A 144,179-nucleotide genomic window follows, 5' to 3' on the forward strand; every position below is an offset into this window, starting at 1 on the left:
AAAATTTAACAGGTCTACTAAAGAGACTTCCTACACTACGCTTGTCCGTTCTCTTCCAGAATACTGCTGCGCGTTGTGGGATGATTACCAGACACGATTTGTGTTATCGCGGAATAGGGGAAAGAGTGTCATGGAGATGATACAGGAGTGGGGATGGTGAGCATCGAAAGAAAGGCGTTTTTCGTTGCGGCGGAGTCGTCTCAAGAAATTTCGATCAAAAGCCTTCTCCTCTGAGTGCGAAAATATATTATTCAAGCCGACCTACATAGGGATACATGATCATAATAGTAAAAGAAGGGAAATCAGAGCTCAGGCGGGAAGATATAGGAGTTAACGTTTCCCCCTTGCTGTTCGAGAGTGGAATAATAGAGAATTATTGTGAAGGTGGTCCAACAAACCCTAAGCAAGGCACTTAAATGTGATTTGCGGAGTATACAAGTAGATGTAGGTGAAGATTTAGAAATCCATCAGAATTACATCTGCATTATCTATTTTCGGCAACGGCCTTGCCGCAGTGGACACACCGGTCCCGGCAGATCGCCGAAGTTACGCGCTGTCCAGCGTGGCCGGCACTTGGATGGGTGACCATCCAGGCCGTCATGCGCTGTTATATTTCGGCGTGCACTCAGCCTCGTGGTGCCAATTGAGAACCTACTCGAGTGAATAGTAGCGGCTCAGGTCAAGGAAAACCATCATAATGACCGGGAGAGCGGTGTGCTGGCCACACGCCCCTCCTGCCCGCATCCTCATCTGAGGATGACATTGCGGTCGGATGGTGCCGGTGGGCCACTTGTGGCCTGAAGACGGAGTGCTTTATCTATTTTCACTCCCATTTAATTCAGACGACATGGTGCGAATTTGTAAAGGGAATATATGTAAGGTGGCTAAAATTTCGGACCTTACAAGCACTCATCCACATACTTTGCCGTGAACTACAACTACAATTAGATATCATTTGATAGGTTGCACATCGTATATGTGAATACTTAAAGGAAACAGACATTGTCACGTACGACTTGTAAATAAATGTTAACGCTTATTGCATGACAGGTGACGGAGTGTCTGTTATAAAAACGGCGTAGTGAATGATCACCTATACTAGTACATGTTGGACCGCCAGTGGAAATCAAACGGCAGGCGGAAATCAAGCTTTGGGTGGAAGGCCCACACAGGTGCGTTGGTCCTGCTTAAACACAGGAAGCAGCAAGGCGGATGTTGTGACACCTGAGCGCTGGGGCACAATAGAGTCGCGACCGTCCGTCCGGAAGGATAACCGGATAATACTTCCGAACTTTGCAAATCTTGGGCGCAGTTGAAAGGAACGAGGAAGCGTCACCTCGGAAACCACGCAGGCTGGGTTATTTCCAAGGATTCTTACTCAGAGGCATACCATTGTACGAGTATCGGTTTTTTCCCGCAATCTTTCCGCGCTGGACGACATAAGATTAAAATATGGTTGGTTGGCGTTCGGAAGAATCCCTAAAGAGGGAGAATAGATTGTCGTTTCGGGAATATGATTCGTGTTCGGAATTACGAAGGTGGGGAGCCGAGCCTTGCTGGGAGGCCAGTGGTGGAGAGATGAGCTCTTCCGTTGTGAGAGCCCGTGTGTGACGGTCGCTCGGTATCGACTTTGTTGGTACAGACGGACTTGCTGTCTTTGTTTTCAGGAGAGTTTATAGTTAGAACTGTTAGGCACTGTACTGTTGCGAACCTATAAATTCTGGTCTTTATCTCCAGATTGGAAGTCGTCGTTGAGTACGCAGCGGTCAGTAATTGAGAACACTTCATCTGCCTATACTTACGTTGAGACGCTACCTGAACTCCGGCCTTGTGGCTGGGAGTTCGCATTTCTCGTCTGTAGAACACAGAGATGAGAAGACAGTATTAGAGTATATTAGTCAGAGGACCGCCTTCTGCCATCATAATGTTTGAAATAGTTTATTTGTGGCTGGAGTTCTTCCATCATCGAAGACGAGAACGAGAACCATTATTCCGATGCACTGGATACAGTACATACGGTGGCATTGCAAAAATCTTCGGCTTATTAAGGCTATAAAGGCTAAACAGCTGTGATCACGTTAGATTATTTCCATTGAGGTTCCATACCACCGTAGATCATCTTCGAATGTAGTGTCTTATAGTGTTTGGTATGTAGGTTATGTCAGTAATTTCGCATTATTGATATTAGACCGCGCAGTCATAATAAGGGATAGAGTTGGGCAATTGATTCGTAATTTTATTTAGGAAATGTTAACTATGTAATCAATTTTTTTAATTTGCAATAAATATATAAGCGGGAACCGCGTTTATTTATTTGTAGAATTAATTGCCTTCATTATTCATTTATTTTTAGATTGTAATTTACAGAATTAAGAGATCCTAAGATTTGCTTCAGGGGGCAGTCAGACAGGGCCAGATACTCATTTAGCGTTTATTATATTATGTTGCACACGTTTATTTTACGCCCGCCTGTAGTAGCATCTTTGACTTAAAGTCACGAGCAAAGTCACTATGAACATCGCCAACTCGAGGCTAAATGCCACCTGTTGGCGTGCAGCGCACGTAGCGTCTTAAGGGAAGTGTAGAAGCAGAGCACTGGTGTGAATGACTTTGAATCAGGACACAATTGTAGCCCAGTGGGTGGGACCAAGTGTCACGGAAATGGTAAAGCTGGTCGACTGCTGGCGTTCCACTATCGTTAGCATTGTAGAAAGTGGTCATGGACAGTGAATGCAAAAGTAGGTGACAGGGTTTTGGACATCCACTTCTCGGGACCGACTGTGGAGTTTGGAGGCTTGCCTGCTTTCTAAATAAGGACAGGTGGCGGTCTGAGGCAGCTCTGACGACAAGTTACGACGTTGGTACAGGGACAAACTTTTCGAAGAACAGTGTCCGCTGCACACTGCGGAACATCGAGCTCTTCAGTAGACAATTGCAACGTTGACACGACGAAACCGTCAATCACCATTCTGTCATCGATATTTGGCTGTGGAGCAACGTAAACGTGTCGCCTTTGTAGATAAACTAAGTTTCTTGTTGCACCTGGTCAATAGTAGTGTCCGGATACGCAGTCATCCAGGTGAATCGTACTCTAAACATGTACCGCCCCGTGAACGCTCTCTGCTGGCGGCAGCATCATGCTACGGAGGACATTCACATTGGTTTCTACGGAAACTATGGTAGTAGTCGAAGGCGCCATGACTATTGTGGACTACGTGAACTTCACTGCGGACCACGCGGATCCTCTCATCTCCCGTGACAGTGTGGTATCTTCAAGCAGGATAACGCTCCATGTCACAAGGCCAGAATCGTGCTGCAGTGGTTAGAAGAGCATCAAAATGAACGAACGATGATATCTTGGCAACTAACTTGGCCTTTTCCAGCCGTGATGAACGCCAGCTCTACGCCGACAAACCAGCGTGCTGTAATTAACGGGAGTTGCTTCACGAATGTGTAGACGTGGTGCCCCAAACCTCCCGAAACCTAGCAAGCACGTGTCGAATCCTTGCCACCCACAATTGCAGCTGCACGCAGGTCCAAACACTGAGCATCGCGCTGTCAAGCGGGTGGACAAAATGTTTCTACTCGTCAGTGCAGTCTGATACAACGTTGTCATCATCGCTTGCGGTAGATGGCTTTAAATTACGTTCGTTAAAATCTAGCGTGGTAATACGGTTGGAACAGTAGTTTTGGATTGCTGCTTGTTTCAGTACACAGTTGATTTCTAAAATATGATGGAGTTAGCCTTGAAAATTAAGGCCCCTATTAGTTTCCTCCATTTGTATTTGTTTAAAATTGAACAGTAGAAATTCGCTTGTAAGTGATCATATAACGGACCACATTTTAGTCTAGACAGGGGGCCTTGTTTCTTGTCTTCAGCATAGAAAACTAGCCTTGTAAATTCCCAACCTTACACTTTTGTTCCATTAGCGAAGGATGCACATCGAATAACTAAATACGACAAATGCCTTTGTGATGGGGAAGATCTCTCTTGTGAACGTAGCCTTTAATAAGTTTAACGTGTCTTTCAAGAAATGGGACAACCGTGATTGAAAATGTTTGCAAAAGCTCATACATTTAGATGAATTATACACTGCTAGTTATTCTCAAGGAATCTGGTAGGTCGAAAATTATAATAGTGATACTGTCTAGATAATGCTAATGGAATGTCTGAATTAGTAATTAGAAAAATATAACAACATTGCTGTATTAGGAGTAGGCGGTCAATTAATATTCTTTTATTCCCATGGTATGTACATTTTTAATTCAAGGGGCTGACTGGCAGTAGACTTACTCCTGGTTTAATACCTAATTTAAGATATAAAAACGTTTACCGAGGTATAACTATGAAGAGAGACATGGCACAATGTTGATGTGTATTCATCTGCACTTCGTTGATGACAATGGTGGAGGTTAAAGGTCACTGTAGGTAAGGAATTTAGATGTAGTAGGCATTATAGAAAAAACAACAATGGCAGCTTTGTTTAAGGACAATGGATTCATATGTGGATTATAGGAATTAGGATATGAGTGGGTTTGCAGTAAGGTAAGAAAAACGTTGTGTTGGAAAATACAAATTCCAGAAAAAAATTTGAAAATTTTTAAAAAATTTGTTTATGCCACTGAACAATACACTTTGTAAAATATTTTTAGAGGAGCAGGGGACTATGTAAGTAGACTATTTATGTGTTTGTATGTTGGTAGCGCTGTGCAGCGCTTTTAGGCTATATTAAAATTTCGGACAGCACTGTGCGCAGTCTGTAAGAGGCCCTTTGTGGCTGGCCAGACTTGCAGTTGGAGGGGAACAACCAACAGTGATGGAGGTAGGAAGTGAGTGGTTTGCATTGATGGAGGTTAGAGGTTTGAAGTGTTAGCGGTAGCGGAAGATCTGAATGTGTCTGACTTGGAGACTGAATATTATTCATGATTATATAATTTTTGGACCTGGATGTCACGGACGATTATGTGTTTGTCTTGAACTGGATGACATATTATTGAGGTAAAAATACATTGTTTGCTTTGCACCAAAATCTTTCCTTTGCTTACCACGTGACTATCAGTCGTTAGAGCCTTCCGTAGTTAGAATCTTTTATTTAGCTGGCTGTATTGGCGCTTGCTGTATTGCAGTAATTAGTGTAATGAAGATTTTTGTGAGGTAAGTGACTTATGAAATGTATGGTTAGTGTTAGGATTTCTTCTAATTCATGTTCATTCTTTCGTATTGATTATTTGAAGTCAGATTACCAATTTTAAAGCAGTCAGATTGTGTGATCCTTGAATATTGTCAGTAATTAATGAAAAGGAAAAGTTTGAGTTCTGTTAGTCAGGGCAGTTTGTGTAGGTCAGAAATGAAACGATAACGACAAGCAAAGAGACAGTATAGAAAAATTTACTCATCACTTTAACTAATAAATTTAATTAAGAAGTCTCAACACTATTGAGAAATTTTAGATGGGACATTTGAAGCTGACCGCCTATCGATGCTACTGCCTCTAACATACATTGCACAGAAGAGTTTTGCCGCAACCGACGTACCTGTCTTGTAAGGCAAGCAAAGACAAAATAAAGAAAGTAGGGCTTTTATAGAGTCGTAGTACTGGAGCAAGATACACTCTGCCTTGCACTATAATGTGGCTTGCTGACCTTGCATGTAGGTGCAGACATGTAGAAAAGGCAGAAATTGCTTCCAATAAGACAGTGAACATACTAATTGTAGCTCTTGTTTCAATTAGTATGCTGCAATAGCATGCTTTGTTAAGTGATAGCAAACATCTATCCAAGCCTCTCTAATATCTTTGGAAACCACAGTGTCTCTTGTGATACACAGACAGAGATCAATCCAGGTAAATCCTACCATACTATCGTTCTATAATTACTGATACAGTGCAGATTGTGGTGTGCAGCCTAAATACAGCGCCATTGTGTTTCTCCAGCTGTCAAGAGAAAATGTAAATAATTGAAAGATAAACGACACAAAACATTCAAATATTTGTTTGGTATAATACAAAGAAGTAGTCACATGTACATAAGAGTGATAAAAAAAATTCCAAGACACTCCCCACATTTGAATCTTGATGGCCTTATCAGTGGAGATGACAACAGAAACAGAGTATTAAATCTGAAGTTGCTGCTACATCTCACCAATTCTCATTATGGTTCCTGAATTCTTACATATAATGTTCAGCAAAGTAACTTACTTCACTATTTGCTATTTTTTACTTGGAAATATCAATGATGATGAGAGAGGACAAGTTAACTCTCTCACCTAGTTTCTGTATACAGAAAATTATTATAGATTTCATTACAACCTGGGGCACCTTTCACAGATGTTGATGAGCCTGGTAGGGCGCTAAAAGCATGAGGTACTTTTATGGTTCTTAGCTCATAGAAATGGCATGTTGGGAGTTGAAATCAACTGGCGGCCACTCTATCCCTCAGTAAATCTTGCAAGACAAGCCCATAGCCGTACAGGGCAGACAGGGCAGCCCCTCGTCGAGGCAGGGCTCCAGCAGAACAATGCTGTGATACCTGCTGTGTCGCCAGAAGAAGGTCTGGGCTGGTGTGATGCTCTAAAGGAACGTGTCTATATAGTGGTCTCATAAACTGGGCATTGTGTGCAGAGCAACATGTAATCAAAAATCACAAGTTTTCATGTACACTAATACGGCAAATAGACCAGTGAACCACCTCCCACAGCTACCTTGGCTGTTGAAGAAAAATTCGGCGTCTAAAAATGATTTAGAGATACTAAAAAGCGAGAATCTTTGAGATTGTATCTATTCGCTTGTTGCTGTGGGAAGTGACACGACCTCAGAGAAAAACATCTCTTCCCCCTCTGTAAGAACTTAAAAAAAACCGAAAAACATCTCTTCCCCCTCTGTAAAAACTTTTTAAAAAAACAACCATAATTGGCGGTTTCTTTTCTTCAGAGACGAAAGTTTTTTAACTCTTACCCTAGTTCGACATGGGTTTGTGCTGTCGTGTGGGAGGGGAAATTTAGCGCCTCTAGAGCCCTGTGAATTGCTCAAGACGGCATGAAGGTGGTGCTGTTCGTACCCTTCATGGGAAAATGGATTTTCTTCCTGCAGAGGTGCAAATCACTTAGCTGCGGGACATTGGTCTGGAAACACTTCGGGTAGAATTTCTGGCATGTGTGCTTGGTACTTGGGACCTGTCCTAAGACTGAGTTCACTTGCGAGTAGTTTAGACTGGGAGCCTGTGGCGAAGACTTTTTACTGTACCGACAGTGTGACATCAAACTTCTTGGAGTACTTGTTTGCTGAGGGCACCCTTATTCGTATCTGGTTTACCAGTTTTGACGTGTGGTATCCTCGTGCACACTGTCGTATAAGTGAGTCAGACTGGTCCTTGGTACGACCAGCAAACGGGTGTAGTACACACTGAAATCTACTGTGATTTCAGGGCTCTGGTAGAGATGAAATTTGCGATCTGTCTTCCTGATCTCTAGATTGTGAGATTTTTGCATTTCTTTCGTGGCCGCGATCGATTCACAGGTACCGCCTCTATGTCTCACCTTCTCCGCACACATCACTCCAGCTGCAAGTTACATCGCCACATGAAACAAATAGGTTAATGTATTGCCGCTCCTGCATTTTAAGGGCATACATATTTCAATCGCCATTTGCTCTCAGCTGCACCTATAAAGAGAAACTGCAGCAGATTTTATCAGTCAAGGTATGGTCTTCGTCAGATCAATTAAGTTTTCATTATCGACATTTTTAGGGCCAGAATACTTGACTCACTCCACAAGTTACACTGTCTCTGTCACACAGGTCTTTGTCCATTGTAGTCTTGAACAACCTGTTAACTGTTTACAGTATTGAAACAACAATTCCTTTTGCATAATTTATGTCTGTTTTAAAGAAAAAATAAATGTTATTATAAAACCGAAATTATGCCAACATTGTCAGTCACTTAAACAGTCCCCACTAGGGATACCTTTCAATATCACATTCGTCTTTCATCTTTTGTGTGCAATAATATCTGTGTGAGGCACTGTAATTAACTAGTGAGAATTGTAATGAAAATATCTGTCAGCAAATTGCTAATTTGGACAATACAGTGTTGTAGTCCCAGCACAAATTCTCTATCCTTGAGAACGTATGATCTCATTGACATCGGCCTGAAGATACATCTTAGAATTAGGAAAAATCCCAAAACGATAATTTAAATGTGTGTGCAGTGAAGGAAATTTCAGGAATGAAGAAAGACAGATGTCTGTTACCGTAAGGTAAACGTGAGTTGAAGTCTATGTCACTTGATAGGGATAAAGAATTTTAGAGTTACCAAGGGAATTGCCAATTAATATTAGAAGGGGATAAAAGATAACCACAGGCTTAAGTGAATAAAGAACACGATTGTATAGTGATAAATGAGATTTAATGCTACACTGGAGCTCGGATCATAATTTCCTGTTTTTCTACAGAATGTGCGTTAACCACTACGCTACTTGAGTCCGCCCCAAGGGCATAATCAAACTTTCAGGATCAGTAACGATTCTGTGCGTAGTTTCAGAACACTACTACTAAAGATTCCGTCACTGAGTTCATTGAAATTGCAATAGTTTGGGAATGGAGAAGAAGAAGAACTCCATAGGAGAATCTGTCGTATCAGAGTTTGAAAATCATGGATGGGAAAATCAGCGCCAATGAATGTTGGCCTCGAACGTGAAGCCTGCTCAGGCAGCTTCATTTTCTAAAGTGAACGCTTACGAAGGTTAGGATATGATTCGAGTAATGGCCTTACAGATTTCAAATCCCAGTGTGGTAACAATTTTTACTTGTAAATACATACCACTTAAATACAAGTTCAAATTATGTGAACGATCTGCACTGATATCATTTCAATACATTGTTTCGTCACTGCCTTTATCCAGATCATTGCATTTATTTCATTTCATTGCATAAAATGAATTTCAAACCAAGAAGAGTACAGAGGAAATAGTCCCACAATAAATGATATGCAAATAGTTTAAGAACAAAATAGCGTGATTTTTTATGAGAATCGGCCTAAAAATACACTACTGATGCATGGAAAAATGGAGGGACATTGATGAGATGTTATGCAGTTTTATTTAAAAACTGAGAACAGGAAGGACTGAGGTTATCTTCTGTCAGGTTGGGTATCACGTATGCACAGATATCTGTATCGCTGTATGCAGGAGACACGATTGCCGAAGGAGTTGAGATGGTGATGTTATACGCACGTGAATGTGACTGCAGAAGGAGCTCAAGTAGTCCATCAATCAGTGCATCGAAGAGAGCAGGTATTAAGCCGGAGGGGCTACGGCATGGTTATGGAAGGAGTCGGGTTATCCTTCAAATAGCTCGTGATGGGTAGGTTTTCCTGAAAATCGAGAAGTTCAGATAGTGTTGTAGAGCTCCAGGTAGTCCCTCAAATAGTCCACTAAAAGAAGGCGATGGACGGGGTAGCATTTATTGAAGCTTAAGACACTCAGATGTCATTGCATAAGATATTCAGGTAATTCCTCAAGCAGCCAGTGAATAGGGCTGGTTGGTGTTGAAGCTGAAGGAGTTAAGGTGTCATTCAAAGAACCGAGGTAATCTCTCAAGCAGTCCCCCAAGGTGTATTAGGAGTTGCTGAAGGTGTAGATACTCAGAAGTGCTTCCAAAAGAAGTGCATGTAGTACCTCTAACAGTCCGCAGAGGGAGGTATGTGTGACTGAAATTGGAAACACTCAGATGTGGTTGCAGAAGGAATCCAGCTAGTCCCTCAAAAAAAGTCCACCAGAGTTGGCGAGTTACTGTTGAAATTGTAGACGCTCAGGCACTCCAGGTAGCCCATCAAGTAGTCTTCCAAGGAGGGTCAGGTACTGATCAAATGGAAGACGTTCAGACATGGTTGCAGAATCAGCTTGTTCAGTAACAGAAGCAGTGTCGCAGAAGGCGCAGCTGTTGTGGCAATTGGGGACGCTCAGACGTGGTTGCAGAAAGAATAGGTGTAGTCCCACAGGCAGTCTGTCCAGGGCGACCAGGTGTTGTTGAAGCGGGCAGGATCGGCAACTGAGTTCTGCAGCAGAAGGTCTGCCTGCCGTACCCAGGGCGTCCGCAGGGCGACGAGGCGCTCCAGCAGGAAGTCCTTGAGGAGGGGCTGGCTACCGGCCACCACGCCCTCCTGCTCGCAGGGGTCCTCCCTCAGGTTGAAGAGGCACGCCTCGTAGCTGGACCTGGGCACGCACCGCGGCGTCGACGAGTTGGACGCGCAGCTGACGGTGGCGTCGCGTCGCAGCCGCAGCATGGCGTCTGCAGGCGTCGCGGCGCCTACAGCTCGCGACACTGCGCGCCCGCAGGGGCTCGAGGCTATGGCCTCTGGGTCGTAAGGCGGCGTGTGGGCTGCGTCCTCTCTCCCAGAGGCACCTAAGAAGCCGTCCAGAGAGCCGTTCTGCAGCGTTCCTGCTGGTCATAATTACTTTGTTGTTACTTTTTCTGTCTATCTCCTAATTTCTCCCTCCCCCCCCCGCCCCCCCCCCTCTCTATGTCGCAACCCTGTTGCTCAGACACGCGAACCCATAGTGATACGAACACACATACACATACACACACACACACACACACACACACACACACACACACACACACACACACAAACAAACAAACGCACACAGACAAGCACATCTTACAAGAGGAGGCCATGACTTTGGGATCACGGATTCACTTCAAATTTCGTACACCTTTAATAGCCCATTAGAACAATACAGGGTGGTCCATTGATCGTGACCGGGCCAAATATCTCACGAAATAGGCGTCAAACGAAGAAACTACAAAGAACGAAACTCATCTAGCTTGAAGAGGAAACCAGATGGTGCTGTGGTTGGTCCGCTAGATGGCGTTGCCATAGCTCAAAATGATATCAACTGCGTTTTTTGAAAAATAGGAACCCCCACTTTTTATTACACATTCGTGCAGTACGTAAAGAAATATGAATGTTTTAGATGGACCACTTTCTTCTCTTTGTGACAGATAGCGCTGTAATAGTCACAAACATATGGCTCACAATTTTAGACGAATAGTTGGTAACAAGTAGGTTTTTTTTTAAAATTAAAATACATAATGTAGGTACGTTTGAACATTTCATTACGTTCTTCCAATGTGATACATGTACTTTGTGAACGTAGGCCTACATTTCTGAGAACGCATGCTGTTATATCGTGATTATCTGTAAACCACATTAATGCAATAGATGCTCAAAATTATGTTCGTCAACCTCAGTCCATTTGGCAATACGTGTAAGGACATTCCCTTCAACAGCCAGTAGTTCGCCTTCCGTAATGTTTGCACATGCATTGACAATGTGCTGACGCATGTTGTCATGCGTTTTCGGTGCATTACGATAGCAAATATTCTGAAACTTTCCCCACAGAAAGAAACCCGGGGACGTCAGATCCGGTGAACGTGCGGGCCATAGTATGGTGCTTCGACGACCAATCCACCTATCATGAAATATGCTATTCAATGCCGCTTCAACCGCACGCGAGCTATGTGCCCGACATCCATTATATTGGAGTACATCGTCATTTTGTCATGCAGTGAAACACCTTGTAGTACTATCGGTAGAACATTACGTAGGAAATCAGCATAAATTGCTTCATTTAGATTGCCATCGATTAAATGGGGGCCAATTATCTTTCCTCCCATAATGCTGCACCATACATTAACCCGTCAAGGTCATTGATGTTCCACTTGTCGCAGCCATCGTGGATTTTCCGTTGCCCAATACTGCATATTATGCCAGTTTACGTTATCGCTGTTGGTTTAAATGGTTCTGAGCACTATGGGACTTAACATCTATGGTCATGAGTCCCCTAGAACTTAGAACTACGTAAACCAAACTAACCTAAGGACATCACACAACACCCAGCCATCACGAGGCAGAGAAAATCCCTGATCGCGCCGGGAATTGAACCCGGGTACCCGGGCTTGGGAAGCGAGAACGCTACCGCACGACCACGAGGTGCAGGCACCGCTGTTGGTGAATGACGCTTTGTCGTTAAATAGAATGCGTGCAAAAAATCTGTCATCGTCTTGTAATTTCTCTTGTGGTACGGTTGTAATCGATGTTGATGTAGCATTCTCAACACCGACGTTTTTGATTCCCGATTCTCGCGCAATGTTTGTGCTACTGATGTTCGGATTAGCCGCGACAGCAGATAAACCAACTACTTGGGCATCATCATTTGTTGCAGGTCGTGGTTGACGTTTCACATTTGGCTGAACACTTCCTCTTTCCTTAACGACGCAACCATCCGGCGAACAGTCCGGACACTTGGATGATGTCGTCCAGGATACCTAGCAGCATACATAGCAAACGCCCGTTGGGCATTGTAATCACAACAGCCATACATCAACACGATATCGACCTTTTCCGCAATTGGTAAACGGTCCATTTTAACACGGGTAATGTATCACCAAGCAGATACCGTCCGCAAAAGCGGAATGTTACGTGATACCACGTATTTACATGTTTGTGACTATTACAGTTCCATCTATCGCAAAGCGAAAAAAGTGGTCCAACTAAAACATTCATATTTCTTTACGTAGTATATATAATAAAAAATCGTGGTTCTTATTTTAAAAAATGCAGTTGATATCCGTTTGGCCTATGGCAGCGCCATCCAGCGGCCCAACCATAGCGCCATCTGGTTTCCCCCTTCAAGCTAGACGAGTTTCGTTCTTTGTAGTTTTTTCGTTTGATGTTTATTTCGTGAGACATTTGTCCGGTCACTATCAATGGACCACCCTGTGTAATGGGGAAGTAGTAAAGTACTCTAAACTGGCAGTTCCGAGAAAATCGCAAGAGACCTTTGACGCTCGTATTATGTAAGTGATGTATCTGTGGGAAGGCGGCGGCTGTAAGAAGTCACAGTGGTCAAGTGGAGGAGGCGCATAGACACTCACCACCTTTTATGCACTGTACCAGAGCATGCTTGTCGCTGGCCCAACTCTATTGTTCCACTCTTGACTTCTGCCCTGCTTTCGGGTGCGGTAAAGGCGCCGGAGAAACCGTGGCCAGGCCTCACATGTTGACCACTGCCCACTCTGCCTGCACGCCCTACCTGGCGAGCAGGCGATGCCTGCACGTCTTACCATATCCCCCTTTGTCTACGGCCTCTCTCATCTTCGATTGCTTTCAGTACTATTGTTTTTATTTTTGCTCCACACCTTGCTAATATAGAGTTTTGCACCCCTCGTTAGAGTTTAATGTCTCACGTCGATTCCCCCAGTAGTATGGCCTTCCTATGTAGAAATAAATATGTTTTGTTTTCCTTACATTAAAAACATTAAAAATAAAGAAATAAACAAAAAACGAAAAAAATACTAGAGGACAGCGGTTCAGAGACAAGAAGAGGGAGCATCGTGGACAGACCCACACTATCTCCACCGACTCAAAGCGGATAATTCTATTTCCTCGACGAAAAGTGGTTACCAAGAGGGTCGTTGGCGAGGAGATGGTTCGAATCCCGCTACAGGGAGTCATTTTCATTCGTGTAGTATAAGTGTGAATTCTGTGATTAAAAAAATTTCCACCTATCCTATTCGTTCTTGCTGCGTTAGCAACGTCTCCCCGCTATGCAGGTTAACTGAAAAATGAGGCCTGCCTCTGTGCCTAAAGCTCGAAGGGTCGAGGTGCAAAGTAGTTTCAAGTACCTTATCTGATTTCGTTTATAATGGGTTTCGCAAATCATGACAGGCATACGTTTTCAGCTCTATGGGTTTCTTCGTTTACTTGCCGATAGTTGTAAATACGTTTCTTCTAATAATTAAATTAATTAAAATTAATAGGTAGTCAAATAGCATAAACTTCACTAAAAATTCATGCAAATATGTAGTTTTTATAAATTATATTACCTCTCATATGACATTAATTACATAATATGACCAGTGATGAAAAAAATATAGTTAAAAAATAACGTTTGATGTGAAGTCCAAGCATCGCCTCTGACACGTCTGTCTTCCTTAGGGCCAGCGCTAGCCGCTTGCCGACGGTGAACAACAACATCCGGCACCACCGAAGCAGAGTTGCATAAGCCACAAAATAGGTGCGTAAAACATCTCTTGCGATTTTAGCGGAGCTGCCAAAGTAATGTACTTCACTACTTGCACGCTATGTTGTTTTTAACGGCCTACTAAAGGTGTACAAAGTTCGAAGTAAATCTGTGATCCCAACGCCGTCGGCTCCCTTTGTTTGGTATCCATTTCACAGTCTGACCTGTGACTGAACACTTGGACTCCTGTCTCTTTGAGGTAGAGTAACGTCCCAGTTGTCATAAAATGCTCTGCCCGCAGTGAAGAGTGCATTAGGGAGGATAGCGAATAAAGAAATTTTATTTATTTTGCATTTACAGTTTCATAGGAAGAACAGTTGATAAACAGTGTCAGTACAGAGAGATACCACATCTGACTACTTCGCTCTACACCAGATGGGAATAGAGTAGAATTGAGATTGGTTAACAGATAAATGTACATCATTCCCTGCTCCATCAGCTTTATGACTGAGTTCATGGGCCATCGTGGCTGGCCTGTGGTAGCGTTGCCGTTTCTCCGAAAACATGACCAGATGCAATCAGTGAAGCTCTGAATACTAGTTGAACGCCCCCAGTATCGATGTATGTCAGAACAGCACAGATAACATGCTGTCTTGAATTATAGTGTTGAATGATAACATCGCGGAGATCGCAGTGATATGAGAGAGCTATTGGTCTTATCACCGTTATGAAGCAATGGCTGCTGTCAAAAAACCAGTTAAACGAATTAGACGTGACCATGTTAAAATGCTAACAATATCCCATGCAATCACACCAACTGTTGAGCCCATTTGACTCCCAAGGGTACAATGTGACAACGTTAGTTCTCCTTGCAAACTCTTTACATGGATACATCGATCATAACGCTGTACACACAACTAGGCCTCTTCTGAAAAGACGACGTGCTGTCAAATATGTCCATTGTCATTGTGGGGCACACTGCCGCCCGCGAGCCACTCTCAGCTGCCATGACGAGGAAATCCTCACAATAGTCACGTTTAGACGGTCTGGGGCTTGTGCTGCAGACATCGTCACATTGTCCCCATCTATTCTTGCTGCTAAAAAGTGCGACGGTAATCCTAAAAGTAAGGTCCTCTATTTTTTATAAGTACATAGGCCTGTTTATTTCTACAGTGATTTACATCAGATTACAGCTTGAACATTTAGCTGTTTTTCGACATTATCACCATTTCGGTCGATGCATTTTTGTAGACGCTGTGACAGTTTCTGTATGCCCATGTCATACCAGCTCGCCGCCATGCTGTTCAGAAAGCTATGAACCTCTTCTTTCACCTCGTCGTCGGAGCTGAATCGCTTTCCGGCCCAATGTTCTTTTAACCTAGGGAACAGGTGATAGTCACTGGGTGCTAAGTCAAGACTATAGGGTGGATAGGTGATTATGTTCCACTGAAACTATAGCAAGAGAGCAACGGTTTGCCGAACGATGTGTACGCTCCTGCTCAACATTCCTCTTCTCTTGTTCTGAATTGCCCGTTTGAGTTTTTTCAGAGTCTCACACTACCTATCAGCGTTAATTGTGGTCCCAGTGCTTCAGTTACAACGACGAGGTGAGAAGAAGAGGTTTATAACTTTCTGAACAGCACGGCGGCAAGCTGGTATGATATGGGCATACAAAAACTGCCACAGCGTCTACAAAAATGCATCGACAGAAATGGTGATTATGTCGAAAAATAGCTAAATATTCAATGTGTAAGCTGATGTAAACCGCTGTAGAAATAAACAGGTCTGTGTACTTATAAAGAAAATAGGAGACCTTACTTTCGGGATTAAGCTCGTAATTAAGCTATGTGATGATGCTGGACGATAACCAGCAGCAAAGGGAAATGTGTGTCACTTCTCTCTGGCGCTGCTCTAGTGGAGCCACTGAGATCACTCATGTCAGTATGAGTAGTGCACCTGAACTCAATCATTCCATATCCACATGGCATTCGTCAAATCTCGACCAGTAGCAAGGGCAATATTGTTGACCGATGATCCCTGTCTTCATAGGGCAGAGTTCTTCCGATGTTGAATCGTGACTTCTGCTGGTGGTCGTTTCTGCTTCTTATCCAAGAATACAACACGATATCTTACAGTGAGAAAAAAAGGAACCCGCAATATCGAGAAGGAGTTATGCAAGGTAAGCGAAAATTGTTAGTTGTGTGCCCTACATCTGAAAGATGACGTCTATTCTGATTTAATGCCAGTGATGACAGTGAGTTGGTTAGCAGGCCAATTCAGCACCTGCAAACCAAGCTGTCTGCAGCCTAGACTCACAGGACCTAGACATGGACTTACGCTCAGGTGTGCGATTTCGTATGACAGCAGGAACACTCTCGTGGTTATCCCACACACCCTAACTTAAAATTTGCACGTCATTCTGATGTCTCTACCTGTTGTGATGCCATTGACGAACACTGCAGAGGGCGTTTTTCTATTGCACACATACATGTTTTGTAATCCAACATGTTCTACAGAGTGTCAACATGAATGTTTACATGTTGCCTTGCACTGCTCAGTCACCAAATATGCCTCCAATCGAGCATGCACGGGGCATCATCGGACGACAACTCTGGTATCATCCACAACCTTCACTAGCTGTCCCTGTGTTGACGAAATGCCACAGGAGTGGTAAACCGACGTCTGGTACCTATATAACACAATGATTGCAAGTCGATAAGCTCTTATTCAAGGTTATACCAGTTATTAATATACAAGCGTATAGCATCTGCAATGACTTCTCCTGGGCTTACATTAACCCGTGATTTGCAAGTTAATCAATTATATATGTCCAGTGTTTTCACTTCGTTGATTATACCACTGGCCGCTTGAATTTTTGGTGTTAGCTAATAATTGTGTGACGTTTCGTTGGTATTGGTATTAGTTGTAGGTTAGTAGTATTATCGCAAGTAGTTGCTCTCTTAGAAGAGAGAGAATTTTCAGACCACTACTGATAGTCCTATAAATAGCTCTAATGGTGTAACTTCGCTTAGGTAACGAAGGTCAATTTCACACCTTATATAAGAACTTCATACATCGCAACGGGAAGGTGAATAAAACATCTAACTTAATTCGGTGGTAATGAGCAAATTTGCCTATCAGTATGTAATGCAAAAAGGGATGACACTGAATCGACGGTACTAATATGCTGATCCTATATAATGCTTGTCTATGAGCAGGATGTGGAACAAACAAGAAGAGGAAATGTTTTGGGTTCGAGACAAGGGCAGACAGAAGCGAATGCTGCGCCACAGGAGGTGCCACAGAAACCACTTTAGGGGTGTCCCAGGTGAGAGTCAACAACCGACCAAACAGGTGACAGGCGGGAGAGAGAGTAACGGGCTGGGGCACCAGGAGGAGGGCAGAAAAAGCTTTAGAAAACTGCATTTCAGAATTCGAAATGGATGCGAACAAAGCCAGTGATGCATTCGATGACGTGCACTGCAGATCGTACACACATGATAGGCACATGTAACTTTTACGCGTCTGGAATGGGATCAATTCGTCCAATTGGTGGAGACTCACTGTGAAAGAGTAAAGTGCCGAGATTTCGATGCAGTTTAATGGCAGGACCCTTGCAATTGGTAGAGAGAGTTTCCACAAAATAAGAGGAATGCTTCTATGGGTCGAAAAAAGCCGGGACGTGGAGAACGAAATAACCCAGGTAGGCAGACAGTTCGGCGATGAGAAAGACAAGACGGAAATTTTCGGGGAATCTTCTCTGAACTGGCGTCCAGTGCAGAATGTGGAGCATAACGCTCTGTACGACACATAGGGGAAATTTGAATGAACACTTTGTTCACAGTGCTGACATCCAACTAGAAATTAGCTGTAACATCATTGAGCACCAACTGTGGAGAAAGAAACCAGCCAGTTAGTTAACTGTTTTCCTTGTGAAAACTGAGAGGCCATTATATTATGCACACTGCTCCAGTCATGTGTGTGTATATCGCCATAGTCTAAGACTAGGGATGAGTTCATGTTTCCTCGCATATCAAGAAACATACAGAGAGTTTCTGCTGAAAAATTCAGCAAAGATTTAATTAGTTTTACTGGAATTTTAGAGGGTGAGAGCAGCCTGGCAGATGACAGCTCATCACAGCTAAGTTACATGCCTCGTGCATAGGCATAAACTTGTTGGTTCACCAGCTTACGTAAACTGTAAACATGAGCGACCTTGGGTAATCTTTTGCTCAACTTGTCACAGAACTAACCATTCTATGTAGACTTGATTTTTATCCTAAAAATGGTACTGAACCAGAATCGGATGATTCATCATAGTACTGGCCGACATCCTATCTTAACAGTAAGAATAACTTTGTAAAGAAACTTCTAGTTAAAAATTAATATTTTTGTGTTTAGGTTGATTTAACTTTCTGATAGTTAAAATTTGAGGCTGTTTTGTTTAGGATTAGTTCACTTTCAGAGGACGAGATGAATCATTTTGACAACTGTCTTAATTTTGTCACATTGTAAACTGTGTAAAAGCATGTATTTCCGTAACAAGATTGCAAAATTAAACAATGTTATTACAGCTTACACAGTTGTGTTCAGGTATAGAATAAGAAACCACCTAACCGTAACCTTACAGTAGGCATATAGCTTTTTTCAGTAACTACAAAATTTTACCATGAATGAGAAGTATGGGCTCTTTTGTAGGTTTGTGATTAGTGGGTTACGGTGTGAGATTTCATGAAAGTATTTTCATTGGAGGGGGGGGGGGGGGGGAGGATGCAGTGAGGAAGCCTGTGGGCATTCTAGCGGGATCCTCTCCTGCGAATGCAGAATCTGTAGCAGAAATAAGTTGATAGAAGAGCAGTAGTGTAAGATCTGTGCCCTAGAGATGCACTTACAACACGCAAAGAAGGAAATGGATATGTTTAGTAGGCTGAAGGGTGCTGGGGAATGGGAACTGGCAGCTGACAAGAAGGCAGTTGGGAGGAGGAGGTATTCAGACAGTTATACTTTGTATATATACAATAGATTTGACTATCTGTCTGAGTTGAATGGAGAGGAGCCTGTTGTATCTGTAGGTGTAGGGAACATGCAGCAGCCTTTAGCAGTTAGGACGCCTAGGTCAGTCGCAAAATCTAACAGGAAGAAGAAGAATGGTTCAAATGGCTCTGAACAGTATGGGACTTAACTTCCGAGGTCATGTCCCCTAGAACTTAGAATTACTTAAACCTAAAGAACCTAAGGACGTCACACACATCCATTCCCGAGGCAGGATTCGAACCTGCGACTGTAGAGGTCACGCGGTTCCAGACTATAGTACCTAGAACCGCTCGGCCACTCCGGCCGGCAGGAAGAAGAAGGTTCTGCTGCTAGGTAGTTCCACAAGTTGCAGGAAGTATTGGGGAGTTAGTTCCAAGTCACCAGCATTACGAAGCCTAGTGCAGGGTTGGCTTAGGTGACTGACACCATAGGGGAGTTATGTAGAAATTTTATGATGGAGGATCTGGTAGTGATAAAGGGTGAAGCAGGGAACAATCTTGATACGGACAGGGAATGTGATGTAGGTGGTACAGAAAGCGGGTAAGGATTGCTACTCAAACTGGTGGCACTAATGTGCATTTCAGGCAACAGTTTCAGCGCCATGATCAACCTCATCGTAATGCAGCTGTTAGGTGCGTTAACATGGGGCTGGAGAAGCCACTCATGGCAGAGGGCATGGGTCACATTTCAGTGGTGTCAGTTGAGTCTGTCAGTGGATCGGGTTTCAATAGGCATGGTTTGCTCCTCAGTAGGTATGGGAAGGGGAGGCTGGCAAAGCTTATAGGTGATAGTGTTGTGGGTGGTGGTGGGATCGCTCATAGAAAAATTCCTGGAGTAGATGGTGTTAGAGCAGTTACGTTTTTGGATTGAAGTCAGCTGATGGGTGTACTTTCTTAAAGGAAGTCTATCTGACTAAAGGCTGACATTCAGCGGACGTCATGTTTCCAAGTAGATAGGAATTAGCATATTTCATCAAAATATAGGAGATAAATATTAGAGATAAAGTTAGTGAACTGCTTATAGGTGTTTAATCTGACATTATTGCTATATCAGAGCACCACTTCAATAACGTGACAGTTCAGAGGCTTCCTTTACCAGGGTATAAATTAGATGGCTGTTTTTCAAGGAGTTCCTTGTGGGGTGGGGGATTAGCCATGTTCGAAAGGAACAGTATTCCACTTGAGTCCATAGACATATTACTGCACTGCACTGGACAGATAGTTGAATGTTCCGCAGGGGCAGTTGTATTTAGTGAAAGAAGACTTCTATTTGTTTTTCTTTATCGGGCTTCTCTGACTTCAGATCATTTATGCGCAAGGCACAGAGGGTTCTTGATCCACTTTATATAGGAATTACCAGTAGTTAGTTACATGTAGTGATTTCAATATAAATTTTATATATGGTAGTGCAAGAAAAAGGATGTTGGTAGTTCTCCTAAATTCATATAATCAGATGCTGAATGTGGTTTTTTTTTCAACTAGGGTGCATGAGAACAGTGGCACAGCCAGAGACAGTATTTTATTCATTCTTAATTACTAGATGGGCATTTTCTTAGTAAAAGGGTGAATGGCCTTTCAGCCCATGATGCACAAATTTTAACACTAAAAGACTATTGTACTCACACAAATGCCACATTAATTACTAACTATGTAGGAAAGTTAACCTAACAATGACAGAAAGTTTTTTAAACCTCATCAAGAAGCAAGAGTGGCAGTATGGTTATAGTGCCAATAACATAGATGATAAATATAATGCTTTCCTTAATATATTTCTCATGCTCTCTGATGATTGCTTTCCGTTAGAGTGCCTAGCAGAATAGTAACTACTGTGCTTCACATGTTAGCGCTGTATTTAGCCATATTTGTAACTTTTCCTTTAGGAATGGTCAGTTTCCTGACGATTAAAGTACTCAATACCACAGCCGCTTTATAAAAAGGGAGTAAGAGATAACATCGACAATTTTAGGCCTATTTTAAAAGTTACTGAAAAGGCTGTGTACGTAAGGAAAATTTATCATTTTTAATCACATAATTTGCTATCAAATGTACAGTTCGGCAACAGACAGTAGAAGGTCATTATTCACAGTGATGAGAATGGCTGTGATGTGCGGTCTGAGTGGGATACAGTCACAAGTGGGGGGGGGGGGGGGGGGGGGGAGCCCCAGGGATCACTCCTGTTCCTTGTTTATATATATGGTACGCCCTCTCGTATTAAGAGTAACTAAAATAATTCTGTATGCTTATGACCCTAGCTTGGCACTAAAGGATATTGTGTACAACAGAGGCTCGGTTTCAAATAGTGCAGTTCGTGACACATTAATGACTTTTAGAAAATAAACTAACGCTAAATCACAGTAAGACTCAGTTTTTGCAGTTTCTGACACACAATTCAACTATGTTCAGATAGATAACTGCTTAGGAAAACCCACGTTCAGAATCTTGTTCGTAGACTTAATGCTGCCATTTTTACTATTTTAACGGTATCTGAAGTGACTGAACGTTCGACACGAAAATTAGTCTACTTTGCTTATTTTCATTCGCTTATGTCGTATGGTATTATATTTTGGGGTAACTCTTCCCACACTTTTGGCTCAGAAACGGGCGGTTCGGGGAATAAGTGGTTAAAGTTCAAGAAAAGTGGTCGACTCCTGTTCACTGGTCTGAGTACTTTGACATTGGGCTCTCAGTGTATATATTCACTACTGCTATTTCTTGTTAACAGTATTAACTTATTCCCAAGAATACGCAGCTTTCACTCAGTTAATACTCGGCAGAAATCCGACCTGCATTTGGATCGGACTTCCTTAACTATTGTGCAGAAAGGTGTGCATTATGCTGCTGCAACCATTCTCAGTAAGTTACCACTAGAATTCTAAAATCTTAGCAGTAATCCACGCGCATTCAAATCTAAACTGCAGAGATTTTTCATGGGTCACTCCTTCTATTCAGTAGAGGATTTGCTCAAAACTTTAGGCTGGTACTTGTTGTATTGTTCAAATGTTCGAGTGTTTGTGAATTCCTATGGGACCAAACTGCTAAAGTCATTGGTCCCTAGCCTTACACACAAACTAACCCATGCTAAGAACAACAGACACACCAATGCCCGAGGGTGGATTCGAAACTCCGGCGGGGGCGCTGCAGTCCGTGGCATGACGCATCAAACCACGCGGCTGTTGTATTGTTGATTGCGTTTACTTAAGCTTATGGCTTGACTTTTTTCAGCTCCATAAACATTATATTTTTATCTGATATTACTTTTATGTTGTAATTTCTTGTACTGACATGTTCTATGACTGGAGATTTGCTCCTCAACTGATTATTTCTTGGTGTTGAGCCACTTTGCATCGTAATTCAGCTGGTATTATTGGTACCGCCATCTTCACTCCACTCTCGCGTCCCATTCACGAATGGCGTGATATAAGCTGTCATCAAAGCTCTGTATGAGCTCAAAGTTCCTCACTTTTCTCGTCGGAATCATTTGCAGAGCCATATCTGAGAGAAAGCACTAAGTTATCCGACTCTTGTTGGGATGTACGCTCTCGAATATTCAACAGTAGACCTCTCCGCGACGCACGACTCCGCTCTTGTACTGTCTGCACTGGAGTATCGCTCTCGCGTCGAGTGAACGATTTCGTGATGAAACGCACAGCTCTTCCGTCGATCTTCTCTTTCTTCCATTTTGGCTAGACTTGGTATGTGTCCAGATCGATGAGTGACAAATAATCAACAAATTCGACTTCTGAAGGAAAAACCTAAAAGTCCTTCCTTACCTATAGACTGTATATACCTTGACTCCCAGCCATTTTATGAGTTTGTGCTGAATTGATAATAAATTTTGTACCCAAGTATGTAATATAATTCATACCTGTTTGACGTTGGTGGCGTGCCACCTTCATGGTGGTACAGTTTTAGTGCTCGGCAGTGAACATCAACTGATTGTAGCCGTGTGGCTCATTGAAATTAGCAGACGATAGGTGATCGCTATGTCAATGATAATCGACGAATCCTTATCAAGAATAACCAATCACATTGATCGAAATGTCAGTTACAGTCACGCTTAGATTAAAGGGTATCGCTTGTATATTGCTTGCAGATTGAAAAGCAATTCTGTGATTGTTTATCGGTTCCAGAGCTACAGTATAGCTGTGGACAGCAACTCATAAGCTACTAATAAAACATTATGGATGGAGAAGGTCTTGTAAAAACTAGACATATCTGTGATCAGTTTTATACAGTTCTGTTCATAGAAGAGACCACAAAATTCCGTTCCAACACGGGATGCAATACGACTGAATGTCATACTACCCCAGTTAGCTAATGAACTAAAGTAATAATGAAGTGCCACGATCGTAAACAAAAGCATCCATGAAACTGCATATGAGAATGTTGTCCGAGAAATTACAGTTGAAGACAGTATGTTATCGAAGCAAAGGTTCGTATTTTATGTAGAATATTTAAACTCAATGTCTGCTCGGAATTAAGGACGATTTTCGTTTTAATGTTCGACGAAAGTTTAGTTCAGTAGAGGGTGACCCTCTGTTGAGTATGTGGGAATAATTTAGATAATGTTTCCAACCCAGATGAATCATTCAGCCATTCGCCTTAATCGATTTACGAAGTCTTTAGAACCCTCCTTTTGGATGGACGGCAGATATTTGAACAATCTACAACGCAAATATAGTATCTGAAACATTAAAACGATTCCCTCAGTCAGCTACTTCACAACGCAGCGTGTAACGCACAGCTAATCAATTCACGGAGGATAGTTTCGCATGCACTGGTAGATATTCTGATTAACAATTTTAATCAAGTCTTATTCGTCAGCGGCGTGGGGTGATTACCTCATCCAGAAAACAATGAGGCTCTTGAAACTAGTCATAGAGAGAAATAAAATCATATTTGCAACTACTTCGTGGTCATGCCTTATTAAAAACCTCTCGATTTTTGTGAAATGTCCTTCGCATACGAAGCAGGTGCAATAAGGGCGTTTCTTTTTGTACTTGTTCATTATACGACGGTGCTTGAAAAGAAAACCTTAAATTTGTTATAATAAATCGAAATTTCACGGCGTTATCCTGTAAGTGGGTAAGCGTGCTACAAACAATGTGCAGAATGGCTGTACGCGGCACCATAGTGCAAATGCACTCATACCGTCGCAGTATCTGTATAAAGGTGGCAGCCCCATTTGTCAGTATTCCCGTCGCGATGGCGTGAAACCTATTGAAATTCATTGACGAATGAAGATTCAGTACGGTGATGCATGTTTGTCACAGTCTACGAATAGAGTAGGAAGTTCTCAAATTGTGTGACTTCATTTGAAGATGCTCCTCGTCCAGGTCCGGCACAACTAGTTGTGACTCCACAGAACATTGCAGCAGTTGCAGTCTTAGTGAAGGAAAACCATCGAGTGACACTGAATGACATTGCAGAGTGCTTAAAGATTAGTCATAGGTCAGCACACCACATTGTGCACGATGTGCACCAGTTTCACAAAGTGTCTGCTAGATGGATGCCACGGCAGCTGACTGCTGAAATGAGAGAACGACGTGTTGATGCTTGTGAAGAATTTCTTCGGCGCTTTGAACGGGAAGGTGGTGGCTTTCTTACAAGAATCGTTACTGGGGATTACACCTGGGTTCACTTCCATCATCCGGAACCGAAGAGAGTGAGCAAGGAATGGCGCCATTCCTCATCACCAAAACCAAAGAAGTTTCGAACTGAACCATCAGCAGGGAAGGTTATGCTGACTCTGTTATGGGACTAAAAAGGCGTCATTTTGGAGCATTACATGCCTAGAGGGACCACTGTCACCAGTGCATCATACACAGATCTCCTAAAAAATCATCTGCAGCCTGTAATGAGATCAAAGCGACGTGGATTGCTGTCAGCAGGTGTCCTTTTGCAACATGACAATGTAAGGCCCCACACTGCCCGTAAAACAGTTGTAACAATCACAGACCTGCATTTTGAGTGTCTTCCTCATCTACCATACTCACCAGACCTCTCCCCAAGTGATTTCCATATGCTTGGACTACTCAAAGACGCAATGGGAGGAAAGAATTTCCGTTCTGATGCAGAGGTACGCCAAGCGGAGCATGGGTGGTTGCACGGATTACCAAAAGAATTTTTTTTCTAAAGGAATTTATGCATTTTGTGAGCGCTGGAGGACTTGCATTGGGCGTGGGGGAGATTATGTTGGAAAGTAATACAGATTTGTACCATTTCTGCACAATAAATAACATTTTTAGAAAAATTTGAGGTTTTCATTTGACTCACCATCGCATATACTCACTCGATTAGCACTGCGTTTCAATTTCTGTTCTATTCGTAAATATGAAGCAACCACCGTTAGTAAAATGATGGGAACCTGACAAAACGCGAGTGTATGTAAATGATTAGAGCTGCATTTCTGTGTGGCTCTTAGAATGGCCAGCGTTTTTCATGTTTAGTGCTGCTACTAGGCCAGGTATGCTATAAATGGGACGTGAATTGCACCGGATGTTGAGTGAAAATGGAAAATGGATATTCAATCTGCTTGTCTCAGAGAACGTTATCAGCGGCTGACAGAGTTTTGAAAGGGCGCGTCATTGTTGATCCACTTTTGGCTGGCAGGCCAAATCTTGCAAGGTCCAAATTTGTGGGGCATTGGGATGTGACTGGCCCAGTGATGGGCTGGTTAGGAACGTGAGGGGAGGCCCAATCCTCGTCGAACTTTCTGTCTACCACGTCTGCGACTAGAACGGAGGACAATTGTATTGTGTGCCAAACACATTGTTGCAGCTTTACATCTGCACCTGCGAGCCGAGAACTACTCTACTGACCATTAAAATTGTTATACCAAGAAGAAATGCAGGTGATAAACAGGTGTTCATTGGACAAATATATTATACTAGAACTGACATGTGATTACATTTTCACGCAATTTTGGTGCATAGATCCTGAGAAATCGGTATCCAGAACAACCACCTCTGGGCGTAGTAATGGCTTTGATAGGCCTGGGCATTGAGTCAAACAGAACTTGGTAGGCGTGTATAGGTACAGCTGACCATGCATGACTGGCGTATTGTGATGAGGTACTTGCTCGGCCACCATAGACCAGACGTTTTCAGTTGGTGAGAGATCCCAGAAAGGCCCGTACAGGACCTGTAACATGCGGTCGTGCACTATCCTGCTGAAATGTTTCGCAAGTATCGAATGAAGGGTAGAGCCACGGGTCGTAACACATCTGAAATGCAACGTCCACTGTGCAAAGTGCCGTCATTGCGAACAAGAGGTGACCGAGACGAGTAAACAATGGCACCCCATACAATCACGCCGAGTGATACGCCAATATGGCGATGACGAAAACACGCTTTCAATGTGCGTTCATCGTGATGTCACCAAACACGGATGCGACCATCATGACGCTGTAAACAGAACCTGGATTCATCCGAAAAAAAATGACGATTATCCATTCGTGCACCCAGGTTCGTTGTTGAGTACACCATCGCATGCGCTCCAGTCTGGGATGCAGCGACAAGGGTAGCCGCAGCCATGGTCTCCGAGCTGATAGTCCATGCTGCTGCAAACGTCGCCGAACTATTCGTGCAAATGGTTGTTGTCTTGCAAACGTGTCCATCTGTTGACTCAGAGATCGAGACGTGGATGCATGATCCGTTACAGCCATGCGGATAAGATGCCTGTTATCTCGACTGCTAGTGGTAGCAGGCTGTTGAGATCCAGCACGGCGTTCCGTATCACCTTGCTGAACCCGTCGATTCCATATTCTGCTAACAGTCATTGGATCTCGACCAACGCGTACAGCAACGTCGCGATACGATAAACCACAATCGCGATAGGCTAAAATCTGACCCTTATCGAAGTCGAAAACGTTATGGTACGCATTTCTCCTCCTTACACGAGGCATCACAACAACGTTTCACCAGGCAACGCCAGTGAATTGCTGTTTGTGTATGAGAAATCGGTTGGAAACTTTCCTCATGTCAGCACGTTGTAGGTGTCGCCACCGGCGCCAACCTTGTGTGAGTGCCCTGAAAAGCTAATCATTTGCATATCACAGCATATTCTTCCTGTCGGTTAAATTTCACGTCTGTAGCACGTCATCTTCGTGGTGTAGCAGTTTTAATGCCCACTAGTGTAGTAATAACCTCCCTGCAATATTCCTTGCTGTCTCGCACCATTGGTCCATGAGCAGCAGTTACCGGACTAGGGAATTACTGCTCCATTCATAGGCTGCCTTTGATACCGTACCACAAAGTACTGCGTTAGGACTTATGCCGTGATCGAGAAGCACTGACAGATGAGTAACGACGTAGCACTTTGTTCAGTGATCCACCACGTTTCGCACCACCCTGGATGACCATTGTCGTCGAGGATGAGGCAAAAGTCTCATTCTACCAATGTTTTGTAGGGACAAGCAATGCTAATGCCATCGGGTACATTTCAGGTGATGGCTCTTAGTGATTAAGGCAAGTCTGATGGCACACTGATATTTCTCAAACACTCTACACCCTATGTACTCTCCCTCAGATGACAGTATCGTGTTGGCATTTTTGAACAGGTCAATGCTCCTCGGCACATGCCATGTATGTCTATGTACTGCCTGCGTGATACTGTGGTACTTAAGCAAGATCCCCTGATCTGTCGCTGACAGAACATGTGTGGTACCAACTAGGACTTCAGTTCAGTCACAGTACTATAACCAGGATATCACCATCCAGTTACAACAGTTGTGGTCTGGATTATCTCAGGAGAGAATAGAGTGGTTTTATGACACCTTTCCCGACCGAATCAGTGAATGCATCAAAGTCTCGGAGGGAGAAAGCGCATAATAACATGTGGGGCCTTACTGACAATTTCATTGTAAATATGTCTCGATCCGCATCAACCGGTGAAGTTTCTTCTTCCGCATGCTTCACTTTTAACCAACTTAAATTTCATCAGGGACCGTTGTGCACAGCGACCATAGATTTTAATGAAGGAGAGGTACACAGCAGTCGTCAAAATCTCATAGATACCTTTACATTTTATGATCCTCATAAATCTAGAGTTCGGTCACAAATAGTCATCTTCAGGGCATTTTCGTTGCAATACAACAGATTCGCGGAAGTTGTGTAGAAAGAGGGACACTGAGACGCTTCCCTACAGCAAGTGGGGTTGCGCCTGACTGCTATGTACCTCTCCTTGCTTCACTTTTTTTTATATCACATATTGCGTCTTATGGGCGAGTGGGAATTAGCCTACCCTGTATAAAATTGAGAACCAAGCATTGAAGTCCGTAAATCTGCATAAAAATATTTTGTTGCCGCCGACCTATATATGGAGAAACGATCATCATAATAGAATTAGGGGAATCGTAGCTCGCACGGAAAGATATAGGGATTCGTTTCCTTCCGATCACTCTTCGAGTAAGAGAGTATTATTGGGAAGAAGTTTGGATGAGCCCTCTGGCAGACACTTGAGTGTGATTTTGCATGGTATCCATGTACGTGAAAAACTAATGGGCAGCAGAGGGACAGACTGCTCACCTACGACGAGCTTCCAGTCTCCGACTCGGACGGCGGCCGTCTCACTCGACTCGTCGGCGTTGAGCAGCAGCTCCGTGCGGCGGGACAGCGTGCCCTTTACCAGCGCCTCCCATTGGTCCACGCCGTCAAGGTCACGGGGCAGCGAGGATACGTCACCACCTGCAGGCACGATGTCGCTACACTCGGTAAAACTCGCCCTCGCCTGGCTTTGAATTCCATATTCCTTTACGAGAACTGGTAGTTCAAAAAATGTTCAAATGTGTGGGACTTAACTGCTAAGGTCGTAAGTCCCTTATACACTACTTAACCTAAGTTATCCTAAGGACAAACACACACACCCATGCTCGAGGGAGGATTCGAACCTCCGCCGGTACCAGCCGCACAGTCCATGACTGCAGTTTCTTAGACCGCTTGTCTAATCCCGCGCTGCAGGGCACTATGCTTTCGATTTTTTTCAAACTGTTGCATCCTTGAGCCCCTGGTTCGTGACGTACGCTCCCCGGTTACAGAGGTCAAGGATCAAAATTTATTAATAATTATTGTACAAAGTAGTAACTCCAGTTACATTTTCAGCAAGTACACCAAGTCCTTTCATCCAAATACGTATTTTCCCACCATTACTAACTTTTCTACAAGAGCGTGTATACAATGTAAATAACATATTAATGTATACATAACTAGGTCTACTTTGAGTCTTGGGATCTATTTCACAACGCTAGGTCTTTTAGGCGATGACATCTCGATCGGCGAAAGATTCAAGTCCAGGAAGGGAGGCGTTTCCACAATGAACAATGGCTAGAGGAAACCAACCACTACCAGAATTTCCAGTAGCGACATCCAGAGTAAAATCAACCTTGCAGCCACTAAAGAAAATAGGTCCATTGAAAATAGCTGCTTGGGCAGTTCCATTTCCTCCAAGTTTATTCTCGAGGCTAATAATATGTTTGTAGACGGGCATGCGGTGGCGGCGATGACGACACACACGTCGACGAGGCATAGTGGTTCAACGCTGTTGCAAGTAGAGCTCACAACAGAATGGTTCCGCTGGGGTGCACTGCCCGCTTATAAAAGAGCGGAGTGACCTTGGTTACGTAAAGCGCTTATAACGGACTTAGACTCTGCAGGCAGTGGCCAGTGGATGCCTATCCCGTCTGGGACGTCTTCAGACACGTCTTCCAAGGACATTAGGTCTCATTTGGAAGCGTGTCGTAGCACTGAAGACAGTTCTACTCCAGGGAATGACATTCCGGGCCGAACACTGTTCGAACAGCTGTGGGATACCAACCTGACCGTCGCCTACGACATGGCTCGACAACCAGGAGTAATGCCCTTGGGTGCCATTTTTGTTCGTAGCAGGACACCAATGGTTCTCATCTGCCGCAGAATTACAGGACAGCGGTACACCGACGACATTCTACTCCCCGTTTTGTTGTCCTTCATGGCGACCCATTCTGTGGTAACATTTCAACAACATAATGCGCGCCTCCAGGAGCTAGGGAGGAGAGTTTCGTTATTACCAAAATCTACCATGGCCAGCAAGGTTGCCCAAACTCTCTACAATTGAGAAATTGAGAACATATGGAGCTTATGAGCAGGGCCAATAAGCCAGCTTGGAAGTTTGACGATCTAATATGACAGTTGCACAGATATGGGCAGGATATCACGTTTGTTTGTCTCACCATCTTCCGCAGCAAGCATATCAATACTTGTTTTGTAAATAAAACTGCCTTTTCCTGCTGCAAGCTGCTTTCTTTATCCCACACGCGTTTCGCCTTTTCCTTTTCTAAGGCATCACAGTGGGATCTACAACGATACAGATTATTAAACAGAAACCGTCGCCATTTTTTGTCAAAATGTAATTACATTCGATTTGCTGACCTGCGTTTCCTCACATCTGGTCTGGAGGTCGCGCCATCACTTTTATTACTACCCTATAATCACAACTTTGTGTTCTGACCTTGCTCACACTGTTCTCCACGTTTCTCACACTTTTTTGTGGAGTAGTATTGCTCTTTCGTCACTCGATAGAACAGTTTCGCCGGACACTACTTTTCACAACATAAATATTGCGACTCCATCACGTGTTTCTTCCTCCTTGGTATATGTATTTGTTGCCAGCCTAATGAAGTATATGTTCGAGACTAACTTCTCTTCCTGATGTCTACAACTTCTGTATGAGCACGTGTGAGAGAGAGGATACAGCCGGAGAGTCATTCTTTTCATTTTTTTTAAACTTTGGAGACACCTAATTTGACTTTTCGTTTCAAATGGGGTTCATGGATGAGTGATTGTATTATTACTATATTGGACAGAATTATCACATTAATACTTTTTTGGGAGCGTTATTCTATTTCTTTATCTATTAGTGTGAATAATGAATTGCTTGGCATGTGTACTTGGCCATTCAACAGGATTTAGTAACAAAGTTGTGATTATATGGTAGTTATAAAAGTAGTAGTGCTACCTCCAGAACAGATGTGAGGAAATGTAGATCAGCAAATAGTAAGTAAATACATTTTTACAAAAAAACGCAACGGGAACTGTTTAATAATCTAAAACTAACAAAGCTGTATCGTTGTAGATCCCACTGATGATGTCTCAGAAAAGGAAAATGCGAAACGCGTAAGAGATAAAGAAAGTAACTAGAACCAGGAAAAGGCAGTTTTATTTTGAAAATAAGTATGGGCAAGATATCTCTCACGAGGACATCCAACAACTCTATCAATCAATGCCAAGCCAAATACTTGCTTGCATAAGAGCCAAAAGAGGAATAAAGCGTTGCTGACTTGCTCAGTTTGGGTGAAGCCCTTCCTGTTGAATAACTCATCTATTTTTAATGAAATTGTTACTTCTGCCTGCCAATATACATCTCATCTATCGATTTCCGTCCAATTCTGATAACTCCTTCGTGGTGCCTTTTTGTCTTGGAGCGTATTCTGTAACAGCGTTAGGACAGAACAATAATGTTCCAAGTCGCTGTTTTCGCATAAGGTTGATTGTGTCATCGGTTTGGAAGCTGCTTCATGATAGCCACCTGGACCTTAGCATTAACTTGGACAAATTTATTTTTGTGAGTAGTTCGATCTAATGCGGGAGCTTATGTTGACAATTATTTCGTGGTGTCAGACTTTCATTCTAAACACGTGCTGACAAGGTTTGGTGTGTTCAGATGGTGGCCACGTGATGCGGACTTAATGTAGCGTAGGTTAACGGATGGCAGTTGTCGAAATGCACGTGTTCAGGAAGTTGCGGTTTCATAATATCCTGCTGAGTATAAATATTTTTCGCGCATAGATATTTCGAAGAATGTGTCTGATGTTGAATTTTTCACTCTGCAGTGGACTCTGCTCTGTTATGAAACTTCCTGGCAGATAAAAACTGTGTGAGGGATCCCGAATCGAACTTGGGACCTTCGTTATTCGGAGGCAAGTACTCTACACACTTAACTACCCAGGCACGCCTCACGATCCTTCCACACAACTCTGCCTCCGCCAGTACCTCATTTCCGACTTTACAAACTTCACTGAAGTTCTTCAGAGAATGGAGAAGCTCCCGAGATCGAGACGAGGTCCGACAAGGAAGTTCCACGTCTGATGTTACTTCAGCAAGTTTTCTGTATTACTTGTTAGGCTTCACGGGATGGTGACCGACAAGATTTTCTAAAGAAACATCTACTTTAAACATAAAGCGTAAATAGAGCCATTTTACACAGTATATTTCTGTATGAAAGTGATACTGAAGTAAGGTTTTGATCGATATTGCCTTACGAATACACATTTCCTGCAATCGCGATCAGAAGATCACCTTGCACAAGTAAGATCAACAGCACTGTACAGCAGCGTAATATATGTCAGGTGCAGAAGCAGACGATTATATTTCATTTAGGCAACTGCTGTGGAGCGGAGCGGATTTTCCGTGGTGCTGTAAGGTACCCCTTGCTTTCAAATTATATTTTATTCCATTATTTTCCATGTTTACGTTTGATATCGCGGTTTTCAGATATCAGTAGGATTCAATAAGCTCTGGCAGCACCTCAGAACGCGTAACAGGGCATAATATTCAGTTTGCACGCTATCTGAAGCAGCAAGTGAAACATCTGGCGTTGCCCGCTGCACGATGGGGATGCGGTGCTGTGGCTAGCGCCGCGCGGGAGTAGCCGAACGGTCTCGTGCGCTACAGTCATGGACTGTGAGGTTGGTCCCGGCGGAGGTTCGAGTCCTCCCTCGGGCATGGCTGTGTGTGTTTGCCCTTAGGATAATTTAGGTTAAGTAGTTGGTAGGCTTAGGGACTGATGTCCTTAGCAGTCCCATAAGATGTCACACACATTTGAACATTTTTTTACTGTGTCTAGCTCTGAGTATAGACTGTTACTTCAGCGCACGGTACGTAGAGACACCACAGCCATTGTGGCATTAAGCAAACAATTTTGTTTAGTAAATATTTACATATAAAAGCCATTCTTTCCGCTACAGCTATCAGGATAATCCTACTGGTTGTAAACACTTTGTTACGACAATACTGCGATGTAAGAAAGCAGTCATTTCCATAAACAAAAGGATAATGTTAAAAGTTCACGGTAAATGATGACAGCCAGGGCAGTTGCAGGATAAAGATTTATTAAAATTCTTGACCACGGTTTCGGCTTATTTAAATATAACTTCGCAGAAGTAAGATACCTAAAATTACACCTTGCAATGGAGATTAACAAAACAATTGTGCCAAAGGTGTCGTCAGTAGTTAAAATCTCCATTGCAGGATGCAATTTTAGGTATTTTACTTCTGATGAAGCTATATTTAAATATACCGAAACTGTGGTCACGAATTTTAATGAATCTTTATCCTGAAACTGTTTTGGCTGTGATCATTTACCGTGAAGAATTTCAACAGTTACTGTTTCAGCCATGTTTAAAATCTTTATAATGTTAAAGATAACGAAGTTTTGTGAGCAGTTACGATGTTTCGCGATTTTATGTACAATATCTAGACTGCACACCATTGTCGGCACATGCCGATAGGACGCCTTTAGGTCTCGTTCCTTCTTAAGACCATGCTCTCAACAAACTGATAGTTCTGAGTTAATAAGCAACACATTGTAGCATATATTATTACATTGCCGTGTCTGCGTAAATAAACACACCTTCAGGGCATCCACAAACGTTACTTCACGTAATATAGCTTCGCGCTTCATCACTTAGAAATTGCACGATATAGTAAAACTGCACTTGCCAGAGGATCCGATGGCGCTGATAGTGTGTTTGGGAGGGATGTCAACTACGAGAGCTTTGCAGCAAAACAGGTAGGCGCTGATACTGTGTTTGCGAGGGATGTCAACTACGAGAGCTTTGCAGCAAAACAGGTAGGAAAAAGTCCTAAACGATAACTCACTAAGATGATGCATGGACGGGTTGTCTTAATCTCTGTATGTGTCGGATGTAAAAGGACGGCCTGTGATACTGTCCACTTCTTATACAGTCCTGTACGGACTCCCTAACGAAACGGAGATATTTACGGAAGTGTGCAAGTGTAGCAAGAAGTATAACATTTGTAATTTGAGAGCTACTAGAAGCGGGGTTTTTGAGAATGGGGGGGGGGGGGAGGGAGCTTGACATAAAAAGTATTCAGTACCACGTTAATTGCAAGGTGACCGATAGCTGTTGAAATCTAGGATTCGCATGCAGAAGTTCCACAGTACAGAATACGTGCTACAAGGAAAGTCGTGATGCGCAGCGGGCAGAGTACTCACAGGCGGCAGAGTAGAGCGTGGGCAGCCAATCGGTGATGTGCATCAGCTGGTGGGACACCCTGGGCGTGTTCTGCAGCAGCGGACTCCACACCAGCGACGCGACACGAACCCCGCCCTCCCAAAGCGTCTCCTTTAGCTGTGAACAGGCCGCACAGCACACGTAAAAACTAGAACATGGCAAAGTAGTTTACCTCGTGCCAGTGAGCAAGTTGTCTCCCAGCATGGGATGAAACAGGCTGTAATGTCTCAGTGTATCTTGAGCATTGGAGAATATAACTACAGTCAGAATGGTCCAACTCAGTTAATTACTTACATCTTCTATAGACCGTTTCAACGAGTCTTTTATGGAAATGATGTGCAACGAGCCTGTTTACAGGATATATACCGGGTGATCAAAAGGTGAGTATAAATTTGAAAACTTAATAAACCACGAAAAAATTTAGATAGAGAGTTAAAAATTGACAGATAAGCTTGGAATGACATGGGGATTTATTAGAACAAAAAAACACGGTTTACAAAATGTCCGACAGATGGCGCTGGACAGCAAAACGCCAGTGACTGCGCATGACAATCGTATATAAAAGGAGCTGGAATGAGAGAATCAAATGCGCCAGCAGTAGCAGCATGTTGCCGTTACCTGAAAAGGCGCTTTTAGTGGAGCTGTACTATCAGCTAGTTGAGCGTTACAATCCTATCGCCATAGGAAGGGGATTCGAACGGGTAAAGGTCCGTTGACAAATGCAGCTGTGGCGAGAATGATTTCGAAGTTCGAAACCACGGGTTGTTTAGACGATAGATCCCGTAGTGGGCGACCGAGCACAAGGCGTAATGCTGCTGAGACAGTCCAGGAAGAAATGGAGACTGTAGCGGGTTCGTCTATGCACGGGGAAGTCAGCGCTCGTGAAGTTGCAGGTCGCACCGGCAATCCATACACTACTCTTGGGTTGGCACTGAAGCGTACCCTTCGAAGCTATCCATATAAAATCCATCGGCATCATGAATGCTACCTGGCGATTTAGTTAAGTACCTGGCGATTTAGTGAAGCGGAGGGCATTTGCAGTGTGGGCGTTACAAAAGATGGCGGAAGATGACACTCCGAGAGTCTGTCAACGCCTGCAAATGCAGAATTTGGGCTACCTAAAATCCTAAAACCGTCGGGGAAACTCCATTGCACGACGAGAAAGTCACGGTATGGGTTGGATTTACCACATCTACCGTTATCAGGCATTTTTTCTTCAAGGAACTGCTGGATTCTGGTTTTGTAACTGCTACCGTGACGGGTGAGAGGTACACCGATATGTTACAGAATCGCATCATCCCCAGTCTGGCTGACAAAGAACCTTCTGAAACGTACGATGTGTATACAGGATGGCGCTCCACCCCATATTGCTAGACAAGTGGAAGATCTCTTACGCGCGTCGTTTGGTGATGATCGTGTGCTCAGACGCCATTTTAGTCATGCTTGGCCTCCCAAGTCCCCAGACCTCAGCCGTGCGATTATTGGCTTTGGGGTTACCTGAAGTAGCAAGTGTATCGTGATCGATCGACATCTCTAGGGATGCTGAAAGACAACATCCGACGCCAATGCCTCACCATAACTCCGGACATGCTTTACGGTGCTGTTCGCAACATTATTCCTCGACTACACTATTGTTGCGGAATGATGGCGGACATATTGAGCGTTTCCTGTAAAGAACATCATCTTTGCTTTGTCTTACTTTCTTATGCTAATTATTGCTATTTTGAACAGATGAAGCACCCTCTTTCGGACATATTTTGATGTTTTTTATTTTTTTGGTTATAATAAAACTCCATGTAATTCCAAACATGTGTGTCAATTTGTACCTCTGTACCTACATTATTCCGTGATTTATTCAGTTTTCAAATTTATACAGATTTTTTGATCACCCTGTATATACATGAATAATGTCAATATTGATGAACACACTATTATTTTTAGTCCTACGCGGTCAACTACTTTAAATTTTTTCTTTGGCTACGAGATATTAAATAGAAATTCGTCAATGGAATAGAACACTAGTTAAGGAGAAATAAATTTAAATCAGATTTAAAACTTGCTTCGCTACCTGTCTGACATTTTGTGTTATTGGGTAAATGATAAAAAAAAATTGTTGCTGTATTTTAAACTTTTTTCCAGAGTTGCTGACACTTTTAAAAAATGTGTAATAAAATCATTATTCCCAGTGCTGTAAGTATAAACATCACTATTCTTCTCGAATTGTGATGTAATATTTACGAAGAATTTCATTAGCGAATATATGTATTATGACAGCACAATTAAACACCTAGCTACTTGGAGGGATACTTACATGAGGTCCGCTGGTGAACACCACATATTATACTTACTGCTCGCTTTTGTACAATCAATACTTTCTTTCTAAGTGATGAGCTACATCAGAACAGTATTGCGCAAGACATTAGTAAGTGGAAATATGCGAAATATATTGGACGCTGATAAGTTTGTTTTCAAGATTATAAATTATACAAAGAGTAAAAGAAGTTGCAATTAATTGTTCGAGAAGCTCAGAAAGGTAATTTTTCCGGTTCATGTTTTCATCCACGGGTAAACCCAATACTTTTTAGCATTCTATCCTATTTACTGACTAATACTCAAGTGCTACTGTAGTTGTTGGTATGACTGTATTAGCTGTACACAACTGAATGAATATTCAGGGGGAGTCCATTTTCAGAGAACCATTTAACATTTCTTTGGAAAATATAATTCATAAACTCTTGTATACACTAGTATCGTTTGCAAAAAGAACCAATTTTACTTGTTGAATGTTGAATGGAAGTCCATTCACTTAAATAAGGAATCGATGGGGACCCTGAAGTGGAACCCTGTGGTCATCTCTAGATGACTCTTTGCTCATGTATAAAATGCGAGATTATTTAACAGATGCTTAACATCTGGCAGAAATATTTACATCTACCTCTGCTAAAAAGAACATCAGTTTTAAGCTCTGACTTATAACTATGGCAATGGGATGTTAGAGTTAGATCTTGACTAAATGTACTAACAGCTAGTGATACGAGAGTACATTGCAAACACCAGTATGGAATGTTAATTGTATGGAAGACTTCAGTTTTAATGGAACACTAGTTACTGCTGGCAGGGAGTACGTTACACAGCATCGCTGTACTTAAATAGCACCAACAGACATCTAGAAACTATGTTACACACATCTGGTTCCATTGCTCTGCTGAATGACCGAGTATTTTCTTCATAAGCAAATCCCATTTCGAAATCAGGAGCGAGTATGTATGCACATATATGCCATGGAAGACAGCAATTTTATTGGAACATTTGTTTGTAGTGGGAGGGAGTACCAGACAGCATCACTGTACACAAATATCACTGATGGATATTTGGAAACTATGTTACATATACGTCTGACTGCTTTGCTGTGTTGGATGACTGAGTAATTCTTTGTATACAAATACATTTCGATGTCAGGGGGGAGTCTATATGTTCGTGTATGGCGTGGAAGACTGTAGATTTAATGGAGTAATGATTAAGGACGATAAGGAGTACCACAAACACGGATACTCACATACACATGGATACAACATTACTGTACTTAAGTAAGAGTGACAGCCATTTGGAAACAGTGCGAACAATTTCATAAGTAATCGTTTTTTTTTTAAGCTTTGAGTCCTTTATTTACAGCATCCAAAACCTTTTCTAGTAGGTACGTTATCCTGTATTGAACTTTTGTAGGTCTTACAATGACTGATTGACCGGAATCACAAACAGCGCATCTCCAAGTCAATGCTTCCGCTATCTTAGAGTAGACAGTATCACAGATGTACTATCGCTCCTCTGCAGCAAGTACTGATTTCTGCAAACAACGTAAACACGGCTCTCTGGTGTCTTAGAAACATGTCCTGCGGTGACTCAGCAGTAAATTTTAACATAGCAACACCGAAAGCTATAAGTACTGATCCACTGTTGCTGTTGAAGACAGGAATGACAACAGAGAATGTACCGTAGTTTGCTGTTAACTGACCATTGATATATCTCAGTTAGCCACCCAGCTTCTCCCACACTAATTGAACGAGCTCCAAATTCGTACCTCACTATACTTTCTCAATTTCAACTATAGCTTCGGGGCCATTGCCACCAACTATCTTGACAGTCAGAGGCATAGACGAACTCGGAGATACATTGTATTTGCTGGTGAACAGTGACATCAATTGAACAGCACAGTACTAAATAATGGTTGCCTACCAATTATGTGAATCCACATCTTGTCGTGTTAAATGGCTGATCCGTGAGGCAAACGCATCATGCGGATGGTGCTAGGATCGTGTAATGGCAAACACCATTCGAATATCTAACAGGAAAAAAATCTCTGGGAAAGACGACGAATTTCCCACAGAACATAAAGGAGTATTAGTGTAAGTAAGGAGTTATACAGATAGTCACTTTTCACTCGATCAGTGCGTGAGAGTGGGTTGCAAGGGCAATCGATATTAGTGGTGTGATGTACATCCACCATGCACTTTACAGCGGCTTGCAGCATAATTATTTTAGATGTTTGATGTTCGCAGGTGGTGAAGTGTGTACAAGCAGGCCGGAAGTGCTGTGGTGGGTCTGGTAGCTGACATGAATTTAAATAAATCTATTTCCCACTAATTGGACTAGAAATCCCCTACATTGTCAGCAGAAGTATTAACTGCAGTAAAATGCCTAACAGTAAGCATGTGTAGAAAGTAGAAGTGTAATACATATGTTGGGCATAGATACATTTGCACGAATCGTCAAAGAAGTAATCCGAACCCTGGCAACAGACAGATCGACTGATGCATGGCAGGTAAACAGACACAAATGCTGTCCACTGCAAAGACAGAGTATGTTTCGTGATACAATAGGGATCACTGCGCAGACTACGGAAAGTTATTGTTTTACATGTTACTAATGGAGCACTGCAAGTACGGTATTTGCTTAAACACAGACGTTATAGCAATGTGCACACTATCGTAGCATTTATCTCCAGGAAATACCAAAATGCGATGCACCTTTGACAGGTGCGAACCGGAAGTGATGAACAGATGCAGAAACCTAACGGTCTGCCGATCTAGTCCGGGATTCACGAATACAACATTTACCCTTCCCTGCAGAAGCTTTCCAGCTGTTCTAACCATATATAATGATGTGAATAAAAGACAGAATCTACTTAGTAGTCTCTAGGGTCTAAATTTAGGGCCGACTACTTGTGATGTGAAATATTAGAAGATACGTATAGGTTTCTCAGTCGGAATGTTAAATTAGATTCTACTTTGCTTGATACAATCCAAGGGTAGGATGCATCTTCTTTCTCACTGTAAGTCAGCTTTCACCTCTTAGTGGCAAACTGGAGAGATTCTGTGTCTGCCCCCTCCCCCTACCCTCTCTACCCATCGCACTCATAAGAAACGTTAGTGGCTCGCAAAGGATCGTTAGGATAAGGTCGTGCTTGTTTAAGAGCCAATTATCGACATGCCTTCTACTGAAAATGAAGATACGGAAAAGACCACAGTTATCAAAGCACTATTCGTTGATTGTCAACGAAAGTAGGGTGAGAGAAGAGTTATGTATCGAATACTAAAGCACAGGCACACTCCCACGGAGCTGGCAAACAATACATTGCTACGCAGGTTTATAACCTGCTCACTAATACGAAGAGTCAGATAGAAAACTGATTTCAAGGCAACAGGAAATAAACAGATTAAAATTAAACATTGGAAAATAGATTTACCTGTATTTTTCTCCCAGGAAGGAAATTCTGTTTTCAGAGATTCCAGGAGCTATTTCGGGTGATGCCAATTACATATCAAGCGCTGCTAAAGGCAGAGATCAGAGAGAAATATTATATGCAGGTACACACCCAGCTCTTGATCCGGCGACAAGAAAACCGACAACTTCAACACACATTCGACCTGCACTGGCAACCCTCGTGGCATATGAAACTGAAGGCATAGAGGACCTGTCTTTACTGCAGCTTCAAGGACCTTGTATTCTTAAAACAGTACGAGTTACAAAAGCGTCTGCAAGACTACACTGGTCTTGCGGTTCGATTTGAAAGACTACAGCAGACTGCAAGTTCACACCCTGACAGCAATCAATTTAACTTTTAAGCCTTTCATTTGTCTTCTTGGGTATACGTCTGCTAAACTGGTCCTGCTCTCTTACAGTCGTTGTTGCTGCTAGCCTGAAGTGGAGGTTATTACTTTTCCCTGTATCTGAAATAATTTAACGAAATGGTAGCCATGTCATTATTGTGGTCAATTATTGATGGGTGATATAATATATCAACACAGCATTAATCTTTTATACCAAAATAGCAAGCCTTTATTGATCATAAAATAGGACAAACAATGAAAGTTGAACGAGATGAGAAATAAATGATGATCTGTGGGCAACACAAATAGGAACAACAATTTATTAGCACTCCACTGGGTGGCGTTTGGTTGGCAAAGACTAAGGTATATCTGTTTAATCTACTTACGCTGGCTCAAAATATGGATAACACAACGTGAAATTACATGATACATATGATCGTTCACTTTTGCACTTATTGTTATTTGATTAACTCCAAAATCCTCGGCCACACCAGTTTTGAACGCAGGACCGCCCACACAGCGAAGAAGTACCTCCATCCGTTTTCGGGCAGTCAACGCCCCTCTATGTGCTTCATTACGTAGTGGCATAAATTCAGCAGTTAAAAAGTCCATCTATTTACATCCGTTCGCATCTGATGATGTTTCTCATGTCTGATCTGCACGAACGTCACCTTGGCACAGACCGATGGACATTGCTTTAGAGCTAGCATTCCGCACCACATTCGAACGAATAACCTAGATGTATCTCAGTTTGGAAACTAGATTCTACTCTTTATTCAGAGCTTAAATCTAGCCCGTCCATGAAAACCAAGATTCAAGATACACCTTGGTGTATTAGAATCTACAACATTTATTCATCTACAAGTTAAATAAACCTTAAAGTCGATTCACCTATATCTCGTTTCTATTCATACCATTCATGGTGTTATATGAGGTGACAGTTACATCAGTGCAGGTGGATGAGTTCGTTAGAAGAAAACTTAGGCCTGCTGCGAAGTTCTTGCTATCGTGTGTTGCTGAAAAGACTATATTTGCAGAGAAAATCGAAAGCATTTCAACTACTTTACTAAAAACTCTAAACAGTCATATATTGCTGGTGATACGTATTAAACATTTGAAGCCACGTATTTTATTTGTGTTTCCGGAAAATCAACAAAATAGTGGTGAAAACGCATATTTATATGACTCGTCTTAAAAAATCATTGGAATTAGTTACGAAACATATGCCTACGTGTTTCATCTTAAGATGAGGGGAAAATCAGTAAAATAGCGATGAAATGCACTTCTTCTTGAAAAAAATCGACAAAAAGTATCCACTAAACCGTAAATAGCATGTTATGTTGCAGAAACTAGTATCGGGTGCCGCAAATTCGCTAAAACTGGACGCATACCACTGTGTGATATTCTACGTTGGAAATTTGCAATATCACCTTAAATGACAGAATGCGCCGTTGCTACAGCAATATAGAGATTAAAAATGACAGTCCAAGGCTGCTGAGGGGAAACTAAGAAAGGGTGGGACGGTGGTAGTGGTGGAAAATCCAATAGCAGCACAGGAGTATGGAGATGCCACTTTTTGGGTCATAAAGTAGCAGCATCAAAATGGCATTTACCTCCTGACGCTAAATGTATTGAACACGTGTGTAAACACGTACCTAAGTGCCTCATTAGGCCGTCATCTCGAATGTAAATTATGTTTTTTTATAATGACAGTTATTGCCCATTAATTACATGAAGCCGGCCGGGGTGGCCTAGCGGTTCTAGGCGCTACCGTCTGGAACCGCGCGACCGCTACGGTCGCAGGTTCGAATCCTAACTCGGGCATGGATGTGTGTGATGTTCTTAGGTTAGTTAGGTTTAAGTAATTCTAAGTTCTAGGGGACTGATGACCTCAGAAGTTAAGTCCCATGGTAATCAGAGACATTTGAACCCTTAATTACATGATAAATGAACAAAACAAGCACCCACGTGGTCAGTTTGTTCACACAAGGATAGCTAAGGCAACTGGCTGGTTTGCAAACTAAAGAAAATAATGGGCTCAGTGTAGCAAAACCCGCATACATCCACTACCCTGCCCGATTTTGTGTGGTCTCACCGGCCGGACTAAAGGAATACGTCGAAACAATTGAGAGTAGTGCTGCTAAATTTGTTGCCAATAGCTTCGATCAGCACGCAGTATATGGCCGCTGTGGCCGAGCGGTTCTAGGCGCTTCATTCCGGAATCGCGCAGCTGCTGCGGTCGCAGGCTCGAATCCTGCCTCGAGCACGGATGTGTGTGATGCCCTTATGCTGGTTAGGTTTAAGTAGTTCTAAGTCTAGCGGACTGATGACGTCAAATGTTAAGTCCCATAGGTGCTCAGAGCCTAATCACAATTCGCCTTGAAAATATTTCTGTTTTCATAATCGTCTTTGAGGAATGATGGAAGAAATGGCAACTAAACTCCTGCCGAACAGGCTATGAAAGGCCCAATGTTATCGACAGGCCGCCGAGTCATCCTTTCAGTCCACATACATCACTGGAGCCGCATATGGAGGGGCAAGTGGTCAGCACACCGTTCACTCGGCCGTATGTCAGTTTCCTAGACCGAAACTGCTACTTCTCTATCAAGTAGCTCCTCAGATTGCCTCACAAGGGCTTTGTGCTTCCCGCTTGCCAACAGCGGTCGGCAGACGGGATGGTCACCAACCCACGTGCTACCCCAGCCGACAGCACTTAGCTGTGGTGATCGAACGAGAACCGGTGTTACCACTGCGGCAAGGTCGTTGTCTGGAAAAATTTTGAGCGAAGTCCATTTCATAATACAATGTATTGGAAAACATATTTCGTTTCAATGTTTTCTTCTGAAAAAAGAGTTTGTAAGTATAACTTTCCACATCACATAATGGAATATGTAAATAATTAATAACTGAAGAATGGCCGGGGTGGACAATCGGTTCTAGGCGCTACAGTCTGGAATCGCGCTACCGCTACGGTCGCAGGTTGGAATTCTGCCTAGGGCATGGATGTTTGTGATGTCCTTAGGTTAGTTAGGTTTAAGTAGTTCTAAGTTCCAGGGGACTGATGACTTCAGAAGTTAAGGCCCATAGTGCTCACAGCCATTTGAACCATTTGAACCAAATGTGAGTCTTTTCCCGAATCCCGTTCCAAAATAAAGCAGTTGTTGTTGTTGTTGTTGTTGTTGTTGTTGTTGTCTTCAGTCCTGAGACTGGTTTGATGCAGCTCTGCAGGCTACTCTATCCTGTGCAAGCTTCTTCATCTCCCAGTACCTGCTACAACCTACATCCATCTGAATCTGCTTAGTGTATTCATCTCTTGGTCTCCTCTACGATTTTTACCCTCCACGGTGCCCTGCAATGCTAAATTTGCGATGACTTGATGCCTCAGAACATGTCCTACCAACCGCTCCCTTCTTCTTGTCAAGTTGTGCCACAAACTCCTCTTCTCCCCAATTCTATTCAATACCTCCTCATTAGTTATGTGATCTATACATCTAATCTTCAGCATTCTTCTGTAGCACCACATTTCGAAAGCTTCTATTCTCTTCTTGTCTAAACTATTTATCGTCCATGTTTCACTTCCATACATGGATTCACTCCATACAAATACTTTCAGAAACGACTTCCTGACACATAAATCTATACTCGATGTTAAAAAATGTCTCTTCTTCAAAAACGCTTTCCTTGCCATTGCCAGTCTACATTTCATATCCTCTCTACTTCGACCATCATCAGTTATTTTGCTCCCCAAATAGCAAAACTCCTTTACTACTTTAAGTGTCTCATATCCTAATCAAATTGCCTCAGCATCACCCGCCTTAATTAGACTATATTCCATTGTCCTTGTTTTGCTTTTGTTGATGTTCATTTTATACCCTACTTTCAGGACACTGTCCATTCCATTCAACTGCTCTTCCAAGTCCTTTGTTTTCTCTGACAGAATTACAATGTCATCGGCGAACCTCAACATTTTTATTTCTTCTTCATGGACTTTAATACCTACTCCGAATTATTATTTTGTTTCCTTTACTGTTTGCTCAATATACAGATTGAATAACATCGGAGACAGGCTACAACCCTGTCTCGCTCCCTTCCCAACCACTGCTTCCCTTTCATGTCTCTCGACTCTTATAACTGCCACCTGGTTTCTGTACAAATTGTAAATATTCTTTCTCTCCCTGTATTTTACCCCTGCCATCTTCAGAATTTGAAATAGAGTATTCCAGTCAACATTGTCAAAAGCTTTCTCTACTTCTACAAATGCTAGAAATGTAGTTTTGCCTTTCCTTAATCTATTTTCTAAGATAAGTCGTAGGGTCAGTATTGCCTCACGTGTTCCAAACTGATCCTCGCCGAGAACGGTTTCTACCAGTTTTTCCATTCGTCTGTAAATTATTCGCGTTAGTATTTTGCAGCTGTGACTTATTAAACATTTTGCACTTCCTGTTGATCTCATTTTTGAGACGGTTGTATTCCGATTTGAATGCTTCATTTACTGCGTTTTTATATTTTCTCCTTTCATCAATTAAATTCAATATTGCTTCTGTTATCCAAAGATTTCTACTCGCCCTCGTCTTTTTACCTACTTGATCCTCTGCTGCCTTCACTACTTCATCCCTGAAAGCTACCTATTCATCTCCTACTGTACTTCTTTCCCCCATTCCTGTCAGTTGACCACTTATGCTCTCCCTGAAACTCTGTACAGCCTCTGGTTTAGTCAGTTTATCCAGGTCCCATTTCCTTAAATTCCCACCTTTTTGCAGTTCCTTCAGTTTTAATCTGCAGTTCATAACCAATAGATTGTGGTCAGAGTCCACATCTGCCCCTGGAAATGTCTTACAATTTAAAACCTGGTTCCTAAATCTCTGTCTTACTATTATATAATCTATCTCTTACCTTCTAGTATCTCCAGGATTCTTCCATGTATACAACATTCTTTTATGATTCTTGAACCAAGTGTTAGCTATGATTCAGTTATGCTCTGTGCAAAATTCTACTAGACGGCTTGCTCTTTCATTTCTCTCCCCCAATCCATATTCACCCACTATGTTTCCTTCTCTCCCTTTTCCTACTCTCGAATTCCAGTCACCCATGACTATTAAATTTTCGTCTCCGTTCACTACCTCAAAAATTTCCTTTATCTCATTATACATTTCATCAATTTCTTCATCGTCTGCACAGCTAGTTGGCATATAAACTTGTACTACTGTAGTGTTCATGGGCTTCCTGTCTATCTTGGCCACAATAATGCGTTCACTATGCTGTTTGCAGTAGCTTACCCGCACTCATATTTTTTATTCATTATTAAACCTACTCCTGCATTACCCCTACTTTAATTTTGTATTTATAACCCTGTGCTCACCTGACCAAAAGTCTTGTTCCTCCTGCCACCGAGCTTCACTCATTCCCACTATATCTAACTTCAACCTATCCGTTTCCTTTTTTAAATTTTCTAACCTACCTGCCCGATTAAGGGATCTGACATTCCACGCTCCGATCCGTAGAACGCCAGTTTCCTTTCTCCTGATAACGACGTCCTCCTGAGCAGTCCCAGCCCGGAGATCCTAATGGGGGCTATTTTAACTCCGGACTATTTTACCCAAGAGGACGCCATCATCATTTAACCTTACTGAAAAGCTGCATGCCCTCGGGAAAAATTAAGTCTGTAGTTTCACCTAGCTTTCAGCCCTTCGCAGTACCAGCACAGCAAGGCCGTTTTGGTTAGTGTTGCAAGGCCAGATCAGTCAATCATACGGACTGTTGCCCCTGCAACTACTGAAAAGGCCCCTCTTCAGGAACCAAACGTTTGTCTGGCCTCTCAACAGATACCCCTCCGTTGTGGTTGCACCTGCGGTACGGCCTTCTGTCTCGCTGAGGCACGCAAGCCTCCCCACCAACGGCAAGGTCCATGGTTCAGGGTGGGGGATGGGGAGGGGGGTAAACAAACGTAAACGGACAAAAACCCTGGAACCAAGTTCCTTTATTGGAACCATCTACAGATGGTGTTGTTGTGGTGTGCTATGTGACAGAACAGGTCATGTGCTCAGCTAAGATACTCGAATTCTCGAAGTCAGCTCTCGAGAACAGAAAAGAAGGCGTTGTAATCAAGAACGTCCATTTGGTTGGTTGACAACAGTCTACAGCACAGTGCCATCTTGCTTGAGTACCTCGTAATAAGTATGCAGTACGCAGAAACTAAAATACATTGGCGGAACCATAGAGGTAATAGAGATGAATTTCTGAATGCATGCTTAAAGAACTATGAAATGTCAAAGATGAAGAATCTCAAGTGCCTGAGAGCCACCGAAATGTGCTTTCGACGACTCAAAGTTATAAAAAATGGAATGTACGGCACTGCACCAACGTACTTACTCCTCTAAAAGGGTAATTGGAGCCCCAGTTGGGGTATTCGCCGATCGTGGGCGCTCCGTTGTCTGAGGAGAAGACGATGACGGAGTTCTCCAGCATGCCACGTCGCTCCAGCGCCGTCACCACTCGCCCCACGGACTCATCCAGCTTGGCCATCGCCCCTGCCGACAGAAGTAAATATCAGAGGTGGAAGATCATCCACGTTCAGGAAGTGATCCACCTTTCACATTGTAGCGTTCAACAGTCGGCTTACCAACTCTTGACCTTGAAAAGATTGAGCTTTCTTATTACATGATTCTAAAATTCTCCTCTATGTGTGAAAGCACTTCTTTATGTTTTAGATGTTGTTGTAGAGAAACTCCGTCTGGGTTGCCATACGTGGTTTTTGGTTACCGTTTTATGTGCATGGTGAAGCAAAATTCAGGCACTCGGACGCCACAGCGCAGTTATTTGCATACTCACACTAAGAAAATCATCGTCAAAGAAAGGCAATTCGCTTACATTGGGATCACGTGTGTTGTGTGATAATTATTCATTCACAAAATCTCAGCCGTGCTGCTCAAGTAGAGCGATGAAAACCAAAGACTAATTTCAGTCTGCCCAATAAAACTGTAGTATACCTTTTTCTCAAAGAATACCTGACCTCTCAGTATTTTGAACACTGAATATAATAATTTATTGATCATACATGTGAGAAATATTCATGAAGAGTAACAATCAATAAAAACTAATTGCCTGTCATTTGTCAGAAAGGACTGCAAAACCTTTCACTGTGGGGACTCATAAACTGGGTCACATGTATTTGATAGCGTGAAACAGTGAATATAAACTAAGTGATCTGCGTAGCTGCAGGGGAACTACCTAGGATAAAAAGTTTAAAGATAATAAAGGAGAGGCCTATAGTCAGTATTTATTTATACTCTGCTGACTAGGTATAGCAGAAGAAAACGTAACAGTGCTTATATTGCACGTGAAAGCGTGGTCGTGTGCAGTGCATGGAGGACAATTTAGTAAACATTTAAGGCAAAATACTCCTTTAAGAGTGGAATAATACTAAAGAATTGTACTCTTCTCTGCGTTAGTATTAATAATACTGAACGAGTTATTTGTAAGACGTGCCGCTAATGTCGTTTAACGATAGGCACTTAGATATCATATCACGCTGCCTAGCAAAAGGATTACACCAACACCCAGAATCAAAATCCTGAACTCGTGCAATGAGATGCAGAAATATATTATATGCAGTAATCGTCCGAATCATACGGACTAGAAAATTAATAAAGGTATACACAATACACAATGACGAACTCGACCAATCCGACGTAGAAATCCATCCGATGAAGAAGTCGGCTGTATCAAGCAATCTAGAAAATAAATAAAAAAATATATGCCTACACACAGAATAGAAATATCGAACTCGAGCATTCTGACGCAGGAATCGATGATATAATACAGTATAAAAATCTGGAAATACGAAGACATTCATCTGGAATATAACTCGACCGTTGAACACGCGAGAAATCTACCCCACACCCCAATCGGTATGATCATGTAGTCTAGAAACTAAATAAAAATTATGCTTATACCTGGAATCGAATTCTCGAACTCTAGCACAATGATCGAGAAATCCACCCCACGCACCTAATATGCATGTCATGCACTCAAGAACATTATGAAAAGTATTCACCTATACCCGCAAAAGAAACCAGGAACTCGGCGAATTCAGACTCAGAAAGCTACCCCTTACCCTAAATACCCATATCATAAAGTTTAGAAAATAAAGAAAACAATACACTTTCAACGAGAATCGTAATCCAGAAATTGAATATTCTGACACAAATCGCACATAGCTATCAGACACACTAATCGGCCGTATTATACCATCTAGAAAGACGGAAAAACTACAACTGCACGCAGAATCGAATTCTCTAAACCCAAGGTCCTGATACGGTAACTTATCCTACCGCATGAACTAACAGGCCATATCGTGCAGTAAAGGACATTACGAAAAATGTACACCTACACACACAAAAGAAACGTTTTTCTCGACAGTTCAGACGCAAAGATCTACCCAGGCACAAATCTAACATGTCACCGAGCTTCGAAAGTAAAGAAAATGAAGAAAATAGTCACCCGGATACGAAATCCCTAAATGGAGCATTCAGACACATAAATCTACCCCATGCAGTAACCGCAGTCAAGTACGCTCCAGGAAATTGAAATGAAAACACCGTGAATTCATTATCCCAGGAAGGGGAAACTTTATTGACACATTCCTGGGGTCAGATACATCACATGATCACACTGACAGAACCACAGGCACATAGACACAGGCAACAGAGCATGCACAATGTCGGCACTAGTACAGTGCATATCCACCTTTCCCAGCAGTGCAGACTGCTATTCTCCCATGGAGACGATCATAGAGATGCTGGATATAGTCCTGTGGAACGGCTTGCCATGCCATTTCCACCTGGCGCCTAAGTTGGACCAGCGTTCGTGCTGGACGTGCAGACCGCGTGAGACGACGCTTCATCCATTCCCATACATGCTCAATGGGGGACAGATCCGGAGATCTTGCTGGCCAGGGTAGTTAACATACACCTTCTAGAGCACGTTGGGAGGCATGGGATACATGCGGGCGTGCATTGTCCTGTTGGAACAGCAAGTTCCCTTGCCGGTCTAGGAATGGTAGAACGATGGGTTCGATGACGGTTTGGATGTACCGTGCACTATTCAGTGTCCCCTCGACGATCACTAGAGGTGTACGGCCAGTGTAGGAGATCGCTCCCCACACCATGATGCCGGGTGTTGGCCCTCTGTGCCTCGGTCGTATGCAGTCCTCATTGTGGCGCTCAACTGCACGGCGCCAAACACGCATACGACCATCATTGGCACCAAGGCAGAAGCGACTCTCATCGCTGAAGTCTCCATTCGTCCCTCCATTAACGCCTGTCGCGACACCACTGGAGGCGGGCTGTACGATGTTGGGGCGTGAGCGGATGACGGCCTAACGGTGTGCGGGACCGTAGCCCAGCTTCATGGAGACGGTTGCGAATGGTCCTCGCCGATACCCCAGGAGCAACAGTGTCCCTAATTTGCTGAGAAGTGGCGGTGCGGTTCCCTACGGCACTGCATAGGATCCTACGGTCTTGGCGTTCATCCGTGCGTCGCTGCGGTCCGGTCCCAGGTCGACGGGCACGTGCACCTTCCGCCGACCACTGGCGACAACATCGATGTACTGTGGAGACCTCACGCCCCACGTGTGGAGCAATTCGGCGGTACGTCCATCCGGCCTCCCGCATGCCCACTATACGCTCTCGCTCAAAGTCCGTCACCTGCACATACGGTTCACGTCCACGCTGTCGCGGCATGCTACCAGTGTTAAAGACTGCGATGGAGCTCCGTATGCCACGGCAAACTGGCTGACACTGACGGCGGCGGTGCACAAATGCTGCGCAGCTAGCGCCATTCGACGGCCAACACCGCGGTTCCTGGTGTGTCCGCTGTGCCGTGCGTGTGATAATTGCTTGTACAGCCCTCTCGCAGTGTCCGGAGCAAGTATGGTGGGTCTGACACACCGGTGTCAATGTGTTCTTTTTTCCATTTCCAGGAGTGTATATCAATAAAAAATAATATTTCCAACCGAAAACGAAATCTCAAACTCGTGAATTTGGACTCACAAATCCACGTCACACTCTGGTCTCCTATATCATGTAGTTTAGAAAACTAAGTAAAGAATGCAGCTCTTCATGAAATCAAAATCTTGAACTAGAGCGTTCAGACGCGTCAGTTGACTCCCAGCATTAACTGCCCGTACGTATCGTGGAATCAAGCGTATAAACTAAAAATCCTACACCCTCAATAGAAATCCCAGAGGTGAGCATTCAGACGCAAAACTTATCTTACACTAGAATAGACTGTACCATGCGAACTAGAAAAGAAATAAACGCTCTACCTTCAGCAAGAATTGAATTCTCGAACTCCAGAAATCTAACGTGGAAATTTCACCCACTATCTAATCGGCCATATGACAAAGCCGGGAGAAGAGAGAATATATAACACCTACGTCCGGACGAAAAAGCTCGAAGTAGAGTACTCAGGCGCAGAAATCTACATAACATTGGACATATTCCGTACTCTAAAACTTGAAGAAACTATTCGCCTACCTTGGGAATCTAAATTCGAACCAGAACGTTCTGATTCCGAAATCGATGCAGTGCACCAGCTGGCCACGCTACACAGTGTGGAAAATAAAGAAAAATATACCCCTGCCCCCGCAATGAAAATGTCGAACTCAAGCATTTGACTCCGAAATCTACTCCCCGCACTAATCAGCTATATCAGGTCATATAGAAAATAAAGAATAAGTGCATGTAACCCGCAAACGAAATCTCAAGCATTCAGCCAGAGAAATTTACGCCAAGCACTAATTAGTCATGTTATGCAATTTAAAAACCATATATCCTATACATAATTGGTGCCTTTCCAACCAGTTGAAAATGTCTCTGTGTCCTAGTATAACTGTTTGTTGATTGGATGACAGGAATGAGAAGATGGGATATCCGACGCTTATTGCCAGGAATAGGTGTTCAGGACACGCAGTAAGGCAACTCCGCTAGTACGGCCTGCAATAACTTGGAAACCCAGTAGGTAACAGGCTCTGACCCTCCTCGAGGTTCATGTTGGACGCTTGCTCTGGTTCCTCGATGCATTCTCTGTTTTTTTTTTTTTCTTTTGGTGAAAGTGGCTGCGTAGCTACTATTATGGCCTGCTTAACTTATATGCTCTCGACACATACACTCTAAGACAAAAAAGACGTTCTACAAAGAAATTATCTGAATGGAACGGAAATCGGTTAATACGATGTACATGTACAGACAAACAAACGATTATAATTTCAGGAAAACTGGATGATTAGCTCAAGAGGAAGAGCTTCACACATTGAGCAACTCAATGACGCGGTGGCCCTTACGGCCCATTTGCAAGCAGTTGCTTGGCTTGGCCTTTACTGACAGAGTTGTTGGATGTTCTCCTGAGGGGTATCATGCCAAATTCTGTTCAATTGGAGGGATAGGTCGTCAAATTACGGCGATGATTAGAGGGCACTGCCCACAATTCTCCAAACGTTCTCAATTGCGGAGAGATCTGACGACCTTACCAGTCAAGCACAAAGGCAAGCGGTAGAGACTGCTGGCCGGTCCGTAGGGTAGGCTATAGTCAGGTTTATGTTCCACCGCTGTCTGGGACATCTTCAGACATGTCTTCGGCCTGCACTCTCATTGACTGGAGTAGAAATGTCTTCAGGGATGAGTGCGCTTCCACCGATGACCAGGGATGACGTGTCTGGAGACGCTGGATGTTGCCCGCCGTGCGGCCCGATAACCAGGAGTGATAATTTGGAAGGCCATTTCATTTCGTAGTAGGGTCACTTTGGTTGTTATCCGCTTCACCCTTACAGCACAGTGGTACGCCGACGATATCTTACACCCCTTTTTGTTGGCCTTCAAGGTAAGCCGTACTGGACTTATATTTTAGCAAGGTAATGCCAGGCTGCACATGTCGAGAATCCGTTCTGTTTGTCTTCAGGCTGCTAAACCCTATCTAGCCCAACAAGGTCACCTGAACTCTTCCCAGTTGAGAACAACTGGAGGATTATGGTCAGGACCATCCGACCATCTTGGGATTTTGGTTATCTAACGCACCAATTGGACAGAATTGGGCACGATACCCTCCTAGGGGACATCCAACTACTTCATCAATGCAATTATGGGACGAATAACTGCTTGCTTAAGGGCCAGAGGTGGATCAATGTGTTATTGACCTGCTCACATTGTGAAACTCTTTCTCTTACATAAATCATACACCATTCTGAAACTGTAATAATGTGTTTGTCCGTACATGTACATTATACGTACCAGTTTCGGTCTCATTTTGACAATTACTTCCTCGCGCGTCTTTTTTCCTGCGTGTAAGTGTGCTCTCATGATATGTCGCCACTATTTTAATGTGTTGACAGCAGTGCATGTGTAACGCTCATACTCCATAATACATATACAGGGAGTCTCAGGAGGAAGACTAAATATTTTAGGAAGTGGTAGTATACACCAATTCTGAGGCAACACTCTACATAACGTAGTTTCAGAGGTGGAGCTCGTTACACAGAGAATTTTCATTTTGCGTGTTAGTACCTCGAGTTTACTTGTCTGGCTTCAGTTTTGTTTGGAAGTTCAAATGCTGGAGTCGAGCTTTGGGTTGACGTAACTGAAATTTTAATCAGCGATTATGATTTGCTTGGCCAGTTATACTGTATTATACATGTATATCGTGTTTATCTACAATTGCTGAATATGGCGATATATTTTTCTTGTATTTTGTGTTAGAAACGTTGTTGCTGTTTGCAGAGAATACTATAGACGATGTACTAACCTCAAAGAAGCAGCTTCCAGGCTGTTTAATCCTGGAATGGTAAGCCCGCTTTTCTATTTTTATTTTTTTAAGTCAGCCGGCCGCGGTGGTCTAGCGGTTCTAGGCGCTCAGTCCGGAACCGCGCGACTGCTACGGTCGCAGGTTCGAATCCTGCCTCGGGCATGGATGTGTGTGATGTCCTTATGTTAGTTAGGTTTAAGTTGTTTTAAGTTCTAGGATGTTAACTCCCATAGTGCTCAAAGCCATTTTTTTTAAGTCATCAGTCTTCTCACTGGTTTGATGTGGCCTGCAACGAATTCATCTCCTGTGCCAACATCTTCATTCAGAGCACTTGAAACCTAGAGTGCGATTTTCACTCTGCAGCGGAGTGTGCGCTGATATGAAACTTCCTGGCAGAATAAAACTGTGTGCCCCACCGAGACTCGAACTCGGGATCTTTGCCTTTCGCGGGCAAGTGCTCTACCATCTGAGCTACTGAAGCACGACTCACGCCCGCTCCTCACAGCTTTACGTCTGCGAGTATCTCGTCTCCTAGCTTCCAAACTTTACAGAAGCTCTTCTGCGAACCTTGTAGAACTAGCACTCGTGAAAGAAAGGATACTGATGAAACGTGGCTTAGCCACAGCCTGGGGCGAAGGTCCCGAGTTCGAGTCTCGGTTGGGCACACAGTTTTAATCTGCCTGGAAGTTTCACTTGAAACCTACTTTTTTAGTTACTTGCAGGATGTATTCCAAGCCTCCGTCATTCTCTACCACTTTTGCCATCTACAGCTCCCTCCAGTATCATGGAAATTATCCCCTGATGTCTTAACAGATGTCTTATCTTCCTTTCTCTTCTTCTTTCAGTGTTCTGCATATATTCCTCTCTTCAAATGTTCTGCGGAGAGCCTTCTGACCCTTTAGCTTATGAGTCCACCTAATTTTCAACACTCTTATAGATCACCAAATTTCAAATGTTTCTGATTGCTTCTATTCCTGTTTCCCCATAATCCATGTCTCACTAGCATACAATGCTCGACTTCAGACGTACATTCTCAGCAATTTCTTCCTCAATTTAAGGTCTACGTTTGATGCTACCAGACTTCTCTTGGCAAGGAAAGTCGTTTTTCTGGTGCTAGTGTTCTTTTTAAATTCTTCTGGGTTAGTTTGCTGCCTAGGTAGCAGAATTCCTTAATTTGATCCCCTTCGTGACTAACAATACTGATATTAAGTTTCTTCCTTTCCTCGTCTCTGCTTCTTCTCATTACTGTCTTTCTTCGATTTACTCTCAGTCCATATTTTTCACTCATTAGACTGTTTATTCCATTTAGTTATTCTGACATTTCACTTATGGTAATAATGTCATTAGTGAATCTTATCATTCATATCATTTCACTTTGAATTTTGCTTCCCCTCTTGAATCTTTCTTTTATTTCCAACATTGATTCTTCAATGTGTAGGAGCAACAGTAGGGACGAAAGAATACATCCCTGTCTGACACCCTTTATAGAACGAACATTTTGTTCTTGGTCTTCCACTGTCATTGTTCCCTACTGGTTCTTGTACATATTGTATGTTACCCCTCTGTCCTTATACTATACCTCTATTTTTTTCAAAATTTCGAACGTCATGCACCACTGTACATTGTCAAACGCTTCTTCTAGGTCCACAAATACTATTAACGTGTCTTAATCTTTCTTTAGCCTTGCTTTCATTATCAACCGCAACGTCTGAAGTGCCTCTCTGGTCTTTACGTTTCCTAAAACCAAACTGATCGTTGCCTACACATTTTCTATGTTTTTTCCGCTCTTCTTTGTATTATTATTGTCTGCAACTTGGATGCATGAACTGTTTTGTTGTGATGATTCTTGCAGTTGTGGGCTCTTGCAATCTTTGGAATTGTGTGGATGATACTTTCCCGGAAGTTAGACGGTACATGGCCAGATTTACGAATTGTATACATCAACGTGCATAGTCGTTTTGTTGCCACTGCCTCCAATGATTTTAGAAATTCCAGTGGAATATTATCTATCTTGTCTGCCTTATTTCACTTTTAGTCTTAAAAAACTGTTTAAAATTTTGATTGTAATACTGGAACTGCTATCTGTTACCTATGGACACCTGTTCCTTATTGAGTCAGTTCCTCAGCTAAATCCTGGCCATCATAGAGACCCTCTACGCACTCTTTCACCTATTCGTTCTCTCCTCGACCTTTAACAGTGCAATTCCCATTGCGTTCTTAATGATACCCCCCCTTGCCTTTAATTTCAGCGAAGATTGTTTTCATTTTTCTGTACTTTGAGACAATCTTCCCGACAACCATTTCGCTTTCGATATCTTCATATTTCCATGCAACCATATCGCCATAGCTTCCCTGCATTTCCTATTTCATTCTGAAGTGACTTACATTTCTGCATTCCTCAATTTCCCTGAACATTTCAGAAATTCCTTCTTTCATCAATCAACTGAAGAATTTCTTTTGTTATCTACGGTTCCCTCGCACTTACCTCCCTTGTATCCATGGCTTTCTTTCCAACTTCTTTGAATGTGCTTTTTAGAGATGTCCATTCCTCTTCAGCTGAACTGCATACTGAGCTATTCCTTTTCTCAGTATCTGTAGCCTCAGAGAACTTCCATCTTACCTCTTTGTTCCTTAGTACTTCCGTGTTATGCTTCTTTGGGCTGTGTTTCTTCCTCACCTCTTAAACCTCAGCCTCCTCTTCAGCACTACTAAACTCTGAGTCTACATCTGCTCCTCGATACTCCTTACAAACTAGTGCCTGATTTCGGAATCTCTGCCTGATCATGATGTAATTTAAGAGAAATCTTCTCGTATCTCCCGGCCTTTTGCAAGTGTGACTCCCCCTTTTGTGATACTTGAACAGAGTTTTCGTTACTACTAGCTGAAATTTATTGCAGAACTCATTTAATGTCCTGATCTTGTATTTTTATTACCAAGCCCACATTCTCCTACAAATCTCTCCTCTAATGATACAACTGCATTCCAATCCCTCATGACTATTTGCAACAGAAAATCTATAATGAGAGTAGGATTTATTATGGGCAGAAAGGCTAAGCAGAAAGTGAGTTACGGTGAACAATTCAGTGGCAGGTCTTTTCTCATCAGAATCGACAGCAAACCGATACCGACTACCCCACTTTACCTGTACTAAATACTAACGATATATAAAGAGTACATTTAAATCTATATTTACGACACATTATAATTGTAACCTTATTATTGGTTTGAAGCCTTTGACGCATGCGTGCGTATTTAACCACACCAGTTTTGAAACATTGCACGACAGAGGTACCTATGTTTACATTGTCATTTGTAAATGAGATCCATATATTGTGCAAATTGTCATTTAGATATAATAAACTTAGCAATAGAACTTGCAGTTTGTGTACATAGAGAAGGGGCAGTACATACACACGTTTTGTAACGCTCGCTATATATTGGCCTATTACAAACAGCGCAGTAAACTGTTGTCACACATTTCTTAGGCTAGTGGCAGAATATCCTTGGGCCATGTAGCGGAAGAAGTCCTTGCTGTTCTTGCACGTTTGTCTGTAATACTCTTTTTGTTACAGTCTATAGCTCCTTGCCCAGGCTTGACATACTGTCTCGTTTCATGAGAGAGGGACGTGTAAATTGTTGATGCTAATTTAACCTCTAAAACACCCGAGCAGGTTATACAATCTCTAAGAATCGTTGTTACTGATGATGCGCTTTCATCATGTAGATACATTTTCTACAGACACTGGGCGTACGTACATGTGGCGCTATGGACTTGTCTTTAGACTCCGTTTCTGCCACTCCAACGATTAGCAGTGTCCGTTCCCACTTCCTCACAGCATTCCTGAAGCACCTATTGGGACTCGGAGATACAGTGCGGAGGTTATGGAACTACACTCCTGGAAATGGAAAAAAGAACACATTGACACCGGTGTGTCAGACCCACCATACTTGCTCCGGACACTGCGAGAGGGCTGTACAAGCAATGATCACACGCACGGCACAGCGGACACACCATGAACCGCGGTGTTGGCCGTTAAATGGCGCTAGATGCGCAGCATTTGTGCACCGCCGCCGTCAGTGTCAGCCAGTTTGCCGTGGCATACGGAGCTCCATCGCAGTCTTTAACACTGGTAGCATGCCGCGACAGCGTGGACGTGAACCGTATGTGCAGTTGACGGAATTTGAGCGAGGGCGTATAGTGGGCATGCGGGAGGCCGGGTGGACGTACCGCCGAATTGCTCAACACGTGGGGCGTGAGGTCTCCACAGTACATCGATGTTGTCGCCAGTGGTCGGCGGAAGGTGCACGTGCCCGTCGACCTGGGACCGGACCGCAGCGACGCACGGATGCACGCCAAGACCGTAGGATCCTACGCAGTGCCGTAGGGGTCCGCACCGCCACTTCCCAGCAAATTAGGGACACTGTTGCTCCTGGAGTATCGGCGAGGACCATTCGCAACCGTCTCCATGAAGCTGGGCTAAGGTCCCGCACACCGTTAGGCCGTCTTCCGCTCACGCCCCAACATCGTGCAGCCCGCCTCCAGTGGTGTCGCGTCAGGCGTGAATGGAGGGACGAATGGAGGCGTGTCGTCTTCTGCGATGAGAGTCGCTTCTGCCTTGGTGCCAATGATGGTCGTATGCGTGTTTGGCGCCGTGCAGGTGAGCGCCACAATCAGGACTGCATACGACCGAGGCACACAGGGCCAACACCCGGCATCATGGTGTGGGGAGCGACCTCCTACACTGGCCGTACACCTCTGGTGATCGTCGAGGGGACACTGAATAATGCACGGTACATCCAAACCGTCATCGAACCCATGTTCTACCATTCCTAGACTGGCAATGGAACTTGCTGTTCCAACAGTACAACGCACGTTCGCATGTATCCCGTGCCACCCAACGTGCTCTAGAAGGTGTAAGTCAACTACCCTGGCCAGCAAGATCTCCGGATCTGTCCCCCATTGAGCATGTATGGGACTGGATGAAGCGTCGTCTCACGCGGTCTGCACGTCCAGCACGAACGCTGGTCCAAATGAGGCGCCAGGTGGAAATGGCATGGCAAGCCGTTCCACAGGACTACATCCAGCATCTCTACGATCGTCTCCATGGGAGAATAGCAGCCTGCGTTGCTACGAAAGGTGGATATACACTGTACTAGTGCCGACATTGTGCATGCTCTGTTGCCTGTGTCTATGTGCCTGTGGTTCTGTCAGTGTGATCATGTGATGTATCTGACCCCAGGAATGTGTCAATAAAGTTTCCCCTTCCTGGGACAATGAATTCACGGTGTTCTTATTTCAATTTCCAGGAGTGTATTACTTGTAACGTATGTACCTATTTCATATCATTATCTTTCTAGTGTTAATCATGTTTTCACCGAACTGAATGAGATTTGTGCATTTATAATACTTTACGATTATCGATTTCTTCCACTTGTTCCTCTCCCCTGAACGGGAAAGATGCTGATTTCCACTTGGACTGTTATATTTATTTACTTGTAAAATACAACTTGTAATATCACCATTTGGTAATTTTCATGCGAAACGTAAGGTTGTGCGTTACCAGATCTCAAAATTTTAAAATAGTGAGACAACGAGTACATGTCATCGTCAAGTAGTCCATCTGCAATGGGTGTATGAAGTACTGTGGAAATATTTTCCATAAATGTCAGCAAATCACCGTGGATAATAACAGTATAGTTACCATTGATAAAGACAGTCTTTGTAATTATGTGTTTGTTGAATTTATATCTTTCTTTTAAGTGGCGCACACCGTGGTTCAGGTCGAAAACAATCAATTTTGGGTTTTCATCATATTTCGATAGATTAAGGTTTTATTTAAGTATTCTGAAAAGGATTTTGCTGAAAAAATTTTTTTGTTGACCAATTAAAGAGCATATTACTACCACGTGTGTTGATGTGGCATTCCCACCTTTCTCTCACCCACATTTCTGCATATATTTTACATCTTAATATCACCTACATTGCACGTTAGTGATTTTTTTTACCCCCGAGTTTGCTGGTTATCCTTGGAATGCAACGGTCTGTATTCTTTTATTTCGGCTGTTTGTAAACAACACGCTTTCAAACATGCGGTTAGTTTTATTCGAGTTTGATTGCGAGTAATTGTTATACTTACGTTTGCAGAGCTTGTTTATGTGTGTTTTGTTGTGTTTATTGAAGATGACGAAACATAAAGGCCTTTTCAAGAATCGACAATTTAGAGGAAACAAGTTTAGAAAGCTTTTTGTCCAAGAGGCTATGTCGCCTGGCAACGATGTTTCTAATTGTAATTCTTCATGCAACAATGAGGTGAACTCTAAGCTATATGTAGATGTCATTATGAGCAAAATAGAATGTGTAGGCCATGTTAAAAAATCGTTTGGGAAGAAGGTTGAGAAAACTAGCTGTTAATATGAGAGGAAAAAAATTAGAAGATGGAAAATTGTTGATCGGACAGGTCAGTTAACTAAAACTGAAAAAGGAAACCTGCAGGTATACTACGTGCAGGCAATTAGTAGACGTGAAGATAATGTGGGGCAATGAAGAGAGATGTTTGGGCCATATTCTTCCATAAGTCCTCTACTGATGATAAGCCATGTTCTGGATTGTGCCCATCAGCAGAAAATTCGTGGTGCAAATACAATAGGCCACAGGCAACTGGAGAATCTTATTCTCACCAGCATTCTCTTCCTGCTGCTGTTATTACAGCAATTAAACCTATTTTCAGAGACTTGGCTCATCCTGACTTTCTAAGGAAATGTCTGCATGCGGAGACACAGAAGCCAAATGAATGTTTCAACAGCATAATTTGGAATCGCCTTCCTAAAACTGTATTTGTACAGTGTAACTAGGGGTTCGTGATGCTGTTATTACATTGAGTTGTGGTAAAATGGGAAGGTTTTCGGTACTGAAAAAGCTGGGAATTAATCCTGGTGAAAATATGATCACTGGGCTGCTATACTCCGATAAAATAACGATAGCCGATGCAGACAGGTCTGCATCTAATATGACCAAGAAACCAAGACAAACATCCAAGAAGGAGAAAAAGAAGCTGGAACACCTGCTACCTATCATAGACGGGCCATCATATGCAGCAGCAGTTTCAATGAACTGTAAGTAAGAAATTTCAAAAGCTTTTTCTTTAAAGCCAATTTCCCTCAAACTAAAATTTTCAGTACATATGCCCCATTATAACAGAAACTATCATAGATAAATGAATGAAATTTTCAGAGACTTTGCATAACATAAAAAGCCACCTTTGGCACTACACTTATTAATATTCCCCCATTAGGGAGTTAAAAAAATATTTTCTGCAGAAAAAGTTAATACGTTTTGTTAATAAATTTAAAAAAGTATTTCTTAAAAACCATAAAATGGATATAGTAGATTTTAGTACAGTAGACTCTGTTAACATCATGTAACATACATTAAGAATATTAAGGTCCTGCATCATATAGTTTTTTTAGAAATTGGTCAAATACTTGCCTAAATTAACATGGGTTACATAGGCAGGGTGTGGTTCCCTTAAAATAGTGTCCACGTCACCCGCTGAGCAATCGACCAGTGTAACTAGACTGCAGAAGACCTGGGTCCAATGTGACTTTCCTGCAAAAGGCCGGGGTACAATTCTCGGGACTATCAAAAATTTTCCCCTGGAGACAATTTAGTAAGGCGAGTTAATGACTTGGATGGGCTGTGCATTCACCCCACAATGCGACGTTTGGCAGAGGATGTCAGAGCTGCCAGTCAAGAACGTGTCCCCAACACCGAATTGCGGAGTTCATCTCGACACTGCATGGTCGCTCGTATGGTCGCTGGAAGATGAGGCGTGGAAGGGAGATTTGGAAGGCGACAATGTTGCTCAAAACCGAGCTCACCTGCGTACACCCGTCGGTTCGGGTCTGAGATGTAGCTGAAGCGACTGACGTACTCTTGCGGAGCTTCCAGCAGCCTCGCTGGATTCCCGGCGTGCATCGCGAGGTGCGCCAGGTAGAGGAAGAGCGGCTTCCTGGCGTCGTGGTCCGCGATCAGCCGCTCGGCCTCCTCTGTGAAGACGTCGGTGGCGTAGCGCCCAGAGAGGTCCCACGCGGTGCTCATGTTGCGCCGCAGGTCGTACCCGTTGAGGTTCTACCAACAGGTGCACGGAGGTGTATGAATACAGAGTCGCGTGTCCCTTCTGAGATAGCTGGCGTCGGTCTTCAAGCATCTGCCAGTTCAGTTTCCTTAGAATATCCTTGACATTCTCCAATGAGCATACAAATCTGCTACCATTGGTGCTGCCCTTTTTGTACATGTTCAGTATTCCCAGATATTTCCAGAATGAGATTTCCACGCGGCAGCGGAGTGAGCGCTGATGTGGAACTTCCTAGCAGATTGTTGGTAGAGCACTTTCCCGCGAAAGGCACATGTCCCGAGTTCGAGTCTTGGTCAGCCACACAGTTTTAATCTTCCCGGAAGTTGCATATCAGCGCACACTCCGCCGCAGAGTGAAAATCTCATTCTAGAAACCTCCCCCAAGTTGTGACTAAGCCATATATTCGCAATATTGTTTCTTTCAGGAGTACTAGTTCTGTAAGGTTCTCAGGAGAGCTTCTGTAAAGTTTTGAAGGTAGGAGACGAGGTAATGGCAGAAGTGAGGGCAAGGCGAGAGTCGTGATTGGGTAGCTCTGTTGGTAGGGAACTTGCCCGCGAAAGGCAAAGGTCCAGACTTCGTCTTTCGGTCCGGCACACAGTTTCAATGTTCCAGGAAGGTCCTATTCCCAGATAGTACGATTTGATATGGTTCCCAGTCACATGAATAATATTCCAAAATATTTTTATTTATTTACCTAATATGATCTACGGACCATGCTTTCACACATACAGTACCTGTTACAGTACAGTTACCTTAGAAATAATAGTTTCAATATGACAACTAGTATTAAAATGATATCAATGTCAGAAGGGGCAATATGAATAACTTACACAGAAAAATGAACCAACAAAGTTAATTGTGGCATTACTTGTATTACTGCATCAGCTGCCATTCACAGTGTCATTAATAATTATAATAATGATAATAATAATTATGGCAATAGTTGTGTCATTAATAATAATAAGAATAGTGGCAGTTATAGTATGTATTTATAGGTATCCGAAAGACATGTGTTCTGATATAGCGGGTTCTAGGAAAAGGAAATTTAAGGAGACTACATCAGCTAAGAATACTGGGAAATGACATTGGAAAGGGGGATGTACAACGGTAACGAGTGTGTGCGGGGGTATTGTTATTGTTGCATTAGTAGATATCTCGTTACCAGTATCCTCAAGCTGGAGATATTTAGTTGTGTAATATAATCGAGGAGTGCGGTCCTGCTACCAAGAAAGTCGTCGACAAGATGGCTAAATGATGGAGAAGGACAGGAAGGTTTTTCCTCTGATGGGAATGAGTGTTTCTCCCATGTTATTCATATAAGAGCGTTAAGGTCGAGGAGTGTTATGACGGACAGTGTTCATTGATGACACAGTCGAGAAAAGATAGAGGGTACGTAAACCTCTGCGTTAGTCTTCTCGTAGCTAGGGTAGCTGGGCATAGGATGGTGAAATGCTATCAAAAGGTCGAAAATAACAGATATAACGAACATACGCGTTCAACACCAGTTATAGGCTACGTGAGCTTTTCTGAGCAAGGCCCTGCCTTGCTGTAATCAGTAAGGGAAAGTGTAACTGTTTGTGAAAGTTACTTCTTCCTGTTCGATGTTTTTTAGGGCATGGATAGATACTGATTGCTTCTTGCACGTTAAAGTGACATGATTAGACCTATTTAGATTTTCATCTATCATTCCTCCTAGACTTTTGCTACGGAGAGTATTTGATATTTGTCCCGTATAGGCTCAAAGATGGTAGAGATTCCCGATATTTCTGCTTGATGAGCCGAGAATGACAACAAGTACCGCTTAGCTTTTGAATGGATTGCATTGGTATTTAATCCTAAAGATAGCGCCCATTTTGTATTACCGACAGGTCTGTATCGCGATGCACGAGATCTGTCTTCAAGTTCATTGGTTACTTGGATACAACTGGAGGTCGTCACTGTACATGACGTACTTGCAATGGGGCAAGACTGACTTACGTATAGTGCAAAGGGTATAGGACTTAATACCGAACCCCGGGGGACGTCTGATAGTAATACCGAACCCTAGGAGACGCCTGATACTATCTGCCTTCATTGTGACTTTATAGTGCCGGAGTGACGTAGTGCTGGTGAGATGTCAGGCATGACCGAACCCTTTGCACTGAAATTGGCAACAGTTCATACGAGTGTTTTCTGAGCGCTCTACCTTGTAAACACATGACGTTTTCTCTGTATCCAGCCAATAAATATAAGTCTGCTACCTGCTGACCGCGAATGAACGTATGTTATCAATTTTTTGTCCTCCCAGCATATTAATGACGGGGGTCAGTGTCCAGCCCAGCCTGGATAGGTACAGAAGCGGTTTCCCACATCCTACCGGATGAACATTTGACTGTTACCCAAGTACTGCCTCAACTACACGATTCACGAACAATTAGTAAACTTCCACTCAATTACACATGAATAACGCTACACGCAGAGAGCTGGGATTTGTACATTCCGTCCTGAGCGGTGGGAAGGGGATGGGGCTTGGAGTGGGTTTCTTAATGCGTTGGTGACAGGAAGGGCATCCGTCTATCTCTTAAATTAATCATGAAAATTCCATCAACAACGTGTCGACACTGCGCCCGTGCTGGAGACGAAGGCACAAGGAAAGAAGGAGATGTATTTCCTTACCCCGGCTTGCAGGATGTAATCGTAGTAACCGACGAAGCCGTTCCAGTAGCCGAGGTGGGAGTCGAAGCCGCGGAACGTGGGCGTCAGCTCCTTCATGTGGTAGCCCAGGTGCCACTTGCCCACGGCCCTGGTGACGTAGCCCAGCTCCTTCAGGTACTGCGGCAGGATCTTGCCTTCGGGAAGGCCGCGTGGTTCCGCTGCGTATATCGGCACACCCTGCATACCTGCAAACACACAATATTTAGTCCAGTCTCTAAGCGGGGCACAAAGTACTGATGTTTAAAATTTAGCAGTTATAGAGTCAGCAGTGATGAACGACATGAGGATGCAGAAGGCAATGGAACCACTGCATTAAAGACACCTAACGTGTATCCACAGGACATGTGGCCTGTAGTTGAAGAAGTGTCATGATGATCTCTCCATTGGCAAAAGATTCCGGAATAGTCCCCCATTCTGATCTACGGGAGGGGACTGCCAAGAGGGCGGTTATCATGAGAAAAAGATTGAATAATCAAAGAAAGGATAATGTTCTACGAGTCGGGGAGTAGAATGTCAGAAGCTTGAACGTGGTAGGGAAACTAGAAAATCTGAAAAGGGAAATGCAAAGGCTCAATCTAGATATAGTAGGGGTCAGTGAAGTGAAGTGGAAGGAAGACAAGGATTTCTGGTCAGATGAGTATCGGGTAATATCAACAGCAGGAGAAAATGGTATAACAGGTGTAGGATTCGTTATGAATAGGAAGGTAGGGCAGAGGGTGTGTTACTGTGAACAGTTCAGTGACCGGGTTGTTCTAATCAGAATCGACAGCAGACCAACACCGACAACGATAGTTCAGGTATACATGCCGACGTCGCAAGCTGAAGATGAACAGATAGAGAAAGTGTATGAGGATATTGAAAGGGTAATTCAGTATGTAAAGGGGGACGAAAATCTAATAGTCATGGGCTACTGGAATGCAGTTGTAGGGGAAGGAGTAGAAGAAAAGGTTACAGGAGAATATGGGCTTGGGGCAAGGAATGAAAGAGGAGAAAGACTAATTGAGTTCTGTAACAAGTTTCAGCTAGTAATAGCGAATACCCTGTTCAAGAATCACAAGAGGAGGAGGTATACTTGGAAAAGGACGGGAGATACGGGAAGATTTCAATTAGATTACATCATGGTCAGACAGAGATTCCGAAATCAGATACTGGATTGTAAGTCGTACCCAGGAGCAGATATAGACTCAAATCACAATATAGTAGTGACGAAGAGTAGGCTGAAGTCCAAGACATTAGTAAGGAAGAATCAATACGCAAAGAAGTGGGATACGGAAGTTCTAAGGAATGACGAGATACGTTTGAAGTTCTCTAACGCTATAGATACAGCAATAAGGAATAGCGCAGTAGGCAACACAGTTGAAGAGGAATGGACGTCTCTAAAAAGGGCCATCACAGAAGTTGGGAAGGAAAACATAGGTACAAAGAAGGTAGCTGCGAAGAAACAATGGGTAACACAACAAATACTTCAGTTGATTGATGAAAGGGGGAAGTACAAACATGTTCCGGGAAAATCAGGAATATAGAAATACAAGTCGCTGAGGAATGAAATAAATAGGAAGTACAGGGGAGCTACGACGAAATGGCTGCAGGAAAAATGTGAAGACTTCGAAAAAGATATGATTATTGGAAGGACGTAGGTTGCAAGTGCTACTCTGAGATGAAGAGGTTAGCACAGGAAAGGAATTCGTGGCGGGCCGCATCAAACCAGTCAGTAGACTGATGACAAAAAAAAAAATAAAGAAGAAAAGAATGAACTACTAGAACCGGCTGTTTCTAAGGCCAGCTTCGAGCTTGGTTTGGTATTATATATTTCAACGCGCACGTCGCGAAAAGTGGTGTCAAATCGAAACACTTGCACTCGGCGACCGGTCTACCCGACGGGAGGCCCTAGTCATACGACATTTATTTATTTATTATGTAGTTAACTCAATTTTTCGATTCGATCAATTAGAAATGATCAGTGAAAGCCTGCAAATGTAAAAATAATGGGTTTATTTAATGATAATTTTACTGCTACAAGTTACGACTTTCTTTTCATTTATGGTGTCGGTTCAGGACACTAGGATAAAATGATGCGTTTAATTGAGTGACTTGAGTTACCATTAACGAGCTTTAGACAATTATTAAATCACAACTTCAAAAATGGTACAAATGGCTCTGAGCATTACGGGACTTAACTGCTGTGGTCATCAGTCCCCTAGAACTTAGAACTACTTAAACCTAACTAAACTAAGGACATCACACACATGCATGCACGAGGCAGAATTCGAACCTGCGACCGTAGCGGTCGCGCGTTTCCTGACTGTAGTGCCTAGAACCACTCTGACCGGCCACAACTTCCTTTGACAATGAAACGTCGTTGTTTCCGGTTTGAATCCTAGGGAGTGTTACTCAAAACCTGGTTCCTACTAACATCCATCAGGTTTGATTACAATGTGGACTAGTAAACAGCCAATCCTCATCAGCATATGTACTTTAGATCATAGTTAACCACCGAAGGCTTCACCTCAAACACTGTAGGGTTATCACGAGACACAATATGCATCCACTTCAGTTTACATATATTTTAATAATGACTGATGGTCAAAAGTTAGTTGCATGAAACGTGCAAGGTCGCCTGCGGCATGTAGACTGACCAGTACATCAAAATACCTTACACCAATTTCTGTGGAAACAGAGGTGTCAGACTGATGGAAAGATCGCAGCGTTATTCCATGACTCTAATAAACATAGGATAAACACGTATCGGAAGCTTTAGTCATCAATAATACACTATTGGCCATTAAAATTGCTACACCAAGATGAAATGCAGATGATAAACAAAATATTGGACAAATATATTATACTAGAACTGACATGTGATTGCATTTTCACTCAATTTGGGTGCACAGATCCTGAGAAATCAGTACCCAGAACAACCACCTCACGCCGTAACAACGACCTTGATCCGCCTGGGCATTGAGTCAAACAGAGCTTGGATGGCATGTACAGGTACAGCTGTCCATGCAGCTTCAACACGATACCACAGTTCATCAAGAGTAGTGACTGATGTATTGTGTAGAGCCAGTTGCTCGGCCACCATTGACCACACGTTTTGAGTTGGTAAGAGAACTGGAGAATACGCTGGCCAGGGCAGCAGTCGACCATTTTCTGTATGCAGAGAGGCCCGTACAGGACCTGCAACATGCGGTCGTGCATTATGCTGCTGAAATGTAGGGTTTCGTAGGGATCGAATGAAGGGTAGAGCCACGGGTCGTAACACATCTGAAATGTAACGTCCACTGTTCAAAGTGCCGTCAATTCGAACAAGAGGTGACCGAGACGTGTAACCAATGGCACCCCATACCATCACGCCAGGTGATACGCCAGTATGGTGATGACGAATACACGCTTCCAATGTGCTTTCACTGCGATGTCGCCAAACACGGATGCGACCATCATGATGCTGTAAACAGAACCTGGATTCATTCGAAAAAATGACGTTTTGCTATTCCTGCCCCCTAGTTCGTCGTTGGGTACACCATCGCAGGTGCTCCTGTCTGTGATGCAGCGTCAAGGGTAACCGCAGCCATGTTCTCAGAGCTGATAGTCCATGCTGCTGCAACCGTCATCGAACTGTTGGTGCAGATGGTTGTTGTCTTGCAAACGTCCCCATCCGTTGACTCAGGGATCGAGACTTGGCTGCACTATCCGTTACAGCCCTGCGGATGAGATGCCTGTCATCTCAACTGTTAATGATACGATGCCGTTAGGATCAAGCACAGCGTTCCGTATTACCCTGCCGAAGCCACCGATTCCATATTCTGCTAACAGTCATTAGATCTCGACCAACGCGAGCACCAATATCGCGATACGATAAATCGCAACTGCGATAGGCTACAATCCGATCTTTATGAAAGTCAGAAACGTGATGGTACGCATTTCCCCTCCTTACACGAGGCATCCCAACAACTTTTTACCAGGCAACGGCGGTCAGAGCGCTGTTCCTGTATGAGAAATCGGTTGGAAACTATCCTCTTGTCAGCACGTTGTCGGTGTCGCCACCGGCGCCAACCTTGTGTGAATGCACTGAAAAGCTAATCATTATGATATCACAGCATCTTCCTCCTATCGATTAAATTTTGCGTCTGTAGCAGGTCATCTTCGTGATGTAGCAATTTTAATGCCCAGTATTGTATATTGTCCTTTACTATTCGCAATGTCTGCCAATGCTGCGGTAACTTTTTGATTCCGCTACTGCAGAAATCACGTGGGTTTGAGGAGAAGAGCTCGTCGAGTCATGTTCGAAGCGCATTTTCATCCGGAAACGAAGTTCCTTGAAGGCTGTTAGATAGAGTGCGGAAGAGGCAAAAATCCGACGTCGCAGGATCAGGTGAATAAGGTGGTTGCAGAATGACCTTCCAATCCAGCTACTTACAGATATTTTTCGTCAGCCTTACAGAATTGGGGCGGGGTTTACTGTGGACTAGCATCACTTCACGAAGTCTTCCTGGTCGTTTTTCTTGGACTGCGTTTGCAAGACGTCTCAATTGTTGACAGTAAATGTCACGAGTGATGGTTTCACCTCGGGGAAGCGCTTCGTAGTACAGTACACCGTACTGTTTCAGCAGATGAATAACATTATCTTATGTGGATGCGCACAGGTCTTTGTACAGGCAGTTGCTGCACAGTTTCTGCTCAACCATTCCTATCTGTTCCATAAGTTACCTTAAAGACATCATTCTAGTTACCAGTAACCATACAGTATAGAAATGGTCTGTATTTTTTACGAACGAATTGATGTCGAACAAGAAGAAACGCTCATGTGGCCACCCGCTGATTTTAGTGATTTTGGGCTAAGAGCATGCGGTACCCATACACTCGATTTTTGAAGCTTCCCCATTGTTTGTAAATTTCGAACAGTGGTGGAATTGTTACAGTTTATCACAGGTACTATTTATCGTGTATACTGACGTGGATGATTGTGGAGTAAAGAGTGCAAATGAACCTCATCAAATCCAGAAGGTCTTCCTGAACATGGAGAATCACTAACGTGATAACGATTCTCCTTACAACGAGAAAACCATTTTCTTGCTGTATTCCGTCTAATTGTATTACCCCTAGACAGGGCAAAAATGTTTGTGGCTGTCTTCGCTGCTATGGCCTGTGAGGACAACGTTACTGGAACATCATCTTATGGTACCTGCTCGAAGCAGTACACCTATAGGCAAATGTCAAACACATTTATGTGCGGTGCTCAGAGTCATGTAGCTCGTTCAGGAAGCGTCAACTGCGCACACTACACTGGCGGGTAACATATTCCCCTTGCGAAGTCAGTGCTTCGACCTTTAAAACACTGAGCTGCATCCACAGCCGACGCTCGCGCTCTGCAGTCAACAACATACTCGGAACACAGCGAAGTTCCTCTGTCCATCGCATGGAGCCGCGAGATATCACCGTTTGCTCCAAACACAGTCTCCACCCAGTGACTCAAAGAGTCATGACGGTGTTTGCCATGCTACCAGAAACGAAATCATGCTTGTCTGGGCAAACTTGTTTTTCGAATACGAATTTCGGGAAATGATTCCCATTTTCAGATCCGTTTTCAGTGTTATTTGCTATTTAATTGTGATGTTTTCTGTGTAAGAGGTTCTTTATTGTTTCTTTCTTCATTATCGCAATTCTATAACTGTTCATCGAACTTTATACAAATTTGGAAAAAAAAATTTCTGCTTATAATTTCCTTGATACCGATTTCTGTAGAAGCTTACACATATTAAAGATCACGCAAAATTTTCTGTACACAGCACATATTAAATATAGGACAAACACATAAACAAACTGTTACAAAGATGTTTTCGCATGTAGTTTGCAAGGATAACACTATAGGTCGTTGACAGACTGTAATATCCTTTAATATGGTGCATATATATCTTAATAATATGCACCATTATTTGCTTGTACATTCAATGGCACTTATTTCTGCGCGTCATTATTTTAATTTAAATGTATCTTCAATGCATCTAAGGACTTTACTGATTCACTTTCGACTTTTTCATTTATTAATTTTTCTTTTTATATTTTAGATTATATTGAAGTGTGAATATATCTCCAGTTCTTCTTATAGCTCCATTTTTAGTCTTTATTTAGTCGGTGGAGTACTTAGATATTTTTCCCTACTTTCCCAAACGTATCTCTTGCATTGTGTAAATGTGTGTCTGTCGCTAACGTGTATCTGTTGCGTCTGTAGATTTTAATGTGCTCTGTATACCAGTTGTTGAAATCTCAACGTGTTTGTCCTAGGTAGAACATGTTGCACTTCTGCCGTGTTATTTCTTATCTATCATAATTATGCTTATTGCTATGTGTTTTTGTTCTACTTCATTAGATGTAGATAACACAATTTTTACTTCGTGGTTTTCTAAAATATCTGCAATCTTCTGTGATATGTTGCCAATGTATGGAAGTCTTGATATGATTTTATTTTTGACTTTTTTATCTTTATTGAGGTTTGTGTCTAGGAGTTTTTTCACTTTGTTTAATGCTGCGTAAACCATAGAAGCAGTACAGTCATTGACAACTGCAATCCGTATCTCTATTTCTATTTCTTGTTGAGTATTATCTTGGTGCAAAGGTACTTCAGTTGCCCTTTTTAGCATTGATACGTATGCTGCTTGCTTATGTATGGTTGACGTACGTGATGTTGCATGGACTGTGGTGTTTGTCACTATTTTTTACCCTTACATTATAAGGTGCTTGTGTTGTTCTGTCTCATGATATTTACGACCAGGTAACTGACGCTTTTGTGTTGTTCATGTTCCACTGTAAATATATCTTTCTGCTGTAGGCTAATGAAGTAATTTGGAACGTCTACTATGTTTTTGGCATTAACTTTTATTAGCAGTGGTTGATGATTATGTCAGCTGTGATACCAGATAAACCTGTTCCCAGTACTAAGTCATGTGAGTAGTTTTAAACAATGCCATTAAATGTTAACTGTTATGACTTAGAGTTTGTTGGAGAAATTCCATGAATTCAATAACCTCTCTGTATGCAAGTTTTTTGTTTCACAAATTAATTTTGGATTAATTTTACATCTTTTTGTAGGTGTGTTTGAATAAATGCTGGAAATGTTGTAGGATTAAAATTAAGCGTCTTGAGGCAGTTATGTGGCTTTTAGTTCTTCAGATAGCATTATAGATTTTTTTTGGGAAAATATTTCTCCATAAGCACAATATTTAATCAGTATTGAAAGTTTTGCCACAGGTTGCTGGACTGTATATAGAGTTTCCCATACAACACCTTTGATTTCCTTCTTTTTGTATTTTTGCTATGTTGTTAAATGTTCATGCATAAGATCAAATTGTTTTCTGTTTCTGACAAGAGGAAATGTGTGTTCCTCAGATATTCCTTTATTTTACTTTGAAACTGATTTTCGGGTCTTTAAGCTTGTGCTGAATGTTGTTAGCATCAAATAATTCATTTGTTTTGCTATCAACTCCTTTTAGTTCGTTATGCATAATGTATTGACTTCGTCCGCCTTTGTAACTACTGTGTATTATGTTTGCTTTCCAGGTTATTACTTATGAAATTTGATGTGTTTTTGTCAGATTGTAAGACGTTTGTGTCATTTACTGTATATATTTAGACCTAAACTTTTCCTTTTTTCATTTATTTTTCAATAAGTTTGTTAATTTTGTTACATATTCTACTTTTGTATTGGAATTTACTTTTGTGGTATCAGATGCAGTTTTAGTTACGGTATTGTTGCATGTTCCATGGATCATTTTGTATGATAGATCATAATGAAGGGAATGAGTCATTTTACATTCACAGCACAAATTAGTTTGTGCATACAATCACATTCTGAACTTCTCTATTTTTACTTTTTATTAGAAAATGAAACAGTTATACAAATAATAGTAATTAGTACCTATCGCTGTTTACACATTACAGTAGCAGACGTTCATCCGTGGAATGGATGGAGTCGTTAAGGAGAAATTTTCTCAGTTTTGTTTTCAAATTTTACTGTGCTGTCTATCAGACACTTTATAAGACTGGGAAATGCACCATTGTTACTTTTGAATTGTAGTGTATTATTTACAACAAACTACGTGAGGGACTAAATATTATGTTACTACAGCATGTTGTGTGGCATGAAGACTTTCTTTCTTAAAAATGATGTACTCCAGAACTTTATTCCTTATGAGATTACTGAATAAAAATACACAAAATAGGTCAACTTACTGACTTGCGTCTCCCCAAGATGTCTAATCATTTTAAGCCTAAATGTGACTCAACTAAGCTGTCTTAGAAATTTTCTAGTTTAAATTCTCATCAACATGGACTCCTAATATTTTTGATGTTTATCGACCAAGAAATGATAATTAAATCAAGGCCCTAAGTTGCCGACAGGCGCTGATATATATCAATGGTGACAGTTGAAAATGAGTGCCCCGAACATGACAGACGCTCTATCCATCTGAACCACCGAGGGTACAGAGGATTGTGTGACTGCAGTGATTTACCCCTTGTACGCTCCCCGCGAGACCCACATTCCCAACTTAACGTCCACACACTACATTCGTAGTGCCCCTGCCCATTACACTCATTACTCGAGGCAGACAATTTTACCGAGTACTGTAAGAGTTGGAAAGAACGGATACAATCTTCATATAGATAAGGCTAACTGGCCTTTGAACTTGTTCTGTGCGGATGCACACGCATTGCCCGAACCCTTAGGGATTCAGTAACATTGTCTGCCGCGAATAATTAGTGTAATAGGCAGGAGCACTACGAACGTATTGTGTGGACTTTAAGTTGGGAATGTGGGTCTGACGGGGAGCGTACAAGGGACAAATACCTGCTATCGCACTTCCTCTGCGCCTTCGAGGGCTCAGATGGATAGTCTGCTTTCGGCAGTGACACAATGCGGTCCGTGTTGCCCTCCGGCCGTGCTGCGGTGCGCGCGCCTGTTTGTTTAAGCCGTAGCAGCTTCGTGTTTGCGGTGTTTTGGTCTAGAACGAGATGGCACACTCGTACAGAAAAACTACTCTGAAATTCACTTTTGTAAACGACTATACACGAGCAAAGGCACATGAGATTGAACCTTTTTTGAAGAGAAGAGGTTAAACTCAGTCCACGGTAAATGGTGGGAATCCATTTATCGATCGGTTCAAGCGTCGTCTATGTCAAGCTTATTGACAAGGTGGTTTGTGAAAGACTTCTCCAACGATTACGGAACGGATACCGTTTCTGTCATGCCGACGGAAATGTTGGTGCGGTTGCAGTCGACCATGCGGGAATGGGGATCCGCACCACACGGGACTTCGAGCTTCCGTCTGATGTCCCGTCTGAACTTGTTACCGACGCCTTTCCACCGTACGGTACAGTTCTATCCCATGTGGCCAAAACATACCCCGTCCTAAATGGGTGAGACACATACGGACAGAACTGAGAAAGCACGTCCCCTCCTATTTCTATATTGGGGGTTGTCGAGGGATTATAATATATGATGGACAACCTCGCACTTGCTCAGGGTGCGGGAAAGAAGGCCACATCCGCTCGGAATGCCTCCAGCGTCAAAATATGGTTCAAATGACTCTGAGCATTGTGGGACTTAAATCCTGAGGTCATCAGTCCCCTAGAGTCCTCCCCCGGTAGCTGAGTGGTCAGCGCGACGGACTGTCAATCCCAAGGGCCCGGGTTCGATTCCCGGCTTGGTCGGAGATTTTCTCCGCTAAGGGACTGGGTGTTGTGTTGTCCTAATCATCATCATTTCATCCCCATCGACGCGCAAATCGCCGAAGTGGCGTCAAATCGAAACACTTGCACCAGGCGAACGGTCTACCCGACGGGAGGCCCTAGCCACACGACATTTCATTTTCAGTCCTCTAGAACTTATAACCACTTAACCTAACTAACCTAAGGACGGCACCCACATCCATGCCCGAGGCAGGAGTCGGACCAGCGACCGCAGCGGTCGCGCGGTTATAGACTGTAGCGCCTAGAACCCTTGGGTCACTCCGGCCGGCCCTCCAGACTCTTTTAGTGCAAACCTCGTGGGGTGACGTTTAGGTGCCACAACATATGACTGCATTATAAATGAACTTTAAGGTGGTCTGAGGGAAGAAGTGAGGAAGACTTCCGATGGGAGCCAGCAGCTGCACAGTATAGAGAACATGGACACCAGTGGATAGGGACTCAGGCAACTGGTTCCACCGCAGCAGACACTGGACATAATACAAGAGATGCAGCTGAAGGTCACTCCAGGCTCAACCGTAGTAGCTGCCGGAGCTTCCACCGAGAGCGTGATAGACCAGGCCCAAGACGGAGGATGCGCCATCCAGACATACGCGGAAGCAAGACAACGGAAACAGCGTTCGCCGAAGGGAAGAAAGAAGCGACGACTGGCTTCTGCTGAAGATAGCCATAGTCCCGAGGGGACAGATGACGACAACGACAGTATCGACCTGCGACCTGTTACCAGAGGTTTCAACAGATACTGAGATGACGGCGCGGGAGACAGGAGTGGATATGACGATTCTCCAACATCAGAGCAGTGACGCCGCCGTATGCTATAATTCGCCCGGCTCTGGAAATTTGCTGAGGTACTGAGCGCAGGAAATGGACGAACAGGAGCAGGATGAAAATGCGGGTATGGTGATTGAGGATAGTCCTGGCCATGCGCCGTGAGGGGTCACGGAATGTTGAACAAATTGGTGTGGTTAGGAGCGACGGAGTCGCCGATGACCGACAGCAGTTCGGTTTCAACACTGTCGCCTGATGACACTCCCCTCCATCTGATGAACACACGCCGGGCGTACCGCATTACGATGATCAACATTAATGGCATTCGGACACAAAATTCAAATGCTGAAAGATATATTGCACGCCGCAGACTTGCATGTTGTACTCCTACAAGAAGTGCGTTTTACTTCGCCGCCAGAGTTCTACGACTACGACGCACGTTATTCAATGCACGACGAGAGTGGATCCGGTGTGGCGGCCCTCACCAGGGAAGGCATAGAAGGAAGTCATGTCCCTCCCTTGGAATAGCGGTGACTGTCGACGGCGTCCGTTTCATCAATGTATACGCGCCGTCTGGCTCCACAAAAAGAAGAGAAAGGGTGACCTTTTACAACGAAGACATAACACCGTTGTTCGCCGGCAGATATGACACTTATGTAGCGGGTGGCGACTTTAATTGTGTCGTCGCTCGTAAGGACCAAGTACCTCATTATGTTCCATGTATGGAATTGCGTGCTTTGATTACCGAAATGGCGCTTCTGGATACCTGGGAATAGCAGCATGGCGATAGAACGGGTCACACGTATGTGACGGGACACTCGGCGAGTAGGCTTGATAGAGTGTTTGTGACGCGCGCTCTACGGGCAGCAATACTGGATGCCGAAGTCTGGCCAGTGGCTATTACGGATCATATGGCATACCTCTGTACCATTTCACTAATGCGGTAGAAGATATGGCCGAGTAAGTGTCACTGGAAAATGAAGAGAGCAGTTTTACATGACGCTGCATGTCACCGGTCGATAGAGGAGGTCTGGGAGAGCAGCGGTCGCGACCAACGGGCATACACCTCGGTTCTTCAGTGGTGAATCAAATGCGCATAACCAACGTTACGGAGAACGTTGATACTATACGGACAGGGCAAATTGCAGTGGAACCGCGCGACGACGGATTTTTATTTCACAGTTATAAGGGAGCTGATGACCCAACAACCATAGCCGGAAAGGCGCACGGCCATGCGCAGGATAAAAGACAAGTTCTCACGATACTAAGAATGGAAGGGATAATGGTCCCGGCGAGATTGACGGACACAGGTGCTGCCGAAGCCCCCTCAATGAACAACGTAGTACGTGAATGCCAACGACGACGAAGGACATTGATCAGGGAAATAATGTCTGAGACTGGCCAGCAAGTTGTGACCCAACGTGACATTGGGCAGGTGTTTATTGACTATTTCCGCCAGTTATATGGACCTGTACAAGTGAACCACGAGACACTAAATGATTTCATCTTTGAAATGCCAGATAGAGGACCACCACTGGATGTGGAGACTTCCCTCACAGCTATAACGGAGGACGAGCTGACAGACCCAATTGCCAGGGGAGCTCCGAAGAAGTCCCCAGGACTGGACGGTTCCCCAATTGAATTTGACCGCGACTTTGCGTACCTCATGGGACAGACGTGGATTCATATGTATAACGATCTCCTGTTACCGCAGATTGAGATACCTGTCGATTTCACGGAGGGTATCATAATCCCAATACCAAAACCACGTGGTGGCAGAAGGCCAGGACGTTATAGACCACTAACCCTCCTGAACTGCGACTACAAGATTTTCGCGTGCATCCTTGGGGTTCGTCTGAAGTCTTCAATTACTGATAGACTCCTCACAGACCAAACGTGTCTCGGTGGTAGGAGTAATATCCATACGGCGTTTGGTGATTACCGAGATATCGCAGCGGTGTGCCGACTGGGCGGGGCACAAGTCTCTATTGACTTCCATCATGCTTTCGACAGTGAGGATCATATCTTTTTGCACGCCGTGATGGGCAGATTGGAAATTCTGCAGGCTTCATTCTAGGGATAACACGACTGTTACATGGCATGCGATCCAAGGTCTCAGTGACTACATTGTCATTTCACGGTCAGTTCATCAAGATTGCCCCCTTTCGATATTTTTGTATGCGATGGCGTTGCAACCCTGCCTATATGGTCTCCGAAGACGGCTGGATGCAGTGCCGTTGCAACAGCTGACCTTTCATTGCCGCGCTTATGCTGACAAAGTGATGCTGCTGGCACAGACAGGCTACGAAGTACGTACGGAATTAGAATTATATATTATACCTTAAGCTGCTGATAGGCATTGATATATATATCAACGGGGATACGTGAAAATGTGTGCCCTGACCGGGACTCGAACCCGGGATCTCTTGCTTACATAGCAGACGCTCTATCCAAATGATGTTCGAAAGAACAGACACCACGCCCATCAGCAGCTGAAGGTATAATATATAAATCTAATTTCGTTCTGGACGGCTGCAGGTCATCAGTGGGGTCGGTTGTTTCGGACATGTCCGAAACAAAAGATACCTTATCGATATAAATATACTTACGGCGTTGGCGTGGATACACCGATACGGGATGGCGGCGGGAACCATGCTTAATCTACAAAGTCACACTGCATGAATGCCGTCGAGGATTACGACCAGGGGAGGAAGGCCTGCTCATGTTAGTTGACACCATAAAATGCTTAGGTGTCACATTCCACTCAGACGTGCATCGGATAGCAGCGGATAAGTACCGACGCATATTGAAGCTGATGCGGACAGTTGCGCTGTTACAGAAATTAAGAGCGTTGGATATGTTTCAGAGGGTGGCCTATGTTAACGTGTACCAAGCACCGAAACTCACTCACGTAGCGCATGTTCTGCCTTTAAAGCGCACAAACGCAACGCGGCTACAGGAAGTTACGTGAGTGTGGGACAAATTTTTAAGATCCAATACACAACGCTTACGCTACCACCTGGTTGAACTTGGTCTGGAGAACGTACACTCCTGGAAATTGAAATAAGAACACCGTGAATTCATTGTCCCAGGAAGGGGAAACTTTATTGACACATTCCTGGGGTCAGATACATCACATGATCACACTGACAGAACCACAGGCACATAGACACAGGCAACAGAGCATGCACAATGTCGGCACTAGTACAGTGTATATCCAACTTTCGCAGCAATGCAGGCTGCTATTCTCCCATGGAGACGATCGTAGAGATGCTGGATGTAGTCCTGTGGAACGGCTTGCCATGCCATTTCCACCTGGCGCCTCAGTTGGACCAGCGTTCGTGCTGGACGTGCAGACCGCGTGAGACGACGTTTCATCCAGTCCCAAACATGCTCAATGGGGGACAGATCAGGAGATCTTGCTGGCCATGGTAGTTGACTTACACCTTCTAGAGCACGTTGGGTGGCACGGGATACATGCGGACGTGCGTTGTCCTGTTGGAACAGCAAGTTCCCTTGCCGGTCTAGGAATGGTAGAACGATGGGATCGATGACGGTTTGGATGTACCGTGCACTATTCAGTGTCCCCTCGACGATCACCAGAGGTGTACGGCCAGTGTAGGAGATCGCTCCCCACACCATGATGCCGGGTGTTGGCCCTCTGTGCCTCGGTCGTATGCAGTCCTGATTGTGGCGCTCACCAGCACGACGCCAAACACGCATACGACCATCATTGGCACCAAGGCAGAAGCGACTCCATCGCTGAAGACGACACGTCTCCATTCGTCCCTCCATTCACGCCAGTCGTGACACCACTGGAGGCGGGCTGCACGATGTTGGGGACTGAGCGGAAGACGGCCTAAAGGTGTGCGGGACCGTAGCCCAGCTTCATGGAGACGGTTGCGAATGGTCCTCGCCGATACCCCAGGAGCAACAGTGTCCCTAATTTGCTGGGAAGTGGCGGTGCGGTCCCCTACGGCACTGCGTAGGATCCTACGGTCTTGGCGTCCATCCGTGCGTCGCTGCGGTCCGGTCCCAGGTCGACGGGTACATGCACCTTCTGTCGACCACTGGCGACAACATCGATGTACTGTGGAGACCTCACGCCCCACGATTTGAGCAATTCGGCGGTACGTCCACCCGGCCTCCCGCATGCCCACTATACGCCCTCACTCAAAGTCCGTCAACTGCACATACGGTTCACGTCCACGCTGTCGCGGCATGCTACCAGTGTTAAAGACTGGGATGGAGCTCCGTATGCCACGGCAAACTGGCTGACACTGATGGCGGCGGTGCACAAATGCAGCGCAGCTAGCGCCATTCGACGGCCAACACCGCGGTTCCTGGTGTGTCCGCCGTGCCCTGCGTGTGATCATTGCTTGTACAGCCCTACCGCAGTGTCCGGAGCAAGTATGGTGGGTCTGACACACCGGTGTCAATGTGTTCTTTTTTCCATTTCCAGGAGTGTATATGAAAAGGCACGGGCGTTATTCGTCGGTACGGTTTTTCGACAGTGGCGCGGTCAATTTTTCAGTATCTCGGGTGCGTTGGCTGATGCACTGGCACCCAATTCAATGGTGCCCCCGGTCAATGTGGGCCACATTTCACCGAAGATATCAGATTTAAAGTCTTTCTTTACGGAGCTTAGTTACGTCGGAGAAGCCTTCCTAACAACACGACTACCGACGACGCGAGATGTGTACCAAATATTACTGCGCCGGTGCCACAGGACTTCCCTGGAAAAGAAGTCCCCAACAAGAACCGATGACAGATATAGCGCATTATTCCGAAGTTTACCTCCCAACGTGGTATGCGGTGGTAAATAGGAAGTTCGCAACGAACCAACGGTGGCATGCGACTCATTTGGCAGAGGCTCCATTGTGTTTAAGCTGTGCAACAGTGGACACTGATGAACATCGTTTAGTATGTAGTGGGGCGGCTCCGGTGTGGCACTTGACACGACAGATACTGACGTTCCTGTTACGCACCGCCTCTCACACAATTTAATCGGAAACGCTCCTTTGCCCCAATAATTTTATTTTCCGGTCAATAAAACAAATGCAGTGACATGGGTACTGGGAATGGTTGGGGCTACATCTGCAATGAATGAGAAAAGGATAAAATGGATTTTTGGCATTTGCTCCTGGGTGGACACGTGAAGCTGCAACAGCATAAGAAATGTAGGCAAGACTTCGCTAATTATGAGCGGCAGACATTTACCGACCTGCTGGCCAGATGGGGTGTGACGGATGGGAGATGAGATAGACGAAGTAAGCCAAGACAGACACCCATAACACTTACCGGAAACTTGGTTATCTTCGAGAAGACGACCCAATCTTATGCCACCGTCAGGAGAACGGGTCGACAGATGGCTCTATTGCTCGATCGACCGTCGGTTGGTAATTAGGTGTCGACCCCGACTTGAAGTTCACATCATTGCTAGAGGAGTACGTTTCTTTTGTATTTGTACTATGAGCGATGTTGTCCTGTCATTTTCATTTGGACATTTTCAATTTTATTCATTTCCTTTACTTAATTTATTTCCTTTACTCTAATTAGGCACTATTTGTCGTAATTTGGACACTGTAGGTAAAAAGATAGATAGAGCGTAATTTAAAAAAAAGGATAAAAAATAAAGAAATAAAACAAGAAAAACTAAAAAAAAAATTGGTAGAGCGTCTGCCATGTAAGCAGGAGATCCCGGGTACAAGTAGCGGTCGGGGCACACATTTTCAACTGTCCCCGATGATGTATGTCAATGGCTGTCGGTAGCTTAGGGTCTTGATTTAATTATCATTTCATTCTAGAGAGCTGCACAGATACCATCTTCATATACTATCGATCTTGGTGCTACATCTTTGTCGACCGGTGTGCTGGCGACAACTTACGCCAGTACATTAGTTAACACTGAATGTAAATTTGAATGTTTGGACACCATTACTGAAGGTATTTGTCTTAAGTGCAGCCTTGTACAGAAATGAATAATAGGCGATAGACAGTTGATGAAACAAGACTGAGCCGTGGCGGCTCATATCGATAGTGCCACTCTGGTGGTTTATCTTTCCTGCCACGGTCAAGGCGGTAAGCAGCGCATTCTGGGGCCTACACGAGGAGCAACGAGGCGAGGTCCTATGGGGGGTGTGCTCCGGGACGTGGTGAAAGACGGTTGTCGGGTTGACGCAGCGAGTGTGGGACCGGAGCTTTCGCATGGAGATATACAAGTTGGCTCTGAACGGAAGGCGCCGTACCAAGCAACGGGAAGCGGGCGTCCTGTGATTCGTGTGAAGGAGTAACGATTTTTGCATTGGATGTCCCAGTGGTTACCGAGAGTTGCGGTGGCTGCTTTCGGAGAAGAGAATTGGTAAGAGCTTGTGTCTACGCTCTTTTCCGTACGATGATGCTGCCTGCCGTTATGAACGGATGAAAATCAGGCGCTTGTATTGACTATACGGGAACTCATGTAGAATTATATTTCTGATTGAGCCTCACATGTACTGTGACAATTTAGAGGCGAAAACTGTGGTGGTTTCATTAGGTCTGGCTCTTTGCTGTGCAGCTAAGGGAGTCAGTTATTTGGGATAACTGATGGAGCACCATTATGTTGGTCTAAGTGATACGTTCTCCACTTTTTGTCTATGGCTTTCCGAATCGAAATCGTGGGAGTACACCTGTGAGTAATTAGCTATTGTATTGATGATTATGTTGTAAAGACTGTTGTGTGGAGTGTTAAATCACGCGCTGATTTGTAGCCAATCTAAGCAGAAGTTACCATTGCTACTTGCTTATCTGCTACTGTCCTTATGATTGGCGTTGTTTGTCTTTTGATTGTGGGTGTGTTCACGTTAAAAAAAAATTACGGTTAGTATTCATAAAGGCTGTGTAGTAAGGAAATTGCTTAAGCTTTTATCATATGCTGGTCTGTTTGCCTGTCACGTTGGCTTTGCAGTAACTTAAGGAATGTGTATGGTGGTTCAAGATTGTACGCTGACTAGTATTTGAGGTCGTGTCGAGATTAAGGGCGAGATCAGCATCCCGCATACCCGCACGCTGCGCGTGTATAAACGTTCCGCTGTTCCGCTATTGGGGAGCCGGCTCTCTGTTCTTGGATTGTGTAAGGATACGTGATGAGTGCATCGCTGTAGATTTTCGCGTGATACACTGCGGGGTGTTGGTGACGTCCTAGAGCTAGACTTGTGATGTATGTTGTGTTGAAATGGAATTAACTGTACCGAACTTAAGAGAACTTTTAGTTTGTTTTAGGTCTGTACATGGGATGATGTTGATATTTTGTCGATTGCGGCAATAACTTCCTGTGTGGGGAGATCCTCTGAGGGACTTGTATTGTACTGTTGCAGTGCAGTACATCTGAAACGTGCGTTATATATTACTGTTTAATCTTACATGTCTTGGATGTAATATGGTTGTTGAGGATTATGTAATTTTGCTCGCTGGTTCCTTAAACGAAGTATTTCGTTACAAAATATGTACTCGGTCAGAGCCTTTTTAAATATGATTTTAACTCGTCATTCTAATTTTATAGTCTTGCTTTCTTAAAAGGCTTTCAGTTAAATGATTGCTATTTGCCTGTGTAAATGTTTGAGTGATTTAAAGAACTGATGGTTCCTTTTGGAAAATACCTGAGTTATGTGTTGAAGAAATGTGTCTAGTCAATGGTGATGCCTTGTTCTATTGCTACTCTACCCCTTCCATTCCACAGCCTATTGAGCTGCTTTTTGTCGAAATTGTGTTCAGAATACCCCTTGGACCTGACACCTCAAAAACAACAGAAGCCATTGAAACTGAGTTCTACAAACGAATGCTGAGATTTGACAGATCGCAGAGGTATAGAATGAAAGGGCAGGAATGAAAATATGGTACAACTTGACTAAAATGAGGGACTGGTTCGTTGGATTCATCCTGAGATATCAAGAAATAGTCAGTCTGGTAATGTAGGGAAGTGTGGGGTAGGGGAGGGTGGGTGTGGGGTGGGTAAAAATTGCAGAGGGATACCTAAACACGGGTACAGTAAGCAGGTCAAATGTATGCATGTGGTAGAAGGTAGGCAGAGATGAATATGTCTAAAGCGGATGGAGTAGCGTGGACAGGTGCATGAAATCAGTGTGCAGACTGACGACAATAAGCACAAGACAGCAAGAAAACACCTCTTATTGAGTGCTGGACATACCTATGCGGACTGGGTACCTGGACGTCATGAGGGCTGCCCTGGAAGGCGTGCAGATGGCCTGCACGTAGTGCTGGTTCAGGATGACCCCATGGTAGGCCAGTGCGTCGATGTTCGGGGTAGGTATCTGGTCAGAGCCGTGGAAGCTCACGTCGTTCCAACCCTGGAATTTTTATAACACGTGTTTGCTTTCCTCACACTCAAGTTTCAAAACACTGTGCATACTCGGATAGTAGCTACCAATATTCACCGTGGTAGTTGAAAGCATAATCAACAATTATAAGTTATAATCATACTCTTTTGAAAGCTTGAGCGTACTCATACAAGCGTCAAATTAGAAAGAAAGCCGATAGTTACTCGAATACGGTAACGATCGTCTTTTAACGCTGTTGACCTGTTACTAAAGTGTCGATGTGCTCACTTTCGTAAGGATAAAAAAGTTGTCAATGTTGTTGGTGTGGGAACCAAAGTGAGAAGAGATCCTACAGGTGTGATTGTTGTACCTTAATCTTCCTGTTCAATCCTGTAACAGAAGCAAGATATTATTTTTATTTGCATTTTTAATGGTGGTACTCACTTTTTATGTACTGTAATGATTTTCTGAAATTACAATTATTACTCCGGAAAATATGGGTTTTGCTAATTGTGTGAACTTCTTACAATGTACAACATGGTCCCATTTTATTCAAATTTAAAGTATTGCAGCAGAGGAAATCTTGTCAGTACTACATTATTTCTCTACCATACACAAATAATCAGTAAGTGAAAGAAAACTAAGCAGTAGTATTGTCAAAAAGTAGTTACATGATTAACACCTTCCGAAATAGAAGCTATGGGAAATCAACACAAATTTTTATTTCCAGGACAGGTAAAATTGACAAGACGTAAAAGACACTCAGTTCATTTACAATCGTACATGCTCTATGGTGGAAGAACTCCTGCTGTTGGAAGGTACAAGACGGTCCATGACCAGTGAGATGCACCTTTAATGTGCGTAGAATGTATAAATGGTTGTAAAATATATAGTATTTTACTCTCCATAAAATTTAATACAAGAACTAACAATATAAACCATGTAGCTTTAGTGTACGATACATAACTGAAATGTGTAAAACGCGATTTACCTACAAATACTAAGCAAAACACAAACTCATGTCCAACAACTATGAAAACTGCAGAAAATTGCGGAAAATGGGTATGTCTCTAGTGTGCATTTCTTGATGTGATACTAAAATCACTCACTTGCCTGAAGCGCCGAGTAAAAAGCATTATGAGTTCCCACTTGCACTATCCCCTAGGTATAACACTCTCCTCTACTGTACATGTGAGGACTGCCTTATCAATACATCACTAAATAATGTCTATGTATCTAACGATGTTTTAAACAGGACAATTAAATTGCGTTTAGTAAAATGAGCAAAGAAAATATGGGTGTTCATTACTACAAGTGAGACGTGGATAACAAATAAAAATCTGAAAACTGTGTTGCCAGTTTCATAGTTTCTATGCAACGGGCACGGAGTGAACTTATTGCAACTGAACTGAAGTAACGAAAAGCAAAAGAACCAGGGAGCACAGTGTTGAAGACATTGAATACATGTTTGGAATAAATCGGTTATTCGGTAATTCGGCATTACTTTTTCAGTGACATCCCAAAGTAATAGGAAACCAGTTCTCATTTCATTTTTTAATTATCATCCCATATTGATACCTGAGTGCTTATACAAGAGACGTACATTCCTTCCTTCACTTTCTCGCCTTTCAGAGGAGCCTTAAGCAAAGTGGCAAAGAAAATCCGAAGGTACATCAGCTAAAGGTGGTAAAGGAAATCATAAGGCATATTGCAAGAGCGTCTACAAAACAAATTTTACTGGTATTATGGGAGTGTAGGAGTATACGTAGCTCCGCCTGCAGTGAGGCGTATAGTTATCTGTCCGTGGGAAGATAAAGAATTCTGCCGCGACAGACCTAGCGGAACCCCTGTGAATATTTGCAGTCAGCTCAGGACCAAATCTACTGGACAGTGTATTGGACGAGGATCTCCTGTCTCCTAACCTGCAAAATAACGTGAACGCAATCCTACCTGTTATTTCCCAGGGGAGTGCCTACGATAACATTGTTGTGGGGCCACAGAGACTGTGGCATGAAATTACTCGCCAGTACTGTATCCACCTGAATGGCAATTCGAATTGCATCAAATACAAACAGGTTGATAGTCAGCAATTCCACGGTATGGATAGGTGCATTTTGTTCATACACACGCAAGTGTACACACACACAAACACAAACACACAAATATGCCATTTGCGTATGTTTCTTCACCTATAACATTTTTGCAGGAAAATGTATTTATAACTGATTATAAGGTAGTTACTACTAAATAGATTGTTCCAGAACGTCAGAAAATACACAAATCTGTATACATAACAGGAGCCTGCCGTCAGACGGGCGGGGTGACCGTAGGGTCAGGGGCGCCTTGCCCTGGTTCTCGCGACTTCCCCCGTCGGAGGTTCGAGTCCAATCTGGGGCATGTGTGTGTGTGTGTGTGTGTTGTCGTTAGTGTAAGTTAGTTTAAGTTAGATTAAGTAGAGCGTGATCATAGGGAATATGGCCTTAGCAGCTTGGTTCCACAGGAAGTTACCACAAATTTCCAAAATTTCCTGCAGTCAAGAACGGTTACTTAGTATACAGAATCTGTGTTATGTTCGGTATACTAAGTAACAGTTGTTGACTGCAGGCTCTTGTTCATAATGCCGAACAAGACGAATCCTTCTGACGTGAGGTAGGAGTGTATACGCACATGGCTCCAATAAAAGTTCCACATGAACCTTCGCTTTGACTTTTTATTGCTATGAAACAACTCGTACTTCAATCATGATTACCAGTACTTTAGAAGGACATTGTTTAAAAATAGTTAGTTTGTACTTCACAAGACAACTGACTCATAAAGTTTCAACGCCGCTAGTAATTATTCGTTTTGAGATTGAATACCTTATTTGAGAACTCTCATTTCTGCCTCGATTTAAGAGTGTATACCTTTTTTTGAAAGCTCCCATTTCCGCATTTATAAAGAAAATCTTTTCTTCCTTGAAGAAGAACTATCTTTAGTCACATTGTTGGGTTTGTAATAATTAAGGAATGTTCGAATTTAAAACTTAATCTTTTCTCGAATCTTCTGATAATATCACTAAAAGACGTAGTAGTTAATAAAATATTTCGACTGTAAAACTTTTTTCTGGAAAAATTCTTGATGAGCTTATCATCTGAAAAAAATTTATATACCAAACTTTCCACCCATGATTGGATAGTTTTATTTCACAACTGTTTATTTAATACATCGTCATTAGTTAAGCTAAACAGTATAATTAGTAAACAGGTATAGAGTTCTTATTCCCTCTGTCATGTCTTCTGTCACATTATTGAAAATGCAATTTATCTGTACTTGAATATTTTGTAAAACCTTCCCTACGCCATCACAAAGCTGTAACATGGATACGACCCACAATTAGTCTTTGATTTGCCGTCAGTCTCTGTATATCCTGTAATGATAAATGATCTGCTTAATGAACCCGGTTTCATTTCTGTCAACCAGATCACACAAAGATGATCTTCGGAAAGTTAAGTACATTTCCTACATTAAGAACTTGATACTTTGTTTTCTAGTAAGATAACAAAAAGTGCCAATAAGAAGCTTACATTTCCAGAGCTTGGAGGAAGAGAAAGAAACTTAAAATCATGGCTTCATATGCGGAATGTTATTTTAGAGAGAGTGCGCAAAATTATGTGAATAAATATTTCTTTCAGAAAGGGGAGCGACTCAGGAAAAAGGTGCAGACGAATGCCAGAAAGGAGATGAGTGTTTCATGAAAGTAAATGGCACAGTGATGGGATTTGCGTTGGGGACTGAAACGACTACCACATATTGATATCGTGAATGTGAGTAAAATAAAGCACTTTACAATGAAATGAACACCCTTAGCTGCTTACAGGCGTTGATATACGTCAACGGGAACACATGAAAATGTGTGCCCCGACCGGGACTCGAACCCGGGATCTCCTGCTTCCATGGCGACGCTCTATCCATCTTTTTTTTTATCTCATTTTGTTCGTTTTAGTTGGTTGTATCTGCTCGGCGCGGACGTCGAAAGACCCCCGTTTCAGTTCGTTTTCGATCCATGAACTCAGTTTCTTTTTATTACAGAGGGCAGCTAATCCTCTGACCGAACACGCAGAGCTACCGTGCCGGCAACCCATCTAGCCACCGAGGACACAGAGGATATCGCGACTGCTGGGATTTATCTCTGGCACGCCTCCCGCGAAACCCACATTCTCAACTTATTGTCCCGCACTACATTCGTAGAACAGATACCATCTTAGTAAATATAAAGACTTTGTTTTAATTTCAGTCACTTTCATAAATCTAGATAATTATAAAATATTGATGTGTGAATGTTGTTTTTTGGTTATTAACTTGTGTTTTTCCGATGTTACAATCACCGAAGAAAAGGCAGCTTTGGTATTAGAAAAAGCGGAGAGTGATATGATTGTGGATTAGACCAAAGTGAAGGCGAAAGTGTTATAGTAAAATCTCTTATGAGAAAAAAAGTGACGAAATAGGGACAGAAATAGCAGAGTGGAAAAATCAACTCAGTGGTCAAATTGCGGAAACAAATGACAAGATAGCAGAATCAAAATTATATGACATGCTCAGATAGTACAATGAAAAAGCAAATGGCCTGAGCAGTACTGAGATCAAGTAAGAACTTGTAGACCTTAAGGTGAACAAAAGAAATGCGGTAGGCAATGTTGGAACTCCTGACGTGTATAATATAAATAGGGATGAAGTAATGAGTCAAGTAGTAGCATTCATGCAGAAAATGAAACGGATGCTTTGATTAAGATAAATAATTCAACTGGAAATGTACTTTTGGTATTTGAATTAACTTTTGTCAGAATAAAGAGAAAGTCAGGTAGAAGATGTAATGAAACTGTCAAAGACCGTCGCAGCACATCTGGAGAACGAAGAACTGTTACACAGACGTGTTACTATGAATAATCACTTTGTAAGACACACAGCATTATTAATTTTTAGTTTAGGACGATTATTACGGAGCGACAAACTCAAATAAGCTATGGACATGCAATAGGAATTAAGTAGGTAGCTTTGAGTGATGAAACAGTGAAGGCATCAGAGATGCAGCTATATTCTTAAGTTCTAAACCCACCAGCTTCTCTTTTTCATCTGTCGTCGAAAGCCCACATGTTCCGAAACAGTTGTCGATCATTTGCTCCATCACGTTTTTCCACATTTTACCGAGCAATCACACAGCATCGAAAATATTGATAGTTGTAAGAATGGCCGGTCGCTGTGGTCGAGAGGTTCTAGGCGCTTCAGTCCGGAACCACGAGGCTACTACGGTCGCAGGTTCGAATCCTATCTCGGGCATGGATGTGTGTGATGTCCTTAGGTTAGTTAGGTTTACTTAGTTCTAAGTCTATGGGACCGATAACCCCAGATGGTAAGTCCCATAGTGCTTAGAGCCATTTGAACGATTTGTAACAATGTCATCGCCATTATTGCTGACTGTCATTTGGACCTCTTCTTACTTGAGTCTTCTTTGGCGTTCTTAATTGTTCCTTAATCTAACTGTTGCAGTTACGTGGTAAAAACTGTATTGTCACGGATTTTGTGAGCGCTGCTATTGTCCACAAGAAACACAATTTTTCGATTTTCAAGAGTCATTTTCCTGTCAAAACCCTTTAAGTAATTAGAAAACGCTTGTAAAGTCATCCATGCTTTCTTGTTCGTAGTATTCTCCACAGGTAACGACTTATAACGGGAAAAACGTACCTGTATCTTAGGTTTTCCAATCGTAAGTAGCTTTAGTTTTCCTGGGCCAGTCATATTTGCTACTAACAGAATGGTTACACGACCTTCGCTTAGCTTGCCTCCGTGACATTTTTCTCGTCGGAAGGACATTTTGTTTGGAAGACATTTGTAAAAGAGTCCAAGTTAGTTTGCTTTAAGAACAGCATCCGGTTCGTAATATTAAAGGATCCTCTGCAATTCTAACTTCCATTCATTGAAATTTTGTTTTCTACACCTTGCCCACTCAAACTTCGGAAAAAAATGGCTTCCCTTTTCCTGAAATTTTTGTGACCACTTGTTACTCGTACAAAATGTATCGTGTCCCAACGTTGCTGCAAGATAATCCACCTTTTCTGTCAAATTGAGTCCTCCACGTTCACTTTTTCATTCTTTGTTGTTGGTAACACTGTACTAAAATCTCTTCCAAATCAGGAAACTCACCCTTTCATTATGGTTTCCGATCTGTCCCTTAATCTGTGGTAACCATGTGGACCTCATTGATTACTGTCGATAGTGTGCCTGCCGGAATCGCAAACTCTGCAGCTATGTCTACGTTTTTTTTCCTCTCCTGCTTTCAGTTCGTCAGTTAACCTTTGCTATCCAACGAGTATCAGACATTTCCTCTTGGAGCCCATGGCTGATACTTAGAGCTCACTCTCAGTCAAAACAAACTCTGCCTCAAATCGCAGCTGAAAGGTGGGCGTGGGAGCTGCAACGCGACGCCGATCTCACTAACGCATGGACACAGGGAAGGCAGGGCTTGGAATCCCCCCCCTCCCCCCCCCCCCAATCAGCATCCACTGGTTTGTAAACTACAGTTTGTGAGTAAATAAATCTGTGTTACATACTAGTTGTTTATCCTAAATGCGTACAAATTGTTTCTCATTTTCCTCCACAGTGATAATCTTTGAACTTGGAATATGCCCAGTGAACTCCACTAGATGTACCATATCAGTCTGTAATGCTCTGCGTCAGATCTATTACCCTCCCTAAAACGCTAGTGAACTGCTCTCGTTTGCATTCCCAAGATGCTGTTTGCAACACAGGGGATTATCGTTGGCATGGGCTGCGCAAGATAGGAACAACGTACTTTAAATTTCATGTCCGATAATTAATTTATAAATTGTACTCAAAGAACGACTAAATTAGTTTACCAAGCTAGAAAATTGTGGCAATGAAATAAAAGGAAACTAAACATTAACGTGCAGTGTAACAAGCAGCACTACAATATATACAAATAAATTATTACAGGGTATTTTCCAAGTCGTGAACGTATAGAGGATAGCAATGCGACATAATATGTAGTAACCACTAATTAGCGAATTGGCGAAGTGGTAAGGCACATGGCAGTGATCCAAGGGAACAGCGTTAGACAAAGTTTACCACGGCCTCGAACGAGCTGCTTCTGCACGACACAATATCCTAAGCTTGCTTTATTGTGTAACAATAAAAATACCTGATGTCGACACAGAGATCGTAGGAAAATAATACCACTCAGTTTCAGTAAAAATTTCGTAAAGGGACTAGTAATTTTATAAGGTCTATCATTTGCTAGTTCGTCAGCAATTCGTGACAGAAAGCAGTCGGTACGACAGAGCACATCACATCATTTTATGTCAAAACTAATGCTGCTTTAATAAGAGTTTCTAAAGTGATTAAGAGTGTGACATAAGTGACCCATTGTAAAGGTTTAAGTAGCAAAACTTGTGATGGTCTTAAGACTGTAACAGGTAATCAATGTTAAAAACGCAAAGGAGTTGTCCAGAAAATTTAATAAGCGCTCTAACGTTTCAGAGGTATCACGTCTAACGTAAATATGATGGCTAGATCGAGACTCAAAAAACGACAAGAATTTAATTGGGCAGGTGCCGTGGCTGTCGGAGGTGCCGCAATTTCCGAGACAACTCTTAATAGGGCCCTCAGAAGGGACGTTCAAGACTGAGGAGAACAGAGAGTGACTTTCAAAAAATTCCCTTTGTGAAAGAAACCGCTAATGGGAGATTCAGCTTAAGGGGCGGCGGACAAGGTGATTTTCGGACTCCAGGAAATGCAGCTTACATGAATCTGATTAAAGCGGACGTTAATTACAAAAGAGCACCAAGCTGGATGGCCTTTCTCATTAGGGAACTCACAAATTACAAATATTGTTGTAAAAGACACTTGTGTAGATATCGAATATTTTGGGAAGTTTAACTCTTCTACTATGAAGTGTTAGACAAAATTCTCACTACCTCCAGTATATAGTAGTGATTACATTGAAACTTTTTGAAACAAAAATAGCCAAATGTGCTAGCAGCACGTCTTCGTTGCGCGGGCGGTGCTTGTGTCCATTGAATGTTTGAGAAACGGAAATTACTCAAAGCGTAAGTAGGGGAAGAGTATGAAGAGAAGCAGGACGAAGAAATGTGTGACTGATTACGATGCTTGAGTGTATGTAACACAACAGTATTTTTTTGAAATATCAATGTTAACAAAATTCGTAATTCATGTAAAAATAATAATATAATTAATCTGCAAACACAAATCTATGAAATCTTACATCACTTTTCCGAAATGATATTATAATCGCGTTCTGTTCATGTTGGACTTGCTCATTCATGCAGTGGAAAACTTCGTAGGGTCAGAACATTGCCTAATATAATGAGGAGAAATTCTAGTTCATAAAACGAGCTGGCTCCTCTGCGTGAAGCGTATACGGTGGGAAAAGCAAATGAGGTGAAAACCAAAACGTAGCTTTCGTAACTGTATGTAAATAAACCAGATACCATAATGGAAAGTATTCTCAACAAACAAAAAAAATGGAAATTAGCGTATGGCATTGTTGGCCAGACGGCCCCATTCGGGAAATTTCAGCCGCCAAGTAAAAGTCTTATTTCAGTCGGCGCCATATTGGGCTACTTGCGCGCCGGTGATGAGGATGGATTGATGGTGAGGACAACATAACATCGAGTCCCCGAGCGGAGAAACTGCCTGTACAAGAAAAAAAATATTGATCGACATACCTATAGTAAAATAACTCAAAAGACTCAAAGGGAAGAGCGGACGTCTCCCAGCCCGTGCGAAAACCTTTCTAGACCATCACGCCGTCCCAGGGAAAGATAACACAAGGAGACACAAGCGCAAACAGACACGTTGTTCCACGGCGTGGGGTCAGTGTCACTTGTTGTTGTTGTCGTTGTTGTGGTCTTCACTGCTGAGAAAGGTTTGATGCAGCTCTCCATGCTACCCAGTCCTGTGGAAGCATCTTCATCTCCGACTAACTTCTGCAGCCTACATACTTCCGAATCTGCTTAGTGTATTCATCTCTTAGTGTCCGTCTACGATCTTTATCCTCCACACTTTCCTGCAGTACTCAGTTGGTGATCCCTTGATGCCTCATAAGGTGTCCTACCAACTGATTTCTTCTTCTAGTCGAGTTGTGCCACAAATTCCTCTTCTCAACAAGTCTATTCAGTACCTTCTTATTAGTTATGTGATCTGCCCATCTATTCTTCATCATTCTTCTACAGCACCACATTTCAAAAGCTTCTACTCCCATCTTATCTAAACTTTTTTACGTTCTTGTTTCACTTCCATACTTGACTGCACTCCATACAAATACTTTCAGAAAAGGCGTCCTGACTAGTAAATACATACTCGATGTTAACAAATTTATCTTCTTCAGAAACGCTCTCTTTGCCATCGTCAGTCTACATTTTATATCTTCTCTACTTCGACCATCATCAGTTATTTTGCTGCCCGAGTAGCAAAATTCCTTTCTTACTTTAAGTTTCTCATTTCCTAATCTATTTTCCTACACATCACCCATTTAATTCGTCTACATTCTATTATCCTCGTTTTGCTTTTGTTTATGTTGTTTCAAGACTCTGACCATGCTGTTCAAGTGGTCTTCCATGTCCTTTGCTGTCTCTGACATAATTACAATGTCATCGGCAAATGTCAAGGTTTTTATCTGTTCTCCATGGACTTTAACTCCTACTAGAAATTCTTCTTTTGTTTCCTTTACTGCTTGCTCAATATTGAATACTGTGTAAGCAATAAAGGAAAGAAAAGGAAATTTCTGAGTAGGAAATATAATCCAGGGAGAAATGTAAACATACCATCAAATTGGGCTTTCGCTGCAACACGAGGTAGTTGAAGAAATGAGGAATACAGCGTGTCTCGTCAGGGAGCCATTACCGTACACTGTGGTAGCATTCGTCATTACAACATGGTCCAGTGAATGGACGAAGTTTCACGAGTGCAGCCCAGTGCATGGGGAATGTTCAGAACCACATTCACTGGTGCCACAACAAATAAGCGCTACATTATACAACACTCAAGAAGAATCCCACGTCAAACAGCAGACGCAAATGCAGCGAACTCAAGAGGTCTGCAGGGCACGTAATCCCACACTCCGCAGTGGCAGGGCGACTGCATGATGGTGATCGCCTTCCAGGACGTGGTGTTCCCATGACATTCTCACTTCGGTGGTGCCGTTCGCAGTGATGCAAAGAGCGAAGGGACTTGACCAGCAATGAGGGGGTCACACGCTGTTATCGGGTGAAAACAGATTTTTTCTGTATAATGGTTCTGGAGGTACTCTCATATTGCTCTAGCTGCGAACACTTGATGCTTTGAGGAAAATGGATGAAAATGATCATTTTGTGGTGAACGACGAATGGTGTTGTGAGGGATCGTGCTTCATGGAAGTACTGACCTCTAAATATTTGAATACAGTACATTCACAGTTCAGCGTTATTGCCATGTCGCACTTCTTCCCCCTGTACGTCTCGAATTCGAGCCAGACTTCACTTTTATAGATGACAATAGGAACGTGCGGTTTTGCTGAGAACAACTGTGTAAGGTGAAATGACAAGTTTAGTGTCGAAACTTATCTCACAAAATTGCAAGCTTTTACACGGTTTTCAACTCGACAACACAAAAACAGCGCAATAGATAACACATCTTGCCATCATCAAAAAGTGAAATACACAACAGTGTTAAATGTTAACTCTCTGAAAGAAAATTAATCCTAAACACATTATTATTAATTGGAAGTTTCTTTACAAAACTGCTCTTACACATGCGTTACGATGTTGGTCAGTACTACGAAAATCGTCCGATTCCGGTTCAAAGTTCGCAAGGTGGTGCACCAACAAAGTTTACGTCTCTGCACGCGATATTTACCTAATGCTGCAATGTGCTGCCGACTGCAAGGTAGCTTCTCTCACACTGAATTTCATACAAAACTAATTTGACCGTTTCTGAACTTTCCAGCAGAAACTTTCCTACGTTTCCCGATATGCGGCAAAACATGTACTCAGCCCTAGCGTTATTATGTGGCGATATACACTCCTGGAAATGGAAAAAAAGAACACATAGACACCGGTGTGTCAGACCCACCATACTTGCTCCCAACACTGCGGGAGGGCTGTACAAGCAATGATCACACGCAGGGCACGGCGGACACACCAGGAACCGCGGTGTTGGCCGTCGAATGGCGCTAGCTGCGCTGCATTTGTGCACCGCCGCCATCAGTGTCAGCCAGTTTGCCGTGGCATACGGAGCTCCATCCCAGTCTTTAACACTGGTAGCATGCCGCGACAGCGTGGACGTGAACCGTATGTGCAGTTGACGGACTTTGAGCGAGGGCGTATAGTGGGCATGCGGGAGGCCGGGTGGACGTACCGCCGAATTGCTCAACACGTGGGGCGTGAGGTCTCCACAGTACATCGATGTTGTCGCCAGTGGTCGGCGGAAGGTGCACGTGCCCGTCGACCTGGGACCGGACCGCAGCGACGCACGGATGCACGCCAAGACCGTAGGATCCTACCCAGTGCCGTAGGGGTCCGCACCGCCACTTCCCAGCAAATTAGGGACACTGTTGCTCCTGGGGTATCGGCGAGGACCATTCGCAACCGTCTCCATGAAGCTGGGCTACGGTCCCGCACACCGTTAGGCCGTTTTCCGCTCACGCCCCAACATCGTGGAGGCCGCCTGCAGTGGTGTCGCGACAGGCGTGAATGGAAGGACGAATGGAGACGTGTCGTCTTCAGCGATGAGAGTCGCTTCTGCCTTGGTGCCAATGATGGTCGTATGCGTGTTTGGCGCCGTGCAGGTGAGCGCCACAATCAGGACTGCATACGACCGAGGCACACAGGGCCAACACCCGGCATCATGGTGTGGGGAGCGATCTCCTACACTGGCCGTACACCTCTGGTGATCGTCGAGGGGACACTGAATAGTGCGCGGTACATCCAAACCGTCATCGAACCCATCGTTCTACCATTCCTAGACCGGAAAGGGAACTTGCTGTTCCAACAGGACAGTACACGTCCGCATGTATCCCGTGCCACCCAACGTGCTCTAGAAGGTGTAAGTCAACTACCCTGGCCAGCAAGATCTCCTGATCTGTCCCCCATTGAGCATGTTTGGGACTGGATGAAGCGTCGTCTCACGAGGTCTGCACGTCCAGCACGAACGCTGGTCCAACTGAGGAGCCAGGTGGAAATGACATGGCAAGCCGTTCCACAGGACTACATCCAGCATCTCTACGATCGTCTCCATGGGAGAATAGCAGCCTGCATTGCTGCGAAAGGTGGATATACACTGTACTAGTGCCGACATTGTGCATGCTCTGTTGCCTGTGTCTATGTGCCTGTGGTTGTGTCAGTGTGATCACGTGATGTATCTGACCCCAGGAATGTGTCAATAAACTTTCCCCTTCCTGGGACAATGAATTCACGGTGTTCGTATTTCAATTTCCAGGAGTGTACAAATGCATGGTTGGAGCAGTATGCATGTTATAGTGCCCCCTCTGTTCTCACAAGAACAGTTAACTAATTTGGCTGGTTCGTTGCTAAATGTTGCCTCAGCTAATTTCTAGCTTAAGTGCAGCCACTATGAGCGCAGTGCCCACACAAATTTCTACTCTGTGTCGTACAGAGTGTTAACTGAACCATTCTGTACTTGATGTTAGTTTAGAGAAGAGACTCCGAAAATTTCTCTCTTGTCCTACTCATGGCAGAACTACCTCCCCCCACTTGGGTTCATTCGTTTCTCACATTACGGCCCTTTTCGACCAGCAAGTGCGTTCTTCTTATTTTGTAGAAATCTCTCTTCCAATCGGAATTTCCCTTCTATCAGCGTGCATCGAAACTTCAGTATTTTTCTGCTTCCTAGTGCATTTTCGCCAATTGGACGTTTCGTACCGTTCTAGACGCCTAAAGTACATTCACCTTTCCGTATGTTGTACTCGCTAGATGAAATGCGTCACTGGCTCTTGTTTGCATCCTGTTGGAATTCCGAAACGCAGCTTTCTACAGCTTTTTCTCTGTCCCTTGTGCAGACGTGCCGCTACACGCGGTCCTCCAGCCCAATTCACCTGGCCCAGTGTCGCTGACTCTCCTCCTGCCACCCCTTCCAGTAGTTTCTGCCATAACCCTCGTCGCGCGCCTTCGCTATGCCATTGTAAGGCTGGAGTTTCAAAACTAAAAGCGACTAACGTTGCCTGTCCACCTTCTGCTCAAAGACATGCATTCTAGAGGAACAGTGTATTATTTAACGTTTATTGGCTGTCATCTCTTTGCATTCCATACTGATAGGCAAACGTTCTCATAACTACCAAAATTCGTGATGTATCTTCACCTTCTCGTTGTGATGTATAAAGGTCTAATGTAAGGTGCGGATCGGACCATTTATTCTGCCACTTTACGCAGTACATGAACCATCAAAGGGCACAGGTTGGGCAGCTCTTCGGCTGAGAAAATATTCGGTGAATGGAGTGGCCTGCCCATTCCCCCAACTTAAATGCCATCCAGCATATGATAGAAAAGTTGTGAAGACGTATCGCAGCTCTACCAAAAAGCAACAACGGCCACACAGCAGTTGTGAACCGCGCCGGTGGAGGAATAGAACCGCCCCACCACAAGAACTCATTACCAGCTTTCTGCCCAGCATGAGAGCCCGTTTGTAGAGGATGCATTGTTATATGTGGTGATCTTACACTCACCCCTGCGTACCGCTTCGAGACATGCAGAAAGAGAGTCAATGAGGTGTGGAAGGTATTGACAGGAATGTAGTGCCAGGCTGACTCTTATGCCGTGACCAGCTGCACTGTTTCTCAGTTGAGAACCCATAGGTAGAACAGGCCGATCGAAGAGATCCCACACATATTTGATTGGGTTTAAATCCAACTGGTCTGGTGGCCTGGGGAGTACGGTAAATTCATCCTGGTGCTCGAACCACGGACATACACTACGAGCTGTGTGACATGTTGTATTGGCCTGCTAGTAGATGCCATCCTGCCAAGCAACAACGAACGGCATATTGGTGTGGACATTGTCCCGAAGGATAGATGCATATATGTGTTGATCCACTGTGACTTACAGAGGGTCGAGATCACCCATGGAATGTCACGAAAACATTCTCCAAAACATAAAGCTCCCTCATCCGTCATCGACCCTTCCGATGCTCGTTGCAGAGTGTTTGCTTTTACACGTTTTTACGTAGATGGTACATAAAACTTTATTTGCGATAAACGGCTGCCTGTCACCATTCACTGGACGTCCATTTGCGGTATTGACGTGTGAATTCTAGCCTTCGACACCAGTGGAGAGCAGTGAAAATGGGTGCATAGATTAGGCGCAAGCTGCGGAGCCCCATACGAAGCAACGTTTGCTGAACGGTCGTTGAGGAGACGCTTGGGTGGTCTGGGTGGTCAGTTGCTCAACAACTGCACGTCTATTCGCGCGCACTTATCTCTGCATCTGTCGTTCACCCCTTGTTGACTGTGATGCACCACAGCTGGCTCTCTGCAGGGTTTTCATAGCACCATTTTGATAAGCACTGTATACTTCTACTAACGCGGCATACGAACGGCTTACAGGCTTCGACGTTTCAGAAATGCTTCCACCATCGGCCTGAAAGCCAATGATTATATTCTCTGGGACGTCAGATAAGTCTCTCCATTTCCGCATTTCGGCAGTGACTCCATTATTTTTCGCGTCCTTCAGACGCGTTTTATATACCATATATTGCTACTGCTGTCACGTGCCGTCTATGAGTGGTTACCATACGTTAACGTCGGTGATAGGCGATTATCACATTAACGTGATTAGCCCTCGTAAAACAATGAGATTTGGGTATTACAGTGAAATACACAGGAAAACTAGTATTCAGACTAATGACCTAAGTCGAAACAAGACCCCGGGAGTAGACAACATTCCATTAGAACTAATGATAGCCTCGGTAGAGCCAGCCCTGACAAATCTCTACCATCTGGTGATAAAGATGTATGAGACAGGCGAAATTCCCTCAGACTTCAAGAAGAATATAATAATCCCAATCCCAAAGAAAGCAGGTGTTGACAGATGTGAAAATTACAGAACTATCAGTTTAATAAGCCACGGCTACAAAATACTAACACGAATACTTTACAGACGAATGGAAAAACAAGTAGAGGCCGGCCTCGGGGAGATCAGTTTGGATTCCGTAGAAATGTTGGAACACATGAGGCAAAACTGACCCAACTTATCTTAGAAAATATATTAAGGAAAGACAAACCTACGTTTCTAACATTTGTACACTTAGAGAAAGCTTTTGACAATGTTGACTGGAATACTCTCTTTCAAATTCTGATGGTGGCAGCGTTACAGTGCAGGGAGCGAAAGGCAATTTGTACAGAAATCACTTGGCAGTTATGAGAGTCGGGGGGCATAAAAGGAAACCAGTGCTTGGGAAGGGACTGAGACATGGTTGTAGCCTATCCCCCATGTTATTCAATCTGTATATTGAGCAAGCAGTAAAGGAAACAAAAGAAAAATTCGGACTAGGAATTAAAATCGATGGAGAAGAAATAAAAACATGGAGGCTCGCCGATGTCATTGTAATTCTATCAGAGACAGCAAAGGACCTGGAAGACCAGTTGCACGGAATGGACAATGTCTTGAAAGAAGGACATAAGACGAACATCAACAAAAGTAAAACGAGGATAATGGAATGTAATCGAATGAAATCAGGTGATGCTGAGGGTATTAGATTAGGAAATGAGACGCTTAAAGTGGTAAATGAGTTTTGCTACTTGGGGACCAAAATAACTGATGATGGTCGAAGTAGAGAGGATATAAAATGTAGACTGGCAATGGCAAGGTAAGCGTTTCTGAAGAAGAGTAATTTGTTAACATCGAGCATAGATTTAAGTGTCAGCGTTTCTGAAAGTATTTGCATGGAGTGTAGCCAAGTATGTGTGTGAAACGTGGACGATAAATAGTTTAGACAGGAAGAGAATAGGAGCTTTTGAAATGTGTGGGTGCAGAAGAATGCTGAAGATTAGATGGGTAGATCACAAAACTAATGAGGAGGTAATAAATAGAACATCGAAGAAAAAGAATCTGTGGCACAACTTGACTAGAAGAAGGGATCGGTTGGTAGGACATATTCAGAGACATCAAGGGATCATCAATTCAGTATTGGAGGGCAGCACGGAGAGTAAAAATCGTAGAGGGAGACCAAGAGATGAATACATTAAACAGATTCAGAAGAATGTAAGTTGCAATAGGTACTGTGAGATGAAGAAGCTTGCACAGGACAGAGTAGCATGGCGAGCTGCATCAAACCAGTCTCTGGACTAAAGACCACAACAACAACATATAGGTGGTTCGATGTGATACTGTGTAGCACATGGGGAGAGGGTCAGTTAATCTGGCGTTTGGTATTCCCCTGGCATTCTAAACAGCAAGAGGAACAGATTGGGCAGCAGTGGGAGCTGTACCTTGTCGTCAGCACTGTTAACAACCTCGTGCAGTATTTTATACGATATTATATCTTTGGATGGTAACATGGCTTGGAAGCTGCTTGGGAACTAGTTACCAAAATCGCCAAGATTGCTATTAAGTACGTTTACGTGATCCGTGCATTGTGGGGATATATGGCTCGAATTTCTTACTCTCTGCGTACGCACAAAGACGTGGCAGTTGCATCGAGCCAACAGAGATATTTTCTTTAACTTACAGTGACCAAGCTGCTGTCTTACTGTACGTGTAGGGAACATCCTTGTTGTTTTCTTATTATTATGCTGTGGTAGTCTAGGAATCGTGCAATGGACTAGTGCTTCGTGACTGCATTCAATTTTTGATGTTCTCGACCATTCTGCTTGCCAGTCCGATATCAAGCGTTTTTTGAGTACTTGTATTATATCTGTGACAATGAATTTATCATACCTAACATCTCCATGTACAGATGCTTTCTTTGCTAGGACATTTACTTGCTCTCTTCCAAGTACTCAAGGCCTTTTGATACTTTCAAAAATATCTGGAAACCGCTATATCGAAATGAAAGAATTTCATTGTCGGCTCTCCTTATATCGACAACAAGCATCGATATGTCAATATATCGACGGTAGGACTTCGACATCACTGAGTACTAAAAAGATCGACTGCACATTCTAAATATACTGACCGTGTTAGAGCTGTATGCTTAATTATTGATTTATTATTATACAGTATATTCTGTTCACCAGCAACCGGCCTATCCGCCTTAGTGCAAGAACAGCAAAGCAAACGATATACGTTCACGCTTGGCGATAACTATTTTGCTAACAACTGATTCTAAAAGGCACAATAGAAGGTGTCTGCTGGGTCCGTCGTTCGGTTTCGTCACATATCGCATTTACCTGGAACACTTCATGTCGATTTCCCTGTTTTTTTTTTTATTTCTGCCAACTCCACCAACTTAGGAGTTGTAGTGTCAAAATTATGTGGTGAAGCAAAACGTTGCAGTTTCTATTGGTAGCGCCGAGCCCCGATTACATCAGCATTTCACCTCACACGGAGGCCCACCGCAAGAACCAATCTTGTCATTTAGATTTTTGTTCATCATTTTCAGCAACTGTTTTTGAAGAGTGCCAATGTGAAGAAATAGCACACTAGATGTATCAAAAAATCGTGGATATCACTTCTGAACAGCACGTTGCGAGGTTCGCAGGTAGGCTCAATAATATTTGTCATTGCCTGGGGGACAGCGAAAGTGTTTACACTCAAAAGAGTTTTCCTGGAGCCACTCTGTAGGAATTCTGGGCGTGTAGGGTGTCGGATTATCCTGTTGGAATTTCCAAAGTCCGCCGGAATGCACAATGGTCATGAACGGAAGCGGGTGATCAGACAGGATGCCTACATACGTTTCACCTGTGATAGTATTATCTAGGCGTATCAGGGTTCCCATACCACTCCGAATACATAAGCCACACATCACTACAGAGCCTCCACCAACTGTAACAGTCCCTTCCTGACATGCAGGGTCCATGGATTCATGAGGTTGTCTCCATACCTACACATGTCCGCCTGATCACACAGTTTTAAATGAGACTCGTCCGACCACGTAGCATGTTTCCTGTCATCAGCAGTCTAATGTCAGTATTCATGGATCAAGGGGAGGCGTAAGTCCATGTTTCGTGCAATCATGAAGGGTCAACGAGTCTGCCTTCGGCTCCGAGAGCCCATATCGGTGATATTTCGTTAATGGTTCGCACTCTGACACTTGTTGATGGCTGAGCATAAAAATTTGCAGCAATTTGCGGAAGGATTGCACTTCTGTCACATTGAACGATTCTCTTCAGTCGTCATTGGTAACGATCTTGCAGGATCTTTTTCCGGCCGCAGAGATGTCGGACATTTTATGTTTCACCTGATTCCTGATATTCACGGTACACTCGTGAAGTGGTTGTACGGGAAAATCCCCACTTCATCGCTACCTCGCAGATGCTGCGTGTGCCATCGTTCAAACCCACTTAAATCTTGATAACCTGGCACTGCAGCAGCAGCAACCGATCTAACAACTGCGCCAGACACTTGTTGTTTTATGTAAGTGTTGCTGACTGCACGGCCGTGTTCTGCCTGTTGATATATCTCTGTATTTGAATAGGCATGCGTATACTAGCTCCTTTGGCGCTTCAGCGTATGTTAAAAGAAATAAATAGTTGAAAAACGCCAGTGACCTGACGAAAATTAACTATTATAAAGCTGATACTAATGGAATAAAGCGCTTATGTACGTAACTTACCATGTCGTCGACAATGATGAAAATAATGTGCGGAGACCTACAGGAAGAGCGGTGAGTGACGGACGTGGCTGCGAAGCTAGCCACGAGCAACGCGACTGCCAACGATGTCTTCATACTGCAGGCGTCTGTCAAGTGAAAGCAGTGAAGTCCACTGTGGAATGGATGCTGATGTGCAGCCGCTGAGGATCAACACTATTCCGTCACTCTGAAAAAGAAAAAGATGCCAGTGGTGAGTATCCAGGAAAAAATGCCTGGTAGTTGCAGTGTGTCTTTGTCTCTGCCTAGTCATCTGCGTTACTTCTGTTTTATTAGAAGATACCTGCAATTTGGTTTTTCTAATGCAGAGGTAAAGACAGACAAGTTCTGCTCGTCCATTCATGTGAGGCCCAACATCGATGAATTCGTGGCATTTTTATCGTTACGAAAATAATGTCATTTAGAGTAGCCATTTTTGAGCATACGAGATGTAACTACACTGATGAGTTAAGAAATAATGATCCCAATCCACCGCGTGACAGTGTGCATGCGTGCGCGTAACACGGTGAAGGAAGTATACAGGGTACTTGTCGTAGTTTGAGTTTTTTCTAGGTGAAATCTAATACAACTCTATTCAAAAAGAAAGGTCAGATTTCGAATACTTTGATTTCAAACTGTGAAATATGGAAACACAATTCCACCGTTCCTGGAAAGAGAAAGAGAATGGTTCAATTTCTTATGCATCTACATCTACATCTACATCTACATGATTACTCTGCAATTCACATTTAAGTGCTTGGCAGAGGGTTCATCGAACCACAATCACACTATCTCCCTACCATTCCACTCCCGAAGAGCGCGCGGGAAAAACGAACACCGAAACCTTTGTGTTCGAGCTCTGATTTCCCTTATTTTATTTTGATGATCATCCCTACCAATGTAGGGTGGGCTCAACAAAATATTTTCGGAAGAGAAAGTTCTTGACTGAAATTTCGTAAATAGATCTCGCCGCGACGAAAAACGTCTTTGCTTTAATGACTTCCATCCCAACTCGCGTATCATATCTGCCACACTCTCTCCCCTATTACGTGATAATACAAAACGAGCTGCCATTTGTTGCACCCTTTCGATGTCCTCGGTCAATCCCACCTGGTAAAGATCCCACACCGCGCAGCAATACTCCTACAGAGGACGAACAAGTGTAGTGTAGTCTCTTTAGTGGACTTGTTGCATCTTCTAAGTGTCCTGCCAATGAAACGCAACCTTTGGCTCGCCTTCCTCACAATATTATCTATGTGGTCTTTCCAAATGAAGTTGACAGCCTTGAGAATTGTACTATTTATCGAGTAATCGAATTCCAACGGATTTCATTTGGAACTCATGCGAATCACCTCACACTTTTCGTTATTTAGCGTCAGCAAACTTTTTAAAATCGCTTTGCAACTGATACTGGTCTTCGGATGACCTTACCAGACGGTAAATTACAGCATCATCTGCTAACAACCTAAGAGAACTGTTCAGATTGTCACCCACGTCATTTATATAGATCAGGAACAGCACAGGTCCCAGGACGCTTCTCTGGCGAACACCTGATATCACTTCAGTTTTATTCGATGATTTGCCATGTATTACTACGAACTGCGACCTTCCTGACAGGAAATCACGAATCCAGTCGCACAACTGAGACGATACCCCATAGGCCCGCAGCTTGATTAAAAGTCGCTTGTGAGGAACGGTGTCAAAAGCTTTCCGGAAATCTAGAAATAAGGAATTAACTTGAGATCCCCTGTCGATAGCGGCCATTATATCGTGCGAATAAAGAGCTAGCTGCGTTGCACAAGAACGATGTTTTCTGAAACCAAGCTGATTGCGTATCAATAGATCGTTCCCTTCGAGGTGATTCATAATGTTTGAATACAGTATATGCTCCAAAACCCTACTGCAAACCGATGTCAATGAAATAGGTCTGTAGTTCGATGGAGTACTGCTACTACCCTTCTTAAACACTGGTGCGATCTGCGCAATTTTCCAATCTGTAGGTACAGATCTATCGGTGAGTGAAAGGTTGTATCTGATTTCTAAGCTGGGAGCTATCGTATCAGCGTAATCTGACAGGAACCTAATCGGTATACAATCTTGACCTGAAGACTTGCCCATATCAAGCGATTTGAGTTGATTTGCATCCCCTAAGGTATCTAATTCTAAGAAACGCGTTCTAGCAGCTGTTCTTGTTTCAAATTCTGGAATATTTCATTCGTGTTCCCTGGTGCAGGAATTTCGGAAAGCTGAGTTCAATAAGTTTTTATCCCCCTCTGTGCGTGACACTTTTGAAAGTCTGCGACATCGCATTGTTCAAACTGTGAATTCGACAACGAGAGACCAGCTGCTTCGTATGTGGCACGAAATGGGCCACCGATAATGATATTTGTCGTGTGGCAGGTGGTGCTCACACTGAATGCATAGAAATTTGAACTTTTCTCTTTATAGGAACATTGAAATTGTGTTTTTATATTTTGTAGTACGGAAGTAATAAATGTTTGGAAATTGTTATTTCTTTTTGAATAGCCTTGTGTAAGTGAAAGAGACATCTGCCTGTACTGCAACTGATCACCATCCAAACATCCCTCCTTCGTGGATGGGGTCAACTTTGAATTTTCAAGTGAGAACCCTACATTTCATAGCATATTCAGATTCCAGCCAAAGAGTATTTACGTTTTACCAAAGCACTGTTTACTAGTTGTGGTAGATGGCGCTGTAATCGACAAAAGTCAAGAGCGTCTCTTTTTGCAATTAAGAACCGACACATTTAATTCTGAAATTAATTTACGACGTAAATTTAAACCTGTCTGTTGTAAAGGTTGATATATACATCTGCATCCATACTCCGCAAAACACCAGACGGTGTGTACCTTGAGTACTTCTGTCGGTTCTCTCTTCTGTTACAAATGGTTCAAATGGCTCTGAGCACTATGGGACTCAACTGCTGTGGTCATCAGTCCCCTAGAACTTAGAACTACTTAAACCTAACTAACCTAAGGACATCACACACATCCATGCCCGAGGCAGGATTCGAACCTGCGACCGTAGCAGTCGCACGGTTCCGGACTGCGCGCCTAGAACCGTGAGACCACCGCGGCCGGCTCTTCTGTTACAGTCTCGTATTGTTCATGGAAAGAAAGATTGTCGGTATGCCTCTGTGTGGGCTCTGATCTCTCTCATTTTAGCCTCATGGTCTCTTCGCGAGATATACATAGGAGGGAGCAATATACTGCTTGACTGCTCGGTGAAGGTATGTTCTCGAAACTTCAACAGAAGCCCGTACCGAGCTACTGAGCATCTCTCTTGCAGAGTCTTCCACTGGAGTTTATCTGTCATCTCTGTGACGCTTTCACGATTACTAAATGATCCTATAACAAAGTGCGCTGATCTCCGTTGGATGTTCTCTGTCTCTTCTATCAACCCTATCTGGTACGGATCCCACAAAGGTGAGCAGTATTCAAGCAGTGGGCGAACAAGTGTAATATAACATACTTCCTTTGTTTTCCGACTGCATTTTCTTACGATTCGTCCAATGAATCTCAGTCTGGTACGCGAGCCGGTGTGGCCGAGCGGTTCTAGGCGCTACAGTCTGGAAGCGCGCGACCGCTACGGTCGCAGGTTCGAAGTGTGCCTCGGGCATGGATGTGTGTTATGTCCTTAGGTTAGTTAGGTTTAAGTTGTTCTAAGTTCTAGGGGACAGATGACCTCAGATGTTAAGTCCCATAGTGCTCACAGCCATTTGAACCACCAGTCTGGCATCTGCTTTACCGACGACTAATTTTATATGGTCCCTCCATTTTAAATCACTCCTAATGCCTACTCCCAGATAATTAATCGAATTAACTACTTCCAGTTGCCGACTTGCTATATTGTAGCATCTTTCTCTCTATGTATTCGCAGCACATTACACTTATCTCTATTGATATACAGTTGCCATTCCCTGCATCATGCGTCCATTTGTTTCAGATCCTCCTGCATTTCAGTTCAATTTTCCATTGTTACAACCTCTCGATATACTACAGCATCATCCGGAAAAAGCCGCAGTGAACTTCCGATGTTATCCACAAGGTCGTATATATATATATATATATATATATATATATATATATATATATATATATATATATATTGTGATTAGCAACGGTCCTACAACACTCCCCATCGGCACTCCTAAAATCACTCTTACTTCGGAAGACTTCTCTCCATTGAGAATGACATGCTGTGCTCTGTTATGTAGGAACTCCTCCATCCAACCGCAAAATCAGTCTGATAGTCCATATGCTCTCACTTTGTTCATTAAACGACTGAGGGGAGCTGTATTAAACGCTTTGCGGAAGTCAAGAGACACAGCATCTACCTGGGAACCCGTGTTTATGGCCCTCTGAATCTCTTGGACGCATAGCGCGAGCTGGGTTTCATACGATTTACATTAGTGTGGCAAATTTCACTTTACAATACAATACGGTTAAGCCTTTCTATGTATGATTATAAACGGCTTTTAGAGTGATTCAGGAACAACGAGTGGATGAAACAGTTTTCTTTTCCTATCGGGATGCTTCATTTCGGTGAGTCCCTTTCCCTCCATTGGGGTGCTTCCTCTAGGTGACTTCCCTGGCCTCTCACCATTGCTTGATTTCGGTGAGTATTCACGAAAACTATGCAATTCTATATTCACGATTTGTATTCCACCAGTAGCTGCGTAGCGGGGCAGTTGTAAGGAAACACACACAGAAATCGGTCAACTGATGGCGGCGTTCTAGTGCGGCTACGGAAATAAAGCATTCCTACGGTTTGGGTATCCACCACAATTAGCCCTGTAGGGAACAGTAAACCGCCTTACCATAAAAGTAGGTTAATTGCCATAAATATCAGTGTCAACTCATGTTATTTCTACTGCAACACTCAAGTATCGTCTGAGCCGTAGCATCATGCTTTAGAACTCAAAGGTTTACATTTAAATCGTTAATGAAATATAGAAGCAAATGCGTCGGTTCTTACTTGCAAAAACACACTTCTTGCTTGTCTATTGGTTGGTTGATTTTTTTTTTTTTGGGGGGGGGGGGGGGGAGAGGAACATACAGAGATGTCATCGGTCCCATTGGATTAGGAAAGGATGTGGAAGGAAATCGGCGGTTCCCTTTCAAAGTAACCCTCCCGGAATTTGCCTTAAGCGATGTAGGGAAATCACGGAAACCTAAATCGGAATGGCTGCAGACGGATTTCAGCCGTCGTCCTCCAGAATGAGAGTGCAGTATGCTAACCACTGCGCAACCTCGATCGGTTTTGTCGATTACAGCTCCACCTGTGACGAATGGAAAACAAACTCACATATTTTTTGGCTTACAATCTGTATATGCAATAAAAACTGGTGGTTCCCATTTCAAAATACGAAGTAAGTTGATCCCGTCAGCGAAGGAGGAGTGCTTAGGGGTGGTTAGGGTGTCGTCAGTGGTAACACAGACCGACCCACCCCCCGCGTTATTAATACTAACTTTTCACCTATGACTTTTTTTTTTTCGTAGAATGAGCCGTTCTCGAGATACTCAGTTGTCTCAAGTTACAACAAACACCCTGAACACTGATGTGACGGAAGTCATCGTATAGCGACATGACCACTTACTGGTGGAGGCAGTGTCGTGTACACAGGATATGAAAGGGCAACGCTATGACGGAGCTGCCATTTGTACTCAGATAATTCATTTGAAAATTTTGTACGACGTTCTTATGGTCGCACGACGAGAACTAAGAAACTTTGAATGCGGAATCCTAGTAATAATAACATGCAAGGGGCTTTCCATTTCGGAAATCGTTAGGGAATGCAATATTGCGAGATCCACATTGCCAAGAGTGTGCCCCTAAAACACAATTTTAGGTATTACCTCTCGCCACGGAGTAGCGGCGTTGGCGTAGGGTTAGTGCTAACAGACAAGCAATACCGCATGAAATTGGTACAGAAATCAATCTGGGACATAAGAGGAATGTATCAGTTACGACAGTGCGATGAAATTTGGAAATTTGGAGTCAAAGGGCTATGGCAGCAGATGACCGACAGGGTACCTCTGTAAACAGCACATCATCTGCCTCACCTCTCGTGGGCTTGCGACCGTATCGGTTGTACCCTAGACAACTAGAAAATCGTGACCTGTTCAGATGAGTCCGGCGTTCAGTCGATAGGAACTCATGGTAGGACTGGACTGTGGTGCTGACTCCACGGAGCCACGGACCCAATTTGTCAACAAGGCGCTCTGTAAACCGGTGGTGGCTCAGTAACGGTGTGGGCTGTGTTTACATGGAAAGGATTGGGTTGTCTGGTCCATGTGAACGGATCGTTGACTGGAAATGACTAGTTGTTCTACTGGGAAAGCATTTTTAGCTAATCATTGACTTCATGTCCCCAAAGACTGATGGAATTTTAATGGATGACAATGCGACATGTCACCAGGCCACAACTGATCGCGACTGGTTTGAAGAATATTTTGGACAATTCGAGCGAATTATTTGGCCACCCATCCGATACATGCACTCCGTCTTCCGGCCACAAATGGCTCATTGGGACCATCCGACCGCCGTGTCATCCACGGATAAAGATGCAGATAGGAGGCATCCGACACGTACAGGGCAAAAACTCCAACACCGGCAACAGACTCAGTATTTCTGCAGGGGACTTCCAACTACTCGATGAGTACGTGCCACGTCGAGTTACTGCACTGGGCCGGGAAGAAGGACGTCCGACACAACACTGGAAGGTGTCCCATGACTTTGGTCATCTCAGTGTGTAAGCGGAGCAGAAACGAATAGGCAATCATTTTATCAACGATACCAGACGCCATTTGGGGAACACATTGACAAAAGCGTGTGTGGCAGCGGGAAAAATTGATTTAAACTCATCCGTAGAGAGGAACTTCTCAGAAACGGTGAAACACGTTGGCAGTTTACATGCTGTTGCTGTTGGCATCTAAGCAAGTGTTTGAATTATAGTGAAATCACGAATGATCGACAAGATGTAGGACGTCCAGGCGCCGTCACAGAGGGTGCACGTTCTGGGCTTTATCGCTCCGTTTAGCGGGACAGGCGACGGTCAGTCGTACAAGTGTTTCGGAGCTCACCATCAGGGACACATTGTAGAGCGTCGACTCTGTGTGAGACGCCTCCATCTTGTTCCCATGTTGATTCAACGACATCGTAGACAGCAGCTGGCGTAGTATCATTGCTATATGACTACGGATGACCGGAAACTTGTGTCTGTGTCTGATGAATCACATTTCGTGTAACACCAGGTCGATTACCTTGTCCATATAGGGTACCATCCAGGCTGCTCGAAGCATGTACTGAGCCAAGGATGCAGGCCGGTAGCTGCAATATTATGCTATGGGGGACATTTCCCTATGCCTCCAGGGGATCTGCGGTGATAACTGAATAAATCATTACCGACATGGACTACGTGAATATTACTGCGGACAATCTGCATCCCTTCACCCTATTTGCTTTCCCCGACAGCCACACTACCTTCCATGAAGGTAACTGCCTATATCACACACCTCTAAACATATACCAGGGTCCTGTCGAATGCATATTACGCAATAAAATTTTTTGACTAGTTCCGTACACATCAAAGAAGAGAATTATTGTATTCCAAAAAATTAAAAATAACTCAATTACAATGCTCAGAGAGAAATTATGAGAATAACATTACAAAATAATAAAAATGACTCAATTACAATGCTCAGAGAGAAATTATGAGAATAACACACAGGAGAAATTTATAAAGTGATAAGAGTAGATGGAAAATTTAACTCTTTTTAGGGTTCCATGCCTAAATCAATAGAAAAGAAACTTTATAGGATTGCTTTTTTGTCCGTCCAGTCCATCTGTCTGTCTGTCACAAATCCTGTTTCTCAGTAATGAGTAAGTGTATCAAGTTGAAAGTTACGTTATATACTGATGTCGATGATCCCTTGGTGCTGTAAAACATTGAAGTTTCTAAATCAGTGAAGTCAAAACAAATGTCACATATTTTGACAAGCGCAAACTCATTCATTAAAACGTATAGGATACTTCTCGTTGGCCTAGAACCATGAAATTTGCTAAGAAGAAAGGTTTCACAGTACAACCAAAGGACAACAATCTGGAAATTGTGTGGTTGTAATTGTAGTGCACGCAAAATATTGTCGTATTTACGAGGATCAGTCTTTTGACTGGTTTGATGTGGCCCGCTACGAATTCCTCAACCGTGTCAACCTCTTCATCTCAGAGTAGCACTTGTAAACTACGTTTTCAATTATTTGCTGGATGTTTGCCAATTCTGTCTTCCCCTACAGTTTTTGCCCGCTACAGCTCCCTCTAGTACCATGGAAGTCACCCTTGATAAAATGTCCTATCAACCTGTCCCTTCTCCTTGTCAGTGTTTTCCATGCATTCATTTTCTCTGTATCTGATAAGACCCCTCTACCTTAGGGACGGGTAGACTTATGGAGTGGACATTAATGTTACTTACAAAGGTCTATTGGCACTTGGTGGTACAATAAATAAACGCTTCTAAGTCAATGCACCCGAAATCTATGGCCATTTAGCTTCTACAGTCGTTCGCAAAAGTGTCCGAACGACCTGAATTGCATTTCGCCTGATTCTCAAGCAACCCGCATAATGCAGCTGTATAGCAGGTGCTTTAATCGGTCCTCAGTACAGCCGTTTGACTATTGAAAATGGTTCCAACAAGTCACCTCTAGAAAACACAGCTCTGTGTCGCAATAACTAAAGCTGTAAGGAAATACCACGATACTAAAAATACCAGGGAACACCTTATCACAGATAAGACTGTCCTTAAGGCTCATATGCTCACATTTATTACAATAAATGACATACCTGAATAGTTACCACTTTCATTATAACATCTGATAGGTAATGCACGTAGTACGTTCGTCGTAGTCTTCAATGTAACATATCGTTCTTATTATTTAACAGAAAATGACGTTAAAAATTTAAGTTATTCACGACCAGCTAGTTGAGAATATGTATGAACTTCAAGTGACACGACCAACCGCCTCTTTGTGCATATGGATTCAAACCCAGGTCATACTGACTAAGCAAAGATTTCGTGTCTGACGGAAATAGTCATTCCTGACTAGGCATACAGGGAGTGACATACCTCGATTTTAGACAGTATCAGGTAGCAAATATAAACTTTAAATCTCGTAACGTAAACGTTTTTAATGGACGCGAATTCCTACCCAGCATCTATTGTCCCTGTTAACAAACTACGAGAGATGTTAAATATTGCTTCTTCACAAGTAACATACTTGATATGCCGTGAAGTAAGGCTTTCTGTTGGACAGGGATTCGAACCCAGAACCTAATCGGATTGTTATCGAAGCACAATCAATTGACATATCGGATTTTCTCGTCAGTAGCTTGATGTTTTAACTGAAATGACGAGACGAAGTATTAATTTTTTCCTTTCCAGGACTCCGACCCGGCACCTATCGCTGTTATATATTAGAGAAAACGAACGTTACATACGGGTTTGTTACACCAGCAGTGACATGTGAGCAAATTTAAACTAGAAATAATACGACGAAAAGTTAAATGCTGACTGGGAATCGAATCCCACAACATATCGTTGTTGACTACACACAAAGAGACGTCAGTTGCCGAATTTTTCTCCATCAGCAGCTCGTAATAACATCCTTGAACTTACAGTGATCTCGCAAATAGTTCTATGTCTCACGGGGAGTCAAAAACGCCAGATATTGTTAGTGATGACAACGAGTGAAAATACATTAAAAATCAAAATTATTATCCACCAGCAGAAACATATTCTCATGCTAGAGCTTGATAATACGTAATGACAACGTATCATTCCGAAATCAGAGAGACTTGTAGAGGGGGGACGGTTGAATTAGAGCAGTCTGTGTGGGACAGTATTTTATGATTTTGTTGGATGATTAGTGGCTCAGTTCTCGACAGAGGCACAGTATGTTACAGTAAACAATACCAAAAAGTATTGAACGTTGTTTGAAGTGAACGCAGGCGGCTGATGGACAGGGATGCACGATAGTGGAGTACCGGCATTTGGTTGATGTTTGGACCCACCATTTGCGAGAGGCACTTCAAGCTAAGTAAGTACTCTTTCCCGGCATTAAAAATTATGTTACTTTAGCGCAAACTGTCGAATTTATCTAGTAATGTTTAAAGTCACTGCTACAGGGCGTATTTGTGGCATGTTTCACTTATTCAAGGAAACAACTTTACGATTTGGAAGGTCCTTAATGTAAATAACCCTGCGGAAGAAAGAATATTGTCACGTAGAGGAAGGTGTAAGCAGATGAACGATGAACACTAAATGCACTTATCAAAGGTTTATTCAGCACTTGCACATACAAGAGCGCTGAGCGAGCTGCCTGCAGCCAGAAAACATGCGGTATGTATACAGCTACAGAACATTCCAGTACAATGATTCTTACTACTTGTGAATACTTCTAGAATGTACTCAAACCGAATATAGAAATTATAATGTTTCATTTCAGGTGAGTTTTGAACTCACGACCCTTCAAGCAATAATCTAGTATCATAACCACAACACTACGGCGACTGCGCTACTTGGTTTCTTCTGCGACATTGTTCCCTCTTTAAGAGAACAGCGTCCTAGTTCGGGGACGAGTCATCTGTCCTCCATACTCCGACTCCAAATGACTGATGTTCGCCCTGGCGGTGATCTACTTAGAACTTCCCTTGCCGCTACGTTTATCGGCAGCTTTGCGCTTCTTGCCTGTTGCTGAAGCTTCGAATTTACCCTGGGTTGCAGGATCCTTGTAGGGCTTCAGTTGAAGGACGTGGACCGTATCTCTGTTCTCTTGTATCCTCTTGTATCGGGGTCGAAATCTTCAACTTCATAAGTAACGTCAGGCAACTGTTTTACCACCTTATAAGGTCCAAAGTAACTCCTAAGGAGTTTCTCAGAAAGACCAGCTCTCCGAATAGGAGTGATGATCCAGATGTCAGCTGGCTGGCAGACGACAGAGCTCGCGTCATACCTTCGGCCATCATTTTCCAGAGCTTGCAGCGAGGAGAGTCGAAATAACTGTGGAGCTTCGTCAGCTCTGGTTAACACCTGGCCCATGTCATCGTCGTCCACGCCATCAGGATGTGTCCATCGTCATAGTCGGCTGACACCCATGCACCAGGAAAAATGGCGTAAATCCTGTGGTGGCTTGTTTGGCGGTGTTGTACGCAAACGTCACGAAAGGTAGAACCTCATCCCAGTAGTTCTCCTCAACACTGACGAACAGTGATAGTATGTCGGCCGAGGTCTTATTAAGGCGTTACGTAAGCCCGTTAGCTTGCGGATGGTAGGCAGTCGTCATGTGATGACAAATGTTGCACCGACGGTTTACCTCTGTCACAAGATTGGATTGGAAAACTTTCCCTCAATCCGTAATTAACGACCTTGGGGCGCCGTGTTTTAATACAATGTCTTCTACGATGAATTTGGGCATCTCGAATGCTTTGGCTGTTTTACTGCATTTGTAATGGTATAGCGTGTCCGATAATCAGTGCAAAATATAATCCATCTATTGCCACTAGCGGACGTCGGAAATCGTCCGAGGAGGTCAATCCCAACACGCTGGAAAGGCGTTTCGGCTGGTGGAATTGCTATCAGACAGCCAGGTGGTTTCTCCACTGGCACTCTGGGCAGCGCAACACATAGTGACGGACACTCCTAAATAAACCTGACCAGAAAAATCTCTTGCGGATTAATAAATCCTAAATGTCCGGCCTCAGGTGTGTCATGGAGTTTCTGTAGAAAATATAAGCGCATGTGTTTAGGAATCACTGGTAGCCATCTCTTTCCAAACGGATCAAAGTTTTTCTTGTATTCACTACCTTACATTGTCCTTTCACATCCTCTTACCGATTTAAGGCAAGTATAAACTGAGATATCTTGGCGTCCTCCTTCTGCTCAGCAGATAGATCCTGGAGTGCAGTGAGACAGTCACTATCTTCATCAAAGACTTGATGGTCTGACACAGAGTTTCTTGAGAGACAGTCGGCATCATGGTGTTTTTTCCACTTTTGTACACTATGGTAATAACATAGTCTTGAGAACGTGGTGCCCACCTTTCGAGTCGTCCTGCTGGATCAATTCGTGGAAGAAGGTAATCGTCCTTTTTAGTTATATTATTAAGCTTCCAGTAATCAACACAAAAGTGCCAACTGCCATCCTTCTTCCTGATGAGGACCACTGGTGACTGCCATTGGATTTACGAAGGCTGTATGATGTAATTCTTCATCATTTTCTCTACCTTGTTGCGAATTATTCGATGTTCCATTGCTGACACACGGTACTCGTATGCTCTCTGGCTTATTGGTATCCAGTGCTAATCCGGTGCTTCACCGTCGATTTGTCAAATTTGCTCTTCACCTGTGGATTGAGGCACTCAGGGAACTCTTGAATAATGGCAAGTCGTTTCTTCTGTTGCTGCTTAGCGAGATTTGGTGACAGTGTAGGTAGAAGATCTTGTCTCATAGTGGTAGCGCTGATTTTGTCCATAGACTCGGAATGGGAGGTTTCTATGACGCTCAGCTGTTCTGCAATTAACGGCTCAGCGTTTGTTACGAACTTGCGCCTTGGAAGGATCTGCGGTTATCGGTGACAGTTAACTATCCAAAGTTCACCGAATCCATTCTGAAACTAGACGACAGAAGCTGGGATCACCAAGTTATTCTTCAGTGGTATGCTTCTCTTATATTCCACTACAGGATCCATGGCATGACACATGAGAGCTACCTTTCCAACTCTGACTGCAGAAATGATCACTTCATCCAGCACACACAGTCTTGACACACTCAGATGCGCATCTTCCTGTTCACAGTATCTCATCTCATCTTCAAGTGACCACAACCTATAATTGCTTGAGAAGCTTTCATAAAGTCACATCCAATAATGACGTCATGACTACACCCTTGTAAGACGATGAACTCTAAGAACGGTGTGTGGCCACTTACACCCACACGAATGATACATATTCCTGTAGGTTTTACGTATTTTCCATTATTCACCTTCAGCAGAGATGTTTTGTAGTCGACGAATACGGTTTTCTGCAACTGGCGACGGTACTTCTCCGAAATGACTGAATACGATGCTCCAGAGTCCACAAGAGCTTGGGCTGGTCCACCGTCCACGAGGATATCGACGTAGTTTCTTTTTTGTAGTGATCGACGGCGGAGGATTTTTCTCTTAGACTGCCTCGCCACCAAGGAAAGTCGCACCTTTTAGGTTTCCTGGTTGCGGCTGCTAGGTGATCGGCTGGAGCTTCTAAACGGCGACGGAGACCTTGATTGGCGTGTTGTCTGCTGTTGGAACCTCCTTCAGGAGTAGGGCTTGATACAAGTCCTCAGCAACACCCTTCATGACATGTGAAACCTTATGTTCCTCCTTCATTCTAGGATCCACTATTTTACACAGCTCCAAGACTTGTTGAACCTTGGATGGTGTAGCTTCGCCTGGATGATGTGCCCTGCACTTTAATTTATCTTCAGCCTTGCACTTCTGTCGTTGTGTGTCGCCGAAATTCTTGTGCAGTTCCGCCTGGAATACTTCCCAGCTTGTGAATTTCTCCTCGTCCTTCTCATACCATTGCTTGGCAGTGCCCTCTAAATAGAAAAATAATTACCCAAACATACGGTGTCGTCCCATTGGTTAAATTTGGCTATACGCTCATATAGCTTCAGCCACTTGCTCGGATCTTGGCCACCGTCACGAGAGAACCCGGAAGGATGTCTCACGTGGTGGCTTACAGTTTCTGTCATCGTAACGTCCTCTTCTTCTTCTGTCTCCGATAGGTTGTGATTTATTGAATATGACTCGAACTCGGGTTTCTCGCCACATAAACGGTGGCTCTGTCGTGGCCTAATGGGAGCCACTGTGTCGTCGATAATTTGCGGTATCACGAGTTCCAATACCCAGCGCTTCCACCAGAATAATTCCATGTAGAGGAAGGTGTAAGCAGATGAATGACGAACACTAACTTCACCTAACGAAGGTTTGTTCAGCACTTACACAGACAACAGCGCGAAGCGAACTGCCTCCAGCCAGAACACATAAGGTATATATAAAGCTACAGAACACTCCAGTCCAATGATTCCTGAATAACTCTAGAATGTACTCGAACCGAATGCAGAAATTAAAATGTTTCAGTTCAGGTGAGTTTTGAATTCACCACCCTTAATGCAACGATCTATCATAACCACTACACTATGGCGACTGCGCTGCTTAGCTTCTTCTGCGACAATATATAAGTAATGTCACTGTGAAGAGAGAATACCAACTCTTTCGTTAATAATCAAATGATCGTGAATCTGGTCAAATATGACCATATTGTGCAATCGTGCACGAATGAAACCTTCGTTTATGTTTATTTAATTTCCCCTTCTTCTGAAAATTATCATTTTACACACATTTAATATGTAGAAACTATTATATGATTCATCAGTCACGTAGTTCCATCGACAATCGTAACGGATAATTTCGTGGTATTTAAGAGATCCTGATTTCATACGACAGAGAAAGTGGATCACAGGCTAGCATCACTCAGCGTCTACATAAGCCACGATGTAAGCGCCGTGTGTTACATGCATGTGCGCTCACAGGAACCAGGAACACTAGAAGCGAATCAAATTAAGTGTACATTCAGAGTGCAACAACCGCTAATACTGGTTAAAGACTTCACTCTCATACTTAATTGAACAAATTGTTTTAGAAGCATTCTCGCAAACGGAATTACCTATGCAGTTGTTATATTTATTTCGACGTTACGTGTTGTACGTCGTATACATATGTCTCTACACCGTTTAGTGACGGGAGGTTGTTAACAAAGTTTGATTAAATGTCTCTGAGATATCATTGAGGAGGTGATGATTAATTTCAATTAACCAACCGGAGATTTGTGGCCCATCAAACTATGATTACACCGCAAGCATGATGGATACTGCGTAGGGCACAATTTTTGATCATTCGGCTTGAAATTTTGGAGGTAACGAAGTCTGATTAAAATGTCAGTGGGATATCGTTCAACGACTGTGAGCAGGTGACGATTAATCTCAATTAATCAACCGGACACTTGCGGCCTTTCTAGCGATATAAGGTCTCATACATGATGGATACTGCTAAGGGCGTAATTTTGGTCATTCTTCTTGAAATTTTGGAGATAGGCTTGTGATAACGTGCACGCATTAACGAAGGTATAATCATCTGGTTCAGTCGGTGCGAAAGTGGTTATACGCTCCGAACTAGAGCGAAACAAACCGTCACTCAGCGCCGCCCGCCTTGCAACGCGCTCAAATCGAGTTAATAATAATCCAAGTTGCCTGATTCGTAAACCGGGTTGATCCTAGGGTTGTTCAAAACAAGATATCAGGAAGAGCTAAATTATGGTTCGACGCCGTGTGCCACGTTCACCTCTGCTTGGATTGTGTTTTTTCTTAACATACGGTAACCAGTACGATCGGTAGAAAAATTCTTCCAGCATTCATTTCTCTCGTTAGCGTGTGCAAAGTTTGCATACATTTTTGATTGCTATTTTGTTTCTTGTATGTAATCGGAAATAAAACTGAAAACACTTTTTCTGCTGCCTGACAACCAAATATCGACGTCAGAATAATATGTTCGATCTATTGCAACTTTTTTCTCACAACCTATACACTATTACACACTATTATCAATCTTCTAACAGGTACGTCAATATTTCCTCGTTTTCTGAAATTTAGCCCCTATGCTGGTAAAACAGTTTTTTTTAAATAAATCATTATTAAACAACTACTAAAGTATCTTTCGAGCTAGATCTATGAAAATTGGTATTTGACTCCTCGGTTAGAAATAAGAAGAAAAATTTTCATTAAAGAGTTTCTTAAAGTTCACCCTCTAAGAGGGTGTTTAACGAAACATTTCGTTATGAAAGGATTTTTAATGCTAAATCTACGAAAATTTTAATTTGGCTACTTCGTTAGAAATAAAAGATACACCCTTTTTTTAAAAAATCTGAGCCCTGTGGAGGTGGAATAGGGGATGTAGTAGTTTATGGAAATGTTTAATTATCCAAGCATTTTTGAAGATAAATCTATAAAAATTATTATTTGGGTTGTCTATAAGAATTAGAAAATAGACATTTCACTGTTTTTGATAGTCAGTCCCAAAGAGGATGAAATAGCTGGATGATTCGTTACATGTAAAAATTCATTGTGAAAGCATTTTCAAGCTATATCTAGGACAACTGGTATTTGGATTCTCAATTACAAACGAAAGAATACGTGTTGCACTGTTTTTGGAAATTGAACCCCTAAGGGAATGGAATAGAGCCAGTCGGTGAATCATCATGACCCACCCATTCCAGCTAAGGATAAGAACTTGACATTTGGAAATGATGTGGATCTTATACTAGACACATTCTTTAACAACGGATTGGTAGAAATCACACTCCTAAGGGGGTGAAATAGGAGATGAAAAGCTTTTTGCAAATATGTTGCTATTAACACAATTTTGAAGCTAGAACTACGAAAATTTGTATGTGGTTTTTCAGTTAAAAATAAAAAAATAAAATATTTCAGCAGTTTTTGAATTTCAGCCACTAGGGGGGTAAAAGAGAGGATGAAATTTTGTAACAAAATATTTCCTTGTAGTCAGATTTTTTGCAAGTTGGTATATGAAAACAGGCATTTTACTTCTTGGTTAGATGTAATGAAACATGCCTTGGGGGATGAAGTTTCTAATGCGAAAGGCATGATTATCAAAAACCTTGGAGTCCAGCTACCAGAATCGCTTTTTGGTCGGACGGACGTTCTTAGCAAATATCATCCTTCAATGACTTTCTTAGCGTAAGATCTTTACCAGTAGTAATTTCTGAACAACATTAAAAATTCGATTAAAGAAAGGAAACAAAGGTCTGTACAGTCCATACAGTCTTCACGAGCGAAGTAGCGGAGCTAAGCTAGTATTCAGGATTTTCAGATTTAAGACCTTACTTACACATCACGTACTGTTCAAAACGTATATTGTTAACGTACATCAACAATAATCAACGAATTTACTTTTTAACGTTTTTTAAGGTAGCTATAAAGTTCACCCGCTGGTTATGCGCGTTATAGAAAATGCATTGGTATTGTTAAGGTAACGAAGGCCACACTATCGACTGAAATTTAAATTCACTCATGAGCATCTTTCAATTTTCTGTAATATGTGGTGGCGATCGGACGATCTTGTTGTTTGTTATTGTGGTCTTCAGTCCCGAGACTGGTTTGATGCAGTTCTCCATGCTACTCCATCCCGTGCAAGCTTCTTCATCTCCCAGTACCTACTGCAGCCTACATACTTCTGAATCTCCTTAGAGTATTCATCACTTGGTGTCCGCCTGCGATGAACATGTCCTCAGAACATGTCCTACCAACCGATCCCTTCTTCTAGTCAAGTTGCGCTACAAACTCCTCTTCTCCCCATTCCTAACAATACTTCCTTATTAGTTACGTGATCTACCCATCTAATCTTCAGCATTCTTCTGTAGCACCACATTTCGAAAGCTTCTATTCTTTTCTTGTCCCAACTATATATCGTCCATGTTTCACTTCCATACATGGCTACACTCCATACAGATACTTCCAGAAACGACTTCCTGACGCTTAAACCTATACTCGATGTTAACAAATTTCTCTTCTTCAGAAACGATTTCCTTGCCATTGCCAGTCTACATTTTATATCCTCTCTACTTCGACCATCATCAGTTATTTTGCTACCCAAATAGCAGAACTCCTTTAACTGTCTCATTTCCTAATCTAATTCCCACAGCATCACCCGACTTAATTCGACTACATTCCATTATCCTTGTTTTGCTTATATTGATGTTCATCTTATATCCTCCTTTCAAGACACTATCAATTCCGTTCAACTGCTCTTCCAAGTCCTTTGCTGTCTCTGACAGAATTACAATGCCATCGGCGAACCTTAAACTTTTTATTTCTTCTCCATGGATTTTAATACCTACTCCGAGTTTTTCTTTTGTTTCCTTTTCTGCTTGCTCAATATACAGATTGAATAACATCGGGGAGAGGCTACAACCCTATCTCACTCCCTTCCCAACCACTGCTTCCCTTTTATGTCCCTCGACTCTTATAAAATGCCATCTGGTTTCTGTACAAATTGTAAATAGCTTTTCGCTCCTTGTATTTTACGCCTGCCACCTTCAGAATTTGAAAGAGAGTATTTCAGTCAACATTGTCAAAAGCTTTCTGTAAGTCTAGAAATGCTGGGAACGTAGGTTTGCCTTTCGTTAATCTAGCTTCTACGATATGTCGTAGGATCCGTATTGCCTCACGTTTTCCAATATTTCTACGGAATCCTGAGAACGGCTTCTACTATTTTTTCCATTCGTCTGTAAAGAATTCGTGTTAGTATTTTGCAACCGTGACTTATTAAACTGATAGTTCGATAATTTTTTTTTTATTTTTTTTATTTATTTATTTAACCTGGCAAGATTAGGGCCATCAGGCCCTCTCTTACATCTAACCAGGCATTCTACTTATTTTACAGTCATATGTTTCAGTAGGCATGTTAAACTACATCTAATACAAAAAGTGAGATAAACAATTAGAAAGGTACACCTCGAAAAATACATTATTGAAGAGAAAGATTTAAGATAAGATAGGAGTGCTGGCAGCAGGGAGTATGAGGGAGACTCATGGTGAAGGGAGGAGAAGAATAGAGAGACATGATGAAACATAATTAAGGAAAATATAAAGGAAAAGGAGACTGCGTGGCTAATAGAGATAGATGAAGAGGAAGGCATCTCAGCAGCAAGATACGAGACGCTAGCTTTGCTATTTGACAGATGAGAGGATTGGCCTTGCACATTAATTTTGTGGAGAATTTTATGCGGATGATAGTAGGAAATGCTTCAACTTCTTCTTAAAAGCCACAGGCGATTGAATTTTCCTCAAGGTAAGGGGCAGTTTGTTCCAGAGGCGGACAGCGGCAACTGAGAAGGAGTTTGCAAAAGTTTTTGTTTTGTGAGTGGGCACAGTTAGGATACCAGATAAGAGTGACCTCGTGTTTCGATTATGATGGCATGACAGGTTTTTAATCTCTGAAGCTAGGTACTGGGGTACTTGCGCGATGAGGAGTCGGTGAAGTAGACATAGAGTGTGGTAGTCACGCAGTTTGTCCGGCCGCAGCCACCCTAGCTCGGAGTATGAAGCACTAACATGATCATATCGGCGAATGTTGCAGGTGTAACGCACACAGGCATTCACGGTTAGCTCTAGCCGTCTTTTGTTTTCACTACTCATGCCTTGTTGAATCACATCACAATAGTGGAGGTTCGGTAGAACGAGTGCTTGCACGAGCTGGCGTTTCAAGTCCTGTGGGAATATGTTCCGAAACTTTTTGAGAGCATAGAGACAAGCAGACGCCTTTCGGCACACTGCGACTGTATTCTCCGCCCAGTTGAGATGCTCGTCCAGAGTTACACCCAAGTTCTTCACTGTTTTCTGATATGGTATTGGAGTACCTTCGAGCAGAATAGGAGGTAGCCGTTCGCGGAAATCTGAACTTATTAATTTCTGATGGGCTATTAAGATTACTTGCGTCTTTTTTGCATTTAATTTAAGCCCCAGATTTTTCACCCATGTCACTACTGAAGACAGATCATCATTCATCAGAGCGATTGCAGTGTTTACGTCTTCAGGTCTGACGCTTAGGTAGAGCTGGAGGTCGTCGGCATAGAAATGATGTTTACAGGAGGACAAAACCGACGAAATATCGTTGACATATATCTGTCAACACCTAATATCTTTGGGATTGGAATTATTATCTTCTTCTTGAAGTCTAAGGGTATTTCGCCTGTTTCATACATCTTGCTCGCCAGATGGTAGAGATTTGTCAGGACTGGCTTTCCCAAGGCCGTCAGTAGTTATAATGGAATGTTGTCTACTCCCGGGGCCTTGTTTCCACTCAGGTCTTTCAGTGCTCTGTCAAACTCTTCACGCAGTATTGTATCTCCCATTTCATCTTCATCTACCTTCTCTTCCATTTCCACAATATCGTCCTCAAGTATATCGCCCTTGTATAGATCCTCTATAAACTCATTCCACCATTCTGCTTTCCCTTCTTCGCTTAGAACTGGGTTTCCATCTGAGCTCTTGATATTCATGCAAGTGGTTCTCTTTTCTCCAAAGGTCTCTTTAATTTTCCTGTAGGCAGTATCTATCTTACCCCTAGTGAGATAAGCCTCTACATCCTCACATTTGTCCTCTAGCCATCGCCACTTAGCCATTTTGCACTTCCTGTCGATCTCATTTTTGAGACGTTTGTATTCCTTTTTGCCTGCTTCATTTACTGCATTTTTGTATTTTCTCCTTTGATCAGTTAAATTCAGTATCTCTTCTGTTACCCAAGGATTTCTACTTGCCCTCGTCTTTTTACCTACTTGATCCTCTGCTGCCTTCACCACTTCATTCCTCAAAGCTACCCATTCTTCTTCTACTGTATTTCTTTCCCCCATTCTAGTCAATCGTTCCCTTATGCTCTCCCTGAAACTCTGTCCAACCTCTGGTTTAGTCAATTTATCCAGGTTCCATCTCCTTAAATTCCAACCTTGAGAACAACACTTACCAAATGCTTCACGAATTTTGACGAAATGAAGCATAACCGGACACCGCACTTTTAAGCATCTCAGTGATATCCTGTTCTGTAGGCGTAGAGTCAACTAGGGTTCGGTTGGAGCGATGGCGGCGAAGTCCAGTCTTACCTAGTCTCACGAATCGTCACCGGTGGATGCGACCACCGCGCACAGCGTGAGCGCCACTCGAGATAACAGCAGTCTGACTTGAAATCTCCTCAACCCGAGTTAAACCGGTTTAATAATGCGAATTGACCCATCCCTAAGCATACTCACGTAACAACAGTTCGTTGACAGTTGACGGTAAAAGTTATAAACAGATTTCCAGCGCGTATCCTATTTGCAGGCAGTGTGCAGACTTGTCACTTATACTGTTGTCGATTTTCATGTTTTGGCTTTGAATTCAGTTTACGCCGAATTAGAGTATAATGCGCTAAGGGAATTTTATCAATGGCGTGGAAGAAAAGTAGACAGTTGTAAGACATGCATTGATATACGCGGTTGATGCGACAGTAGAGGAAATAGAGGGGAAGTTAGTTCTACATAACACGTGAAACGAAACAACAACTCTGTGCGGAGAGGAGTACGAGAACGCTTGAATACGGGCTTACTTGTAACAAAGATCGGTGACCACATTCACTGTAAAGGCTGATTTTCGGAACTAAGGCTGGAGGCGGAAAACCGAAGCAATATTTCGTCTACCCATCATGAGCTAGTGAAGACTGTTCATGCTAACGAGAACTTAAACAACAGAAAGCGCTATTCAAATTCTAATTTGGCTTTGTGACATCTCCTGGCAAGATATTCACAAAAAGTTGTAATAAATGTGAAAAACGAAACATTTATCTGTATAATTATAATTATAATTATAATTATAATTATAATTATAATTATAATTATAATTATTATTACTTCATTTCTGTATGAACGGTTGTCGATTATGTAGACTCTGTAAAAAAATTGAAATATTGTTTTTTCGTTTTTATGTTTGTGCAATAATTCATTATCTATTTTTTGCAAATAACGTCTGTTGTTGGCGAGTATAGAAATCGAATCAGACAATGATAATTAAAAAACTTAACAAAGATGCATACTAAATTGCCAATAAATAGTGGAGGTTAAAACATTACTCTCTCTGTCTTCTTGTAACCGTTAATGTTGTAAGAGCTTGCAACACTCGATTGAATGCTTGGTCAGCTTTATTTTGTTCCTTGTTTGAGAAAGACACCTTTGGAAGATGATGAATGGAAAAGATGTATACTTTAAACTTATGTTGATTTTTGAATGTATAAATTGTTAAAAATACTTGTAATAAATTATTGCTAGCTTCCCCAGTGTTTCATTCCACATTTTTAGCCGTTTTCAGCATATTTAGAGTTTTTCATAACGCAGAGCTGTGCAGCGATCGCGAGAGCCGCTGGCGCGGCAAATTCAAATTAAACTGAATGAAAGCAGTTTTCCCGCAATTAAGCAGGCAGATAATGGTACATCAAATTTATTTGTTTCAGCTTCCCGGAGACCTCAGAGGTGAATGCTGGATTTTATTACGTCATTTACAGGTGGACATGGGCCACTGCTATTACAATATCAGTGACGTTAATAATTTACGTAAATCAGAGGAATAAAATATTAATTGTTTGATATCAAAGACCGCAGGGATGAAACCTGTTCTGGATAATAATACAAAAATCAAACTTCATTTTTAGTTTTATGCTCTCGTGTTAGTCGTGCCAATCTATAGAGTTCATATATTACAAAAAATCCATTGGAGCTTTTACGTTTAGCTAACATAGCTGCTGTAACTTCTGTAGGTGTAATAAGAGTAATTTTCAGTGCATTTCAGAGATGAAAGTTACGAAGCACATGTTTAATTTCATAGTTAGTTACAGTAATGATACTGTGTGCCATTTATAACAAGCCAGATCAGGCTTGTATAAAAAGAGTTTGCAAATTAAATATCATACGTGCATAGCAGGAAAATATTTTAGTGTTGTGCGTATCCCCGCGTAATAGATTAAAGTGCGCAAAGTTAAAGTATTTTCAACTGCAGAAACTAATAGTGAGAATCGCATTTTATCGGTTGTGCTCGCAACAATAAGCAATATACAGATAATTAAAATATTATGCCATATGAACTGCATATAAAGGCAAAAACGCGGTGGGGATTACACGACAGCTTCAACACAACACATTAATTTATAGCAGCTTTAGATAATTAATATCCACCTTTGCATTTAACTTGTTATCGTACTAACTATTGTATAGAGGACACTGTTGCGATTCCCAATACTGGTAGGAATTTGTCCTTGAATTGAGGTGCACTCTGCATCTTGAGGAGTTATTTGCATCGTCAGCTGAGGTCACATGCTGCTGAAACCTGGCAAATACTGGAAGACATTTTTCTTCATTCAAATCAACCGAAAATCCTACGAATACGTAGACCAGTATTACATAACACTTTTGTCATGCAATGAATGACACCCCAGACGGAGGAGAGCAAGAAAAGGGTGTAATGGGGTACATTCCCCTCCCTGCCCCCCCCCCCTCAATAAATCATGGGAAGTATTACCGTCATCACCTTTTGAAGATCTCGCACTTGCACTTAAGGTGGCATCGAGAGCAATCTAGTAATATAAGTACGCTCATATTCAATACGAATAACCTTAAAATTTTCACATGCCTAAAATTGAAACAGATTTTCGACTCTAAGTTTCTCTAAGCCACTGTGATGATCTACACTCCTGGAAATGGAAAAAAGAACACATTGACACCGATGTGTCAGACCCACCATACTTGCTCCGGACACTGCGAGAGGGCTGTACAAGCAATGATCACACGCACGGCACAGCGGACACACCAGGAACCGCGGTGTTGGCCGTCGAATGGCGCTAGCTGCGCAGCATTTGTGCACCGCCGCCGTCAGTGTCAGCCAGTTTGCCGTGGCATACGGAGCTCCATCGCAGTCTTTAACACTGGTAGCATGCCGCGACAGCGTGGACGTGAACGGTATGTGCAGTTGACGGACTTTGAGCGAGGGCGTATAGTGGGCATGCGGGAGGCCGGGTGGACGTACCGCCGAATTGCGTGGGGCGTGAGGTCTCCACAGTACATCGATGTTGTCGCCAGTGGTCGGCGGAAGGTGCACGTGCCCGTCGGTCCTGGGACCGGACCGCAGCGACGCACGGATGGACGCCAAGACCGTAGGATCCTACGCAGTGCCGTAGGGGACCGCACCGCCACTTCCCAGCAAATTAGGGACACTGTTGCTCCTGGGGTATCGGCGAGGACCATTCGCAACCGTCTCCATGAAGCTGGGCTACGGTCCCGCACACCGTTAGGCCGTCTTCCGCTCACGCCCCAACATCGTGCAGCCCGCCTCCAGTGGTGTCGCGACAGGCGTGAATGGAGGGACGAATGGAGGCGTGTCGTCTTCTGCGATGAGAGTCGCTTCTGCCTTGGTGCCAATGATGGTCGTATGCGTGTTTGGTGCCGTGCAGGTGAGCGCCACAATCAGGACTGCATACGACTGAGGCACACAGGCCCAACACCCGGCATCATGGTGTGGGGAGCCATCTCCTACACTGGCCGTGCACCTCTGGTGATCGTCGAGGGGACACTGAATAGTGCACGTTACATCCAAACCGTCATCGAACCCATCGTTCTACCATTCCTAGACCGGCAAGGGAACTTGCTGTTCCAACAGGACAATGTACGTCCGCATGTATCCCGTGCCACCCAACGTGCTCTAGAAGGTGTAAGTCAACTACCCTGGCCAGTAAGATCACCGGATCTGTCCCCCATTGAGCATGTTTGGGACTGGATGAAGCGTCGTCTCATGCGGTCTGCACGTCCAGCACGAAAGCTGGTCCAACTGAGGCGCCAGGTGGAAATGGCATGGCAAGCCGTTCCACAGGACTACATCCAGCATCTCTACGATCGTCTCCATGGGAGAAAAGCAGCCTGCATTGCTGCGAAAGGTGGCTATACACTGTACTAGTGCCGACATTGTGCATGCTCTGTTGCCTGTGTCTATGTGCCTGTGGTTCTGTTAGTGTGATCATGTGATGTATCTGACCCCAGGAATGTGTCAATAAAGTTTCCCCTTCCTGGGACAATGAATTCACGGTGTTCTTATTTCAATTTCCTGGAGTGTAGTATTAATGACACTAATATCTACGCTATTAGATTTTTTTGAATGGGGGCTCCATCGGGATTGCGTGCGCCACGACCACCACACCAGTTGTTGTTGTTGTGGTCTTCAGTCCTGAGACTGGTTTGCTGCAGCTCTCCATGCTACTCTATCCTGTGCAAGATTCTTAATCTCCCAGTACCCACTGCAACCTACATCCTTCTGAATCTGCTTAGTGTGTCATCTCTAGGTCTCCCTCTACGATTTTTGCTCTCCACGCTGCCCTCCAATGCTAAATTTGTGATCCCTTGATGTCTCAGAATATACTCTACCAACCGATTCGTTCTTCTAGTCAAGTTGTGCCACAAACTTCTCTTCTCCCCAATCCTATTCAATACTGCCTCACTAGTTATGTGATCTATCCATCTAATCTTCAGCATTCTTCTGCAGCACCACATTTCGAAAGCTTCTATTCTCTTGTTGTCCAAACTATTTATCGTCTATGTTTCACTTTCATACATGGCTACATTCTACACAAATACTTTCAGAAACGACTTCCTGACACTTAAACGTATACTCAATGTTAACAAATTTCTCTTCTTCAGAAACGCTTTCCTTGCTATTGCCAGTCTACATTTTATATCCTTTCTACTTCGACCATCATCAGTTATTTTGCTTGCCAAATAGCAACACTCCTTTACTACTGTAACTGTTTCATTTCCTAATCTAATTCCCTCAGCATCGCCCTAGTTAACTCGACTACATTACATTACCCTCGTTTTGCTTATGTTGATGTTCATCTTATGCCCTCCTTTCAAGACACTGTCCATTCCGTTCAACTGCTCTTCCAAGTCCTTTGCTGTATCTAACTGAATTACAATGTAATCGGCGAACCTCAAAGTTTTTGTTTCTTCTCCATGGATTCTAATACCTACTCCGAATTTTTCTTTTGTTTCCTTTACTGCTTGCTCAATATACAGATTGAATAGCATCGGCGAGAGGCTACAAATCTGTCTCACTCCCGTCCCAACCACTGCTTCCCTTTCGTGCCCCTCGTCTCTTATAATTGCCATCTGGTTTCTGTACAAATTGTAAACAGCCTTTCGCTCCCTGTATTTTACCCCTGCCACCTTTAGCATTTGAAAGAGATTATTCTAGTCAACATTGTGGAAAGCTTTCTCTAAGTCTACAAATGCTTCTACCCGTTTTTCCACTCGTCTGTAAAGAATTCGAGTTAGTGTTTTGTAGCCGTGACTTATTAAACTTATTGTTCGGTATTTTTCTCATCTGTCAACACCTGCTTTCTTTGGGATCGGAATTATTATATTCTTCCTGAAGTCTGAGGGTATTTCGCCTGTCCCTTGCATCTTGCTTACCAGACGTTAGAGTTTTGTCAGGGCTGGCTCTCCCAAGGCTATCGCTAGTTCTAATGGAATGTGGTCTAGTCCTGTGGACTTGTTTTGACTCAGGTCTTTCAGTGCTCTATCAAACTCTTCACGCAGTATCATATCTCCCATTTCACCTTCACCTGCATCCTCTTCCATTTCCATGCTATTGCCCTCAATTACATCGCCCTTGTATAGACACTCTATATACTTATTCCACCTTTATATTTTCCTTCTTTGCTAGGAACTGGGTTTCCATCTGAGCTCTTGATATTCATACAAGTGGTTCTCTTTTCTCCAAAGGTTTCTTTAATTTTCGTGTAGGCAGTATCTACCTTACCCCTTGTGAGATAAGCCTCTACATCTTTACATTTGTTCTCTAGCCATCCCTGCTTAGCCATTTTGCTCTTCCTGTCGATCTAATTTTTGAGACTTTTGTATTCTTTTTTGTCTCTTTCATTTACTGCAATTTTATATTTTCACCTTTCATCAGTTAAATTCAATATTTCTTCTCTTACCCAAGGATTGTTACTAGCACTCGTCTTTTTACCTACTTGGTCCTCTGCTGCTTTCACCACCTCATCCCTCAAAGCTACCCATTCTTCTTTTACTGTATTTCTTTCCCCCATTCTTGTCAATTGTTCCCTTATGCCTTCCCTGAAGCTCTGTACAACCTCTGATTTAGTCAGTTTTTCCAGGTCCCATCTCCTTAAATTCCAACCCTTTTGCAGTTTCTTCAGTTTTAATTTACAGATCATAACCAATAGAGTGTGGTCATGGTCCACATCTGCCCCTGGAAATGTCTTACAATTTAAAACCTGGTTAATAAATCTCGGCCTTACCATTATATAATCTAATTGAAACCGGTCAGTCTCTTCCATGTATACAACCTTCTTTAATGATTCTTGAACCAAGTGTTAGCTATGATTAAGTTGTGCTCTGTGCAAAATTCTACCAGGTGGCTTCCTCTTTCATTCCTTAACCTCCTTCCCTATTCACCTACTACCTTTCTTTCTCTCCCATTTTCTGTTACCGAATTCCAGTCACCAATGACTATTAAATTTTCGTCTCCCTTCATTATCTGAATGATTTCTGTTATTTCATCATACATTTCTTCAATTTCTTCGTCATCTGCAGAGCTATTTGGCTTATAAACTTCTACTACTGTAGTAGGTTTCGGCTTTGTGTCTATCTTGGCCAGAATAATGCGTTCACTATGCTTTTTGTAGCAGCTTACCTGCACTCCTACTTTTTTATTCAGTATTAAAACTGCTCCTGCATTACCCCTATTTGATTTTGTATTTATAGCCCTGTATTCGCTCGACCAAAAGACTTGTTCCTCCTGCCACCGAACTTCACTAATTCCAACTATATCTAACTTTAACCTATCTATTTCCTTTTTTAATTTTCTAATTTACCTGCCCAAATATGTGATCTGACATTCCACATTGCGATCCGTAGAACGCCAGTTTTCTTTCTCCTGATAACGACGTCCTCTTGAGTAGTCCCCACCCAGAGATCAGAATGGGGGACTACTTTACCTCCGGAAATTTTACCCAAGAGGATGCCATCATCATTTAACCATACAATAAAACTACAATTCCTGGGGAAAAATTGCTGCTATAGTTTCCCCTTGCTTTCAGCCGTTCGAAGTACCAGCACAGCAAGGCCGTTTTGTTTAGTGTTACAAGGCCAGGTCGATCATCCAGATTGTTGCCCCTGCAACTACTGAAAAGGCTGATGCCCCTCTTCAGCAACCACGAGTTTGTCTGGACTCTCAACAGATACCCCTGCGTTGTGGTTGCACCTACGGTACGGCTATCTGTATCACTGAGGCACGCAAGCCCCGCCATCAACGGCAAGGTCCTTTGGGGGGGGGGGGGGGGGCGGGGGGAACTACACCAGTATTATCAACAAAAAGGAGGCTCATTAGTGGTCGCTGAAGTAACGACCAATGCCCACCCTCGTTTTGTTATTAATCCTACACTAGTGTCTGAGAAAAAAAACACTATCGGGGGCACTGCATTCTTAATTGTTTTTACGTCGTAACCACATGCCAAGATAAATGCGCAACTGTGATTAGCTGTTTTACAAACCTGCAACTAGAACATCCTAGTATATTAAAGGTTTGGTGTGAATCGGGACTTGGAACCTTGCTTTTCTGTGGAAATGGTCGTACCTGTTGATCTCTCTGTACACGACTAACTACCCCTCATCAGAGAATTACTATTGCTAGTATCTCTATTTACAAAGTTTCCTACAAGCTATTCTAGAACGAAGGATATTGGTCAAAAATCGTGTAGTTCGAGCCTAGCTTTTTATCTCTAGAAGGAAAGACCCTGCTTGCATCGACGTGTTTGAAAAGAGAGCATATTCGTCTGCATAATGAATAACTCACTCTGTGAAGCGGTAACGGATTGTACATCTTTGAGCACTTTTGTAATCCTATAGAAGCGTAAGTAATCATGCCATTAAGTATTCGTTTGTTGATTTTTCACATCCACTACATCTCGCAGAATAGCTTAATGAGAACAGTGTTTTAAGAAAATGAAAACACGATACCAATTTGAGATAAAGATCGATTGATGTTGGTGCTCTAAAAGGCAGTATTTTGACTCAAGTTGACCATGCCCTTTTTCAGGCATTTATATCAGAATCCGTTCAAAGTGTTTTGCAGAAACACGTTAACCCCTGTAGAAAATCCAGAATTGGAAAACTCCCCTCCAGGGCGTAATGTAGGTATTTCTAGTCTAGACATTAACACTTCAATTTTACTTTATCTCTGTTATAGCCAATTACTACACTAACTGAAGATAATCATCAGGTAGAAACGAAAAGACTTCTAAAGGTGTCAACTGATTCTTAGGTCGCCTCTTGATGGAATGACTTTATAATTAGAAATGAAAAGCACTGAATTCCGGATGTTCAACACATTAATTTATATCGTTAAGCGGTATAGACCCTCCCTTTACTTAATTATTTTAGAAGCTCTGGAAATAAACATCCAGCATATAGTCTAAATTAAATATTAAATGACCATGCAAGACTCACTACCTTCTCTCTCCTAATCTTCACTTAAACCTTGAAGCTCTTCACTTCTTCCCCTCCTGTCTGTCCCATTCCATTCCTCATTTTTCCCGTTTTTATTAGTTTTATTGTGACTTCATATACACTGTTATTTTACTATATACACATCTCTCCTGTAAGTTATCATCATCATCATCATCATCATCATCATCATCATCATTTAAGACTGATTATGACTTTCAGCGTTCAGTCTGGAGCATATCCCCCTTAAAAAATTCCTCCATGATCCCCTATTCAGTGCTAACATTGGTGCCTCTTCTGATGTTAAACCTATTACTTCAAAATCTTTCTTAACCGAATCCAGGTACCGTCTCCTTGGTCTCCCCCTACTCCTCCTACCCTCTACTGCTGAACCCATGAGTCTCTTGGGTAACCTTGCTTCTCCCATGCGTGTAACATGACCCCACCACCTGAGCCTGTTCGCCCTGACTGCTACATCGATAGAGTTCATTCCCAGTTTTCTTTGATTTCCTCATTGTGGACACCCTCCTGCCATTGTTCCCATCTACTAGTACCTGCAATCATTCTAGCTACTTTCATATCCGTAACCTCAACCTTGTTAATAAGGTAACCTGAGTCCACCCACCTTTCGCTCCCATACAACATAGTTGGTTGAAAGACTGAACGGTGCACAGATAACTTGGTAATGACTTCCTTCTTGCAGAAGAGAGTAGATCGTAGCTGAGCGCTCACTGCCTTAGCTTTGCTACATCTCGCTTCCAGTTGTTTCACTATGTTGCCATCCTGTGAGAATATGCCTCCTAAGTACTTGAAACTGTCCACCTGTTCTAACTTTGTTCCTCCTATTTGGCACTCAATCCGTTTCTATTTCTTTCCCACTGACATTACTTTCGTTTTGGAGATGCTAATCTTCGTACTATAGTCCTTACATTTCTTACCTAGCTCTGAAATATTACTTCGCAAACTTTCAATCGAATCTGCCATCACAACTAAGTCATCCACATGTGCAAGACTGCTTATTTTGTGTTCACATATCTTGATCTCACCCAAGCAGTCTATTGTTTTCAACATATGATCCATAAATAATACGAACAACATTGGAGACAGGTTGCAGCCTTGTCTTACCCCTGAAACTACTCTGAACCATAAAATCAATTTACCGTCAACTGTAACTGCTGCCTTACTATCCATGTAAAGACCTTTAATTGCTTGCAAAAGTTTGCCTCCTGTTCCATAATCTCGTAGAACAGACAATAACTTCCTCCTAGGAACGCGGTCATATGCCTTTTCTAGATATGTAAAGTGTAGATACATTTTCCTATTCCATTCATATCATTTCTCCATTATTTGCCAGTAAGCTAAAGATCTGGTCCTGACAACCTCTAAGAGGCCTAAACCTACAATGAATTCATCCAATTGTTCCTCAAATAATTGTCGCACTTTCCTTTCAACAATACCTGAGAAGATTTTACCCTCAACGCTGATTAAAGGGATACCTCTGTAGTTGTTACAATCTTTTCTGTTTCCGTGTTTAAAGATTGGTCTTATTACTGCTTTTGTCCAGTCTGATGGAACCTGTCCTGACTCCCAGGCCATTTCAATTATCAAGTGTAACCAGTTAAGACCTGACGTTCCACTGTATTTGATGAGTTCCGACTTAATTTCATCCACCCCAGCAGCTTTGTTGCACTGCAATCTATTGACCATTTTCTTCACTTCCTCAAATGCGATCGTATTTCCATCATCATTCCTATCCCATTGTACATCGAAATCTGAAACATAACTGATCGTATTTTCACCTACATTGAGCAACTCTTCAAAATATTCCCTCCATCTGCCCAAGGCATCCACAGGATTCACCAGCAGTTTTCCTGACCTGTCCAAAATACTTGTCATTTCCTTCTTATCTCTCTGTCGAAGACTGCTAATTACCCTCCAGAATGGTTTTCCAGCAGCTTGACCCATAGTCTCCAACCTGTTTCCAAAGTCTTCCCAAGATTTCTTCTTTGATGCTGCAATTATCTGTTTGGCTTTGTTTCTTTCTTCAACATAACTTTCTCTGTCTACCTGAGTTCTAGAATGTAGCCATTTTTGATACGCCTTCTTTTTCCTTTTGCAGGCTGCCTTGACTGTGTCATTTCACCAAGCTGTTTGCTTCATCGTACTTTTACACACTACTGTTCCAAGACATTCTTTAGCCACTTCTAGTACTGTGTCCCTGTACCTTGTCCATTCCTTTTCCAATGACTGTAATTGACTACATTCAACTAACTGGTACCTTTCTGAGATCGCTGCTACGTACTTGTGCCTGATTTCCTTATCCTGAAGTTTCTCCAGTCTTATCCTCCTACATATGGACCTGGCCTCCTGCACTTTCGGCTTCACAATCCCAATTTCATTGCAGATTAAATAATGATCAGTGTCATCAAAGAATCCCCTGAATACACGTGTGTCCCTCACAGCCTTCCTGAATTCCTGATCTGTTATTATATAGTCAATGACAGATCTGGTTACCCTGCCTTCCCAAGTATACAGGTGAATGTTCTTATGTTTAAAAAAGGAGTTTGTGATTACTAAGGCCATACTGGCACAGAAATCCAGGAGTTGTTTCCCGTTCCTGTTGGCCTCCATATCCTCTCCAAATTTACCCATAACCTTTCCATACCCTTCTGTTCGATTTCCAGTCCTGGCAATAAAATCACCCCATGAGCAGAACACTGTCCTTGTCCTTTACTCTAACAACTACATCACTGAGTGCCTCATAAAAAACTATCCATCTTATCTTGATCTGTCCCTTCACAATGCGAATATACTGACACAATCCTAAATTTTCTTGCTAGACACTGTCAAATCTATCCACATCAGTCGTTCGTTTACATACCTTACTGCAACTACGCTGGGTTCCATTTCTTTCCTGATGTAAAGCCCTACACCCTACTGTGCTATTCCTACTTCGACTCCTGACAGGTAGACCTTGTATTCTCCCACTTCCTCTTCTTTCTCACCCCTTACCCGAATGTCACTAACAGCTAAAACGTCCAGCCGCACCTTACTTGCAGCCTCTGCCAGCTCTACCTTCTTCCCAGGGTAGCCCCCATTAATATTAATAGCTCCCCATCTCATTACCATTTGTTTGCCAAGTCGTATCTTAGGAGTCCCTGGTTTGTCAGTTAGAGGTGGGACTCCGTCATCTCCAAAGGTTCGAGGCATTTTCCTCTGATTGTTGCCAGCATCATATTTAAAGTATCAGGGAAGAAGATTGCTATCCTTATTTGCCCCGAGTCCCATTGAGTTTTACCCCTAAGGGTTGAGGGACTAACCGGTGGATTTGGTAGTCTTTGCCGTACGAGCACAAAGGTGACCACGGCTCAGAATATGTCCGAGATGCCCAGCCTTATTCCAAAGTAACTGGTATCCCGACTGTCGGGACCACTTAGTTGGCCACTCATACGTTGCCCTTGGTTCATGAACTAGGACATGACTACAGGAACCCACACCATGAACCACAAAGTTAGTGACACATAATTTCTGATGGAACCGTTGTATAATTTAGTTGATGTATTTCCTGTCCCAAATTCAGTTCTATCTTCTAAACCGTTTTTCATCTCTTTCCATACATAATATCTACAGTAATCTTGTCTTGGGTTAATTTTGTTTTGTTATGGTTGTTAATTTAATTCAGATTTGTGTGTGAGCTATTACGTCGTTTTGCTACATGCACATCTCTTGTGTTGAGTGCAGTTTTTGCGCTAATGTTCTCCTCCTCCTCTTCTGCCTCTTCTTCACACACACACACACACACACACACACACACACACACACACACACACACTCACACAGACACACACACACACTGCTTATTACACCTCTAGTTTTAATGTTATTTCTGGTTCCTCTGTAGAAGATGAAACTAACTTGCCCTTAACATAGACCATATATAACATAAACCACGCATTTCCCTATCTCTGCCGTGATAACGCTTGAGATCAACATCTAAGTCACGTGACTCGGGCTAGAATGCCGAGTTCCTGTCATTACGAGCTGTGTGAAGTGGAGCTGAGAGTTACAGTATCTCTCATTTATAGCTGAAATCAAGCATTGACTTTCACAATTCCACGAACTATAGTACTACTCTTACGCATGCAGTAGTTCAGTTAACCTAATTTCTCCTAAATTCCTGATAATAAAGCAATGCTTATCGTTTTACATGAGGCCAGGTTAAAGCTTATTCACAGTTCTTTTAACAAACAACAGAATTATTGGTCTTTAGTGAATACTTTTTTTTGCTGTGAATTCTTGTAGTTCACCAGTTCCACAGGAGTGGTAGGGAAAATAACAATTAAGAACGCAGCATTAATTTTCTAACGATTCCATAAGAATATGTGTGAAATGTTTTAGTAAGCTTTTATAAGAGAGGAAATCATTTTATGTGCATAATGTCGGAATCTACATAAAATAAGTACATATGTTTTCTGACGTTTGCTTAATCCACTTAAGACAGCGAAACAATATCAATGTAGGAAGCGTAATGTATTACAAAACGTTGAGTACGATGGTGTAGTGAACTAGTTATTAACGATATGTCCTCTCAAAAGCTTAGTAATTTACGAAGTTTTACATCCAGGATCTAACATCCATCCTAACTTTCAACTCATGGAAATATCTCTGCAAGTATTTTAAAGTGATTCACTTACACAACTGAGATTTTCGTCATTTTACCTAATCTGTAGGATACAAACCAAGAATTATCTAAGAAAATATGAAGGTCTGTACTTCTGCATCTAGTAAAAAGCACAACATCTGATCTCTAACAAAACTCTCATAAATTGTGCACTGGAAATGCGTAATGACGTACTCGGCTTCGTGCCCTGACTCACGTGACTTAGATGTTGGTTTCAGTAAAATGACGTCATGCGCAATCTACGTTATCCATGGTCTATGGGCCACGAAGAGTGGCCGCGCGGTGTAAGGCGTCATGACTCGGATTGCGTTGCCCCTCCCGCCTGAGGGTCAGTTCACCCTCGGGCATGGGTGTGTGTGTTGTCCTTATCGTTAGTTTAAGTTACTTTAAGTAGTGTGTACGTGTAGGGATCACCTCAGCAGTGTGTTCCCTTAAGAATTCACACACATTTCTACATTTTTATGGCCTGTGGCATTTAAAACAGCATGTATAATATCTTTTTCAATATTGTATCCTATTTGTTGACGATGGTTAAAATCACATGACTGACTTGTAATATAAAAACCGGTTAACGAAAGAAATTAATATTGTATAATTACCACAATTTAGTGCCTTTAGTTTAGAATTCGGAAGACATATTTGACGGTTTATAACACTACAACACAGTACATTACACTTATACCAGGTATTTTGATATAATGCTTGCAATGTTAATTAGCTGAAATATTGCAGAATAACATTTTTGTATACAGTTTTATAAAGATTGTAGTAGACGCACTAACAATTTCGTCGTCTGAGCATTGTGTAATATCAAACATTGTCTGAATGGTGCTAGCTATTTTAATCGTCTTGGTGCTAGAATCTGTGGTATGCGAGAGCGCGAGTCAATAGCCGCAAGCTATCAGTGAGTGAGCTCGGACAGGAAGCAAATGTGCGAGCGGCCGAAAATAAGAGCGTAAACGCCGTGGCTGAGAATGTACGGGAAAGCATTGTGGGCATAACAATTAGGCAATTGTATGAGCAGCCGTACGATGTATGTCCGAGGTAATGTTTCAACAGGATTATTCGAAGAACACGTAACACCATAGCTCTAATACGCTACTGATTTATTTGGCTTTTGTTTTATTTAATGTTACATCGTTGACCTTCTGTAAATATGTTTGATTGAATCGATAACATAAAATTGTAAACTCCTTTCTTTGTTAAAACTTTAATGTCGTGATTTGATTCTATGCAATGTAGTGTATCTGTCATGTAAACTCGTTGTCCTATTTGGAGGGTACAAAACTTACTGTATATAATTGTAATTTCTGTGTGAATAATTTTTTGTAGTAATGTCAATATGTGCAAATGATCTGTTTCACTTGATGCATTTGGTTGATGTTATGTAATCTGCTGATCCTCACTTAGGGTTCTTAGTTAGATGGTATGTAAAAGGTGTAGTGGTTCCCCTCGGGAACGGAACTGTGTAGCGCGCGCAAGTTATGGCTGGCCTAGGTAGCAAAGGTGGAACCAAGAGTCAGTCGGGGACGAGCTACCAAACTCTGCACTGCCATGTAAAAATTGCATATTGTGCTGGTTCCGAGAGAGGCTTTTTCTACTACTTTCCAATGCCTCGGCTGGATGAATAAATAGCTGGAACGATTCTGGAACTGGTATTCATCATCGCTACCAAGAAGGGCGAGAGTCCAGCAATTCTGCCTGCAAATCCGCCTACCAACATGCAGTTGCCATCACATTGCGCAATCACTGTAACGGAATGCTATAATAATGTACAGTGAAGGATCAGCTTGTAGGATGTATTAGTGTGCTCAAATATAATTAAACTTATAATGAAATTCACGTACCTACATTGATTTTTCCCTATCATAACACCTCTCCATTTAAACTATGATTACCGAGTGTCCTAGTTTGAGGGAAAAATAAAGCCTCAGAACATTAAATAATGTTGTTTGATCTTTGGTAAGAAGGGAGTATTCAGTTTTACCGTGGATTTAATGAAATTGTGGGAGGTAGTAAATGTAGTCTTGTGAAAACCTCCCAGGGATGGAGACAGTATAATTTAAAGTTTTGTGGAGTTTCAGTGCCTCCTATGTAATCAATTACTTGAAAGTTGAAGACTGTGGTAATAAAAACAATTTGCTGTGTCTTTTATAAATTAAAGCTCTTAAAATTGAGGCTTATACAGTTTTGCTTAGTTAATGATCATAGTACTCCCTGTAGTAAATTTTAAAAGGTGAGTCAGTTTCTCGCAAATTTGTCAACATTGTGATCACTGAAGTAAAAGCGGAAAACTGCAACAGTAGAAAATTATATGTTCATGATTGCTAAGTGTTTGTCTCTCTTGTGTATTGGAAGTGCATATTAATAGTATAGCAGGATACACAGTTTGTCCATTGTGCTAATGCTAGATAACAACTAAAAACCATGATTTCTTTGTTCAAAAGATAGTGAGAAGCAACCTCTGAGTGGATCTCAATTAACTCTCATTTTAAATAATAAAGTATTTAGCTCAGAGAGACTTAACCTATGTCCAATTTACGATTCTGCAGTGAATGTTAACACACTTCTGGAAATGGAAAAAAGAACACATTGACACCGGTGTGTCAGACCCACCATACTTGCTCCGGACACTGTGAGAGGACTGTACAAGCAATGATCACACGCACGGCACAGCGGACACACCAGGAACCGCGGTGTTGGCCGTCGAATGGCGCTAGCTGCGCAGCATTTGTGCATCGCCGCCGTCAGTGTCAGCCAGTTTGCCGTGGCATACGGAGCTCCATCGCAGTCTTTAACACAGGTAGCATGCCGCGACAGCGAGGACGTGAACCGTATGTGCAGTTGACGGACTTTGGGCGAGGGCGTATAGTGGGCATGCGGGAGGACGGGTGGACGTACCGCCGAATTGCTCAACACGTGGGGCGTGAGGTCTCCACAGTACATCGATGTTGTCGCCAGTGGTCGGCGGAAGGTGCACGTGCCCGTCGACCTGGGACCAGACCGCAGCGACGCACGGATGCACGCCAAGACCGTAGGATCCTACGCAGTGCCGTAGGGGACCGCACCGCCACTTCCCAGCAAATTAGGGACACTGTTGCTCCTGGGGTATCGGCGAGGACCATTCGCAACCGTCTCCATGATGCTGGACTACGGTCCCGCACACCGTTAGACCGTCTTCCGCTCACGCCCCAACATCGTGTGGCCCGCCTGCAGTGGTGTCGCGACAGGCGTGAATGGAGGGACGAATGGAGACGTGTCGTCTCCAGCGATGAGAGTCGCTTCTGCCTTGGTGCCAGTGATGGTCGTATGCGCGTTTGGCGCCGTGCAGGTGAGCGCCACAATCAGGACTGCATACGACTGAGGCACACAGGGCCAACACCCGGCATCATGATGTGGGGAGCGATCTCCTACACTGGCCGTGCACCTCTGGTGATCGTCAAGGGGACACTGAATAGTGCACGGTACATCCAAACCGTCATCGAACCCATCGTTCTACCATTCCTAGACCGGCAAGGGAACTTGCTGTTCCAATAGGACAATGTACGTCCGCATGTTTCCCGTGCCACCCAACGTGCTCTAGAAGGTGTAAGTCAACTACCCTGGCCAGCAAGATCTCCGGATCTGTCCCCCATTGAGCATGTTTGGGACTGGATGAAGCGTCGTCTCACACGGTCTGCACGTCCAGCACGAACGCTGGTCCAACTGAGGCGCCAGGTGGAAATGGCATGGCAAGCCGTTCCACAGGACTACATCCAGCATCTCTATGATCGTCTCCATGGGAGAATAGCAGCCTGCATTGCTGCGAAAGGTGGATATACACTGTACTAGTGCCGACATTGTGCATGCTCTGTTGCCTGTGTCTATGTGCCTGTGGTTCTGTCAGTGTGATCATGTGATGTATCTGACCCCAGGAATGTGTCAATAAAGTTTCCCCTTCCTGGGAAAATGAATTCACGGTGTTCTTATTTCAATTTCCAGGAGTGTAGTATTGTTATAAAGACCATTCAGTTTGAACAAGCCCTGAAAATAATAGTGTGTTTCGATATCTGTTATATTTTGCCAATAGTTTGTGCTGCTCTAGCTGTTAGTTTCAATCTTACCGTAAACATATGTATTGTCATAATTCATTGCACTCGCGTGTGACAAAGTATAGGTTGAGTTTATCATTTAAAGTTACTAATAACTATTTTCTTGAACAAGAATGTTAATCATTCTTTTGCCTAATTAGGCTGGCAACCGTTTTCTTTATCCGTTAAACAGTCCAGATAGGCAAAAATTTTGTTCGTTACTGTTCAAATATTCACGTAATTTTGACTTTCATTTCCGATACGACAGCCCCGTTGGGTACAACACGGTCAACACAACAAAATTCCTCTCAGAGGGTAACACTGCTCTCTTGCTTTATACCATAATTGTTTTATCTAGATAGTTACATTTCAAGATCTGTCTCGTACTTTAAGGTTATGGTATAGTAGAAGCAGGCACAGTACGTAATAAACCAACTTTGATTGTATAAGCTACGTAAATGCAGTTGCAGTGTTATAAACAGTTGGGCCTACTGTGGCCAAATCTATTAAAATTTGATCGTAACAGGAAGTAGAGCTTCTGGCCTTACGATTGTTACACTCAAAGCATTACGTTGCGCCTGCAACACTTCCATCTCAAAGTAAGACTGTACCACTTCACACTATTAGAAGAGTACAAGAGTTGCAGTGTCACAGAATCAGTTTATCGAATATAACATTGTATGTGTAAATTTTAATTGTTGCCCTGTGTTGGTTTTCCAACATCGTTATTAGCTACAGTCATATCCTGTTCCCATCAATGTAATAACCGATCAACTGCGTATTAAATTCTTGAAAGAGCCAGAATGCGGATTTTAAATTTTGTTACTCTAGTGGAATGGTAAAATTGGAAAATAGTTTATGGTCTCATTTCCACTTTTAATTCAATTACTTTCATTACAATTCTTTGAGAAGGAAGTTCATTATATACCAAAAGTAATTATTCTGCCATGGTAAAAGTAAAACGGTAACATTTTAAAGTGATTTATTTTTGTATACTTTCGGATTTTTAATGTGATCTTGGGTTTCCTGTTTTCGACGTAGGCTCATTTACTTGTTCCTAACCGTGAAATAATTTTGAAAGTGATTATTATATTTTCCAGTTACGAAATTTCATTAATAGAAAGAAGCACTACATAAAACAAATGACTATAAACTTTCGTAACATTTCTCAGTTATTACCGTGTTACGTGTTCAGTTACAGTAATGGACATTAAAACTTCGACACCACGAAGATGACGTGCTACAGACGTGAAATTTAACAGACAGGAAGATTATGCTGTGATATCCAAATGATTGGCTTTTCAGAGCATTCACACAATGTTGGCGGCGGTGGCGACAAGTACTACATGGTGACATGAGGAAAGTTTCTAACCTATTTCTCATACACAAACAGCAGTTGACCGGCGTTGCCTGGTGAAACGTCGTTGTGATGTCTCATGTAAGGAGGAGAAATATATTCCATCACGTTTCCGACTTCGATAAAGGACGGATTGTAGCCGGTCGCGATTGCGGTTTATCGTGTCGCGACATTGTTGCTCGCATTGGTCGAGATCCAATGACTGTTAGCAGAATATGGAATCGGTGGGTTCAGGAGGGTAATACGGAACGCCGCGGTGCATCCCAACGGCCTCGTATCACTAACAGTCGATATGCATCTAAACGGCATGGCTGTAACGGATCGTGCAGCCACGTCTTGATCCATGAGTCAACAGATGCGAACGTTTGCAAGACAACAACTATCCGCACGAACAGTTCGATGACGTTTGCTGCAGCATGGACTATCAGCTCGGAGAGCATGGATGGGGTTACCCTTGACACTGCATCACAGACAGGAGCGCCTGAGATGGTGTACTCAACGCGAACCTTGGTGCACGAATGGCAAAACGTCATTTCTTAGGATGAATCCAGGTTGTTTTTACAGCATCATGATGGTCGCATCCGTGTTTAGCGACATGGCGCTGAACAGACATTGGAAGCGTCTATTCGTCATCGCCATACTGACGTATCACTCAGCGTGATGATACGTTGGGCCATTGGTTACACGTCTGGATCACCTCTTCTTCGCATTGACGGAACTTTGAACACTGGACGTTACATTTCAGATGTGTTACCGTGTTACGACCCGTTGCTCTACTCTTCATTCGATCCTGTGAAACCCTACATTTCAGCAGGATAATGCACGACCGCATGTTGCTGATTCTGTACGGGCCTTTTTGGGTACAGAAAATGTTCGACTTCTGCCCTGGCCAGCACATTCTCCAGATCTCTCACCAATTGAAAACGTCTGGCCAATGGTGGCCGAGCAACTGCCTCGTCAGAATACGCCTGTCACTACTCTTGATGAAGTGTGGTATCGTGTTGAAGCTGCTTGGTCAGCTGTACCTGTACACGCCATTCAAGCTCTGTTTGACTCAATGCGGAGGCGCATCAATGCCGTTATTACGGCCAGAGGTGGTTGTCCTGTGTACTGATTTCTCAGGATCTATGTACCCAAATTGCGTGAAAATATAATCACATGTCAGTTGGATTATAATATATTTGTCCAATGAATACCCGTTTTCTTCTTAGTGTAGCAATTTTAATGGGTACTAGTGTAGTTAATAACTTAGGGTTTCCAGTGATTTTGATTTCTTCAGTGCTATGATAATTAATATTCAATCTGATAATTAACTTTCAGATATTCCAGAATTTCCTACATTTCAATGGAGGTGCCGCACGTGCATTGACCACTGTCGCCTATGCACCTTTCGTTACGTTACTCAGTGACAACCAAAGACAGATTCATAACTTTTTCCCTTAAACGAACAGGCGACTGAATAGTTTCATTTAATGGCTGCAATGCCAGTGACTTACAGTTTCCTTATTAAAAACAAACTCAGCTAATTAAATAAAATTAATCTAGGTAATTACACTTTTTGTTATTGATCGTTTTAATTCAGTACATCTCTTTATTCTAATAATTGTCAGTCGAACACTTGTCTGCATTCATTAAGTGGGCATTTTTCTGAATTGACACCTTATTTGGAAATTAAAGAACACTAAATACGTATGTCGTTAATATACCGCAGAAAGGGGACAGATTACAGGTTGAGGTCAAGTATATTTAGGGTAAAATACTGAAATTGTGTTGTCTCCACTGGAAATATGTAAATAAGGCGATGTGCTCTCCGTAATCGCCTGTTACATGATGGTATCCTGCAAATGGTACTTCACGTAATTTTTCATTACTGTCCAAACACAGATCGTACAGCAGCGTATCTTATAGTGACAGAGAAATACTATGAACAGAATTCGTGTGCCTGACTACTTCCTGTGAGATGTTTCCGTATTTTTTTGTTGCACGTCATGAGGAAGTCCCAGAGTAATGGCTTCTGATAATCAAATAGAGGACCTGTGTAATCTCATCTCGTGCTAGACGTTACGTAAAGAGCTATTTCGTTGAGCTTAAGGGCAACCAATCGAGACACGGACTGACGCCACACGTTGAAAGGCTGGAACCATTATGACCAAGGTAATACGAGCCTATCTTTGGGTCTCATGTTCTGTGTAATTCATTGCGAGACAGTCGCCGACCAGCAGTGTGTAGCCAAACCAACAGTATCACTCTTAAGTCACGTATCTCTTGTAGATCTGGATAGATTGTTAGCTCCTTATGATGGAACTGCATGACGCGAAGGACTTGTTATGCAGGTGATGCTTTAATACCATTAGGGGATAGGGAGAGACCACCTTTCGTTGCCGCTTTGTTTCGTCTTTTATTGCAACAAAGAAATAAACTTACGCAATTGTTGACAATTTCCAAACACCTTTGTTAGTAGAATGAACGAAGAAGATGAAGGTTACACAAGAAAAATATATTAAAATATAAAGTGGCGAAAATGGTGAACAATATGTAAAACTGTAATATCTCTGCATGACCATGATCCGCAGAAGCTGTTGTAATCGGTTATCATTGGTTTCTCCGCCTTGAGCTTACTGCAGATACGAGGGCTATTTTGTTTTTCAACCTGCGATCACTCGCTAAATGGAAACCACAGTGAAAAATCAACAACGTTTTACTTACAACATTTAACTACCTTCGTCGTAGAAGGCAGCCACCTATGATTTCCGCCAATTTTGCAGGTCCGAGTGTGTTCCAAAATGCTACCCTCATAGCGAGAGGTTTATGTGAGCGAAGAGATGAAAATCAGAAGAAGCCAAGTTTGGGCTGTATGGTGGGTCTTCCCACCAAAATCGCTGCAGGAACGTCTTAATTACATCTGCAGTAGCCAGCCGGGGTGGCCGAGCGGTTCTAGGCGCTACAGTCTGGAGCTGCGCGACCACTACGGTCGCAGGTTCGAATCCTTCCTCGGGCATGGACGTGTGTGATGTCCTTAGGTTAGTTACGTTTAAGTGGTTCTAAGTTCTGTGGGACTGATGACCTCAGAAGTTATGTCCCATAGAGTTCAGAGCCATTTGAACCATCTGCGGTATGCGTCGAAAGTTGTGATGAGGAAGATAAAATAGGACAGTTACGTTAT

General features: G+C 43.0%; 1 protein-coding gene across 1 annotated transcript; it reads right to left on the minus strand.

Moving 5' to 3' along the window:
• Nucleotides 1-9,954: 9,954 nt before the first annotated feature.
• Nucleotides 9,955-101,713, minus strand: LOC126355279 (arylsulfatase B-like; the record flags this gene model as incomplete). The annotated part of the gene is made up of 8 exons (XM_050005567.1): nucleotides 9,955-10,433; nucleotides 28,584-28,742; nucleotides 34,327-34,462; nucleotides 46,822-46,979; nucleotides 61,126-61,375; nucleotides 64,038-64,261; nucleotides 82,771-82,930; nucleotides 101,675-101,713. Coding segments are annotated over 8 exons (1,605 nt in total), but the record flags the coding sequence as incomplete, so codon positions are not given.
• Nucleotides 101,714-144,179: the final 42,466 nt, after the last annotated feature.

The sequence above is a fragment of the Schistocerca gregaria genome, chromosome 3 (assembly GCF_023897955.1).
Source record: "Schistocerca gregaria isolate iqSchGreg1 chromosome 3, iqSchGreg1.2, whole genome shotgun sequence".
In the NCBI taxonomy this organism is placed as follows: Eukaryota; Metazoa; Arthropoda; class Insecta; order Orthoptera; family Acrididae; genus Schistocerca; species Schistocerca gregaria.